The sequence below is a fragment of the Peromyscus maniculatus genome, chromosome 1, assembly GCF_049852395.1.
Source record: "Peromyscus maniculatus bairdii isolate BWxNUB_F1_BW_parent chromosome 1, HU_Pman_BW_mat_3.1, whole genome shotgun sequence".
NCBI classification, from domain to species: Eukaryota; Metazoa; Chordata; class Mammalia; order Rodentia; family Cricetidae; genus Peromyscus; species Peromyscus maniculatus.
In genome coordinates, this window is record NC_134852.1 from 91,046,441 (window position 1) to 91,190,234 (window position 143,794).

A 143,794-nucleotide genomic window follows, 5' to 3' on the forward strand; every position below is an offset into this window, starting at 1 on the left:
AACTGACCCATGAAATGGTAGAGTTTTAATAATTGGCTGCCCCAGGCACGTACAAGCTGGCCCTAGCACCTCACCATGCTTTGCTGGGTCCTCCCTTTCCAAGAAGACCCTGGTTACTCTGGTAACGCTAGGGCCTGACCTCTGCCCCCTCAACCCACACAGCAACACCCCCTGCTCACACACACACACACACACACACACACACACACACACACACACACACACTTCCCGGTCCATGCCACTCTTTTGGAATGCCAGGCAGGTGCAGAGGCTGTCTCTGGAATGCCCCCTGCCACCTGGGGACCCCTGGTCTGCCAGTCAAATCCCATTAAAAGCTGGAGTGGCTGCACATGTCTTAATCCCGGCTGGAGGCTGAGGCAGGGGGGTTGTGAGTTCTAAGACAGCCTAGTCTAGCAACCAAACAACAACAGCAAAGCCTGTTTTCATTCCGGGTAAAATAAGCACAGGGTTTGGGTTCAGGCGCACTTTGATATCTATCATGTTGGTGTCTGCCATTTAATCACCACGTGACCCTTAGCAACTAACGTGATCCCCAAGCGAGTCATTCACTGCGTCTGTATAAAGGGGATATGAATTCTAGCTGGGGGAGTGGCACATACCTGCTACCCCAGGCCTTGGAGGCATGGAGACCCGGAGGGTAAGTTACTCTCAGCCTACATGGGTCAGCCTGATGAACTACATGAGACCCAATCTCAAAGAAAACCAAACCAAGCCTAGGGCTGGGGCCCTGACTCGGCAGGTAAGAGAGAGTGCTCACTCCACCAGCAACTCCTCCCCTGAGTTCAAATCCCCAGGCCCATGTAAAGAGCCAGGAGTAGTTGTGTGCCACACCTGTAAAACCCAATACTACGGAGGGCAGAAACAGAAGCAGGATCCGGGGCTGAACAGGAGGATCCCTGGACTTGTTGGTGGCCAGCCTGGCTCCGGGTTCAAGGAAAGATCCTGTCTGGAGGAAATAAGGTAGAAAGTGACAGAGTGGGACAGGGCTGTGCTCCTCCGGCTTCCATATGGGCAGAGGTGTGTATACCCAGGCACACACGTGTGCAGACATCACACATATGCCACACACACACACACACACACACACACACACACGGAACACTTCAAAAAACAAAACAAAACAAAAATAGAGAGTTCTGAAGGACCTGGTGAAAGGTAAACAGCGCTGGTTACTGGCGGAAAAGTCATGGGCCACAGTCATGGCTACCAGAGTTACAAAGAGCTTTATTAGGAGGAAGGAGGGGATAGGAGGGGGGAGAGCCAGGCCTGGGGGGAGGGAGAGATGATGGCAGGAGCAGAGCAGAGCAGAGAGGGAACAGAGAGAGAGGGTGGGGGTCCGTGTGTGGCTTTTTAAGGCCAGCGCCTGCTGCTGATGTAAGGACGCAAGACCCCGAGCTGTGCATGTGCGGGAGTGAGAGCAGGATCCCAACACCTGGGCACAGAAGTCTTAGCCCTGGTTCCATCCTGGGCCCAAATCAGTTTTATCAACTTGTTTTTGGCATAAACTCACATTGGAAGTTTGCAAGTCCAACATTCCACATTGGTGAGTTTCTATTCACATGATGATAGGTAACATGGAGCATACCGGCACATTGACAGTCTCCTCCTCTGGCGTTCCCTCTTTCGACCAGGCAGACAGTCATCCCCTGTCACTAGGGAATAGTTAGCATTTTCTATAATGACATCTTACCATGTGTAACCTTTTGTGTCCGGCTGTCTCACCCATGAGTTAGTTCAGATTTGACTCAGACATAGAGAACTCCACGCACTGTGTGGTGCCCTCAAGTCCCTTGTATCAGCTAGGGGAGGCCGTCAGGATGCAGCTGTTCTGGGGTGTCCACTGGAGAAGATTGCTTGGACACAGGTTCAAGGCAACAGAAAGTCTTTGTTATCCGGCCAGTGACTACACTGGCGTTTGGGATCCCACTGACCCGTTCTCAGGGTGAGCTTTTAAGCACAAAAACCATGTTCTGTTAACAAGGACAGTTAGCCAAAAGTGAAACTACAGAAGCCAAAAAGCAAGATTAGTACTTCGAGACTTTCCCAGAACTGTGGACTTTGGTGGATTAGGTCTTTGTTTTCATTTTGGCAGGTGGTGTCGTCTGTGTGCTCAGTTTTACCGCCTGGATGGTACGTCCATCATGGCATCAGTTGTGCTAAGGTCTGGGGCCCTGTTACCCAGTTCTTGGAGGTTCCTTTCTTGTTCGCATTCCAGGCTGTCACAGGTTGGCTACAGTTTTGTGCCAAGTCACCTGCACTCTGGGACCCAGGTTGAAGGAACAACCCTTATCTGGGGAACGGCCCATTGCCTGGCAGAAATAAAGCAATCCTTGTTGCATTACGCTGTGACCCTGAGGCGTCTCCTGAGAACGGGCACACCTCTGAGAACTGTACACTGGTCACCAACAAAAGCTGTCATGAAAGCGGCGGCCGATCACTGTCAAAAGGCTGGCTGGGGTAGGATCTGAACAGCCATGGTGCTTACCTCAGCTGCCTGCCCATCCTCACTGTTACTACTTAACCTTTCTTGAGCAGAGAGAGATCACACTCTGTCTGTTTCACACCAGGCTGAGCTACCTCTTCCCCAGGGGACAAAGTCTTCTGAAGCGCCTGGTCGGCTGGATTACCTACATCCGTCTTGGGCCATGGCCTACCCCGTACACCCACTCCACGGCAATCTCCTCCCTCACGCTTCCCAGAATCCTAGTGTTGAGTGGCTAGAAAGATATTAGCAGACCTGGGGGGCCATTGGAGATCGACTTCCTCTCTCCTGTTTCCCTGGTAATACTATGAGGGGAAGCCTCTTCCTAGGACTTAAATCGTATGGTCAGGGATCTGTTCTTTGCTGAGGCCCATTAAGGGACAGCTTCTTCTTCTTCTCGCTTCTTCCTCTTTCTTAGTCAGAAGAATCACACCCGAGTTCTACCTAATGCCTGGGTAGGGATGGACCTGACATTCTAAGCTACCCCCAAATGACATGCTGTTGTCTCCTCTAAGAATTAATCCAAGCCGGGCGGTGGTGGCACACGCCTTTCATCCCAACACTCACAGAGGTAGGTGGATCTCTGTGAGTTCGAGACCACCCTGGGCTACAAAGTGAGATCCAGGAAAGGCTCCAAAGCTACACAGACAAACCCTGTCTCAAAAAACAAAACAAACAAACAACCGAGTTAATCCAGCTGGGCCTGTGACTCGCCTGGGCAAGACTGCATCTGGTGAAACTGGGAGAGGGAAAACTAGTAACCCCTTCCCGAGATGACACACTTACCCTTCCAGAAGCCCCTCCCTGGGACAGCAGGTACAGGACTTCCTTCCCGTGTCCTCCCACGGCACCGTGGAGTCCTAACTCAGAAAAGAGTAAGTGTCCCCCTGCACCCCGACTCCATTTTCTCTCTTTTCCAGCTCAGAAGCTGGAGGGTGCTTTCCCTGGCACTCCGGGCTCTTTCACCCTTTTCCAAAGCCCCACCCTGACGCCTTTTCCATCACATGAATGCTTGCTCACCACCATTGCAAAAGACCCGGCTTTCCCTCTTCCTCTCCTCCTCCGGGCAGCTGCCCAGATTTGCAACCTGCCCGGTCCTGTCGTTTTCTTCCAGACTCTAAAATTGTCCTCAAGCTTCCTTCCCAGACTGTATTTAAGTTCTTTTATGAACAAGACTAAGAACCCAAAAAGGAAAGGTCGGTTTCCTTGGCAACCCCTAGGCATTCCCGTTCCTTGGCCCCAGACTCTCCGGACCTGACGCCTGTCTGAGCAAGCTGCCTAGAGCAGCGGCCTCCCTTATGCCCCGTTCTTCCTGGGCACTGCCGTCCCTGTGTCCTCGCCAGTCTCCTGTAGACGTCCTTTCCAGGACTCCCAGACACCCCCTCCCCCCCCCACACAACTCTCTCAGTCTCATCTTACTCTGTTTCTGATCTCAGGGTGCCCCCTTGTCTTGCCGCACCCACACCGCCTGACTCTAAGCAGGCCCCTGGTACTCGCTGGTCACCAAGGTCTTTCCTTCCGCCTCCCTCCACACCATGACACTTCCCAAGTCCCGCCAGGTCTAGCCTTACATTGTGCTACAAGTCTGCGCCTTGCTGTCTGCTCCACTGTCCCACTCAGACCTGACTGGACCACCACAAACGCACTCCTCGTTGGGCTCTGAGACATTCCCTTCCTCTCTTTTCATCCGCTCTCCACACAAGTCAAGGGTAAGAACGAAAACAGAATTGAATGTGGCGGCGCATGCAATAATCCCAGATTTGGGAGGCAGGGGGATTCCCGAGTTTGAGGCCAGCTGGAGCTGCAGGGTGAGTTCAAATGCCCTCTGGGCGTCACCCAGGTTCAGCTCTCTTTTCCCTTCAGAGCTCCCTGACATCCTCAGGCCTGCTCTCCCTCCTTGGGGACCTTAGTCTGTGCTGATTGCCTGCAAAGACCAGAAACCTTACCCCCTGGGGAGCAGCGTTGGGGCTGCGACCTGTGAGAGAGCACTGTGCACTCAGTGGACAGTGTGGTTGTGGAGTCTTTGCTCTAAAGTCTGATCGACCTTCACCTTCCGCCATGGGGTCATGATCACGAAACACAAAGGACTTCCCAGACTCCAGAAAAGAAAAAAGAAACATTTTGTTTGTTTGTTTGTTTGTTTGCATTAAATAAGGAGTGGTTTATGTTAGCACATGGTTCAGGGGATACACTCCTTCATGGTGGAGAATTTTGGAAGAAGGTAAGGACCTGCAGCTCCCGTTGGTGGCAGCAGGGGGCTGCTTGTTCATATCCTGGTGGGCCAGAAAGCCAAGAAAGGAGACTAACGTGTTTGGTACTCCTGTTCTTTATAGATGACCCAGCCTAATAGTCCACTACAGATGCACAAAGTGACTGAGGTGACCATGAGTTCTGTCCTGCCTCCGGCTCCAGGGCCTGTGCTTTGCCCCTGGCTCAGCCCAAGGCCCTGGAGGGACTGGTTAAAGCCCTCAGGGAGCCATTGAGATGTGCTTCACCAGGAGGTCTCTCCTCTTCTCCCAGAAGAGAGCCCTCCACCCTGGGAGCACAGAGCCCTCTGTATTCAAGGTACCGAGAACACAAGTGTCTCCTCCAGCCTTGTGAGGTGGGACAATGGCACCGAGATCCAAGGGCCAACATTTCTTCACACCTCCATCAGTCAGTCAGTTACTGTCCCAAATGCCTCCTAGTTTTCCACTCATACAGCTGCGGATTTTGAGACAGGGTCTCATGTAGGCCAGGCTGGCCTCACGTTTGGAGCAATGCTCCTGCCCCAGTCTTCTGAGTGCAGGGCAATACAGATGTGCACCACCACGCCTGATTGCTGCTTCCCCGCCCCCCCCGCCCCCGAAGTACAGCATCCCTATAGCAAAAGGCAAATTCTAAGTGGAGAACTGAGTGAAGCTTCCGAGCCCAAGTGAACAAGTGACCAGGATGGAGAGGAAGAGAGATCTCTACCCTGTAGGAGCCCCACTGCGCCTGGCTGACTCACCCCAGGAGACACCCTTCCCCTGACTTCTGGTCCCAGAGATTCATCTCACCTGTCGTCAAGGTTAAAACAGATGAAACTTTCGGCCTCTCCCATGTGTCTGTGTACCTGAGCACCTGATTTCTGGGCTCCATGAAGCAAGGTGCTGTGGTTAGCCATGGCTTGCTCCTTTCGGATCAGGTAGCATGCCTTCAGAGAAGTCCAGGGACTTGCTCCATTGGGGATGGATACTATGGTGTCCTAGTTAGCTTTAACTGCAACCTTTACAGTCTGGAGTCATCTGAGATGGGAGCCTCAGCTGAGAAACTGCCTGGATATCTGTGAGCATGGTTTTTGTTTTTGATGAGAGAGAGAGAGAGAGAGAGAGAGAGAGAGAGAGAGAGAGAGAGAGAGAGAGTGTTGGGGTGTCTTAATTGTCATTGGAAAAGGAGGACCCAGGCCACTGTGGGTGATACCATCGCTAAACAAGTGGTCAGTCCTGGGCTGTATAAGAAAGATAGGTAAACCAGGCGATGGTGGCCCATGCCTTTAATTCTAGCACTCGGAGGCAAAAGCAGGCAGATCTCTGAGTTCGATGCCAGCCTGGTCTACAGATTGAGTTCCAGGGCAGCCAGGGCTACACAGAGAAACCTGTCTTGGGTGGGTGGGTGGGTGGGTAGAAAGCTAGCTAGGCATCAGTCTGAGAGTGAGCCAGCAAGCAGTGCCCCTCCATGGTTTACGCTTCTGATTCTTGCCTTGGGCTCCTGCCTGGACCTCCCTCAGCAATGGTCTGTGACCTCGAAGTATAAGTCAAATAAATCCTTTCTTCTCCTGAGTTGCTTTTGGCCGAGGTATCTGTCACCGCAACAGAAAGGGGACCAGAGCACCATGCTGTGCCCCAGGCTCCCAAGAGCAGACCTGGGGCTCTTCTTGTTTGCCCACATCTTCTGAACACCCATGAACCAGTTTGCCCTCCCTGAATCGTGGAATCGGGACACACACACACACACACACACACACACACACACACACACACACACACTCCAGTGGGCTCCGTCAGCTGAGCCTGAGCACTCTGACTCAGCGTGGTGAATCCGATCTGCAGGCACGTGGCAGCCATCCTGGTTCCTCCACACTGGGCACACTCCCTACCACATGTGCTCAGGACCAGACTCCCTCCGCTTCCGGGCCACCAGGCTTGGCCCCTCACCAATCAAAGATGCCTGCTCGGATTCTGCCCGTCTGTGGCCCTCAAGTCCAGTGTTGCCAACGCCAGCATTGAGTCTGAGTTCCAAAACAGCCAGGGCTGCAGAGACAAACCCTATCTCAAAAGCAAAATAAAACCCCCAGTTCCCCCAACAAAAATGACTGTTTTTGAACACTGCTCTTGGATTGGGTCTTCTGTTTGTGCTGAGGAAGCTGAGTCACGCATGGGAGCTGGGTTTTTTCCACTGCTCAGAGGAGGGAACAGGCACAGAGGTTAGGGATGTCGCCCAAGTCAGACATCGGGAAGCAGCAGAGCCCCTCAGACATATCTATGTTTGGTTTGGTTTGAAGATTTTGTTTGTTTTGTTTGGAGACAGGGTTTCTCTTTGTAACTGTCCTGGCTGTTGTGGAGCTCACATCGTAGACCAGGCTGGCCTCACAGAGATCCTCCTGCCTCTGCCTCCCAAGTGCTGGGATTAAAGGCGTGCGCCGCCGCCGCCGCCGCCGCCGCCGCCGCCGCCGCCGCCGCCGCCACTGCCTGGCATTTTAAAGATTTTTTAAAATGTGGTTCTTGAATGGAAAAAAAGAAATGAAAAGGAAAGGACATAACTGCTCCTAGGTACGGTGGTGGAGGAGGTTTATTGTAGATATGAGGGAGAGCACAGCCAGAGAGAGATCTGGGAGCCCAGAGTGGACATGACCAGCAGACTGAGCTGGCCTTGTGAGGACAGAAGGGGAGGGGAGAGCAGAGAGGGCAGGAGGCAGAGGCCAAGGGACCAACAGTAAAAGGACCGGTGTAGCCCAAATGGCTGCCTTATATAGGGACCAGAGACTGGGGGAGAGGAAGCCCAGTCCCTGGGCTGAAGAGGTCAGGGTAGGGGGCGGGGTATGTCAGCCAGGATGATCCTGTAACAGGTAGGGACTGAGGGATGCTGGGAGAACCTGGACGTCCGCTTTGATATGTTAAATGGCACATCAGTTAGCCATTTGTCTCCAGCTTGAGACTTAACAATTGTGTGTGTGTGTGTGTGTGTGTGTGTGTGTGTGTGTGTGTGTATGTTTGGGTGCCCACTGAGGCCAGAAGAGAGTGCTGGATCCCCTGGAGCTAGAGTTACAGATGGTTGTGAAGTGTCTGTTCTGGGTGCTGGGAACCGAACTTGGGTCCTCTGGAAGAGTGAACCTGGGTCCTCTGGAAGAGCAGCAAGTGCTCTTAACCACTGAACCATCTCTTCAGCCCCACATTTACGTTTTATTCAGGGCTTTATAAAGCGCTGTCTCTATATTATTACCATTAGGCTTTCCTTTCAATTCTGTAACATTCATCCTGTACTTTAAACAGCTACTGGGCCACGCTGTAGGTCCCAGGGCAAGGCAGGCCCCAGGGGTAGAAAAACACAGAGAGCTAGGATGAGTGAGGACACCGCGGAAAGTGTCCCCAAAGACCTGAATCCAGCGCAAGGTGGAAGCTACCTCAGGGGAGTGCTGTGGGGCGGGGCTAGCCAAACCTCAACCTGTAATGCAAGACCCAGAAGAGCTGCTGTGGAAGCTGGTGGTTCAGACACCACGCTTCGGTGTGGAGATCGTTGCTCCAACAGGAAACGGGTTGCCCCACAGGCCCAGTGTGGCCGCCCCTGGCCTGAAGCAGTCTCTGGCCAGGGAGTGTGGTGCAGACAGCTAGGACCGGGTGAAAGGGTGTCACATGCCCAGGGCCCCGCACTCGGGGCTGGAGAAGGGTGGTGCCTGCTCTCGTGGTGGGAAAATGCCCTGGCACAGCAGCTATCCCGTGACCCCAAATGCAAAGGTCTGCTGTGGAAGACACTTGTCCCTCTTAACCAATAGTGAGGTAAGAGGTGCGCTAACCAAGGAAGCCACAGGGGCAACCACAGGCTGCCAGCAAAGAACCGAGATGCAGCCCCGGACGCAGTGACCTGGGTCTCCCATCTGTCACCTGGAAGAGGCATCAAGGCCAGCCTACTACCCACAGCCCCTCACCCCCCAAATCAGACCCCCTCTGTGATCAGGTCTTAATTCATGACGGCTGGTAAGTCAGATGGTGTGGAAACTACACCCAGAAACGGTCCTTTAGTGGGAGATCTTGCCAGGTCTAGTAATGTGCCATCTGGGCAGGCTGGGCAGCGGCAGCAACCACAGCCCCATCCATTCCGCAGCTCCACGTGGATCACTAGACTGTGGTGCGACAGTGAGCCGGCCAGCACAGGGCACTCAGTTCTGTTTCCAACTGAGGGCATTTCCAAATGGTGGTGGCTTTATAGGGCCAAAATCCCGTTCTAAATAGGGGGGCATCTGGACCTTGAGCATTCTCAGTCTGAGGGACTTGGGGACTCAGGTATGACAGCTGTACCTGGAACTCCCTTACAGTATTTTATCTGTACTTTTCTCTCAGAAGCTTGCAAAAGCTGTCCTCCGTCATGCAGGAAGACAACCTCCAGCCTGCCCCCCTGGAAGATAGGGTCCTCGTTCATCCCCAAGTGCTCCCAGGATGCCAGTCTGATGGCACAGCTGACGAAATACAAACTATGTTCTCGAAAGGGCCTAGAGGTCTTATTTCTCAAAGAGAGTGGGCTCCTTACATGCCCCACTCTTATTGGGCCTGCGGGCCATCACCTGGCTCCAGTTCTGCAGAATGCTGGTTCCTTCCATTGCACCTGCTGGGGGGATCCAACTTCCTACAACTGCAGGGGAAGATGTCCAAGCTCTCTCCGCTCTGCCCCCATCTCTGGTCCCATCAGTCACTCATTCCTTTGTCTTCAAACCCTCACCTTCAGGGAAGCTTCACTTTTGTGGTCCCTACCACCTCTCTGTTTTACCCTGCAGTTTCTCTGGACGTGGTGTGGGGTTTCCGGGGGCTAGGCTGGGCTCTCTGTCTTTCTGAGGGCCCCCTGATTGCTGCTTTTCTCACTACCAAGATGAGCATCAGGTGGCTCTCTCCTTCCCAATACCAGAGTTCTTCCCAGCACTGGCAGCAGACATGATCTGTGGAACGCTTGGTGGCCCACACAGGCGGTATGTGACAATGGGGTCTCCTGACAGCCAATCTTGAAGATCCTAGCAACACACTCCTCATAGCCCAGTCAGGACCCTGTCCACCCCAAGATGGAACTGCGGAATCAGAGGGCTGGCTTTGCTGGCCCAGCTGGGAGCTTGGCTGGGCAGCTCCAAGTAGGAAGACATCTCTTCTCAGTCACCTCCACACTGACAGACACAGGAGTGTCTTCGAGAGGGGCAGAGCGTTTCCTGGCTCCTGGGGAGCTTAGCTGGGGTGCGGGGATAGAAGGCTAGGGTCCTGGAAAACCTGATAGCCACAAAAGCTACTTGAGCTTTCAGGGTCTCACCTTGCCGATTTGAAGAATGAAATGCATGGGCCACAGAGGGCGAGTTTTAGGAAGTTTTATTACCATTATCGATAGTTTCTTAAGCTGTATAGTGGGAGTGCGGCCCTAGAAATGAGATGCTGAGCTGGGCGGTGGTGGCACACGTCTTTAATCCCAGTACTCAGGAGGCAGAGCCAGGTGGATCTCCGTGAGTTTGAAGCCAGCCTGGTCTACAGAGCGAGATCTAGGACAGGCACCAAAACTACATGGAAAAACCCTGTCTTGGGGGAAAAGGAGGGAAGGGTAGGGTAGGAGAGGAGAGGAGAGGAGAGGAGAGGAGAGGAAAGAAATGAGATGCCGAGAACTGCTAGGTCAGGGCTTGTTAAAGGATTCGTGGTAAAGCCTGGGGTAAAGCATGGGAGGAGGAGGATTAGATGACCCTCCCATGAGGTGAGCAGGTACTTCGGCACTTCCTCAGGTACAGCGTCCAGGCAGGAACAGAAGGAACCTCTTCTGGCTTCCCTGGCCCCCAGGGCATTCCTGGAGCTGTGGCTCTGGAGTCCCTGTCCTGTCTGACCAGGGTGTTTCCTGTTCTCACTGCTCTCAGCAGCTCTCCCTGGATCTGACGTCATCCCAACGTCCAGACGTTCCTCCCTGCCCATATCCTTCACTCTCATCCCTTGCCCCGTCACTTTGTTCTTGATCTTATTTCTCAAAGAAAGCAGGGGGTCCTTGCATTGACCCCACTCTCATCGGGCCTACAGGCCCCAGTAAAAACAACTACATACATCTCAGGGATGGACCCACTTTCTCCTGTCCACTCATTCACAGCAGGCGTGACCCCCCCAGGCAACTCCAACTCAACATGCCTGCATCCCGTCTTCTCAATACGGCCCTTGCTATCTTCCACCTGCAGCGATGGGCCTCCCCACCCCCACCCCTCAGTCCTAGGAAGCACAGGTCCACAGACTCTAAGGATGAACTGCTAGCCTCAGCCACCGATCACCCACCATTCTTAGCTGAGCAGTATGGCCGAGGCACTGCAGAGAGCCGCTGGGGTACAGCACAGGGTAGGAGGCTGATCCCTGCCTTGAGGGTTTCCATCCTTGGAGGAAAACAGACAACTTAAAAGCATGGTGTCACAGTGCACTGAGGAATGGTAAGGCTGAGAAAGCCCAGGAGCTGCTGTTTCACGGGGTGCGTGCGCGTGCATGTGCGTGTGGGGGAGGTGCATGTGCAGGGACTCTGCACCTCTGGAGGATAGCAAGACTGCGCTGGGCTGAGGTCAGCGGCAGCTGTGTCCTCAGTGTTGAAAGGGAAGAGAAAGGACGCTTGTCTCTTATCCTTTAAACTGCAAATAAATACTCGCTGTCAGGAGGGGCAGTGCTCAGGGGGCTGGGAATAGGCTAAGTCTTCTGCTAAACTTTTTTTTTTATTCTCTTAAAATGTGAACTGCATGGGGCTGGAGAGACGGCTCAGCAGTTAAGAGCACTTGCTACTCTTCCAGAGGACCCTAAGGTTGGCTCCCAGCACCCCGATGTGAGGCAGTTTACAACCATTTAACTCCAGCTCCAAGAGATCCAACGCCTCCTGATCTCTGAGGGCACCTCCCCTTCCCATATAAAAATGCTCAACTACATGAATATATTTCCTATTTGGAAAGGAAAAAATGAAAAGAAAAAAAAAAAGAACTCTGGAAAGGATTAATCATTCACATCAAGCGCTTTCCTCAGCAGCCACTCCTGACAGAAGGTGCAGGTAAGAGGCACTCCAGAGCTTCCGAGAAGGTAAACACTTTGACCTTGAGGTTTGAGCCCAGGTGGGGCCCAGCGTGGCGGCTCCCACAGGAAGCTGGCTCACTCTGGGTGGTGAGCACACTGAGAGTGGTGAACACTCATGATGCTGCAGAGAGCCTACACCCTTCTGGGTGGGTCTCCACACTCCACCCTGGTTGGTGTCAAGGTGGGCACGACCCTCCTCTGGGGTTTTACTTTCATGTACCTATCCCTGAGTCCTCTTTGAAAAGACATGGACAAACAGTCATGCTAAGCAGAGCCTTCTACAGGCCAGGCCACAGATTGAGCCAGGGAGCTGGTTTGAACCATTTCTCCTATGGTTTCTCCTATTTCTCCAAAGCTGGTTTGAACCTTCTTCCTTTTCTGAAGCGGAGGTCACAGAGAAAATTGCTAGGTTGCCTCTCTAGTGATGAGGGAAGGCTGGCTCTGTATGTGGCAGAGCATGAACACTCAGGGCCTGAGAAACTCAAGATATCCTCAGTGTAACATGTACGGGGCCATGGTCAGGCTTGGGGGAAGGTGATCTGTCCAGCACCCTGGGCAGCAGGCATGACCCTGGTGAATCAGGGGGTGGAAAATGTCCTTTCCTTCTTCCACACAGCAGGCAGAGTCTGGCCTCCACAGCTCCAGGTTGCCAGTCAGATTCTCGTGTTCCAACCATGTGAGCACTGTCAGGGAAGCTCAGAGACGGTGGAGCACAGAGAACCTCTCTCTCAGCTTAGGACCAAGCTTGACCCTTGACCCTTCCTGGGCACTTACACAGAAGACAGGCTGTGGGAGGGCTCCAGTTTTTAACTAGGGGCAGGGAGAGAAAACCCAGGAAGCCTCAAGGTAAACTCGCCAGGTCCAGGATCCCAAAGCAAACACAAACCCAGCCCCTGTTGCCTCCCTGATGTCTCAGAGCAAAGCGGACATTCCTCTCCAAGAAGACCAAGGACTTCCTCTACCTCCTCCACAGAAAGGTGCACACTTGTGATCTCAGGATTTTGCAGGTGAGGAGGAGGACTGAGAATCTGCATTACAAAGTGAGCCCTGTCTCAAAACACAGAGGGGAGAGGGAGAGAGAGCTAGATCTCAGACTATGGCTTTGTTGGTAGCAGACAAACTAGCTGCAAGTTATTAGCAATTAATTAACTAACTAACCAGTCCCTCAGCTTGACTAGAGGAACTGAGTTTTGCGAGCCCAAGGCAACACTGTGAGGGGATGGTGGAAGCCACTGTCTGGGGCTTGCTGTCGCAGTCCAGGGCCAGGCCACAGTTTTGGAGAACAAAGCAGATTCTAGCAGGCGAACAGCTGAACTCTAAACTACCCAGGAAGCACAGTGCTTCTGGCTCAAAGGTGCCTCAGCCGCCAGCCAGCACACTTCAGACCACTGTGGCCCAACCCGACCCACTCCGGAGGGACAGAGGACCTGCCAGCTCTTAGGCTGGCCACCTTAAAAAAATCAAGCCTCTTTTATTAGTTTTTGAGAATGGCTTAATCCATCTGAGACACGGTCTCCCTGTCTGTCATCTATAAAAGGGAGGGATGGGAAACTGGGAGAAGCTAACTTCAACAGTAAGGAGAGAAAAAGGACTTGGGAGCCAGGCAGACATGTTTTCAAACCCTAGCCCCGCGTGACCTAGATGCAATTTACCTGACCCAAGTCTGCTTTATTTGGCAACAAAATGTGCTTAGAATGTCCGTGGCTGGGCAGGAAACATGGCTCCAGTTCAGAGCACTGCTGCTCTTGCAGACCTGAGTAAGATGCCAGCACCCAAATTCTGGGTGGCTGCTCAACCTCCCTCCAGGGGATTCTATACCTTCCTCTGGCCTCACTGAGCATACCCGTATACACAAATGCACAACACAAATCTTTTTTCTTTCTTGTTTTGAGACAAGGTTTCTCTGTTAACAGCTGTCCTGGAACTTGCTTTGTAAACCATGCTGGCCTCGAACTCACAGAGATCCACCTGCCTCTGCCTTCCAAGTGCTGAGATTAAAGGTGTGCACCACCACTGCCTGTCAAAATAAATCTTAAAAAAATAAAATGTCGTGGCAAGGACTGTTAAAGGAGCCTGCTCATGTCACCCCACAGCAGATTGGAAAACATTGGTTTTCCTCATTCCTACCTCATATCCAGCCACTGTAAGAGGGGCAGGAATGTACTAAGGTGGCAATAAAACAATGTAAAATAAAAATAAAATGCTTCAAGAGAATGGCATCAGGGATTTGGTCTCAGATCTCATCCTCAGCCAAGTGCCCATCACTGCAGCTCCAACAGAGGATAGAAGGGGTGGGACAAGACGCTGTGGGCAGCAATGGGCAGAGTGCAAGAAGCCCCGCTGGGAGATGAGAGATGCTGGGTCCTGACACAGGTTCCCCAGGACCATCAATTCTGGGTCCTGACACAGGGTTCCCCAGGACCATCAGTGCTGGGTCCTGACATTGGGTTCTCCAGGACCATCACTGCTGGGTCCTGACACTGGGTTCCCCAGGACCATCAGTGCTGGGTCCTGACACAGGGTTCTCCAGGACCATCAATGCTGGGTCCTGACACAGGGTTCTCCAGGACCATCAATGCTGGGTCCTGACACAGGGTTCTCCAGGACCATCAATGCTGGGTCCTGACATTGGGTTCCCCAGGACCATCAGTGCTGGGTCCTGACACAGGGTTCTCCAGGACCATCAATGCTGGGTCCTGACACAGGGTTCTCCAGGACCATCAATGCTGGGTCCTGACACAGGGTTCTCCAGGACCATCACTGCTGGGTCCTGACACAGGGTTCCCAGGACCATCAATGCTGGGTCCTGACACAGGGTTCCCCAGGACCATCAATGCTGGGTCCTGACACAGGGTTCCCAGGACCATCAATGCTGGGTCCTGACACAGGGTTCCCAGGACCATCAGCAACATCACAAGGCTGTGGGATATGGACTAGGGGCCTGGCCAGCAGGAGGGGAGGGGCCTGGGCTGGGAGAGTTCCCCATGAAGGTGTATCAGTTCCTCACCACCATGCCTGAGACCCAGCTGACAGCACGGAGAAGAGGCCTGCACCCAGCGGCAGCATCAGCTCCAAATTAGCCACAAGAAGACGACTCAGCACGTGTTAACATTTACATGTTTCCAAAGTATTGGAGAATGTTGCCCAAAGGAGCCAGTGTGCTCACTGCAGATGCAGACTGGAGAACACCCGGCACTAAGGCCAGCGTGCTGCAGGCTCCGCCCACACAGCTCTAGAATCTGAGACTGGTCAGTGGGTTTCTGAGCAAGGGGAAATGGTTCATCATTCAGAACACAGCCACTGAACCTTCTGTTTCCAGGACAGTGTATTTTAAACTCGAGATGAATCATAACTCTGGGAGGATCCAGCTTTCATATTCTACAGACAGCGGTCTCTCATCCAGAAGAGGGCTTTAGGGTGTGTGTGTGTGTGTGTGTGTGTGTGTGTGTGTGTGTGTGTGTGTGTGTGTGTGTGTGTGTGTAGGGGTGCCCTCCCTATGGCAGGGGTGGTGACATACACCCACAGTGTGGTTTCAATTGTGTCCAGCACACTGGGGATATGGAGGAGGGCGGGGGGGGGGGGGATGCTCTGCTGCAATGCCGCCCCAAAGGGTGGGTTCTACAAAGGGATTCTAGGAGGAGAGGCCCCCGCAGAGCCAGCATACCCCTGCCTTCCCCAGCCACAGCTGACATCTGAAAGGCTGGCCTCTTCCTGGTCTCTTGCCCAGTAAGGGATACAGAATCGCGGAAGCCCTAGGTGCTAGGGAGGAAGTCAGATGTGTTCAGTCCCAGTGGTGGGGCCCTGGGAAGCAAGCGGCCTATTCCACAGTCCCCAACCTGAGGGCAGCTGTGTGTGGGAGGCAAAGGAGCAGTGGCTTAGTGCGCTGGTGTCTACCACGGCCACGCAAATCCGAGAGCAGCAGGATGGCCGAGCAGCGTGCCTCCGACTCCCTTCCCACTCTGTGAAAGGCTCAGTGTCCGAGGTGCGACTCGGAAGGCTCGGCAGGGCTCCGGTTCTGGACTTGACTGCTTTGCTCATCCTAAGGACCCCGGTTCAGCCCAGTCCTCCACCTTCACACGAACTGGGACAGGTTGGGAACTTTGATGTTGAGATCGCCGATGTTGATGTTCCTCGGGATCTCAGGAAGGTTGATGTTCTTCACAGCAGACACGGCCCTAGCGGGGGCTGCTGACAGGCCGCCCTGGGAGAAAGGGGGTGAGCGTCAGCTGCTTTCCCAGTGTTATCTGCTGAAACCTTAAACCAGATGACGCAGAACCAGAGAGCTCCAAACAGCGCACACGGACATTTCCACTTCACTCTTCCTCAAGGGCAGTCAGCAAAAGCCCACTCAGAAAGCTGGAGCTTGGCGTGGAGATGCAGTTATAGCTGCAGCATTTAACAGTGCTCGTGGCCCATGGTAGAGGCTCAATTAACGCTTGCTAAGGGACTCTGACATGGTTTATCCTAAGTATTGAGGATACTCAATTTACAAAGCAAAACCAAAGGACACCTTTCCTCAAGAGTCCACCTTACAGAAAAGTGCAACGTTGGAGAGATTCTTTAAAGGGAAAAAGTGTCAGATTCAGGAAAACTGCTTGCCCACTGGTATGAGCTGGAAAAGGATGTGGCAACAGGCGGGAGAGCGCTAACAGCCCTGGGAAGCTGCAGCGGACACAGGGGGCTAACCCACCCCAGGCTCACCCTGGAGGAGAGGGAGAAGTGAGGAAGACTGCAGAAATTCCTCCTTCCCTAGCCCGAAGCTCTCAGGCCACTCCCTCCCCTCCCCTCCCCCTGCTGCCTCTGGTCTCCAGACCCCTCGCCTGACTCACTCGCTGAGCCTGGAAGCACTCATTTCCCAGCCTGCACTCCTCAGCAAGCTCACCAGCCAGAGCTGTGGCTGGAAAAGCTTCTCCAACAGGACGGCAGTCCTCACAGGAAGAACCGGTTTTCTAAGGCAGGTTCCACTACACAACAAAGAAACCCTGAGGACACTCAGACAGAGACCGCACTGTTACACTATCTCTGCAGCTGTGAGGCCTGAGGAGGGCCGGGACCACAGTGGGACAGGCCCGGCTCTACCAGGAGCTCCTCCATCAAGCCTGGTGCCACATGAGGATGGGATGGGTATGGTATTTTCATTGTCATTTTCTGGGACAGGATTTCTCTGTGTAGTCCTGGCTGTACAGACCAGGCTGGCCTTGAACTCAGAGATCCGCCTGCCTCGGCTTCCTCAGTGATGGGACTAAAGGTGTGCGCCACCACCTCCCAGCTGGGTATGGTATTTTCAAATCAGCGTTATTGTAGTTTTGTAGAAGCCTCACTGAAAACACAGAATCTTGAATTTCTCAAGGCTAAAAGATACCAGCGGACACGGCTCTGGAGAACAGATGCACACAGCACCGCAAATGTGGGCTGTAACCACCCTACTGCAGAAGCCGGCTCTCTTTCTGCCATCTGCCTCTCCTTTAAGGCTGACATCTCAAGTTACCCTATCTGTGTAATGTTTACACTGGCCTGCAAGTTAGTGCAGACAAATCAAGAAAGACAGAGTGGGAACCACCTCCTAAGGACCCAGAGAAACACAAGCCACACAGGCCATACAAGCACACACAAGCCTCATGAGCCCACACAGCCCACACAAACCCACACACACAGCACACACAGCCCCCACACACAGCACACACAAGACACACACACAGCACACACAAGACACACACACAGCACACACAAGACACACACACAGCACACACAACCCCCACACACAGCACACACAAGCCACACATGCTACACAAGCACACGCTCCTCCCTCTGCCCAACGCTCTCCACCCAGCCAGGGCATGAATATAGCCACTTCCTTACCTCCGACTTCTCCAGCCTGTTCTGAGCTTCAATTTGAGCCACAATTTCATTCATGTTTGTTTCCAACACCATCCCGCCCATCACCACCTCCTGAAGGATGTAGTGGACCTAGAAGAGAGGCAACAAGATGACTCAGCACAGCACAGCGGTTTCCTTCGGTGGCAGCAGAAGAAGGGCCCGACAGGCCACATTCTGATCCCAGCCGGTGACCATGTCAGGGAGGCAGCAGGCGGCAATTGAGCTTCAGGAGTCGGGCTCACTAGACCGGAAGGCACAGGTGGGCAGATCTCGGACAGGCAAGGCCCTGAGGGCTTCGGCTCCAGGATACCTGTTGCTGCTGCTGCTGTGCCTTTACATGTTTGCTGCTGCCCCCATTTTCTCTGGTGTCTGGCATGTGTGAATGGGGGTGTGTGTGTAGGGTGATCCCCACCGCCTTTAATGTAGTGTGATTATCTCATGGACATATCCCATTCTACTGGGCATTTTCATCTGTGGATTATTATGAAGATGATTTCCTCTTAAGCTGTATGGTTTAACTGAAGTAATGATTTTATACAATAATAGTGCTGGTTTAAATAGATGATTGAAGGTTTTTAACAAATGAGTAAGGGATTATGATGGAGGTTAGTGTAGTGGGAAAATTGATATAGGTAAAGGCAGGATATAGTGCTGCCCCCGCCCCTGATAAAGCAGGGGCTGCAGAGGACAGAAAATAAGGACAAGACAGTATCACACATCTAGGATTTTAAGTGTTTTATTCGAGGGGCTGGAGAGATGGCTCAGCTGTTAAGGGCACTGGCTACTCTTCCAGAGGTCATGAGTTCAATTCCCAGCACCCACATGGTGGTTCACAACCATCTGTAATGAGATCTGATGCCCTCTTCTGGTATAAAGTCAACAGAGCACACACATATATAAAATAAATAAATAAATAAATTTTTAAAAAAACAGAGTTTTACTTGAGGATTTGTATAGACTGTGGCTTAGGTTAATGACTAAGAAAAACAATAGAGTCCCAGGAGTTAGCTCAAGTTCTTTCTGATGATGGAAAAGGTATTCATGGGTTTCAGTGTGCACAGTAGCTAACACAAAGCTTTAAACAATTGACTTTGTGTAACTAGAAAACAAAGAATTGGATGGTTAGTTAAGTAACTGGACAGGATTCTAAAATATAAAAAGTAAAACGAATAACCCATTTTTGTGGCAACTATAAAAGCTACTGCCTATGTAAATGATTATGGCTGAAAGGCTCTTGCTCTATGAGAAGTCTAAAGATGAATGTTTAACTGAGTGTGGGTTCTTGGGAATAATTTGGTTTTTACCTGTAATACGTAAAATGTTTACTCATGTAAGGGAAATGGGAAACATGTTGCTTTTTACTCGTATTCACTGTTGTCACTCACTTAAAAAATAGAATGTAACCATATTGTAATTTTTATATTGCTGAAAGATGCTGCTAGAGTATATAAACTGTAAGGGAAAAAATAAAGACAACCAGAAGGAAAATGTCAGAGTAGAAGAACAGAACAGAAAAGAAAAGAAACAGAGTAGAACAAGCAACAGGAAGAATAATAAAATGAAGAACTAAGTCTTGGCCCTCAGAAAAGTCCTTGTGTGTCTGTCTGTCTGTCCAGTAGTTTGCCTACTCTGCATCTCTTCTTCAGTTTCTCCGACCTGCTGAAGGCTTGCCTGGGTGAGATCCTGACATGTTGGAGAGGGTGTGTGTGTGTGTGTGTGTGTGTGTGTGTGTGTGTGTGTGTGTGTGTGTTTCCCTTTTTTGCTGGCCCCAGAGAGTTGAGTTTTACTCCCTCAGATAGAAAAGTCAAGTGAGTGATTAGTCCTCTGACTCCAGGATCCCCTCAATCTCTGAGCTGATGAAGGCTGGTCCTTACAGCAGCAGATTGACAACTCAGCCACCTCACTAGTGAGCCACAAGGGGTCTCTGCCGTCTGGTCTTGGCCTCGTGGTCTTCTATTAGCAATGGCAGAGGGGTTTGGGATCCTCAAGACAATGAGGTGTGGCTGAGGCTTCCAACTCAGACAGGTGGTGTTTAAATTCCAGCCCTCTGCTGTTAGCTAAGTGGTCCTTGTCAAATGATCTCCTCAAAGCTTCAGGTTCCCTCCAGAAACTACAGGAGTAAGTGACCGAAATAACTAGATGGAAAGAAAACTGAACATAACATGCCTTGGCTGGCGCCTGGTACACGTGGGTTCTATACAAGAAAAGAGGTTTTCTACCACCCATTTGACCGTCGTCACACTGGCCGGCGTTAAGTAGGTCCAGCTATGTGAACCACACAGACCCTTCCCTTAGCGTGAAGCTCACACTGGGCTCAGGTTCCATCCGTCCAGCAGTTCTCTAAGCAAAGCTGAACCTTGGAGCACGGCTGGAATGGGGCAGACACGACTCAACCACTGCACAGGACGACAGGGAAGCTGCCATAGAGGTCCTGGCGGGTAAAGGCAGAGGAGCTCGCTGGGGTCTCGAGGGTGGCATCTCACACTCCTTTGCAGTACTGAGGCTTGAACCTAGGGCCTTGTGCAAGCATTTTTCCCAGTCCCCCTTTCAACTTCAAAATTAATTTTTGACTCATGTATCTCAGATTGACCTTGAACTTCTGATCTTGGTGCCTCTATCACCCAAGCAGTAGGATTACAGGCACATGCCACCATAACTGCTTTACAGCCATGGGAATTCAACCCAGGGCTATGTGCATGCTAGACAAGCACAACTGACCAACGTCCTAGGGCTTCTCTTCTTGAGAAATAGTCTTGTTAAATTGCTCAGGGCAGCCCTATACTCACAATCCTCCTGTCTCATTTCTCAACTGGCTAGGATTATAGGCCTGTGCCACCAGTCTAACCTGGCACTTCAAATTCCAAACCAAATCATTTCAACAATACTTGTAATTACTTTCTTACAATCCAGGATGGTAGGAAGTACTACCTTCTGTTGTCAAGAAAGCATAGAACTACTGGACCAGCCCACAGGAGGCCAGAAAAGGCCCGGAAAAAGCAATTCAGCTATAGGACGGGTGGGTTTATGAGTCCTTGGGCCTGGCTGGGACAGCAGCTTTCTATAAGAGAGAGACTAAAGACAAGGCTGAAAGGGCAGCTTGGGTTTGAAGCAAGGTGTCCGAGCCTTGAGATGGTATGTATGTGTGTGTGTGTTGCGATTGCCTGTGTGTGTGCTGTGATTGCCTGTGTGTGTGTTGCGATTGCCTGTGTGTGCACAGTCAGAGGCTAGAAGAGGGCACCAAGTGTCCTGCTCTATTGTTTATTCTCTGCCTTACTCCCTCAAGACGGGTTCTCTTATTGGACCTGGAGGTAGGCTGGCAGCCAGCAAACTGGAGCGATCCTCTCACCTCCACTCTCTAGTGCGGAGGCTGCTGGTCATGTGACCATGCCTGACCGTGCAGGCGCCGGGACCTGAACTCACGTCCTCTGCTGGCACAGTAAGTGCCGTTACCCACCGAGCCTCTCTCCAGTCCCTGAGATGATGCTTCGGTGAGCTTTCCTGGTTACCACTGCACGTTTCTGGTCTCTGAGCACTAGCTGCAGTAGTTCCCCTCCAGCTAGGATGACCCAAGGTGTCCTCAGACACTGCCTATATCTCCCATGGGACAGTCAGAGTTGAGAGCACTGGCCTCCAGTCTCAAGTCAAGCGTCAACTTACTCTTTGGTACCAAGCAGTGGGGAAAAAGATGTGTCTGCATGCTTCCATGCATTTGACACTGGAAGTTCCTGCGTCCTCCAGAAAGAAGGCGCTAACACACAGAACTGGGATTTCGTCCTCTGTCCTCGGGGAAGGAATACATAATGGAGTAACCCCTTCCGCGTACCCATTTATTAAATCTTATTAACCACTTGTCTGCTCTCGCCCCTCTTTTCTACATTCCATACAATATACATTGCCCATACTATACATTAATGTATATCTACATGAAAGTAAAATTTAATAAGAAAAGTTTCATATTTAGGCAATTTATAAAATGTGAAGCAAGACTGGTTTTCCTATTATTCCTTGGGGGAACTTCATTGCTTATACTTCCCTATCAAATGAATGTGTTAACTGTATGGAAGTTCCTCATAATGCAAAAACAGAACTACCATATGACTCAACAACTCAATTTCTGGGTATACACCCCCAAAAACCTAAAGGCAAGACTCAAAGAAACATTTATACATCTATGCTCATAACAGCAAAAGTCATAATGAGCAAAACATAGATGTGACCCAAGTGTCCACTCTCGGATGAATAGACAAACAAAATTCGGTCTCCATAAAATAAGACTATTATTCTGCCTTAAAAGGGAGGATGCGGCCGGGCGGTGGTGGCGCACGCCTTTAATCCCAGCACTCGGGAGGCAGAGCCAGGCGGATCTCTGTGAGTTCGAGGCCAGCCTGGGCTACCAAGTGAGCTCCAGGAAAGGCGCAAAGCTACACAGAGAAACCCTGTCTCGAAAAACCAAAAAAAAAAAAAAAAAGGGAGGATGCGTGCATATATCCATGCAACATGGATAAACCCTGAGGGCACTGTGCTAAGCAACTAAATCAGACACACACAAAAAAATATACTATAAGATGGGTGTGGTAGTACACGCCTTTAATCTCAGCACTCAGGAGGCAGAGGCAGACAGATCTCAGAGTCCAAGGCCAGGTTGGTCTATAGAGTGAGTTTCAGGACAGCCAGGGCTACAGAGGAACCCTTCCTCAAAAAACCAAACAAAATAAAACAAACAAACAAAAAAAGCAAACAAAACAAACAAAAACAACAAAAAGACATACTATAGGAATTTATTATACGAGGTACCAAAAGTTGTCAAAAATACACAGAAACAGAAAGCAGAATGGTGGCTGAGAGCAGGCAGGTGGGTATTGTGTTGTAGTGTGTACAGAGGTGGATAAGATGTCTGCAGATGGGGTCGTGGTAAGGGTTGCACACTACTGTAACAAACTCAATGGTACTGACCTGCAAAATCAACAGCTGTAAGGCTGGTAAACCTTAAACCCTGAAGAGAGAGACCTGTATCCGAGCGTCTTAGTGCCTCATCCTGTTTTGCTCCCCTTCCTCTTCTTCACTGGTACAAAGCGATACTTCTGTTGACTATCGTGTGCCAAGTGCTATACAGACCTCATTTTAACTTCATGATATCTGTATGAGCTTGGTGATTGTGATGGTTAGTTTTGAATGTCAACTTGCCACAAGTTAGAACCGCCAGGGAGAGAGTCTGAACTGAGTAACTGTCTTTATTGGATTGGTCTACGAGCATGTCTGTGGTGGATTGTAGATTGTTAAATTAATATAGGCTGGCCCAGCCCACTGTGGGCAGCACCTATTGTCAGCATTCAGGCATCTGTACTGGCCTGCCCTTAGGGTCCTGACAGGATGTACCTCAGCTGCTGCAGCCACTGAGAGCACCTCCTGTGTGCATTCGCTACTACGGTTCCTTATAAAAGGCAGGCCTTGCCACCTCCTGCCTCCTTTCTCTTTCCCTTCCTCATCCCCAGGGACCAGTCTCTGCCCTTTCTCTCTCCCCCTCCCCTCAATGAACCTCTACGTGGCCTGTTGTATGGTGTGACTCCTTCCCACCATTTTTAAAATACACCACCTATGGCCTAGGCAGTGGTCCTGAACTATACGGGGACAGGAGGAAGGGAGAGGAGAGCGAGCGGGCACCCTGGGTGGACTGGCCTCTCTCTGCTCCTGACTGTGGATGTGACGCACCAGGTGCCCGAGCTTCTGCCACCGTGACATCACCATGGGACGGACTGAAATCACAGGCCAAATCAACCTTTTCCTGTCTGAGGTGGCTCTCTGCCGGGACATTTTACCACAGTAACAGAAATGAAACTGCGCTAGCTCCGTCATTTCATATTGGAGGAAATGGCAATGGAGTTCTGCAGCGCCAGGAGCCACGGTTCCAGAACCAGGTGCTGAGTGCGGGTCGGGCTGACTGGCAGTCTGTATCTGTCACCACACTCACTCAGGACCCCAGTGCTCATCACCTAAGGCTTGCTGTTGGTGTGACAGCCCCAGTGAGAACTCTACCGTGACTCACCCCGGGGCCCAGAACAATGGACAATGCAGGCGGCATGCTGAATGGGTGAGAGGCCTTCTCACACCTGAGCAGCTTATCCTTGGACTCAGAAGATGGACGGAAGTGTGACTGTGGAGGCTTTCTGGACAAGGTTCAGCAAAAGGCTACTTTATAACGTCACGGGAACCAGAGAATAGAAAAAAAGTTAAGAACGTCTCATTTGAACATCAGAAAGATAGAATTCCCGAAAGCCATTCAAGTGTGTTCTAAATACAGAAAGGAGAAATGGACCAGCAAACCCCCTTCAACAAAGCCAGGATAGAGCACAAATTCTAGACCCCAAACAGTGGCAAAGATATCGAGAGCAGGGGGCACAGGGAAGGCTCCCTTTGCTTCACAGAAGGAAGGGAATGGGGGGCTAGTGACCTCACTTCCTGGAGATAGAGCACCCGCCCCCAGGTACCAAACCAATTCTTTGCTGTGAGGGCAGAAACCTCCTTGGCAGGACCTAGAGTTGGGACCACGTCACAAAATACACAAGCCCACTGTATGGGCCTCCCAGATGAGGTCCCCGCAGCAGCAGAGAAGAACATCTTTGCACTGGGGACGGACGTTCATGGATGCCTACCTTTCTTCGCTGCCTAGAAATGAGGGGAAATGAACTCACCTCGAACTCTCTAACATGGGAACAACAAAGCCCAGCTTGGAATACCTCCCCAACAAAATTCCTAACAATAGCTGGCACCTGAAAAGCAAACCCACTTAAAAACGATTATAAAGAGCCATCTACCCAGGAGCTAAATAAAGACATAAAAAGAAAATTAGGAACCAAGGAAAACAAAATACTAGAAAATTGATGCTGGGGAGCAGACAAAATTACAACAAAGCATCCTGAAAATTTTCAGAAAGGAAAAGCAAGGGCAGCTGAGATAGCTTGGGGGTACACCACTTGCTTGGCATGCACAAGGCCCTAGATTTGATCCCCAGTGTCGCAAATCAGAGGAGCAAGAGACTATGGCAGAGCAGGGAGACCAGAAGATGAGAAAGCGTATCACAGTGGGATTCAGGGACAAAGCAGAAGAGAAATTACAGGACTGATGGTAACAACAGAAGACACAGAACTAGAGATACAACTAAAGCAATAAAGAACAAAAGGGAAGAAAGAAGAGAACAGTGAATGAATAACAGGAAGCCAGGGGGTTGGGATGTAAACTGGGGGAGTGCCCGCCTGGAATGCAGGTGTTCCTGGGTCCTGGCCCAGCACTGCACAGACCAGGTGTGATGGTTCACACTTATAATCCCAGCATTTGGGAGGTAGAAGCAAGATCAGAAGTTCAAGGTCAACCTCAGCTATATAGGGAGTTTGAAGCCAGTCTCCAAACCAAAGCCAATGCTTAATGCTAGCAGAAAAGGGTAATACTCTCACGGACGCAAAGTGCAGCTCACGGATCTTATGCCCAGTTGATGGCTCCTGAGTTTTCCTTGAGGAATCTAGACCACGTGTGACCACCAAAAGGTGACTCAGAAATACTATGGCATAAGGAAGAGCAGCTGAGTGGAGACACAAACATAAAAGGTCAGCATCAGGGTCCATGTCTCAACAGTGGAAACAAGCAATGACCAGGAAGAGAAGTGGGGAAGAGAGACCCAGAGACCACCTGCCCTTCAGCAGCTGACAGTCCACAGACGGCACGTTAACACTCCTGATTTCCTAGTATGATCCTTACTGATTTCCCCCACAAAGTCCAAACCTGCTATCAACTGCTACAAACGAAGCTGAGAGCCACCAGTTGAGGCCAAGAAGACCTCTTTCAGATTAGTAGTTCCATGCCACTAGTTTACAAAACTCACCCAGAAGGCATCACCTATTATTTCCTTATTCTAAAAGAGAACTTGCCAAGTAGGTGCCCATAATCCTGGCACTCAGAGTAGGAGTCAGGAAGATCCTGAGTTCTAGCTCAGCCTAGGTACAGAGTGCGATCTTGCTTCAACGGCCAAAAATCACTCCTGTGCTGTTTTGGGGAGGGTTGTTGGAAAGAACACGGTGTTCATTAGGAGTGGGGGAATAAGGGCGGATAATGAAAGGTGGATATGATCAAAGTATTTTGCAAATATGTATGAAATTATGAAACAAAAAAGGCACTCCTTACATCCCCCAAGGGAAAATTCCAGCACCTAGGATGTGGCAGTTAGCAGACAATCCTGCTCAATTCCTTTCTTTTGCTTTTGTCTTTTGTTTTGTTTTTGAAATAGAGTCTCTTTATGTAGACCTGCTTGTCCTAGAACTCTCTATATAGAGCAGACTAGCCTCGAACTCACAGAGATCTGCCTGCCTCCCAGAGTACTGCCATTAAAAGCATATACCATGGGGCTGGAGAGACGGCTCAGCGGTTAAGAGCACTGGCTGCTCTTCCAGAGGACGTAGGTTCAATTCCCAGCACCCACATGGCAGCTCACACTGGTCTGTAATTCCAGGTCTAGAGAATCTGACTCCCTCACACAGACATACATTCAGCCGAAACAACAATGCACATACATAAAATAAAAATAATTTTTTTTCCAGAGCTGAGGACCGAACCCAGGGCCTTGAGTTTGCTAGGCAAGTGCTCTACCACTAAGCTAAATCCCCAACCCCTAAAAATAAATTATTAAAAAAAAAAAAAAAAAAAAGTGGGTCTTTCCACTTTCAGGGGGAAAAAAAAAGCAAATGCCATTACATCTTTCTATAGCATTCAGTTTTGTTTTGTTTTGTTTTTTCCCCCAAGACAGGGTTTCTCTGTGTAGCCCTGGCTGTCCTGGATCTCAGAGACCAGACTGCCCCTGCCTCCCGAATGCTGGGATTAAAGGCATGTGCTGCTGTTGTTGCTGCCGCCGCCAGGCTTAGTTTAATTTTTACATATTCTTGGCTTCCTGTGAATATCTGATTAAATTCCGTAATTATAATATCGCGAAAACATCATGAGCACCCTTTGCTGAGCATGTGGCTCCGTGAATGTAAGTAACCACAGGATGATGAACGGACAGCAGCCCATGGTAACCCTGCAAGCCAGTCAGAAATTCTGACTAAAAGGCAGCAAACTTATCCGAGTGGATAGAGTGAGATGAGACAGCTGGAGGCTGCCAAACAGGTGTGGAAAGCAGGCAGCCAAGAAACGAAACTGAACGGAGGCTCCCGGGCGCTAATGACAGGGGCAGACGACAAAAGGTTGTTAGGGACAGGAGGTGGCTGATGCCAGTCCAGGTGAGTACCGGAGAACACCGAGAGTTCAAGGACTGCCCCGGGGAAGGAGGGTGAGGGAGAGAGGCTGACCCCGAGTCAGGTTGGTGACTTCGAAATCACGGGAGTACGGGGTCTGCTGTGAGACTGTCTTAGGAACATCAGAGGTCACACCCAGAAAGCCTCCCCAACAGGACCGCCGAACACAAGCTGAACAAGAATCACACCAACGGACTGGCGGACTAGACAGGGAGAGCCAGAGGTCTCCACCCCACACAAAGAACTACAGGCAGCTGAGGAAAGCTGGGTGCAGGAAGATCCCAGCAACTGGTCAACTGTGCCAATGGTCGGCCTGAAAACACGACATTACACAGACTGAGCCGGCTGTATTCACACACGTGTGTGCAAATACATACATGCACACAGTAACAACGGGAGAAGAGCCCATGAGACTGCAGGAGTGGGGAAGAGTGTATCGAAGGGTTTAAAGAGAGGAAAGGGAAGGGAGAAATGTTGTCATTGTGTTAGAATCTCAAAATAAAAACAAAAAAGTGAAAAAGGTGTGACTAGAGACAGCGGGGCGAAGGTCAGGAGGCCGCCACCTCGCAAACCCAGGCTCCCGGTGTGATACTGTAACACGGTGTCAGCCCGGTGACCACCTAGCCTGACGACACTGGCCAGCGATGAGGAACTGCTTACTGGCGGCCAAACGAGAAGAGCTGTGGGGTTTCTAAGTTCTTGCCACTATGGTGGTACTCTGACCTAGAAATAAGCACAAGAAAGGGGAGCGCTTATCTGAAAAAAAGAAGGTGTAGGACAGCCCCAAGGTTCCAAGAGAACCAATCTGACATAAAAAGAGCGTGCAGGTGAGGGGTGTGTCTGGACTCTTTGAAGAGTGTGAGGTGGCAGCTGGGGTTCCCTGAGACCGACTTGCACAAATCTACGGCCACACTCCAATGGGTGAAAGCTGGTGTCTCTACACTACTTACATTTTTTCCTCTTGAAACTCCATCCCCCAATAGCCAAAAGTAGGGGTGATTTCAGCTAAATGCCAATTCTAGATGTTCTGACCTGTTTTATCATGTCTCTGTTCCGTTCCCCATCTAACTCCACTCAGATATCTGTATCCCTTCAGTTTTTCTTTTCTAAAAAGCTGTTGCATCCTTCTCTTGGGGTACCCACCTCTACAGCTGGATCAACTGAATATCCAGTATTTTCTTTTTCTAGTTTTGCTGGTTTTTTTTGTTTGTTTGTTTGTTTTGTTTTTTGAGGAGACAGGGTTTCTCTGTGTAACCCTGACTGTCCTGGAACTCGCTCTGTAGACAAGGCTGGCCTTGAACTCAGAGATCTGCCTGCTTCTGTCTCTCTAGAACTAGGATTAAAGGTGTGTGCTACCACCACCCAGTCCAATGTTTTCTTTTACTATTTTCTGACAATAGAAGTTACCTGTTTGAAGCTGGGTATGGTGGTGTATATTTGTAACCTAGCACATGGGAGACTGAGGCAGGAGGATCACAAGTATGAGGACAGCTTGGATTACAATAAGATAATCTCAAAAAAAATGCAAGTTATACATTTGAAGCATCCTCTAGAGGTGATATAAATGTCCCATGGACAGGAATGTAGTAGCTAGTATCCAGTAAGCAGTAGATGAAACAGGACTATTATCCAGTGTATGCTAAGGGTGCCAACAGTGCATAGGCGTAATGCTGGGCCTTCAAAGTTCTATGGCCATATAAACCTGACCAGCAGCTCTACTACAGATGTGCACAGAGGGAAAACAAGACTGGAAGGCATCAGAGATGTTAAATGACTTGAGGGCTGCACAGGATGCTCAAGGACCTGAGCCTGATCCTCAGCACAAAAGAAGGAGGACTGTCCAACCTGCTGGATCTCCCGAAAGAACAAAGCACTTTCCCAAATGAGAGCTAGGGCTTGTAATGCTGTCCACTGCTGAGATCTGCCAATCCCATGCCTCGCTGCCTTAAACTCATTCTTCATGGTCATCCTGCTAAGCAGTTCTGTAAAAATCAGACACATTCTTCCAGGTTTGGGGTTCTAACTTCCCAGAGTGGGGGCACCTAAGTCAAGGAAGTGAAGGGCCTCTGCTGGCAGAGTCAAGATCTTCTTCTCTGTGACCTGAACGGGTGTCTCCTGAGATACTTAAGTCAATTGTGCTGTTCTTTGCATATTTCTTGTCTACCGTGATCCTTTGAGGTTCCATGTTAAATCTCCCGGGGGTGCCCAGAGCTCCATGTTTATGAAGTGTTAGCTCATAATTGCTGGTGTAATGAAAGAAAGTCCACAACTGGATTTCAAGACTCAGCTTGTCAATCTGGCACGGCCTCCAAACTTGGCCCTCTGATAAGACAGATTAAAACGAGCCTGCTAGCTTCACAAGAAGATTGACATGCATCCAACAGGAAGGCCACAAATGCCATCTCAAAGATACAGAAATCAGGCTGTGGAACTGCTGAGGGTGGAGACAGGGCAGTTTCAATAACCCTTCCCAAGGACACAGGGAGCCGGGACCTCAAGAGTCCCATCCCTAGTTTCGTTTCTCCCTGGAGTCAAAGAACATTCTGCCTCTAAGCGTGTATCAGCAGTCACTGCCACTGGAAGCAAACCAGCTGGGAGTGGAAGGGAGCAAGCACTCCACAGAAACCAGGCTTCTCTAGCGAAGCAGTCTCCATACTAACCTGGCATGTTCCAAAGCTCAAGTATTCAGTGTCTCAAAGTAAAGCTCAAGAAGTCAGCTTCAGTCTCTAGTGTCACCAAAATGTGCCTCGGAACACCTCTGTAGCACGGACTCAACAGAATGCATCTCTCAGTAGAGATGGCGAGACCCCATCTTGGGCAGCGAGGGGAGGTACCGTCTCTGGAACACTATCAGACACTATTAGCCACACCACACTCTTAGCTTACGGACAGGCACAGAAACCTCTGGACTGGAGTAATTCCAATTGTGTATAGGACAAAATCTTACAAAAGACAGGGGCACACTCCCCTACCCACCCCACCTGACCATTGACAAGACAGAATCGATAAAATGCTAACCGAATATAGAAGAACATGGTCACTGCCTATGTTAGAGAACCAGGCATCAACTTCACAATACCCATGCTTTAAAAAGGAATTCCTAATCACGTACAAACTAAGCCCACAAGTTCACTACACAAAAGGCCAAGTATAGATAACATTTCTATCCTCTCTTGGCTGAGATTGCTTCAGGAACTTCTATGAAAGGTCTTCAGAGAATAAGTGGGAAGAGAGTCTTGGGGAGGGAAAGGGTGGCTCATTCTCCTGTCTGCTAGAGGGAGTGTGCTCGGAGAGAACCAGGGGAGTGGACTCAGTAGACTTTGGAAGAGAAGCATTTTGGCTTAGGGTCAGTTTCTAGTTCTCATATTTTCCATATTAGAGAGAAATGGAAAGCGGAGAAGGCGGAAACATGCACGCCCCAGAGACCTGGAGAGTGTGGCTTGTTCTGACTACTCTCATCTGAAGCCCGGTGCTTCCCCAGCATCTCAAGACATGCAGAGCCCTGCTGTTCTAGTGCCCTGGGGATCACCTTATGTCTCTGAGCCAAAAAGAAAGTGTGATAATCAGATCTGACCATCGGTGGTGGCTCGCACCCTGCCTCTTCCCGGACGGTTTGCTTCAGTGGTGGTGACTGTTGCTATGGGGTTGGAGGCAGACTTTTCTTTGACATACTGAGAAGTGAACCAGGGATGAAGCTCATGGCACCCTGTGTCCTTGGGAAGGGCTTGTCTCCACCCTCAACATGGGGATTTCTACAATGCATACCACAGAGGGCACAGGGAAGAACCAGGAATATTTGGTCCACTGAGGAACTAGGGAGATAAAACAATGTAGGAGAGCTAATTTTTTTTTTAATGTGATTGTTGTGAATGTGTTGGATCCCTTGGAACTGGAGTTACAGGCAGTTTTGAGCTGCCATGTAGGTGCTGGGAATTGAACCCAGGACCTCTGGAAGAGCAGCCAGTGCTCTTAACCTCTGAGCCAACTCTCTAGCCCCGAGAGCTAACTCTTAAATCACCATTATGTTATTTTAGTGGACCTTCTGAAGGTACATTACACACTCCCACGACTCTGAAACAGCGTGTTTTGTTTAGCCCCCCACCCTCGCCCCAATTAAGATCAACTGATGCATTGCACTAGGATGCTGAGATTCCTTTAGAAACTTAGATAAACTAAGCACAGAGGTAATGTGTTATGTTCAAAACATCCACGCAGCTTCAAACTATCTTTTCAAATATATTTAACATCACATCATGTTAAGTGCTGGAAGGAAGAGTGATAAGATGTGGACCATGTCCTCGAGCACTTGGAATCAAGGAAGATAAAACCTGTACAGAATTAACTATAATAAAAGAAGATTGCGACAAGCACCATGACCCGTACAGAATGCTATGTTAGCTCAGGGAGGGGGCCTGACCCTAAGTGTCCATGCCGAGAAGGGGCGGGGTGGCAAATCACCCAGCAACTGGCCTGTCTTCATGTTCGAGGAATGCTGTCATGGAAGAATCACCACTCACTGGTTCATGATTTATGCTCTTTGAGTACTTACACTTGACTTGGCAAACCATGTTCCCTACTCTTATTTCTTCCTTTTTAAAGGAAACCAATTCCCAGCTAGGGTTCTCTAAATCTTTGCTTTGATTTTTAGTGCAGGGCATCCGATGAAGGGCCTTGTGCATGACAGGAACGCTCCACCTCTGAGCCTCACCTCTACTTTATCTCTCTAAAAATGTCTTGTAGGGCTAGGAAGATGGCTTAGGGGTTAAGAGTGCTCACCGGAGTCCAAACCCCTGCAGTGACATGACAAACAAGGCACACATAATAGACAGACAGACAGACACACACACACACACACACACTCAATGCACACACTTCATGTGGACACACACATAGATAATAATCTTATTTTCAATGCTCTAAAGCTGAAGCTGGAGCTCAACAGTGGAGTGCTTGCCTAGGGTGTGTGAGCTCTTGAACTCAATCCCTGTGACCGAGAGAAACGGGAAGTGAGGAAGGAAAGGAAGAGCGCGAGGGAGGAAGAGAGAACCAAGCGTGCGTAAGTCAGGTGTAGTGGGGCACACCTGTAATCCCAGTACTTGGGAGGCTGGGATAAAAGGACCGCTGCAAGTTCAAAGCCAGCCTGGGAAAACAGAAAAACAGAAGTTCCAACAGGACTTTTTTTCTAGTCTAACACTTCATTTCCCCTCATCTATCTGTTTGTATTACTGATCTCAAATTTCACAGAAGACAATCCAGACCTTGTTTTCTTTATTTATAATGTATTTTTATTTTATGTGCATTGGTGATGTGCCTTCATGAATGTCTGGGTGAGGGTGTCAGGTCTCCTGGAACTGGAGTTACAGACAGCTGTGAGCTGCCATGTGGGTGCTGGGAATTGAATCTAGGTCCTCTAGAAGAGCAACCAATGCTCTTAACCTCCGAGCCATCTCTCCTGCCCCAGACCTTGTCTTCTTTATTTTTACCCTTGCCCTAAATAAACGTGGGCTAACAGAACATGGCGCCAGTCCATCTTCTCTCATGTTTATGGTACAAAAGCAAGAGTACCCTAACCCTACACTACAGGGTGTGACGTGGTGTAGAAGTGTAGTCTCAGATGCAAACACCAGGCTGCAAATATTGACTCTGCTATTTATCACTTGTGTGACCTTAGAGAGGCCATACTCCTAAGTCCATTTCTTCACCTCTAAATGGGAAGACCCAGAATCTTGGAACTTAGACCTGCCTGGTCTAAGGATCAAGAAGATGATGCAGGAAGAACACCACTTGCATGGCACACCTGGTCACTCGGTGGCTGACACAGCAAATACCTGATGGAGGCTGGTTCTTTAGAGGCTGTCCTGAAAGCCATCTTGTTTCACTCTTCCCCGACACAGAATCCAGTTTCTTCTCCTTCAGCTCAGAGAAAAGAGGCGCTCAGTGCTGTCCCCAAGCTGCCTAGCAGAAGTAACTGTCAGAAACTAACCATGATAAAAGAACAGAAGTAACCATCAAAATCTTCTCCACTGCTTGAGCTACAGCATGCCTCAACTGATTGCCATCCCCTGCCGGGTCCTTTGGAGCAATGGCAATGGTGTCCTCCACCTTGGATTCTAGCACCCTCCCGTCAGGTAATGAAGCACTCTTCAGTCGACCGTCACAGAGATCCCAAGTGCTGGACCACAACTGTCTTCCCAGTGACCTCCATTCCCACAGCTCCTGTTCCTTCTAAAGCATCGCCACAGAAAGCCCAGGGCGTCACTCTACTGTCACCCTCTTCCATGTGGACACACACACATACAAAGCAGTAACATCCCGAAGACAAGCCACAGACAGTTCAGTATCGCTGAGCACAAGGCGGACAGCAGGGAATGGCAAGAGGTGAGGCTGGACGGGAAGGTGGGAGATGAGGACAGTGACTGCATGTGACAGGGAGGGGCTTCGGAGTCACCCTTTTGGTAGCAGTCCCCAGGGAAAACTCACTTGCTTAACTACTCAGGACATTTAACATTAAAGGTTTCCAGGCAGATGGAGGGAAGGGAAAGAATGCAGTAGGCCTGCCTTCCCAAGGGTCCCAGTCACTTAGATGGCGGCAGACTGTCAACACTTCTTAGGAAGAGGAGTTTAGTCCGAGTTAGGGGCAGAGTGTAGAAGCAGGAAGGATGTAAAAATAAGGCAAATTCAGCATTAACTGAGTTGAGTAATTACTAACTCCCCAAGGTATGAGGTACTGTACTTACCAGGTCCACAACCACACTGGCTTTATGTGTTACTATAAAAGGAAAGTGTCACAGACTGAACTAGGACATGCCCTGATTATAAGACAAATTCTGATTTGAGATGGTAAATCATAACTGTTCCCCAAAGAAGTGAGCTACAAAACTGATGAGGCCTGTCAAGGCACTCGCCTAGCCCGTGAAGGGGCCTACGGACCTTCCCCAGCAAAAGAAAAACAGAAAGAAAGAGAGAAAGAAGGAAGGAAGGAAGGAAGGAAGGAAGGAAGGAAGGAAGGAAGGAAGGAAGGAAGGAAGGAAGGAAGGAAGGAAGGAAAGAAGGCAGGCAGGCAGGCGCCCCACACTGATGAAATACGGCATTCTACTTTATCACTGAGGAAAACTGAAGAAACAAATCACTCTTGAAGATGGCTGCCTGAAGCTGGGCGGTGGTGGCGGCGGTGGCGGTGGTGGTGGTGGTGGTGGTGGTGGTGGTGGTGGTGGTGGTGGTGGCGGCGGCGGCGGCGGCGGCGGCGGCGGCGGCGGCGGCACACGCCTTTAGTCCCAGCACTCAGAAGGCAGAGCCAGTTGGATCTATGTGAGTTCAAAGCCAGCCTGGTCTACAGAGAGATCTAGGACAGGCACCAAAAACTACACAGAGAAACCCTGTCTCAGGAAAAAAAAAAAAAAGCCAAAAAACAACCAAACCAAACAAAACAAACCAAACAAAAGACGGCTGCTGAGCTGCAGAGTAAGAACCTGGTGAAGCTAAAGCCCACAGAGCCTCTTCCTACTCTTCCTACAGGAAACGCAGGGTCCTCCCGAGCCCACCCAGTTATCTCTGAGGAAAAGGAGTCCCACCCTGAAGCTAGTGAGGACACACGGGCCATAACTTTGAAAGGCAAGGTCTTATTAGAATCTGGGGATTTGTTTTGTTTTTAGAGACAGGGTTTCTCTGTGTAGCTTTGGTGCCTGTCCTGGATCTCACTCTGTAGACCAGGCTGGCCTCGAATTCACAGAGATCCGCCTGCCTCTGCCTCCTGAGTGCTGGGATTAAAGGCGTGTGCCACCACCACCTGACGAACCAGGGGATTTTTCTCTGTCTCTCGGTCTCTGTCTCTCTCTCAGGATTTCTCTGTGTAGCCTTGGCTGTCCTAGAATTCAATCTGTAGACCAGGCTGGCCTTGAACTCCCAGAGATCCTTCTGCCTCTGCCTCCCGAGTGCTGGGATAAAAGGTGTGGGCCACCAGAGCCTGGCCTGAACCTGGTTTTTAAAAACTGTTCACTAGGTGGGTGTGGTGGTTCATGTCTTTTATTCTAGTGTCAGCTGTGAAGGGATGCAGACAGGTTCTGTAATGCCACCTCAACAGCTTGAGGAATTCCCTTAATCTTTTAAGGGAATCTTTTAAGAACCTGGACTCAGTTCAAAATGGGATTTGTAGCTTCAATCTTGAAAACAATTTCAGGACTAGTCAGTTTATGAAGCAGACTTGAAGGTTTTTTTTTTTTTTTTTTTTAGGTTTTTCAAGACAGGGTTTCTCTGTGTAGCTTTGCGCCTTTCCTAGAACTCACTCTGTAGCCCAGGCTGGCCTCGAACTCAAAGAGATCAGCCTGCCTCTGCCTCCCAAGTGCTGGGATTAAAGGTGTGAGCCACCACTGCCCTGCATAAATAAATCTTTTTAAAAAGAAAACATTAAGGATTCTGAGCAAGCAGATAAATGACTCAGGGAAGTACAATACCAGAGTCTAAACTTGACAAGGTTGGAAAGCTTGGTAAGGGAGACAGGCCCTTCAATGTGGAAACAGCATGGACAGAGGCAGAGAGGAGAGGCCATCTGTGTGCATCCGGAAGGTGGGGAAGGCAAATCTGGGCAGGTGACCTGGGCAGGGGGAAGAGGAGACTGAGGGAAGACGGAGGATCAGACTGGGTGAAGTGGGTAGGAACAAAGGGTGATGGACACAGGTGCTGTAGTCACCTAGATCCGAGGTGTCACATAATGGGAAGAAAAGAAAAAGGGTGAAGCTGAGCGGACGACTGGGACGTGACTGGTGAGTTTGTCACTGCATGGAAAGGGAGGTGAGGTAGGCTACGATGGCCACTGCATGGAAGGGGAGGTGAGGCAGGCCATGATGGTCACTGCATGGAAGGGGAGGTGAGGCAGGCCACGATGGCCACTGCATGGAAGAGGAGGAGAGGCAGGCCATGATGGCCACTGCATGGAAGGGGAGGTGAGGCAGGCCACGATGGCCACTGCTTGGAAGGGGAGGTGAGGCAGGCCATGATGGTCACTGCATGGAAGGGGAGGTGAGGCAGGCCACGATGGCCACTGCATGGAAGAGGAGGAGAGGCAGGCCATGATGGCCACTGCATGGAAGGGGAGGTGAGGCAGGCCACGATGGCCACTGCTTGGAAGGGGAGGTGAGGCAGGCCACGATGGCCACTGCATGGAAGGGGAGGTGAGGCAGGCCACGATGGCCACTGCATGGAAGGGGAGGTGAGGCAGGCCACGATGGCCACTGCATGGAAGGGGAGGTGAGGCAGGCCACGATGGCCACTGCATGGAAGAGGAGGTGAGGTAGGCCACGAGACCCCATGCCTTGCAGAAAGAAAGCACTAGTACAGTTATGGGGAGACACAGGTGGGTAGGTGGGTGAAGAGCCATGGGAAGGCCCAGAGCAGTTTGGGGTACAGTGAATGAGAAGGGTGGCAGGTCACAGGAGAAGTGTGCACACTCCTGGAGCACCAGCCCCTCACCTGGGTCAGATGTGACATGGGTTTGTGACACATTTGTGTGACTATGGATCAATGTCTAAAGAGAGGAGCTGGCCAGCGACAAATCTGAGAGGACGCCTATGTTCCCACCTGTCCTACAGGTAGGAAGGCCCAAGAGGTGGGGCTGGTGAGCAGGGCACCGTCCTCCTTCCCTGGCTCTGTGTAAGTAACATACAACAGAGCGTCAGCGGTGTAATTCAGGGGTGTGTGTCCTGAAAAGGGACACAGTTATGTGGGAAACTGCAGAATCCATCAACTGTGGCAGTCTGGGCTTTTCGGAATACTTCTTGTAGGAATTTATTAATTACTACAGGTAATTGAGTAAATTCTTCTTCAACAGTTAAGCCGAGGGAGGACAACGGAGCATTTCTCTGTAAGAGCTCTGTAAAGGCTGATGTCAGAGACAAGCTCCAGAACTAACTCTTCAAGTCACAGGCAGACAAGGTCACAAACGCTGAACAGTGAGCCAATGTAAATGGACTGTGCTGTTTTCAACTGGCATGGAACTACTTTCAGACTCAGCATGTACCCTGCAGTCTGCACTGGGCCGGCCATGCCCTTTACTGGGCACACAATGGCTTGGCTCTCAGAGGCTGTGAAGTCAATCACAGCTTCTAGGGTAGGGAAGGGATAATCTGCAGACAATTTATCATTTTACCTGGCCTCAAACTCAGACTTTGCCTTATAGCAGCAGAGTGTGACTTAACTGTTTACTGTGGCAGGCAATAAAGGAGAGGGAGAGGGGAAAGGAGAAAGGAGAGAGTGAAGAATGGAAGGAGGGACACGGACGGACAGACAGACAGACAGACAGACAGACAGACACACACACACACACACACACACACACACACACACACACACACACACACACCAGGCATTATGTACACACAGCAATGTCCTGAAAAGTTAGTCTCTGCATTTACCCAGCTTCAGTTTCTTCTGGAACCATGACTTAACAGTGACCTCCCCATCCTCTTCCTACATCTCCTACTCCTCATCTCTTATTCCTTCCTACTTGCTCACTGTCATCTAGCCATAAATTTATTTGTCTGCATTTTTCAGGCATCAAGGTTCTTTTACATGTTGTTCCTTGGGCCTGGAATGTTCTGCTCCGGAATCACAGATCTCTTTCTTCTTTCTGTTCAAATGCTATCTTATCAGACACTTTCTTCAACTACCCCATATAAGGTATCAGGCCACGTCCACCTAACCCTCACCTTCCTGCATTGTGTCCTCTCTCTGCAGTCATCACTGGTTAACAAACACTGAGGTTATCTCCCCTTGCGTCACAGACAGGAATGCCTTATTAATTCTTTCTCCAGCCCTAGAACAGTGGATAAATGATTTTACAGTAACTGCACAGTCAGTATGTGCCATTGTATAACTGGAAATATGTGACCAGGGCAGTCTGATCACTACCTTCACAATACTATCCAGGAGGGGAAACAAGCTGAATAAGTAAGTGGTTGCTATGTTCTAAGCACTTTATATATATATATATATATATATATATATATATATATATATATATATATATATATATATATATATATATAATTGCCACAGCCACCATCAAGGACTATGGCAAAAGCCGCAGAGTTCCTAAGTAACAGAGCTAGGATTCAAGTCCAGCCACGCAGCCTTGAGTCTGTGCGCCTAACCGTACCAGTAAGCAAAAACATGCCATGACTGCTGGCAGCTGCAAAGGCAGCCAAGGATGTTGGGGAATCCAAACAGGCAGCCCGCTTCAGTCTCTAAGTGGGAGGGCCAGCAGAGGCTTTGTGAAGACCAGCTTCCTTGAAAAGAGTCAGCACAGTGCACGTGGAGCTGCATGGAGCTGCATGGAGCTGGAGGCTGATTTGGACCTCACAGTGCAGTGAGCAGCAGTGGTAACTGAGGAGTCACCCACAGATAGTAAATTATGGGACTCAAGATTTCCTGAGGTATCAGACAGAAAAGAAAGAGGGCTCATTTAAAAGATCAAAAGCCAGCCGGGTACGGTGGCTTTTAATCCCAGCACCCAGGGAGCAGAGACAGGAGGCCAGCCTGGCCTACATATACACCTTATCTCAAAAACCAAGTAACAACAAAAAGACAAAAAGCCTAGGAAGCTAAAGCAAATGGCCAGAATGGCAGAAACACTCCAGGTCAATGTGTCACGGAAGCTGAGAGCAAAGACCACTTCAAGGCACAGAGGCCAAGGCTTCACGGTCTCATCACTGTCCATATCTCCAAGCCTCCAACAGCCTCCTGAGCACACCCTCACTCCAACAACCTCCCTGCCTGCCTCGCCTCCAGCTAGCATCCATGTCTGTCCTCAGGCTAGGAAGTACTGCCGCTCCCCACCAGGGGGCCCTTGTAAAGTGGCCCAGGGTACCACTGACTATTAGCAAAAGGGGTCAAGGACACTAGACTAGTGACTAAACAGTCTCAACTGTCTCCAGCTCTGCACTTGGTTCAGCTGGGGTGCGTGCAAAGTTCCCAGTCTCCTCCCCACTCCTTCCCACATGTCTGTCCTCCCCACGTCTGTCCTCCCCACTCCTTCCCACATGTCTGTCCTCCCCACTCCTTCCCACATGTCTGTCCTCCCCACTGCCACCAGATCCCGAGCGGGCTTCGAACTTGCAATCCTCCTGCCTGTCCTGTGAATGCTGGGATCACAGGTATGTACCACCACACTCAGCTTGTTCCCACTCTGTTGTTTTCTAGTTGGGGAAGAAACACTGAGAGGAATACACCTTTCCACACATACAATAGCCGTATTTTAAAGTTCTCCCGTTCTGTCTAGGAAGAACATATGCTGAAGTTTCAGGTACTTTTCACCTAAGCCTCGGCTTCCTCATCTGCTATTGGAGACCATCACCACACCTACGGAAGGTAATGAGGAGTGAAGTCACGGCGTTATCCCTGGCACCAGGCAGCTGCCCATCACACTAGTTTCCTCTTCTGACTCACTCTTGCCCAGGGACTTCTCTGGTGGGAGTTCATACAGCCTCAGTTGACGCTCATCTTCTACTTCACACCATGGGACTCTTCGCGCCAGCCTTTTGACTCAAGACAAGTCACTCCCGGAGGGAGTGGCCACGGCCAGGGCCACTATACTCAGGCAGGGGGCTGCCTGCTCTGCTTCCCTATGCCCTGACTTTCAGCTAAGAGCTGAAGGTAGGCCACCATCTATCCTGCCCATAGCATCTCAGAATTCAACCTCAGAAACAGGTCTACCTTCAACATCTCATTCTTTCTCTACTTCTGGCCAATACTGCTAAGAGCTTACTACTGGGTACTCTATTACTCTGCACAAACCATGTGCCTGCCTTCTGCTTGTGTGAAATCCAGTATGCTGGTCTGCACATGCATCTGATGAAATCGGTGCTGCTGTACAAAAAGCAGTGCACAGTGCGGCTCCCTCACATCAACAGCGCCAAGTCAACTGAGAGTGCCAGAAGTTTCCAAAGGGGTGGCCTATTCTGAGACCAAGCAATGACCCGTCCTTCCAGCTCAACCACAGGCTTCTAGAGAGCAGAGAATTAGGGTAAAAGACAAGTTTGTCTTTATTTTCATATCCCGTGTCTCTATATTTAGCAACTCTTTTAGTTAATGCTTAATAAACCCCTTTTGTCTGATAATCAGGAGAAAAAGGAAAAGAGAAAGAAAGAAGGGAGGGAAGGAGGGAGGGAGGGAGGGAGGGAGGGAAGTGAAAAACAAAAACCCACAAACAAATGCTTTCTGCAGGCACCAGTACTTCCTCAAGGTCAGAAGTCCCAGGAAAGAGAGGTCATTTACACAGAGCCTTCCTAAGGAAGAGGCATCTGCTTCTCAGAATCTGTCACTGAATTTTCATTTCTAAAGTAACCTTAAATTCATGTAGGAAGCATGTAAGATGTAAATATCAAATATAGTGTTAGCACGTCAGGAAAGCTACTGTATAAGATGCCTCTTCTTAAGAGTCAACCATGTTTCCTTCCTACAAAAACATTTCTCTAGTTTTGGAATATGCAATAAAAAGTGTTAGTGAATTAAATGTCATCTTTATCCCTAAAAGAACAAAGAAAAACAGTGGTGGTCTGCTGGACATGATGGAAACAAAACAAAATGAAATTCAGTCAAGACTCGGGAAGGGAGCTACGTGTTGTGACACACTGTAATCCCAGCACTTGGGAGTAGAGGCAGGAGAGTCTAGAGTTCAAAGCCACCCCTAACTACATAATGAGTTGGAGGCCAGCCTAGGGCATGTGACACCTTGCTTCAAAAAATAAAAAAAAATCAAACCAAATCAGCTACAGTCACTAGTGACGTTTAAACAGCTCAGGTTCTCCCCTCTTCTGGGACTAGGTCGGACTGCCTTTCCTGAGCCCCTTAAGCATAACAGAGAACTCACACTGGCTAATGAAAGGATTAGCGGTACGTGTGTCACTGTAACAGTCAACATACAAGCGCCCAGGTGGACTTCCATCAGCCTAGACCTCCAAATGACGACGGGACAGCAGCAGCCCAGTGACCACATTACAGTCTCAGCAAAGAAACTGTTATAAGCGACTGAGATTTTGGGGGTGATATATTACCAAGCTTCTGCTGAGTTACGTGACAGTGTAGCAAAGGGTTCTTAGCTAATGATTAAGAAAGTCCTGCTTGTTTCAGAGGTGGCTCAGTCTCTGTCGCAAATAGAAATGCACCTCAGTTCTAGCCTTTAAGGGTGATACAAATCAGCAACCACCAAGATGTGGGTGATACGTGATTTTTTTCATCTGCTACTTATGTAAGAGAGAGCATTGGCAATTAACTTTGCTCTTAGTTACGATCTGGTTGCTTTTTAGGATGGTTTTTAGGTTTCCCCTCTGTAGGTCAGGCTGGCTTTGAACTCAGAGTTCCTGCCTTAGCTGTTTTAATTCTTCCTGGGATTACAGGTGTGCCACAACACCCAGCTCCCTTCACGAACCTTAGCAAACACTGAATTTTCTTTTCTTTTGTTTTTGTTTTTTCAAGAAAGGGTTTCTCTGTGTAGCCCTGGCTGTCCTGGAGCTCGCTCTGTAGGGCTGGCCTAGAACTCAGAGATTTTCCTGCCCCTGCCCCCCGAGTGCTGAGGCTAAAGGAATGTGCCACTACCATTTGGCTTTTTTTGGTTTTGTTGTTGTTTTGCTGTTTTCTGAATTTTCTTGAAAGGGCTGTATTCTAAAAAGATTGCTCTAAAACATCAAATGTTACTGTTCTGGGCTGGGCAGTGGTGGCGCACACTTTTAATCCCAGCACTGGGGAGGCAGAGGCAGGTGATCTTAGTGAGTTTGAGACCAGCCTGGTCTACAAAGCGAGTTCCAGGATAGCCAAGACTACACAGAGAAGCCTTGTCTCAAAAAACTAAAACTAACCAACTAACCAACCAACCAACCAACCACCTTGCTGTTCTGTGTACAGCATTAGCTACCTTGTTGCCCTTAGCTTCTGACAAGGAATAACTAAACAAACCGAAGAGGCTGGGTGTGATCTGAATGGCTAGCAGCTAAGGAGTATGGGTTCTCAGCAGCGCCAGGCGCACAAACGGGAAACACTGTGGGGCTGGATTCCAGGGATAATTTGGACAGATCTTGGCTCCCCCACCCCTTCTTTTTAAATGTAGTATACAGATTTTAGAATCTTAAGAAATCCTTTTTGCTCCTCTGTCAGCTGTCCAGATGGACAGACAGTACGTGGGTCTTTGACAACAGCACCGAGATGAGATAATAAACGCATTTCCTCATTCCTTAAGCAGAAATCCCCACTCTCAACACACGGCAGAGAAGGGCTGGGGATGCGATGAGACATCAGGCCGGCCTTGACCTCCCTCTTCTCTCTCAGGCACATTCAGGAAGAAAAGATGGCCAGAGACAGTCAAGCGTGCCAACTAGCTCCCACTGTGAGAACTGAAGCTCAAACAGCATGTCTAAAGCCCCTCTTCAGTAAACTTACACAAGAGCCCAGCAAGCAAGGCGGAGCACCTGCTTCAAAGTCACTGAGACGTGGAAGGGGCTGCATGAGCCCTGCTGTAGCTGAACTGTTCCCAGAAGGGCCATCTGATGAACACAATCCATTATCACAGTTTATGAGCCTGTTATCTTCGACTTCAGAAGTTCAACCACGAAACTCAGCATTTCCCTTCCCACTTGAGCTATCCACTTGGCAGTTGTCCTGGGCTCAGCCCCACCCAGCAGCTCACCAGCCAACCCTACTGAGAGAGGACAGACCCGACCATCTAGCCCCTTGATGAAGCCACTGAACTGAGTCTGATGACTCAATCTTGAAGACCCAATTGGATTCCAACCATCTTTGCTGTTGAGATGCTGCAGATGAAAATGCTACGCCACCCACTCAGTTTTCAACAAAACAGACTCAATTACCATACTGCCAACACTTAGGACACTGAACTGTGTTTAGGGATTGCAGAACGTACTGAGGAACCAGTGACCTCTGTAAAGATATGATGACCCTCATGTGTCTAAAGAGTGGACGGCTACCTCACAGACCACAGAGCTGGACCCTATTCAGTTACGTAGAAAATGAAGCCAGTATGCGCTATGTGAGATCCTGTCACCAACAAACAGAAGGACATCAGAACAAGACCGTCAAGACAGATTTGAGAATTACCTTCAAAGCGGTGTTTGACTGCATGGTGGCGCATGCCTTTAATCCTAGCACTGGGGAGGCAGAGGCAGTGAGTTGGGGGCCAGCCTGGTCTACACAGCTGTTCCAGGCCAGCCAGGGCTACATAGTGAGACTTTGTCTCCAAAAAAAAGTGGTATTTTAAGTATGAAATAAGTAAGAAATATAGCTGAATCTATGCAAGAGGCGAGAACAGGTTACAAATGAGGAAGGTTCTGAGGTAAGCACAGAAGACTGGGACTGTGTGGCTAAAGAGCTCACAGCACTAGGTACTCCAGAGGCATAAAGAAGGTGATGGCCGGGGCTGGAGATGGGTCAGTGGCTAAGAGGACCTGGGTTCAAGCCCCCACATGGCAGCTCACAACTCTCTGTAACTCCAGTCCCAGGGGATCTGACACCCTCTCACAGACATGCATGCAGGCAAAACACCAATGCACAGAAATATAAATAAATCTTTAAAAGAAGGAGGAGGAGGAGAAGCAGGTGATGGCCAAGAAATGGTTAGAGGATCTGGAGATCAGGAAATCACCTAAGAATGGGGTGGGGGATCTCTGTGAAAACCAGGTTATGGGGTTCTAGAAAGGGCATAGATAAAATAAAAATGAAAGATGGGTATAATGCAAAATTCAGCCTCAGCTACACAATAAGTTCAAGGCCAGCCTAGGCTTTCTCAAAGCAAATAGAAACACAAAGTATTAGAAACTCAGCCCTATGTGGTCTACACAGGCCTGCTGCTCTGAGCCCATGCCAGGAGTGTAACGTGACAGGAAGCGACCAGGACCAGCTGGTGCAGACCTGCAAAGTCTATGACCAGGAGCTTCAGGCTGCAGGTGGGAAGTCTTCAGTTAAGAAGGATGGAATTCAGAGATAACCTTGCCATTTTGTGATAGGTCTTTTGTCTACATAAATTAAACAAAACAGAACTATTACCATATACCTGAGAGGGCAGATGTTCTGTGAGGGTGAATATTAGGCAGAAATGTAATGAAAGTCACTTGCTGGAAAACACCTTCAGCTCTTCTAAGGGTGACTAAGATAGGATTCTGACTCCTTCTATCATTGATTTCAACAGCTCCAATAGACAAGAGCGGTCATTTCCCAGCACCAACCAACAGCTAAAAATAAACAGTTGTATCAACAGTGGAAGAAATCTGCTGCAGCAGCAAGATGCTTTATGGAACTTATATAAAGATAAGACATAGGAGATAGGCAGTATTTTTATGGCCACTTACTTCCTTCTAAAAGCCATGCGCAATAAAACAGAGCTGGAATCACTTCACTGACTGAGCAGAAATCCTCACAGATGTTTAAAACAGCATTAGAATGAGGCGAAAGGTCACCCAGGAGATGGAGAAAACAGCTCTGATTAATCCTGCCATCCTTACATGATCAGAACCCCCAGCCACTAGGAAGAACAGGGAAGAGACGGCCTTAACCTGATGAAGAGGGTTTACAAAGACCCACAGCCAATGCTGCACCCCACAGCTACAGGATGGAGGGTGTTCCTGAGACCAACAACCAAGACCTGACACCACTCATCCCATTTCTAGCCAGCACACCAGAGATCCTGGGCAGCAGAGTGGGGGTGGAGAAAACATCCAAAGTAAAAGCCCCAGAAAGAAATGAACAAAATGTCTAACATGTAAGAGAATTCATGAGTTTAACACAACCACTGGTCTTAGTATCAAAATATAAAGTGAATAAAGTAAATTCTATGTAGCAACAATACATTGAAAATTAATATTCCAAACACCATATACATAAAAATAGATATATAGGGTAAAATTTAGCAAAATGCAAATACAGATCTAGACTTTCTTCCTCCTCCTCCTCCTCCTCCTCCTCCTCCTCCTCCTCCTCCTCTTTTTCTTTCTTCTTTTTAAGAGTTTCTCTGTGTAGCCTTGGCTGTCCTAGAACTCACTCTACAGTCCAGGCTGGCCTGGAACTCAGAAAGATCTGCCTGCCCCTGGCTCCTGAGTACTAGGATTGAGGTGAGAGCCACCACTACCTGGCTTTAATTGATACAGCTAAAGAAATGGAAATATAAGAAGAGCTGGGTGAGGTAGCTCATGTCTGTAATCCTAGACTTAAGAGGCTGAGGCAGGAGGATCACCATGGGTTTGAAGGCACCTGCATGATAGGCTATGAGAAGTTCACAGACAGCCTATCTCAAACACTCCCCACAAGAAGTGAAAAGATACATTATAGATACAGTTTTATTGTAAAAATATAAATTACCTTCAAATAGTTAATGAATTTGATGCAATTCAAGTTAAAATCCTTTTTAAAAAATACAAATTATGCCAGGCGGTGGTGGCGCACGCCTTTAATCCCAGCACTCGGGAGGCAGAGGCAGGTGGATCTCTGTGAGTTCAAGGCCAGCCTGGTCTACCAAGTGAGTCCCAGGAAAGGCGCAAAGCTACAAAAAGAAACCCTGTCTCGAAAAACCCAAAAAAAAAAAAAAAATACAAATTATACAAACCACACTTAAGGGCAGGCCTCATACCCAGCAAAAGATGGCCTAAAAAAATGAACTCAATGGTATTTGGGGAGCTTATTTTGTCTAATAATGCTTTACTTAGGCAATTTTTACCTTATTGGCCTTTTGCTTATATGTTATGATTTCTGATTTTGTGTTTTTATGTGTGTGATTTGTCTTTTCTTTTTTTGGCCTGTTTGTTTCCTAAGGATCTGAGAGAGAAAGAAGGGGTGGCGTTGGAAGGGTGGGGAGATGGGGTGATCTTGGAGTAGATGAGGGAGGGGCTGTGCACAGGGGTGCTACTCACAGAAAACAGAAGATTTACAACCAAACAGAATCAGGCATGCTGGGATTCTCAACACCGCCTTAGCAGAAGGCTTAGAGGAAGAAGCTTGAACAGGGGACCCCCCTCTCCCACGCTCTACCTTTCACTAGACCAGCTGGCTCTTCTAAGAGCCCCACTCCACAGGTTCCCCAGGGATCAGGGACTAGGCAGGTAGTCTTCCCAAGTAATGCCTGTGAACACCTGGCACTCAGATACAGACTGCCTCGTGCCCACTCTGTCACTGATACAGCTGCACTTAATAGTGCCTTATAAAAGAGAGCTCGATGTGGGAGGAAGGATGGTCATTTCAGCAGACTCCCCATAAACACACTGCTCCATGGAGACAGCAGAAGATAAGACACGGATCCCTGTGCCTTCTTTTCTGTCAACGAGGAAATCCCTTTCCCCAGAAGGACCAATCCTTTAACCTAGCTGCGGTACTGGAGATGCCATGCCTGCATTTGCAAACAAAGGTAGCGCTGAAAAGGAACCCACTGTATGTCACATGCTAACTCCAAGTAGCACCTAGTTTTAAAACAACAACAACAAAATGAGGGGGTGTCAAGACAGTTCGGGGGCAGAGGCACTTGCAGCCAAGCCTAATGACCTAGAATAGTAAAGCCTATAAAAATAACTCAACTGGGGGGGGGGGCACTCAGGAGGCAGAAGCAGGTGGATCTCTGAATTCCAGGCCAGCCTGATCTACAGAGCGAGTTCTAGGACATCCAGGGCTACACAGAGAAACCCTGTCTCAAAAAACACAGACCAAAACAAAAGAAAAAGCAACTCAATCATAGTCTCAAGTTAGCCTTTTGTCCCCAACAGTGCTCACGGGAAGCATTCTCCTTGGTGTAGATCACAAGACAGCAACCTCCTCAACATCTGGTGAACAACAAACACCAAGCACACGCAAAGAGAAGGGCCGAGACACCTGACATTTAGCAGAGCCTTTCAAAGGACAAGGGAGGCTGACCATGGCAAGAGCATCACTGAGTCTTGGACGCCTGTTGAAGCTGTCAAGTCTCAAGTTGTCTCCAGGGAAAGAGTAGGTCCCATGATCCTCCTGCACTAGGGCTATGACAGAGTCAGAGACAGACCCAGGGAAACAACACCCCTGTCCAACATCCGAACAAGGATGCACTGACTGAGAGCATCTTAGAGGAACCAGACTGCTCCCTTAAAGCAGCTACAACTTCTCTGGATCACAAAGAACCATACTGGGACAAGATAGACCAGAGCAGACCTTGACCAGGATTGCTCAGCTATGTCTACCTGGGGCATTCTCCTATTTAAACCCTGGTACAGTCAACAGAGAAGAAAAAGAAGAGAAGCCCCTGGAAAATGGCCAGGAAGTGCTCTGCATGGTGAGGCTAGCAGCAACGAGTCTAAAAACTCTTGCTGCCACGATAATGACAATAAACTAATAAAAATTATGCCATAACAATGGGCAGTTTGATCAAAATGAGGGGCTGGAGAGGTGGCTCAGTAGTTAAGAGAACTGACTGCTCTTCTAGAGGACCCAGGTTTGATTCCTAGCACCCACATGATGGGTCATAACCCTCTTGTAACTCCAGTTCCAAGAGCTCCAACACCCTTTTCTGAGCTCCATGGGCACTGCACAGGTGGCACACAAACAAACATGCAGGCAAAATACCCATACACATAAAAGAAGTAATAACAAATGAGTATTTTTTAACCACAACTCCTTCCCAAAGTCATGGATCATTGGAAGGTTGTTGGCTGATTTGCCAGTGATCATCACTGAGGACAGCATGTGCCAGCTGGACGAAATAACGTCCATGTCCCCCTGTGAGTTGTCTCCTGTTTAACTTGGCACATGAGAACACAGGCCTCATCATAGTTATGCTAACAAAACAAATCTGAGAACACCACTTGGGTCCGTTTCAATCCTCTCCGAGTGTGCTTTCCTATGAGCATCTTGGATCTGCTCTCAGATGTTGTTACACATATATTAGGTACTATGCAGAGCTTTAGTTTTGTTGTCTTTTTTAAAAGATTTTTATTTTATGTGTATGAGTGCTTGGCTGTATGTGTGTGCCAAATGCATGCCTAGCACCTGCAGAAGCCAGAAGAGGGCATGAGATCTCTTGACTGGAGTTACGGACAGCTGGTTATGAGCTACCGAGCAGTACTGGGAACCAAGCCTGGATCTTCTACAAGAGCAGTATGCACTCTTAACCTCCAAGCCCTTCAGCCTCCTAAGATACAAAGTTTATTACATCAGAGTTCCTGAGTTCTCACCATTCCAAAGCTTCACTGTCACTGACCCATGTCTAGGACACTCATTTCATAACCAACATAAAAATTTCTGTTTTGTAGGGACAGCCACTTACTCTGGTGTCATAACTGCTATACACCAAGAAGTCACCTGTGAACAAAAGAGGCAGGAAACTGGCCCAATGGTAGTCTCTATGTGCTAAAACTAACAAATCTTAGCAAACAGCAACAGAACCCAAAATACACTGGGGCTGGATGCTGTGGGAATTCCTTCCGCCAACAGCTTTGGAGTACAAGCTTTGGGGCGTGGCTTCTTGTCTGCATACATGACCTCTTAAGAAGAGAGAGTGAGAGGAGAGAGGGTCATCGTACCCTCAATAAATATAAATATAAATATAATATAATATAATATTATATATATATATATATATATATATATATATATATATATATATATATATATATATAAAATACCTCTGTGGGCTCTCACCTCAGCTGGAGAGACAGCTCAGCAGTTAAGAGCACTCAGCACCCACATGGTAGCTTACAACCCTCTGTAACTACAGTCCCATAGGATCCAATATCTCTGGGAGTACCAGGTACATACTTATTGCACAAACATACATGTAGACAAATACCCATATACATTACCAAAAAAAAAAAAAAAAAAAAAAAAAAAAGCCCTCAAAACTATTTGACATATTTTTAAAAAACATGTTTGTTAGAAGCCAAGCATGGTGGCACATGCCTTTAATCCAAGCAGAGGCAGGCAGATCTCTGAGTTCAAGATCAGCTAGGTCTACAGATTGAGTTCCAGGACAGCCAGAGATACACAGAGAAATCTTGTCTCAAAATAAAACAAAACAAAACAAAACAAAGAAGTAGATCGATAAAAACATGCTTGTTTAATCTATTGGTTTTTTTTGGGTGGGGGGAGCACACATGCCGTGGAGCATGTGTGGAGGTGGGGGACAATCTGCAGTAGTCAGCTTTCTCCTTTTACCATGTGGATTCTGAGGCTCCAATTCAGGTCATCAAAGCTTGGCAAGCAAGTACCTTTGCCCACTGAGCCATCTCACGGCCCCTCAGAACTATATAACTTACTAAATAAAACAGGTTCAGGCTTGATGTATGGCTTGTTGGTAGAATACCTGGTTAGCATGTGGGAGGCCCTGGATTCAACCTCCAGTACTGCAAAATTAATTGACTAATTAATTAAAACAGACTCTAGAACTAGGTCAGAGCCAAAGAACAAGAGACGGAACAGGGAGGTACACAGGCAGGAGATACATCCTGAACTCACAGTTTTCCAGGAGCTCTGTTCTGGGAGAGGACATACCTTATCCATATGGAAGATCAAATCCAACTCACACACATTTTCAAAACACTTATCCAGAGTCTCCACAAAAACCTGAGAAATAAGAAGAAACAGAGAAAAAGAGCAAACCATTACTCGCTGTTTTACAGATGTCACATGGGAAATTCAGAGGCAAACCTGGAATGCACCTTAGTCCCACTGTCACAGAAGCTTAGGCTGGAGCCTGCTTGACACCAGAGGTTTGAGACCAGCCTGGGCTCCACAAGTGAGACCTTAAAGTCATTTAAAAAGGCTGAAACTAGTGTGTCACCGGGCGGTGGTGGCGCACGCCTTTAATCCCAGCACTCGGAGGCAGAGGCAGGCGGATCTCTGTGAGTTCGAGGCCAGCCTGGGCTACAGAGTGAGTTCCAGGAAAGGTGCAAAGCTACACAGAGAAACCCTGTCTCGAAAAACAAAAAAAAACCAAAAAACAAAAAAGGCTGAAACTAGAGACTCAGGCCTATATTTCCAACTATTCAGGCAAGAGGACTGAAAATTCAAGGACTTCTTGGGCCACTTGGGGCAATGCCACCTTAAAATTTTATGAAAGTAACAAATAAATGAATAAAAAATAAAGTAAAAGGGGCGGGCAGCCATGACACTCTTTTTTATCTCACAACAGATCTCAAAAGGCAAGCCCTGTCTCCAACATGAACTGATACTACTTTTTAATCAACTCCATCCAGACAGGAAAGCCTGGTTTTCAGTTCAGCAACTGAACCAGCAAACACATTAAGGCTTTCTCTTCTCCTTTATGTAATATCATATAAATATCAGTACAAATAAGATACTGATTTACATAAAAGGATAAACCACCAACTACTTGCAATACTATTATGTCCTTTCCCCAACTGAAGTACACATATATTTAAAAAAAGTTCCTTACAGTATTAATAAAATCTTGTATGCATGTACTTATTTATTTGTTTGTTTGTTTGTGGTTTTTCGAGACAGGGTTTCTGTGTAGCCCTAGCTCTTCTGGAATTTGCCCTGTAGACCAGGCTGGCCTGGAATTCAGAGATCCACCTGCCTCTGCCATCAGAGTACTGGGCCGCCGCCGCCGCCGCCGCCGCCGCCGCCGCCGCCGCCGCCACCGCCGCCGCCACCCAGCAACTGTTCCCTTCTTATCTGTCCATCCCTAAGATCTCATATTAATATTAATAGCACAATATAAAACTTTCAAACTTTTTTTTTCCGAGACAGGGTTTCTCTGTGTAACTCTGGAACTCACTCTGTAGACCAGAGTGACCTTGAACTCACAGAGATCCACCTGCCTCTGCCTCCCGAGTGATGGGATCAAAGGTGTGCACCACAACTGCCCAGCAGAATTTTCAAACTTTTAAGAAAACTTATTTATGTGTATGTAAGTGTGTCTGTTGTATATGTGCCTGAGAAGACCAGAAAGGTGTCAGCTCCCTGAAGCTAGAGATCCAGGCGGTTGTGAGCTGCCTGAAGTGGGTGCTGGGAATCAAACTTGGGTCCTTTGCAAGAACAGTATGTGTTCTTAACCACTGAGCCTTTTCTCCAGCCTGTTTTAACTTTTAAAAGTCCCACAGTCTTCTTAATTTATTTATTTTTATTTTATGTGCATTGGTGTTTTGCCTGCATGTATGTCTGTGTGAGGGTGTCAGAGCTGGAGTAATAGACTGTGTGAACTGCCACGTGGGTGCTGGGAATTGAACCCAGGTCCTTTGGAAGAACAGCATGTGCTCTTAACCACTGGGTCATCTCTCCAGCCCCTAAAGTCCCACAGTCTTAAAAATTCAAACACTTTAAAAGTTCAGTCTCTTTAAAGCATTCAGTCTTAGGGGCTGGAGAGATGGCTCAGTGGTTAAGAACACTGGCTGCTCTTCCAGAGGACCTGGATTCAATTCCCAGGACCCATTGGGCAGCTCACAACTGTATGTAACTCTTGTTCCAGGGGATCCAACAACCTCACAGAAGCATACATTCGGGCAAAACACCAATGTACATAAAATACAAATAAATAAATAATTTTGCTGGGCAGTGGTGGTGCACACCTTTAATCCCATCCAATACTTGGAAGGCAGAGGCAGATGGATCTCAGTGAGTTCAAGGCCAGCCTGGTCTACAAAGTGAGTTCTAGGACAGTCAGGACTGTTACAGAGAAACCCTTCTTGGAAAAAAAAACAAACAAAAACAGTCTTCTTCAAAGTTCAAAGTTTTTCTAAAACATCCAAAGCCTCTCTGAAATTTCAAAGTCTCTCTAAAATTGTGGGTTCCTAAAAAATAAGTTACATTCTTCTTATTTCAAATAGGAAGAGCCAGGGCACAGTCACAATCAGAGTAAAGCAAAACCAAAATTCAACAGTGTGAAAAGTTCAGTGTTTGATGTCTAGGACTCACCCATGATCCTCTGGGCTCCAAAGGACCCGGGCCACTTCTCCAGCTCTGCCCTCTGCAGCATACACAGCTTGTCTCCTAGGCTCAAGCTAGCTCCCCTTCACTGCTGCTGTGGTGTATTCTTTGGTGGCCATCCCATGGTGCTGACATCTCCAAAATGCTGGAGTCTTTGCAGCTGGGCTGTACCTTCACCAATAACCTCTCCTGGGCTCTGTTCAGGGACTGTGGCCCTGTCACATGGTGCCAAGCCTCACCTTCTCTCCATGACCCCTTCAACCTTGAGACTCTAACTGCAAATGAAGCTGCACCTTCTCCGATGGCCTCTTCTACCCTCCTCCGGTGCCAAACCTCAAATGCTCCCCATAATCCCTTCATGCCTTCAAAACCAGGACCACCTAGATGACTCTTATTCATCACCAAGGCTCCTAGCATGAGCTGCAGCCTCAGCCCCCTCTGGATCACAGCTACTGTATGCTGACCCTGAGGAAACACTTTTCAAAAGATTTCACCTCAAGGATGCTGGTCTCTTCTTAACTATAGCTAATTTCTCAGCTCTAGCTGACCACCAACAATTGTCCTAGCAAAGCAAAGGTTTCACTTCAGTGGTGCTGGTCTCTTGCTAATCGTGGCTGATTCTTCATCCCCAACTGACCAGAACCACAGAGTCTTAATTCAAAATATCATATAAATGGCCCTGATAGTCTTTACTTCCCTCTGAAATTTCACAAGCCAGGTCTCTATCATTTGCATTTCTCTTAGCATTCTTATCTTCTAAGAACAAGCCACTGAGCTCTGTGCCCTCGATGGCTTTTCCAGTCCCAAGTTCAAACGCCAGCACAATCCTCCCAAAAACACATGATCGAGTCTGTCACAGCAACACCCCACAACTGGTACCAATTTCTGCCTTAGTTAGCAAAGTGTTATTCCATCCAGAGCTCGACTACTGTTTTCCTAGATGATGCTATCAAGATGCAATGGGCAGAATTGACATCCTGACCTAAGACTGATAACTGGTCCATGGTTTCTATTAGAAACCGAACACTGGAAAATGACTGGCCATTAAGTATTAACACTCTAGGACCCAGTGACTGTATTCCTTAGGTGCATATCTTATAGAACCGCATGCACGTGTAATTCCAAAACCAAACACAGTCATTTCATAGTGGCACTATTTATAACGCTATACTTTAACAGTATTTTAAGAATAACAGTTACCAGCTGGGAAGATGGCTCAGTGGTTGTTTTTTCAGATATGGCACTTGTTGCTCTTGCAGAGGACCTGGATTCAATTCCCAGCACCCTCATGGTGGCTCCCAACAATACATAACTACAATTCCAGGGATCTAATGCCCTCTTCTGACCTCAGGAGGCACCAGGCATGCAGGTGATACACAGACATATATGTAGGCAAAACACTGATACACATAAAAAATAGATAAATAAATGTAAAAAAAAATTAAATTAAAAAAAAAATAGCCGGGCGGTAGTGGGGCACGCCTTTAATCCCAGCACTTAGGAGGCAGAGCCAGGCGGATCTCTGTGAGTTTGAGGCCAGCCTGGGCTACCAAGTGAGTTCCAGGAAAGACGCAAAGCTACACAGAGAAACCCTGTCTCGAAAAAACAAAACAACAACAAAAAACAAACAAACAAAAAAATAGCAGTTAAAGCCAGAGTGATAGTGGTGCACACATTTAATCCCAGCACTTGGGAGGCAGAGGCAGGCCGACCTATGAGTTTGAGGCCAGCGTGGTCTATAAAGCTAGTTCTAGGACAGCCAGGGCTACACAGAGAAACCCTGTCTTGAAGGGAAAAAAAAAAGAATACTGGAAATTTTTACCACCTGGAAAATTCTTCACTTACATATTACAAATCAATTTTCTGGAAAATATGAAAGATTACTCTGAGAAAATGGTGACAACAGGAACTGATTTTCTTATTATGTATCAGATTTTGTCATAAACCTCAAGAATTAAAATACTTAATACTAAAGAACAAAAGCAGCCCGGCAGTGGTGGTTGGTGGCACACACCTTTAATTTTAATCCCAGCCCTTGGGAGGCAGAGGCAGGTGGATCTCTGTGAGTTCTAGGCCAGCGTGGTCTAAAGAGCAAGATCTAGGACAGACACCAAAACTACAGAGAGAAACCCTGTCTCGAAAAAACCGGAAAAAAGCCGGGCAGTGGTGGTGCACGCCTTTAATCCCAGCACTCGGGAGGCAGAGCCAGGCGGATCTCTGTGAGTTCGAGGCCAACCTGAGCTACCAAGTGAGTTCCAGGAAAAGCGCAAAGCTACACAGAGAAACCCTGTCTCGAAGAAAAAAAAAAAAAAAAAAGACCAAAACAAAAGCATTGGGCTAGCTAGCAAGATGGCTGGCTCACGGTAAAGGTGCTTGCTGACAGTCCTAACCTGTGTCAACCTGACACAAGCTAGCACACAATGGCCTATGGGCAAGCCTGTTGGGCACTTTCTTGACAGGAGAGGCCCCTCACTCACTGCGTGTGGTACCACTCCTGGGCTAGTGATCTTGGGTTATATAAAAAAGCAGGTCAAGCAAGCCATGGAAAGCAAGCCAGTAAGCAACACTCTTTGGTGGCCTCCACATCAGCTCCTGTCTCCAGGTTCCTGCCCAGCTTGAGTTTCTGCCCTGACTTCCCTCAGTGATGGAGTGTGGTGTGGAATTGTTAGCTGAAATAAACCCTTTCCTCATAAGCTGCTTTTGGTCACAGTGTTTTATCACAGCCATAGGAACCCTAATAAGACAAACCTCTAAACCTGCACCATGGCACTCACAGTCTTGTGTACACCCACCCCCCTACGTGTGCACACACACACACACACACACACACACACACACACACACACTTAATTAATTAATTAAAATATACCCATTTATAATAAAATAATTAGTCTTTTAAGCTGGCGGAGAGCTGAGCTGTTGCTGGCTTTACTCACTTAGTGGACTAAGTGTTGACACACCGCACTTAGTCCTTTACTTCCTTTCCCTGATTTTCCCCTCCTGGTTCTTGAAGGCTCCCTGGTAGAACTGACCCCTGACTCCACCTTTGAGGTTGCTGTTGTCTCTGTCTCACCTCCCAACAAGGGAAAGCTGTATTGACTCCAAATGTGACTTTATGTTTTTCTTTTGTGATTTTGCATCTTTTGTTTATTGGTGTTGTTTTGTTTTTAGACAGAGTCTCACTAAGTAGCATTGGCTGGCTGGAACTCACTATGTAGACCAGATGGAGCCTGAACTTGGCAGTGATCCTCCTGCCTCTGTTTCCCAGAGTGCTGGGATTATAAGAATGCACTACCTCAGCTGGTCCAATTCTGTACTTTTATTGGAATCAGTATCAGCTACTCCATAATGAGTTAATTTGCAAACACTAACCTTAATCACCATGTGATATTTTCTTTAACTATGCATTTTCTAGCTGATTGTGCAGAAATAGGAAATTCAATGCTTTCTTGACCTCAAACTCAGGAAGCATGATTTTCATTTGGAGGTCAGAGGGCACCTCAGGTGTTGGTCCTCACTTTCCACCTTGTTTGAGATGACATCTCTAGTTCTTCACCCTTTCTATGCCAGACTAGCTGATACACGATTTTCTTGTATCTTATCCACCTCACCCCACCTCCAATCCTGGTAGTAGATGAGATTTCTAACATGTCAATCCTGTTGTTTTTTTCTTTCCAATTCCAATAAGATTGTCCCATGTAGTTTTGTTCTTAGTCTATTTAAAAATTCTTTCATCCTTAAGACTAAGAGCCCATAAATGGCAGCCTGCAATATTCCTGTCTCCGCCCCTGAGTAGCTGGGACTCCACCATGCTCAGTTTTCAACTTCTTTCATTTCCGTTTGTAAGAGACAGTTGTATTTTCACATGTGCCCTTAGACTTCTTCCTTAAGATAACACTGGCTCTTGGTTTTGCAACTAAAATTAGCTGTGAAAGTAACTAGGGGAGAAGACACTATGTGTGTGCCATGCTTTTTTTTCTAGGCCACCATTACAAGAAAGAATGAAATGTACAGACACTTGGGATTGGGGAGATGATTCAGTCGGTAAAGCTCTTGCTGCACAAACAGAAGGACCTAAGTTTGATCTCCCAGAGCCCAAACAAAAGCCCAGAGCAGCAAACTCTAGCACTTCGGAGGACAGAGAAGATGATGGCTGGGGCCTGCTAGCAAGCCTGCCCTAGCTGAGTCTTTGGCTCCAGATAATATTCTATCTCAAAAGCAAGGGGAAAACCATTGAGGAACACGAGATGTCAACCTCTGGCCTCCACGGCATCTATACAAACACAGGTGCATGTGTCTGGACACAGAAAGTATAAATACTTAATGTAGTTTGGTTTCAGAGATGATAGAAAATTCAAACATTAAAAACCACAGCTGGGTAGAAAGCACTATCGGACGGCTAAGTCCTGGAAGGTTGCTCAGGCGCTTTCCCAGAGCACCACCTGGTGGACATCTGGCAACCCTTACCAACACTGATGAGGAGACTGAAAAAAGGATCCGCACCAAGGCTGGTTATTCAAAATCCCCGTGTAAACTCTAAAGTGGCTCCCATTATTGGATGACCACACATACCTGGATGAGGTCCAAGATCCCAAGTTCACTCTCGGAGGAATCCACACAAAATACGAAGTAGAGGGTAGCGTAGTGCCGGTAAATCAGCTTGCAGTCGGCGCCACCAATCAGACTGGAAGACAGTGGTCGAGAGCTGAGAACTCCAATCTTAGTAAACACACAGGGGGCCCCTGCACCAAGAATGGAAATGGCCTAACAAAGAGGAAGGCTGAGCACTCGGAGCAGGCACTTTCCACATGAATGGCAACTAAGTTTGGAAGAGACCAGAAAGCCACTGGACTTCACCTTGACCTAGCCCGCCAGTGACCCAAACTCGACCTGGGGCTGGAGCGATGGCTCAGCAGTTAAGAGCACCAGCTGCTCTTCCAGAGCACCCACATGGCAGCTCACAACTGTGTGTGACTCCTGCTCCAGAGGTTCTGACACCCTCACACAGATGAGCATGACAAAACACCAATGTACATACAATAAAACAAACAGCAGCTCCTGTTAAGAACAGGTTACGGGGGTCTGGTGTAGTGGTGCACACACCTTTAATCCCAGCACTCAGGAGGCAGAGGTAAGCGGACCTGTGAGTTCAGGGCCAGCCTGGGCTATACAGAGAAACCAACTCCCACCCCCCCACCCCCCCACCCCCCGCCACACACACACACACACACACACACACACACACACACACACACACACACACACACACACACTCCAGAAAAAGAACAGGTTATGCTGCATCAGGGAGCCACTGACCCGAGTGTACCAGAAGGAGCAAAAGCAGTGACAGCCATCCAAAGTGGACCTTGGAACCTAAGGGGCGACCCGAAGCTCATGTTTACCTTCCACCTTCTAAGAAGTTACAGATGTTGTCATCTCGCTTGAGGACCAGATGGAAAGTCTCTCGAACAATCTGCTGTTGGATCTCTTCAGGCTATGGAACAAGAGCAAAAAGCCGGGTCAGGGGGCAAGTGAGAAAAAGTGTGCCCACCAGTAAGGGCGACTATGTAAAGAAGGGGCTCCTCACTGGGAACAGTTGGAAAAGATCATGTGTAAGCACATGGAAGGCAGAGAATGACTATGGGAAAGACAGATTACAGTACGCTTATTTACCACGGTATCTCAGTCACAAATCATTGCTATCTCATAGACAAGCTGAGATTCAAACAAGTTTATGGAGTCAGAATCCATAAACTAACAAAGATCCTCAAGGGTTTTGTTTTGTTTGGTTTGGTTTTTGAGATACGGTTTCTCTGTGTATTCCTGGTTATCCTGTAACTAGCTTCATGGACCAGGCTGGCCTCAAACTCACAGAGATCTGCCCGTCTCTGCCTGAGTGCTGGACTGAAAGTTGTGTGCCACCACTGTCTAGCCTTTTTTTTCCCCCTGAAAAAAACATCTATAGTGTGTAATTAACAAATCTCAAAGTTCAGCACTGTGTGAAGGTCAATATGTAATCATGTACTTGTCTCAAGGATAAATTTATCCTTTTTTTACACTAATATCAGCACTACATAGAAGATGCTGTTTTGCTCACCAACAAAGGACTATTGGGAAAGATAGAAAATGCTGCATTGGGTTGGGCATTTAGCTCAGTGGTAGAGCACTTGCCTAGCAAGCGCAAGGCCCTGGGTTCGATCCTCAGCTCCAAAAAAAAAAAAAAAAAAGAAAATGCTGTATTTGCAGATCTGAATTGTGGGCAACTAAACAAATTACAAATAAACTCTTCACTTAATAGTCACTAGTCATCTTGAGAAACTTCAACTGTGAATGAATCACTTGATAAGTCACATTTGATCTCCACCTATACGTTGTATGGCTTTATAATAGGTATGGTACATTTTTTTTAAGTCATGCATGGTGGCTCACTCCTGCAGGCCCAGCATGCTGGAGGTTAAGGCAGGACCATCACTGAGTTGGAGTACAGCCTGGATTAAATGGTGAATTCCAGGCCAGCCTGAACCGTATGGACTGTAACTCCCTAACTCAACAAAACAGAACAGAGAGAAGAGTGGGGAGGGGTGGAGAAGAGAGGAGAAAGGGAGACACTGTGGTACAGCATGTCTGGAGTCCCAGCATTTGGTAAGTGAAAGCAGGAGGAACATGAGACCTTGTATAAAGGGGGGCAGTGGGGTATTGGGGTGGGGAGCCAGGAGTAGTAGTGCTTTAATATCAGCAAGAGGTGGGTCTCTGTGAGTTCAAGGTCAGCCTGGTCTACATAGTGAGTTCCAGGTCAGCCAGGGCTACACAGGGAGACTGTCTCAAAACAAACAAAAAGGATAAGGGAGAAACCAGACAGAAACAAGGTAGTTAGAAACTCTAGAAGAGAGACCAGCAGTCGTGGCACAGGCCTTTAATCCCAGCACTCTGGAGGCAGAGGCAGGCGGATCTCAGTGAGTTTGAGGCCAGCCTGGTCTACAGAGCAAGTCCCAAGATAGCCAAGGCTACACAGAGAAACCCTGTCTTGAAAAACCAAAACCAACCAATCAAACAAACAAACAAAAAAACCCACCACAACAACAAAACTCTAGATCAGGAGCTGGAGAATTGGATCTGCCATTAAGATCATTTGTTGCTCTTACAGAGGACCCAGTTCAATTCCCAGTAGCTACAAGATGGTTGAGAACCATCAGTGAATCCAGTTCAAAGGGATCTAGCACCCTCCTCTGACCTCCAAAGGCACCAGGTACACATGTGGTGACAGGCATACCTGCAGGCAAAACACTCACACGCAGAAAACAAATAAATAAAAATTAAACTCTCTAGATGTGAGAAGACTGTCTCATACTGTAATGTGGGATGAGCCAGCCATCGATGGTGTTTAAATGCCTGGGCTGGGGCCTGAGACTAGTTCTAACAAGCTCCCACAGGACACCAGTGCTCTGGGTCTGGGGGACCACACTCTGAGGGGCACAGCATAAGTAAATGCTCAGCTTGAATCTCCCTCAAGTCAGGAAAACATATTAAAAAAATTAACCCCTTCTTTCTATACCACTGCACTTAGCTTTGAGATGGACAGTGATTTAAAAGCTATTGGGGGTTGGGGTTGGGGGCAGGGGCCAACACAAAAACTGGAACTAGTCACTGAGGAAATGGCTGGCTCGGTGTGGGCTCTAAAGGCTCTCAGTTCCTACTGAATGCATGGATGCAAACCTGCTCATCGCTGGCCCACAACCTGGAACAAATCAATCACTATCTTCCTGGTTTCCATGTGAACACACCAAGCTCACATTTGCCAGGATGTTGTCAAAGATAAACTCTGTGTGCTCAGAAGCACAAACACGCCAAGCATCAGCACTTCTTTAAACGGACACAACATCTGTTCCACTGAAGCTCTTTATCCAGCCACAGGTGGAAGTGGTAAGGGGGGGGGGGGGGTAAAACAATGCGGCCAACTGATTCCTAGTTCAACAGAAAGGCACCACCACTGCTTATGTGCCCCAGTTACTTTAACAACCCTTCCTAGCTTTCAGTACACAGCGATTTTCAAGGGACTTTCACTCAAGGGGTTCTTAAACAATTCTATGATCTTCAAAGATATACAAATCGCCAATAAGCATAAGAAAAGATAGGTGCTCAGCATCCTTAGTCACTATGGAAACAGATAGCAAAACCTTTTAAAAGGAGGTTCAGTTTCATCCACTAAAATGCCTTTAATTAAACACAACATGACTAGGATTATATAGCTCAGTGGTAAAAAAAAAAAAAAAAAATTGCCTAGAATGAGGGAGGCCCTGAATTCACTCCCTAGTTCAGAAAACAAAAACAAACAAACAAAAAAAGATACACATTGGAGGAGATAAGAAACTAGATAGTAGAGTGAAAGGTACAACCACTTGGAAAACACTGTGGCAGTTTCTTAAAATGTTCACCAATGGGCTGGAGAGATGGCTCAGACATCAAGAGCATAAGTCCTGAGTTCAATTCTCAGCATCCAAATGGCAGCTCACACCTGTCTGTAACTTCAGTTCTAGGGGACCCAACACCCTCACACATACATACATGCAGGCAAAACACCAATGTACATAAAATAAAAATAAATAAACTATTTTTAAAAAATATTTAGCATTGAGTTATTATGTGACCTAATGATTGATTCTACTACTAAGGTAAAGAAAAATGAAAAGCTATGTCCACACTAAAACTCAACACACGAATGGTCACAGCAGCACTATTTATAAAAGCCAGATACAGCAAATAATGGGAAATAAAAGTATGGAATGAACAGCAGAGCACAGTGGCATGCCTGTTAACTTTGGGAGATGGAAGGCTGTGGTAGAAAGGATCTTTTCTTCGCTTTTGGTGGCTGGTTGTTTGGATTTTGTTTTTGTTGCTTATGTCTTCACTATGTACCCAAGGTTGGCCTTGAACTCACAATCCTCCTGCCTCAGTTTCCCAAGTACTGTGATTATAGAGATGTGCCACCAGGTCCAGCTGAGCAGAAGGATCTCCAGTTCAGGTCAACCTGAGCTACAAATTGAGATCCTGCTTTAAAATAAATTAAAAAACACATATATGCATGCTACATATTCATACAGATGAAACTTGTGAATGTCTTTGTAAGTAAAAGATTAAAAAGACTATACGTTATGATTCCATTTAGATAAAATGTCCAAAAATTTAAAGAGAAAGTAAGTGCTTGCTTAGGGCCAGGGGAGTTGACTGCTAACAGGGAGGAGTTTCTTTAAAAGTATCAATAAAAAGGTTTTCAAATTGTGATATAGTAAGTTAGCTATATAGTTTATATTTCAATAACTTAGGAGAAACAAATGCACACATAAGTCGAAGTCATATTAAGTACTTTTAAAAAAATAAGTGTTGAAAATCCTACTTAAAAAGCAAATTATTTTTTCATTTATGATGAAAAAAGGAATATAAATCCAAGAGACATTTCTCAACTTGCCAACCTACACAAGAGTAGGAAAGGTGAGGCTGAAGCCTAAATGTTTTCTGATTCCATTCCTTCTCGGGTTTAACCAGTCTCTCAGTTATGTATTTTGAAACCTAGCCACAAATAAAATGTTGGGGGACAGGAGACAAATAATGACGTTTGCTTTTTCCCAAAGGAAATGTTTCTAGAAAATGAACGTTGCTGGGCCATCTCGTGACAGCATGTGTTTAGTTATTGGTTTCTTGAGATATGGCCTGGTGTAGCTCAAGCTGACTTTGAACTAGCTGTCTGAGGATAACTTTGAGGTACTCATCCTCACGCCTCCATCTCCTGAGCTCTGAGCTTACAGGTGTGCACCACTACATCTGACAACTTGTAATATAACTCATTCACCCCCAATTTTAAGAGACTTTCTACAGGGTAAAGGGTAGCCCGACCCTGATAAGTCTCAGTCAACGCTAGAGCAAGTAATTCCAAGAAAGAACTTCTGCCCACCTTGAGAAAACAAAAACTTAAAAGAACCCAACGACCCGACCATCACAAAACTACGCTCATCCATGAAAAAAAAAAAAATAAAGACAGTGGGTTTTGTCGTTCAAGATTTCAACGAAGCACACTGTGTATTGTGCCTGGCCTAAGACCCAGGGGAAAGTGTCACAAAGCACAGAAAGCCAGGATCCAGGGAGGGTGGGAGAGGAACAGGGGCGGTGGGTCATGCGCGGTGCCGGAGCCCGAGGTGCTGGCGAGCTCTGCGGCGGGCCGAGGGGAGGGGAATGGGCGCGGGTACGTGGCGGGCCGGGCCGCACTCACAAAACGCTGGTAGAAGCGGACCAGCCGCGGCTTCCCATGGTTGTTGAAAACCAGAATCGCCTGAATCATCTTTGCCGGTCCCGCTTCTCTCGGCACCAGCTGCTCCAAGAAAGCTCCTCCTTCCGCCACAACATGGGCACTTCCGGTTGGTGCCCTACTAGAAAAATCGCTCCCGGAAACTTAGCCGTAGAGCCCCGGGGTCCGAGCACCTAAGGGTCCGGCCTCTCTGGCGCCCTGGAGAGGTCGGCGGGCTAGCCGGGGGAACATGGTGGGGGGTCGGGTGGAAGCCGGGAGCATGGTACCCTTGGCCAGCCTGGTTATCAACCCGAGCCTGGCTAGGACGTGAACCCGGGACTGGGCCCCTCGCTCTGGTTCCATCGCGGATCCAGGGCGGCAACTCCTGCCAGCAGCTGCGCCGGTTTGAGGGACCAGGAGGGAGCTTGCGTGGCTTCTTGGGCCAGCAAAAACTGGGCTTTTATTTTTCAGTATTACGATACTGCGGTGAATTAGGCAAAAGTCTCCTCGTGCAGATGGTCAGTCTCTCCTTTAGATGGTAAAAGTTGAAATCACAAGGGATCTTTTATGCAATCCCATTTAAAAGGTATGGTTGGTTGCCGGGTGGTGGCGCACGCCTTTAATCCCAGCACTTGGGAGGCAGAGGCAGGCGGATCTCTATGAGTTCGAGGCCAGCCTGGTCTCCAAAGTGAGTACCAGGAAAGGTGCAAAGCTACACAGAGAAACCCTGTCTCGAAAAAACCAAAAAAAAACAAACAAACAAAAAAAAAAGGTATGTTGTTTTTTGAAGCAGGGTCTCACTGTGTAGCCCTGGCTGGCCTCGAACTCAGAGATTCACGTGCCTCTGCCTCCTAAATGCTGGGATTAAAGGTTTGCACCATTACATACATCCTGCTGTGTATGGTGTGTTGTATGTTGGGGGGGGGCTGGGGGGACGTTGTCAATAAAAATTCAAATGGCAATTGCCCTGAAGAGTGGCAAAATGATTCAGATGTTGGGCAGGAATACCAAAGACAATTCTAAACAGAGTGACAAGAAGGAACTGGCTTTACCAACCAATCAAACTAACTAGGATGGTTTGAAGTACGTTAATTTCTATATTTATGGAGGAGAAGACATGAGAACCTGTCATGGTGTGTGGGTGGAAGTCCGAGGACAACTTTGGGAGTCAGTTCTCTCCTACTGTGTGAGTCCCATGGATCTAATGTAGGTCATCTGTGGGTCTTCAGGCTTGACGGTGCTTTTACCTGCTGAGTGAGCCACATCACGGGCCTAAATCATAGTTAAAGAATTAAAGGGAGACATGTTGAACTATAACACAACAATCTGTAGTAAAATAATTTAAGGATTTGATTTTAAGCATGTGTATGCATGTGTGTGTCAGTGTGAGCACATGGGTTCAGGTGCCCTCAGAGACCAGAAGAGGGCGCCTTGGAGCTGGAGTTACAGGCAGCTGTGAGCCACCTGATGTGAGTGCTGGGAGCAACTCCAGTCCTTTGGAAGAGAAGTAGTCTTAACGATCTTTCCAGCCCTTGGCATAAAATAATTTTAATATGTGATGTAGGGGGTGTCACAGTTTGGCTGTGGGGCAACTCCAGCCCAAAAATCCTCTCTACCCTCTACATATTTGCTGCAGCACATGCGCACCCATGCTCAGACAAGCACAATAATAACCAAAAAAAGTATGATGATGATAAAGCTAGGGATGTAACACAGGTGCTAGAGAGCTTACAGCAAACCCAGAGTTCCGTCTCCAGCACTATATAAACGCTGGTGTGATGGTACATGCCCGTTATACTTGGGATGATGGTACCTGCCCGAAACACTTGGGAGATAGAGACAGGAGGGAGAGGCAGAAGTTGAAAGTCATCAGCCTTCAAAGGAAGTAACAAAAGACAGCGATGCTGGGGCCCCAGTGAGATGTCTCAGCAGGTAAAGGTCTTGTGCCAATCCTGATAACCTGACTTGGATTCCCAGACCCCACATGATGGGAGAACAAACTTCAGGAAGCTGCCCTCTGACCTCCATTTGCATGCACACATAAGCATACACACACACACACACACACACACACACACACACACACACACACACACACACACACGAAGATAAAAGCAACCAAAAAATTTTTTTTTAAAGAAGTAGATTCAGACCAGGTGGTGGTTCATTCCTTTAATCCCAGCACTCAGGAGGCAGAGGCAGGTGGATCTCTGTGAGTTTAAGGCCAGCCTGGACTACAGCGTGAGATCCAGGACAGCTAGGGATACACAGAGAAACCCTGTTTCAAAAAACAAACAAACAGAAGAAGTAGGTCACAGGAAATGGAAAAACATTTAATTTCACTCTAAATAGAAGAAAAGGCAAATTAAAATATATTTAAGAATTTTCACCTTATCAAATATTTGTTCAAAATCTCTATCCCCAGTTCTGGGAAAAGTAGCATGAAATCAGTTCTCTCCCACATTGGTACTGAGGTTACAGTCTAGAATAACCCTTTTGGGAAGCAACTTGGCAATATAGCAAGAATTTTACAGAAGATGCCTAGATTCTCAGTGACCTGACTCTGGACACCTATTCCTAAATAATCCAAACTACAACGAGGAGCCAGCTGTAGAGATGAGTACCTTTAATCTCAGCACTGTGGAAGCGGAAGCAGGCAGATCTCACTGAATCTGTGATCAGTCTAAATAGTCTCAAAAACTATGACTGTGCATTGACGGTGATTACATAGTAATAATGGGAAAAGTAAAGTCCAAGTTTACATGTGGACATATTAAAGAACCAAGATAATAACAATTATTAATAGGACAGGGTGAAATTGTGGGTCTTCCCTACCTATTCAGGGTACCTGGATGAGCCCCCAGGTCCCCACCCAGCTCTGAACCAAGTACCTTTCTATCCTGGGAAGAGGGTTTTCACTCAGTTTTTCTAACCCCTAAGCCTGAAATCTATGTTGTTGTTGTTGTTGTTATGTGGAGGGGTAGGTGCCTTTGTGCTGCAGCGTGAATGGGTGTGGAAATCAGCAAACAACTGCTGGAATTGTTTCTCTCCTCCACCATGTAAGTTCTGGGACTCAAACTCAGCTCCAGGCTTGGTGACCATCACTTCTACCCACTGAGCCATCTTGCTGGCCCTTATTTGTTGTTCCTTTGCTTGTATGGTCTTTGGTTTTGACTCTTTATGAAGCAGGGTCCCAATCTGTAGCCCAGGCTAGCCTCAAACTGTTGGGAACCCTCCCAACACTGCCTCCCAAGCACTGGGATTATAGGCAAGAGCCACCAAGCCTGTCTTTGAAAGCCTGTTCTTTTTTTTTTTTTTTTTTGGTTTTTCGAGACAGGGTTTCTCTGTGTAGCTTTGCGCCTTTCCTGGAGCTCACTTGGTAGCCCAGGCTGGCCTCGAACTCACAGAGATCCGCCTGTCTCTGCCTCCCGAGTGCTGGGATTAAAGGCGTGCGCCACCACCGCCCGGCCTGAAAGCCTGTTCTTATCTACAGAACATTTGGTTTCCCTTCCCCAGGAGTCTGATTTTAGCCTAGCCTCGGGCTGGGCTTCTGCTAAACAACCTTGTGTACCCCAACACTTCCACTCACCAGAGGCTGAGCATCTTTCTTGACTCCTTCCTTTCTCCTGGGGCCTCTTGATTCTGCTCCCTAAATACCTCCGGACATGAGCCCCTTTCTCACTCTATCTGCTGCAGAGCCAACCACTCCGGCCCCTCACCTGACTGTTGCAGCAGACTCCAGCAGAAGCTCACTGCCCCCATTTTCTTCTCGGCCAACTGAGCTTCAAAATAGATGAATCAGACCTCACCCCTCCACAGGATCACTAGCTTTCAGGGCATTAGGGATAAAGTCCTCAAAGCTTTAGTGAGCATGAAATCGCCATGCCCAGTGTCTAGCCTGATCTCAAACACACCTCCCAGGCTATGCTGCCTTCTGACCTCCAGCCACAATGACCTTTCCTTCCTTAAAATCCAAGAGCTAGAGCCCTCTGCCTCAGGACATTAACAGGCTGGCCTGCTCTAGAGGTTGCCACAAAGCTTTGGGCAGTAAGATGTCCCAATGTCCCTAGATACCCTATGAGTAACCACCCCCTTAACGACCTGTCTGTAAACCACCCCAGATACAGGACACCAGTGACATGATTCTACATCCTCTTGCCCTCATTATCTAAAAACTTTCTGTGGCCAAGGAAGCAGGGATAATGGAAGAGACAAGAGCTTTGCCTCTGGAAGCTCTGGACTCAAATCCCAGATGCTCCGTTGAAGAACTGGGAGACTTGTCTGACCTCTCCAAACCCCTCTTCCTTCTCTGTAGTCTGCATGCGGAAGCAGGAGTCCAGGAGTCAAAAATGTGGAACTTGATCTCAGCATTCAGAAGGCAGAGGCAGGCAGGTCTCTGTGAGTTCAAGGCCAGCCTGGTTGTCTACAGGGTGAGTCTGAGGTCGGCTAGGATTACATAGTGAAACCTTGTCAGAAAAAAAAAAAAAAAACCAAACCAGTGTGTAGGGGAATGTGGACTTTAGGACTGGGGATGTAGCTCAGTTGGTAGAGTGCTCACCCAGTATGCACAAAGCCCTGAGTGTGAGCTCCAGCATACAGGCATGGGGATATGTGCTTATAATCCCAGCACCGGGGAGGTAAAGGCAGGATGATCAGAAGGTCAAGGGCATTCTTAGCTACATAGCAGGTTCAAGGCCAGCCTGAAATGTTTGAGATCCTTCCAGGCCCCTCCCCCCCCCCAAAAAAAAAAGAAAGAAATGTAGGCTTTGAAACTGACTGCCTGGGTTTAAATTCCTTTCTCTGGCAATATTCATCGAGTCTCAAAGCTTCAGTCTATGTACAAAAAAAAATGGGGACATTAATCATACGTACATCATAGGAGTGTTGTGACAGAATACTCCAAGTATTTAACATCAGGAAGAACTCAGTATTGTCAGTGCTGGTCATGATCATAGAAAACTTCTGGCATTTTATTTGACACATTAAGGAGACTCAGTAATTCCCATCTTCCTCCACCTCTTCTTCCCAGGATCAAGCAGGATACATACACCTGCCATGGCTATATAGAATTAAACTCAGGACATGTAGACTTCCACTCCAGATTCTGTCATAGATCTGAGCAGGGGCACACTACCCACTGAGGCAATGTGTTGTAGAATATTATTTTAAGGTGTGTTAATTTTGCTTATGTTGCATTTGTTTAACTCTGTGAAGCTGTGTTACTGTGCCTGTCTAAAACACCTGATGGTTTAATAAAGAACTAAACGGCCAATAGCAAGGCAGGGGAAATAGGTGGGGCTGGCAGGCAGAGAGGATAAATAGGAGAAATCTGGGAGAAAAAAAAAGTAGCCAGAGAAGGACTCTAGGGGCCAGCTACCGAGCTACATAGCAAACCACGGAGTAAGAGTAAGATGTACAGAAGTAAGAGAACAGGAAAAGCCCAGAGGCAAAAGGTAGATGGGATAAGTTAAGGAAAGCTGGTAACAAACTAAGCCAAGCTAAGGCCAGACTTTTATATTAAGAATAAGTCTCCAGTCAGGCAGTGGTGGCGCACGCCTTTAATCCCAGCACTCGGGAGGCAGAGGCAGGCAGATCTTTGTGAGTTCAAGGCCAGCCTGGTCTACAGAGCGAGATCCAGGAAAGGAGCAAGGCTACACAAAGAAACCCTGTCTCAAATAACCAAAAAAAAAAAAAAAAAAAAAAAAAATAGGCCTCCATGTGTGATTTATTTGGGAGCTGGGTGGTGGGTCCCCCAAAGAGCAAAAGAGAAAAAACATTTTGGCACCCAATGTGGGGCACCAATTGTCCTTTTTTTTTTTTTTTAAAATTGTTGCTGCCTTTTAAGCCACTGCTGTCCGAATCAGCAACTACAACTCCACCGCTGCTACCAGCAGGGTTAGGCCTCAAGAGCCGCAGCCTGAGGGGATTCTGCTCCCTCAGGTACCGACTCTCTCAGAGCTACGAAGGGAACTTAACTAAACCTCTGTTCCTCTAAAGAACTCAAGATTCAAAGGTTATGTTGAAATTCTGCTCTTCAGAGAGGCTGACTAGCAAGTAGCTCACCTCCTCTCCTTGCTCACATCCTCCAAGAAGCTCCCGTGCTTCTCCTGGCCCCTCCTCAAAAACCCTTCTCCACCTGGCTCCTCCCTACCACTTCCTGTCAGCTAGTTGCTGACGCAGCCTCCTGACCGCAGGTGAATTTTATTTAATCAAACACATCTTTGCATCATTAAACAAATGTTCCAGAGCATAAACAAAAGTAACACACCTTAAGATAATTTTCTACAACAGCAATGTCCATGACCAGATTGAGGCTCTCTTGTAGGAGGGTGGCTCAGCTGGAAGACCATTAACACCTGACAAGAACCCAGTAGCGTGGAGGAATTCTTTCCTGACAATTCACTCATTTATAAAAAGTTCTCCAAGTAAAAAACAACAGATACAGTGGTTCTAAAAATGTGGTCCAGGGCTATAGGCTATGGCAGAGTACTTGCCTAGCAAGCATGAAGCCCTAGGTTTTTTTTTTTTTTTTTTTTTTTTTTTTTTTTTTTTTTGGTTTTTCGAGACAGGGTTTCTCTGTGTAGCTTTGCGCCTTTCCTGGAGCTCACTTGGTAGTCCAGGCTGGCCTCGAACTCACAGAGATCCGCCTGGCTCTGCCTCCCGAGTGCTGGGATTAAAGGCGTGCGCCACCACCGCCCGGCCAAAGCCCTAGGTTTAATTACCAGCACCTTTAAAAAAAATTAAAAAATAAAATTTTAAAAATTGGCCTAGTGGAATGAGTCAAGACCTGTGGGCCAGCCCGACACAGCTGGAAAGGCTGCTGGCCTTCCCAAGAACAGCACCTTCCAGAAGAGCAGCCAGGTGGGTCTGTGCTGGCTGGTTTTATGTCAACTCGACACAAGCTGGAGTCCTCTGAAAGGAAGGAACCTTCATTGAGAAAATGTCTTTAAAAAAATCTGGCTGTAATACTTTTTCTTTTTTTTTTTTTTTTTTTTTTTTTTTTTGGTTTTTTTGAGACAGGGTTTCTCTGTGTAGCTTTGCGCCTCTCCTGGAACTCACTTGGTAGCCCAGGCTGGCCTCGAACTCACAGAGATCCACCTGGCTCTGCCTCCCAAGTGCTGGAATTAAAGGCGTGCGCCACCACCGCCCGGCCTACTTTTTCTTAATTAGTGATCAAAGGGGGGGGGGAGGCGCAGCCCATGTGGATGGTGCCATCCCTGGGCTGGTGGTCCTGGGTTCTGTAAGAAAGCAGGCTGAGCAAGCCATAAGGAGAAAGCCAGTAAGCAGCACCCTCCACGACCTCTGCTCCTGCCTCCAGGTTCCTGCCCTGCTTGAGTTCCTGCCCACACTGCTTTTGATGATGAACGATTATAAGGAACTGTGAGGGAAATAAGCCCTTTCCTCCTCAAGTTGCTTTTGGTCGTGGTGTTTCATCAGAGCAGTAAGAACCCTAAGACAGGTGTAAGGCAGGAAACCCCATGGAGACACGGAGCAGAACAGAAATAAAGAAGTAGTATCTTGGGTGTGGGGTGGGGAACAGAAATAAAGAAGTAGTATCTTGGGTGTGGGGTGGGGAAGAACAGACCGAGGAAGAGAACAGAGATGCACAACAAGAAGGCTGGGCACAGGACAGAAAGGAAAGAAAGGAGAAAACAGTAAGAATGGGAGGAGCCTGCTCACTCCCCGCCCCAGAGCCCCTCTGTCTCAGACAGGGACATTCCTTAATTGTGCATCAGGACTGTGCCTTGGAAGGCTCATCTAGTACGTGTCTACCACCTAGGGAAAGGAATGCCGGGGAAAATGTCTAGGAAAGCTAGCCTTGCGTCCAAACAGAAACACACCCATACAAAAGCCACAGCCTGGAGACCCTCTGTGAGTCTTGAGGTCTTGGATTTGATCTCAGCAGAACATGTTAAATGGTATTCGGCTTGACAAGACTGCTCTCTCCAGGGTGGAGGTCGGATTTGGCCACTTCTCAATGACACCATCTCAGATGCTGGTAGATGAAGGAGGCACCTCAGTCATCCTGGACACAAAACAGTCAAGTCAAGGGATGTGAGTAGAGCATATTTCATAAAAGTCTCCTGGCAGTCTTCAGATGAGTCTAATCCTGTGGTATCCATGGGATCCTCAGCCACTGCCTGGGCCTCACATCATTAGAGCTGACTCTAGAGGCCACCATTTGTCAGCTTTACTGACCCAGAAGGGAACCCAGACCCTCCACATACCCTTCCTTGGCCAAAGCCATCCTTGTCTTTTCTGATTTTCTGTGATTTTTTTGCTCTAAATGATCTATTAGGGGGCTTTGGGTGTCAGTTCAGGTGAAATACACTCCAGATAAACAATTGCATATAAGCTGGGAATGAAGTAGGGCATTGTTGACCCTCAGCACCCGAAACAGAACAAGATTAGTATTCAGGCTTTGGAGTCCAGACTAAGGAGGAAAAACAATGGCTGCTCAAAGACCTCCCCCTGACTAATGTATCACTTCAAGAGAAACATTTTGAAACTTAATGACACTCCCTGGCTCTTTCTATAATCTTTCCTTCCCGTCCTTGATTTTATAAATCTCTGGGGCTTTGTGTTCAGTTCCTCCAGCAAGAAATGTCTCAGGCTGTCACCCTCCGATAAGTCCACGAGGGAATTTCCCTGATGCTAACACAGTCTCTGGAATTACACAGAATTTACCTTGCCTTCAATTCATTCTACTTCAACCGTATCCTGTATTACAAAACTCCCACCAAGAGACACCACAATACCAGGTCCACAGCCGACCCCTTGACCTACCCATTCCTCATCCTCTGCCCCATCTCCTTGCTCTCGGATCTCCGCGGTGTCCCTCTCTGAAAACTTCTGGGCCATGATGTTATCTGTCCAGGATGCCCCTGTCTTTCCATCACCGGCAAAATTACACTTGGTCACTGTCCCCAGCTCCAGTTTGGCTAAGGAATCTGAAAGAAGAAAAGTTGAATGGCCTTTCTTCTTGTAGTGGACCAGCCAGGGTAAGACAATCCATTCTGGTGGGGTCCTCTAAGTCTGGGTTGGCTCTGTACTCTGGTGTGGCTACTATGGCTCTTGATGAACTCCCAAATCACTGGAAAGCAAGGGCCAGCCATAGGAAGCAAGGGGTTGGATGGTATCCTGGGATATGATGTTGTCCAGGCTAATGGCCCCAGGGCACTTGGCCACAGACTTAGGAGTAAACCTCAAGATCACAGATCAGGTCCCTGTGGAAGACCAGACTTGGCCTTCTCCCAAAGCTCTAAGCAAGAGAGATGAGGAACCTCTGAAGGGGGACCAGGGGCTTCTGTATCAGTGGTTCTCAACCTGTGGGTCTCAATCCCTTTGGGGGTCACATATCAGATATCCTCCATATCAGATATTTACATACATAACAGCAAAATGACAGTTATGAAGCAGCAATGAAATAATGTTATGGTTAGGGGGTCACCACAGCATGAGGAACCGTATTAAAGGCTCATGGTATTAGGAAGGCTGAGAACCACTACCCTATAGGCGACAGGAACAAGCAAAGGGAATCACACCGCTCACCTATAAAGGGGCCGTCACCCCGAGTTTTTAACCGCACACCAGTCCCCAGCTCAAGTTCCATGACCTCCATCTCTGACTCAGGCATCCAGAATGCCACTGTCTGGTCTGGGGTGAGGCTCTCCGTCAGCTCCAGCAGCTCTGGCTTGTTTACCAGGTCCTTCAGCACCTCCACCGTGAGCCTGTCGGTATCTCCCTTGGCTTCTGTCTCTGGAGAGCAGACAGTGCAGGAGGGTTAGTGTGCCTGGAGAGAACGTCCCCCGAGTGCCTTCAGGAGCTGCTGAGGACACCCCTCCTGCCGGGGCTCCTCAGAGAATCCCACCGCAGAGGCTTTATGACCTGGACTCCGGAGCCAGGCTACCTGGAGCAAATCTGGATTCTACTACAATTGGGGCGAGTGAGCTTTCTCTTCATCCCTGGAGAATAGGGATAAAAATGGCACCAATCTGATGACACCAACATGCAGTGCAGATGAAAAAAAAAGACTGGGCGGTGGTGGCGCACGCCTTTATTCCCAGCACTTGGGAGGCAGAAGCAGGTGGATCTCTGTGAGTTCGAGGCCAGCCTGAGCTACAGCATGAGTTCCAGGAAAGGCACAAAACTACACAGAGAAACCCTGTCTCGGAAAACGGGGAGAAAAAAAAAGGCAAGTGGAGCCTTTAGCACAGTCTGGCACAGAGTCAGCCCTCAGCAAGGGCCTTCCATTTTGTTATTCCCATCTCAGAGACAGAAAAACCAAGCCATAGAGGAGGCAGTATTCAAACACTCACAGTACAATTCCGCCTTCCAACCAAGACTCTGTGTCCAACCAGGGCTCCTTCGGGATGGAGAACCAGCAGGCAGCTTGTGGTTCCTACCCCCTCTACTGGCCTGCTCCAGGCTGACCCTGGTGGAACTCAGCAGCTCAGTGAGGAATCCAAGTCCTAAGCCTGCAGGTGGCGGGGCTCACAGTAGCTGTCAGGTGCGGAGGGCATGCGTGGTTACCACCCCCCACCCCGCCCCCGCCCCCAGCACAGGGTCCCCAGGGCTTATCCAATAGTTCCGCTGCTGCTGGCACTCCCCCCCCCCCCCCCCCGTAAGTCAAAAGGAACCCTTTCTCCTTTGAGGTGGCTTCTGCCAGGCATTTGGTCACAGCGAAGAAAGTAATTACATACTAAAAGTAACTAATACAAGTAGACTGAGAGTCATCAAGCAAACATCTGGATAGACGAGCAGAGACGGCTGGGACCTGGCCTGCTCTCCACACACAGTGATGGTTAGAGCCCATAGCCAAGTCTGTGGAAAATTCCGCCAGACTTCAGAAATGGCAGCAGCTGGGAATCCCAGCCTGGCTCCTGGGACTAAGATGGGACCCTGAGTGAGTAGGGACAGGAAGGAATCCATGGGTTGGGGGGGGATGCTCAAGCCAGAAACAGCATCAAAGCCTCCTGTGCTGAGAAGCTGCTTGGGTGGGGAGGGGACAAGGGTCTCGGGAGACAAGCAGGACACAGCCTAACAGCCTCCTGGGGGGGGGGGGGGAGGCCCAGGATACCTACTGTAAGATGACATGAGGAAGCCTGTGTTCACCTTCCTGGTGGCGCTGAAGTTGGGCTCGATTTCATTTCCCTTGGGGTCAAACTTGCGTCGGTGGATACAGCTGGGCCGGATATACAGCACATAGTAGCGCTCCTGGGTGAGGCAAAGAGGAGTGAGGGGGCTACCTCCTTCATTCCCCATCCCAGTTCCGGCACACACACACACACACACACACACACACACACACACACACACACACACATACACACACACACACACTCAGCCCAGGCTCTCCCTGTATCCTCTGCCCACCCCACCCTCTGCCTCAGAATCCCATCATCCTACACTAATGTGTAGACCGGGCAGAGGCCTGATTTAAATATTCATTCACTCCTCTACTTACTAGAGTGCCTGTCCACATAACGTGCCACACAAGCCACGGAGGGCAACAGGAGGCCTCCAGGGTTTCCACACAACCAACGACTAAAAGCTATAACCCAAGCGCCAGGGTCCCCAAATGCCACGAGGCAGGATGGATGTTGCCAACACGCCACAGAAAGGACATGAGGACCTAAGGGAGGGCAGCCACTCTGCTGCTCTCAGATACAGGCCTGGGGCAAGTCACCCCAAGCCTCCCATGCCTCAGTGTCCCCCAACACGTGGGAACAGCATGGTGTTTTCTTTCAGAGACATTACAGGACATCACACAATGGAGGAGGAGGCACCTTGCCAAGCAAGACATGCCCTGAAAAGTTATGGGCCAGGTCTTCTCACAAAAGCGGCACAGGAACAGTGCCCAGAGCGAGACAGAAGAAGCGGATAGCACTTTTGGGACCACCACAAAAGGGGAATTCTCCAAAGGCAGAGCAACCTGCAGGTGTGGGACAAGGTGTAGGAAGAGCACTAAAAACTCCCGAGACAGGCCGGAGAATGCCAATGCTTGTCTGGCATACACCAAGCCCTGGGTTTGAACTCCAGCGCTGCATAAACCTGGTATGGTGGCACATGCCTGTGATTCCATCACTGTGGAGGAAGAGGCAGGGAGATCAGAAGTTCAAGGTCAGCCTCTGCTATACAGTGAGTTCAAGACCAGCCTGGACTATTTTTTGGATAAGACCCTACCCCACCCCCACAAAAAAAAAAAAAAAAAAAAAAAAGCCTGAGCTGGTCAAGAGGCCATGTGCACATCTGAGCAACGCAGACTGGTGAGAGGCCCCTTGGCAGCCCAGGCTGGACAGCGGCTGAGGTGGGCTTCAGATGGGCCTTGAATTGCCATTGGAATCCTGAAAGGCTTGGGGGCAGCAACAATACCCCCAGAGATATCTTTCTGGTAATGAGTTAGGGGCTGCGTGGGGGCCCACCAGAAGGTAGGAGGAAATCAGGCACAAAGATCTAAGAGGAACCGCTAAGGGCCCTGTGGAGGTGGCCACAGAAAGAAGAAGAGGATGGTCTCATGGAGTGTATGTCATACAAAAGCGTAGACTGAAGCCCAGCTCGGTGGGTCCACACCGCTGAGCCCAGCGGAGGCAGGTGGATCTCTAAGTTCAAAGCTAGCCTGGTCTACAGATCAAATTCTCAGGGCTATAGAGTAGCACTGTCTCAAAAGGGGGGGCGGGCATAGGCTGAGTGTAGAACCAGGCCTCGGCCCGCTTTGAGAAAGCCTGATGCTGATGCTAAGCTGAGGCTTAGAGACCAAGGACCAAGGACACAGGGTGCTCAGCACACCCCGAGGGGCTCTCTGAAAGGAGGGCAGAACCAGAACTAGTGATCAGAAAGGAGACATGGGCTAGGACAGGATGACGCTGTGCGTGGTCATGGAGACCAGGGATGTGTGGGTCGTGAACATCACCTGAGGAGCCTGTGAAGCAAAGACCGGAAGCCATCCATACAAGAGCTGCGGGCCCACATGTCAGCGTGTTAGGAGACTGTGTTCAGGCTAGATTGGGTTTGGGGCCTGGTCGGTTCCTTCAGTTGAAGCAGGGGCTCTTCCTTCAGGAACCACGCAGTCCCACCTGTCTGCTACCTAATGGGCTCTAAAAGTCCCCTTTCCACTGGTCCTGTTGGGCTGTGGCAATCTGTTCCGTGAGCCCCTCGGGAAGTGGCCTGGATCCTGTGTCTTAGCCCAGCACAAGGAGATGTCATGTGGGTGAAGGAGGAGACCCTGTGAGTGCCACCCAGGACACAGCCTCACCTTCCTGCCATGGGCATCCAAGATGCTGTGCCGAGATACATCCACCAGCTCTCCCTCCAGCAAGACGCCATTTCCCCTGGGGGTGAGAAGGAAGGCAGGTTCTGTCAGTCCTTGGGAAAGCCACACTAGGGTTTAGTGGCCTGGGTGAGAATCTGCACTGAGACCAAAAAAAAAAAAAAAAAAAAAAAAAAAAATCTCACCCCAGACTCTATTCACCTGTCTCTGAGGGGGCCTGGTGTGAAGCAACCACTCTGTTTCCCCCAGCGGACCCTCCGTCCCTGCAAAGAACCTTCCCAGGCTGTGCTGAGGCCGAGAGATGCCTCCCCCCTCCACACATACACCAGGAATTACTGGGAGCAGACCCTCAAGATTCTTATCCACAAATGAGGAGAAAACAGCTGTCTCCCTGTGTCCTCTGATGCTGGCCTAAGAACATGAATGCAAAGGTGGTTATGAACTATATGGGTGCTGGGAAGTGAACTTGGGGCCCCTGAAGAGCAGCAAGCCCTCTTCACTGGTGAGACATTTCCCCTATTTTAAAGAACTTTCACGTTTCTGTTCCCATTCATTCCTACACGATCATCAACCCAGGGAAATGGTTACTATCACCATAAAGCTAGAAAATTAGAGACTCAGAAGTTTGGGGGATTAGCCCAAGATCACAGGGTACCACACAGAGAAGAACCAGAGCCACCCTTTACCACTTCCAGATGCCAGCTTTCACAAAAGCAGAACCTGGGGCCTGGGGGCTTTCTTTGGAACCATCACCATTGGGAAAGAGCAGGTCTAAAAAGATAACTGAAGAGGTTGGGCCAAGACTCCTTGTCTTATATATTTTCTCCTCTCAAATTCTTTCTAAAATACTTAACTGACCAAGACAGTATACACTGAAGGCATTTAACAAGATAACTTGACATATACACACATAGTGTAATGATTCACACAATCAGATTTATGTACACCCTAGATTCTCAGAACCTACTCCTGCTTTGAACTGGAACTGCTTCACTGAAAACCTTATGAGTTGGACTTAGATTCCACTCCCTAGATGACAAGTATTTGACTTTCTGGGACCGGCTTCTTTCACGTATCGGAATTCTTTGGTGTTTCTGGCTGTAAATGGAATTATCCACCCTGCTTATTACCCCAGACAGGGCCTGTACCGCCCTCTGTTGTTTCGTCCACACCACGCACTGGTCACCGGTGGTGCATCAAGGCAAATTACTAAAGTTCAGAGCCCTGGGGTGGGGGAAAGGACTGAGGTCGGTGGGAACGGAAGCACCGCCTCAAGGAGTTCCATTTGGGAGTCTGGTGTCCCTCCGGTGGATATTCCTGTAGGCGGGAATTTCAAGAATATCTGCCTCCCGGGTGGAGAGGTGGCTTTGACTGTGCCAGTTTTCTCTCTCACCTCCAACGCCCCCTCCTCCCCGGATCAACCTCTGAGCAGGACTCAAATTCTGAGTCCTAGAGCCTAGGCGCCAGGGATGCTGCCAGACCACCCCTAGCCAACAGCAGGGGCCAGGGCCCCAGGGACCCAACATACCCGGCAGTTCCCATGCCCAGTCCACCCCTGGCTAGCAGTGAGGGGAAGCACAGCCCATCCCTAGTCAGCAGCAGGAGAAAGTGCAACCCACCCTGGCCAGCAGCCGGGTGGACACAGCACTACCCACCCCTGGCCAGCAGCCGGGCGGACACAGCACTACCCACCCCTGGCCAGCAGCCGGGCGGACACAGCACAGCCTACCCCTGGTGGGCGGCGGGGTCCCAGGCCCCGCGCAGTCGCGCGCTCTGCACCGCCTTGTTGCGGAGGACGCTGTCATGGTAGATGCGGCTCATTTTCCCCACGCCGAGGCCCAGCAGCTCCAAGAAGCAGCGGGCGCGCGGGGCGGGGCACCTCGGGGACAGGAGCCGAGAGGTCGCTGCAGCACTGGCTTTCTCAGCCTGCAGATCCCGGAACCGTGGTGCCTGCCCGGGGCGTTCCCAGGCTGGACTTAAAGGGGCCGAGCCGCATTCCTGACCGCCAGACCGTGTGCAGAGGCGCCGGGTTTTCCGAATGACTACTGTCCTTCGTGTCCTTGTAGTCTAAGACAGAAAAATCGAGGGTTCGAGACCCATTTGTACTATACAGAGACCCTGTCTCAAAATCCATCCATATACAAAGCGACACTTGAGGCTCAGGAATTGTAGATCTTTCTTAGGATAGGTTCTAGGAGGATATTTTCCCAGGGAGAGGGAAGGGAGAGACGGGAACAGCCATGAGGAACCACAGAGTGGTCTGCACAGACGCTGCCCTTTCTGCCCTTCCCGTGGTCCCGCAGCGACCTATGGGAGTTCCAGGGATGCGTGAAGGAGTAGCGGTGGGTGTCAGAGCTGCTGCAAAGGAAACCTGAATCTCTGCCGTGAGAGCGCGGCAAGTTTCTCAACCTTTCTGAGCCGGCTGGAACTCGCCCTCTCCTAGTCTTTACCTCCCACGCCTCACAGATTCTGATCAATCGCTTCTCTAGTCCCACAGTGCCCTCTGCTCACGGGTGTCTCTGCCAGTCTTTGATTCGTCACTCGCACCCAGGAGTCTCCTCTGACCTGGAAATCATTGGGAAGTCGGCTTGTTTCATTGGCTCTTTTGTGCCAAACCCTGGCGCAGGTGGCCGCATTCTGGGATGCCAGGTGTGCCCCTGCCGGGGAACAATGGAGAAGTGGCCCGGCTGATACCCAAGAGTCCAGGGTGAGATGTCGGTGTTGGAAGAAGCTCTCTCTCCCGTACTATATGACCACACAATGATCTCAGCCAGTGTGTGTGTGTGTGTGTGTGTGTGTGTGTGTGTGTGTGTGTGTGTGTGTGTGTGTGATGTCAACAAACTTTATTAGTGGAAGTGATTTTTAAAAAGGAAAAATGTTTTACTTTTTCGAGATTATAATTACATTTCTCCCTTCCTTCCCTTCCCTTCAAACGCTCCTAAATACCCTTCCTTGCTCTTTCAAATTCATGACCTATTTTTAAATTAATTACTACTGTATGCATATAAGTGTATACACATATATATTCCTAAATATAACCCTCTCAGTCTGTATAATGTTGCTCTTATGTATGTTTTCAGGGCTGACCACTTGATTTTGGATAACCAGTTGGTGTGCTCTTTCCTGGGGAAGACTGGTTCTCCCACTCCCAGCATGCCTCAGTTTCTTTCCTGTAGTTCTTTGTGTAGGGTTGAGGTGTCATGGGCTTTTCCTCATCCACTTTGGCATGTCTGTTGGTGTGGTCCATGTTCAGCTCATGTTTATGCCGTCATGTCAGAGGGAATTAACGGGTGTAGCTTCTGACATTACCAGGACACGCGGTCTTACAACGAGCTCCCTGATCCAGTAGGGATCTTACAGTTTTTCTGCTCCTTCTCCCTCAACGTTCCCTGAGCCTTAGATGCAGGAGAGTTTTGTAGATTTATCCACTGGGACTGGGCTGACAACTCTCTATCTTGATTGGCTGTGGTTTTCTATAGTGGTCTCCATCTATTGCAAAGAGAAGTTTCCTTGTTGAACAGTGGAGACTTCAGTTATCAATTAAATACAGCCAGGGAGGCTCCAGCTTGAAGTGGGATGAAACCAGCCACTTGGTTTTTAAGGGCCCTTTCTCCTTTAACAAAATATAAATCTTTTTTTAGAGACATTGTTTTATATATTCTAGGCTGGCCTCAAACGTGCTATGTAGCCCAGGATGACTTCAAACTCCTTTCTCCCTACACTACCTCCCAGTTGCTAGGGTTACAGGTGTAGGCCATCACCACACCTGGATTATTTGGTGCTGGGAGATCCATCCGGGACTTCATGCACATTAGGCAGTCTTCCCAACTGAGCCACATCCCCAGCTCCAGAAATACAGTTTTGAGAATCCCTAAAAATATAATGGGCCCTAGGCATAGTGCCTTCGATGGGTCAGCCCCAGCCCACGTCTAGTCTGTCAGGCAGCTCTGAATATTTCCCAGAAGGAAAGACAAAGATCCTCTGGGCAAGACTGGCCCTCTCTCTCCCCTCAAAAGTTCTGGGCAGCTCCTAGGCACGGGATGGGCCTGCCTCCTCTTTCTTCCCCCTCCTGGGTCATTGTCCCTTCACAGTGGCCCTAAATTGGCACTGCCCTCTGTGGCAGCTACATGTAGCTATTTAAATTTTATTTTAACAGTGCTGGAAATAGACCCCAGAGTGTTTGTGCATGCCGGACAAGTGTTCAACCACTGAGCCACACACCAGCCTAAATCATAAATATTAAAGTCCAAGGGGCATCACCTTTGCGAAGTGTACTGGTTCCTGCCTGTAATCCCAATACCTGGGACACAGGGGAACTTAGGAAAATTGCTTAGGCCAGCCTTGGCCACACTGTGGGTACCAGGCTAGCAGGACTACACTGTGAGACTCTGTCTCAAAACCCCAAAATAATAATAAGAAATTTAAAAAGTAAGTCTGCACACTTCCGTGGCCACTAGTCATATGTTCGGGGGAAGGATGTTTGTTTTTGGTGGTGGTGGTTTCTGTTTTATTTTTGTTTTTGTTTTTCTGTTTTGTTTTTTGTTTTTGTTTTGAGACAGAGTCTCACTATGTAGACTCATCCTGTAACTCACAGAGATCCTCCTGACTCTGTCTCCTGAGTGCTGGGATTAAAGATGTGTGCCACAAGGGGACCCACACTGTTCCCCCAAGCAGATAATGTATGTGCCTTGGTCTCCTCTTCCCTGCAACTGTGAGCCCCTGCTGGGAGCAAATACCTGTGCATGAGTGAATGAAGGCATTACGGATGTCCCCAAGTCTAAAAAAAAAAAAAAAAAAGTGTGCCACTATGCCAGGCAGTAAGTCACATTGTAAAAAAAAAAAATTTAACCATTATTGTGGCTGGAAAGATCAGTTAAGACCATGTTCACTGCTTTTCCGGAGATCTCAAGTTTGATTCCCAGCCCCCCACATGGCAGCTCGCTACTGTCTGTAACTCCAGTTCCAGGGGTCCTGACACCCTCACACAGACATGCATGCAGGCAAAACACCAATGCACACAAAATAAAAATAAATAATAAAAGCATTTTTAAAAAGAATAAAAATGAATCAAAAAGAATATAATTATTAATCTGTGTATATAATAAGGGGGTTGGGTCTGTGTGTGCCACAGAAGAACAAGGGTGGGGTCAAAGGACCACCCTGTGGAGTCCGTTCTCGTCTTACACCTTCACACAGGCTTCGGGGGTTAACTCAGGTGGTCAGGGCTGTGCAGCAAGTGCTTCCCTAGGGACCTCACTGCAACCGCTGGCTGCGGGTAGTGCCTACCTCTTCAGAATGCACGCATACAATATCTCTTTTGTCTCCCCTCACATGGCAGGGTGTTGACCCTAGGACCTCACATGCTAGGCAAGCGCTCTAACCCCACATCTCCAGACTCTACAACTTCGAGCCATCAACATAACCTGCAGACCACCAACCATAGAGGCAGAAGAACCTTCTTTTTGGGAGGCGAGGGGAGGCTGGTTGAGTCTGGTCTGCTCTTTTGCTTCTGTTGTTGTTATTGTTTTAAGATAGGCTCTTGTGAGGCAGTGGTGGCGCACGCCTTTAATCCCAGCACTTGGGAGGCAGAGCCAGGCGGATCTCTGTGAGTTTGAGGCCAGCCTGGTCTGTAGAGCGAGATCCAGGACAGGCACCAAAACTACACAGAGAAACCCTGTCTTGAAAAAAAAAAAAAAAAAAAAGGCTCTCACATATTCTAAACTAACTTTGAACTTCCTATATAGCCAAGGATGGCCTGGAACTTTGGGTCTCCTGCTGCCGCCTCCTGAATGGTAGGGTTACAGGTGTGTGCTACATGTATGCAGTTCGTGATGCTGGAGGTGGAACTCAAGACTTTGAGCATGCTAAGCAAGCCGGCTACCAGCTGAGCTACAGACCCAGCCTCGGCCTGTGCTTTTGTAAACTTTCATAGATGGGGCAATTTTGCTTCAATCAGTGAAGACCACTTTTTTTTGTTTGTTTTAACCAGGGATTCTCCTTTGGCCCGTGTCAGGTGATGAGAGAGTGAAAGCAGATGAGACACAATGATGTGAGGGTTAGTGGGATGGACACACACGTGGTCTGTCGATTATTCGGCTTCTAGTAGAGTTGTCATCAGTCATCTTGGACAGGGACACCCTCCTGCACTGTGTGCCCACTTACCTGGTGCAGGACACAAACAAGTGACACCTAGGAGCATAGGAGAGGTCACAGGAGCAGAGAAAGATCACAGTAAGGAAATGTCCTCCATCGCTGGGACTGAGACCCTGTAGTTAACTGACAAAGAGCAATGTAAGAAACAAGAAGCCAGAAGATGAGCAGGGCGTGGTGGCACATGCCTGATTCCAGACGTAAGAGGCTGAGACAGGCGTGTTGCTACAATTTCAAAGCCAGCCTGGACTACATGAGTTTCTGGATAGCCTGGGCTACAGTATGAGAACCTATTTTAAAAAGCAACAAGCCAGGCAGTGGTGGCACACGCCTTTAATCTCAGCACTCAGGAGGCAGAGCCAGGCGGATCTCTGTGAGTTCAAGGCCAGCCTGGTCTACAAAGTGAGTTCCAGGAAAGGCGCAAAGCTACACAGAGAAACCCTGTCTCGAAAAACCAAAAAAAAAAAAAAAAAAAAAAAAAAGAATGAAAGAAAGAAACAACAACAGGAACCGAAGAGATGGTTTTGTGGTTAAGAGCTCTGGCTGTTCATCCAGAGCACCCAGGTTTGATTCCCAGCACCCATGTGGACGCTCACAACTGTCTAATTTCAATTCCAGGGGATCTGACACCCTCTTCTGGTCTCTATGGGTACCAGGCATGCACATGGTGCACAGACATACATGTAGGCAAACACTCATACACATACAAATAAATAAATCTTTTTCTGGCTGAGCGGTGGTGGCGCACACATTTAATCCCAGCAATCGGAAGGCAGAGGCAGTGGATCTCTGTGAGTTCAAGACCAATCTGGTCTACAGAGTGAGTTCCAAGACAGTCAGGGCTATTATACAAAGAAACCCTGTCTCAAAAAATGGAAGGAAGGAAGGAAGGAGGGAGGGAGGGAGGGAGGGAGGGAGGGAGGGAGGGAAGGAAGGAAGGAAGGAAGATTTTTCTTAAGTTAAAAAAAAAAAAGGACCCAGAGGCTAGTGTGTAGAAATTTCTTCCAGTCAGTAGGCGGATAAAATTGTAAATGAAAGATTTGTTTATCATTAACCCTAGTCAAAAATCGAAATTCTTTCAGGGATGTCTTTTCTAAAGCAATGCATGTAATTACAAACACACCAATCTCTCGACCATCCCCTGAAGAAAACAGACTTTGTCAAGATCCCCGTCTGGAGCAAAACAGTAAAACACCCAGGAGCGCATTCGTGCATGAAGTCACAACTTAGCACATCTGACACATCCTGTAGTGATGAGAGTCTGGTGGTTCCAGAAGAAATAGCATGCTACACTGCCACCGATGCAGGGAACTAGCCCGGAGAAAACACACACGCATGTCACGGAGCAGAAGGGAGAAGACAAAGGGAGCGCTCCGGAGAGAAAGCGTCCATGACATGAAATGGGAGGCCAGGAGGAGGGCCAGACCCATCCATCAACCGCCCATCGATAAATGCAAATGGAGGAAGCCTGCTTTGGAAAGAAAATCTATGGCACGCCTTTGCATCAGGCATCGCTTCATGTCACCTCGATGTCTCTCAGCCTCACGCTCCTCCAGGCCCACCCTACTCTCCTCAGTGACCGACTGACTTCATAAAGAAACACCACCATCCGCCTCAATGTATGGCCATTGCACCTGCTTTTCCCCTGAGACAGTTGTTCCAAGAGAGTCCCTGGAAAGAAAACTCGAAGAAGAGGACTGTAAAACTGGATTACTTCTTGTTCTGATGGTATCAGGGACACTGTTCCTCATGCTGAGTGGGTGGTCATAACCCTCAGCATGGAGTAGCATCAGAATGTAATGTCTAGGGCTTTAGCTGGCCATGCAGGTGTGCACCCCAGCTACTCGGGAGGGCTTAGGCGGTGTGATGATCTGAATGAAAATGGCCCCCATTAAATTCATAGAGAGTAGCATTATTTGAATGGATTAGGACATGTGGCCTTGTTGGAGTAGGTGTGGCCTTATCGGGGGAAGTGCGTCACTGGGAGTGAGCTTTGAGGTTTCAGAAGCTCAAGCCAGGCCCGGTGTCTCACTCTCTTCCTGCTTGCTGCCTGAAGTTCCAGATGTAGACCCCTCAGCTACCATGTCTACCTGTACGCCACCATGCTCCCTGCCATGATGATAATGGACTAAACCTCTGAACTGTAAGCCAGCCCCAATTAAAAGCTTTCTTTTGTAAGAGCGCCATGGTCATGGTGTCTCTTCACAGCCATGGAACAGTGACTAAGACAAGCCGGAGGATTTGTTGAGCCCAGGAGCTTAAGGTGGATCTGGGCAACACGCTGAGACCCTGTACGGTATGACTTTTCTGCAGAGACACCAAGGTCAGACCAACTCCACTCAAGCCTGGCTTGGTGAGTCAGTGGGTCTATTGGAATTGTGGACAGGAGTGGGTGAGGGGTTATTTGCAGGAGGATGGATGACTCAAAATAGTTACATCTCTGAAAAGCCCACCCCAGTATGGGTGACACTGCACCCCTGGGGTGCCTTGCCCAGCCTGCAGTCAGCCCCACCAGAGAGTCTCCTTTCCCTTAGCAACTGCTTTACTGCTTATAGAAGCTCGCAAAGAAGTCTTGGGAAACCTGTAACGTTCCTGGCTCCCCGGACCTTATCAATTTTATTAGCTTCTTGAATGTTAGAAGCCTTGCTCCAGGGGGAACATTTGAACTCAGAGGAAATAGCCCCACAATACTGTCTCTAAAATAATAACAACTAAAGGCCACGTGTGCTACCCCACCCCCTGTAATCCCAGCACTTAGGAGACTGAGGCAAGATAATTGCCCTGAGTTCAAGATCTGCCTTCAATAATGACAAGTGTCACCCCAGCCAGGGATACATCTTTTTTTGTTTGTTTGTTTTGTTTTGTTTTTTTGTTTTTCGAGACAGGGTTTCTCTGTGTGGCTTTGTGCCTTTCCTGGAACTCACTTGGTAGCCCAGGCTGGCCTCGAACTCACAGAGATCCGCCTGGCTCTGCCTCCCGAGTGCTGGGATTAAAGAAGTGCGCCACCACCGCCCGGCTGGGGTTACATCTTAAAACAAAAAATAAAATGAAAATGTGTCAAGGTTTTCACCTACTCACTGGTGCGAGGCTCAGGTGAAAGGTAAAATCGGGCTGGGAAACAGGTACCATGCCATTTGATTGGCATGAGACAATGATTATTGGCAGGAAACGACAGAGGAAGCCAGCTTTCTGCTCTTGTGTTTTCTGATTCGGGGTCTCTCAAGTAGCCCACGCTGGTTTCAAACTAAGTGTAGCTGAGGATGACCAGGAACTTTTGAAGCTTCCACCCACTAGTTCTGGGATTTAGGCACACTCCCGGATTACGTGATGCTGAGGATGAAGCCCAGGGCTTGGAGCGTGCTCTACAGGCAGGCAGTCTACCACCTGAGCTGTACCTACAGCTCCTGAGCCAGCACTTAATGTCAACACTGAACCTTGGGAGGGGGGAGAAGAAAATGTCATTCTCAGAACAGCTAACAGCCAATGCGGGGCGTCTGGCAGCCATGATGAGCGCGTCAGGTCAGCATCCGGTCAGAAGGGCCACAAAACTGCTGAAGGACCGGGCCTTGCTGGATCACACTTGAGAGGGTGATGAAGGGTGAGCCCTGGGCGGGGGCATTGGGTGGTCAAGCCCCAAATCCTTGCTCGTGAAGACTTCCGTGTGAACTTTCAGAGCCTCTCCGATGCCGTGCTGAGGAAGTGGCTAAGAGGCTCCAGCAGAGGAATGCTACAGTGGATGTACTCCATAAGAGCTGGGGTGTCCGCCGGGCGGTGAGTGGCAGAGGCAGGTGATTCTCTGTGAGTTCCAGGAAAGGCACAAAGCTACACAGAGCAGCCCTGTCTGGAAAAACCAAAAAAGAGCTGAGGTGTCTACCCTACTTACCTCGTTCAGGAAGGTCCAGAGGCCATAAGATAGGTCCAATACCTTTGAGATACCCTTTGAGACTGATGAGAGTATTTGCTGTCGTGGAATAAGGTATCTGGACCAGGATGCCAAGCCCTGGTAGAACCTTTATCTGCTAGGCTAGGTAGATGGAACTACTGATAGTGGCTGTAAGGATATAAGCAGTTAAGTACATTGGCAAGCTTTATGCTTGTAGCAGGGTGAAGATGGATGGATGCCATGAGAGTGATGTTGGATTTGTTGTGTGTGTGTATGTGTGTTTAAATCTACTGTGGAACATGGTGGCACCCATTTGCAATCTCAGCACTCAGGAGGTGAGGCAGGAAGATCGGGAGTTCAAGGCTAGCTCTTACTACATAAGAGGTTTAATGTTAGCCTACTAGGCTACAGAGTGAGACTCTGTTTCAAAAAAGCCAAAATGGCTAACAAGATGGCTCACTGGGTAAAAGTTCTTGCCACTAAGCCTGACCACCTGAGTTCAATCCCTGGAACCCACAAAGTGGAAGGGTGGGGTAAAAGTGTCCAAAATTGTCCCTTGACCACACACACACACACACACACACACACACACACACACACACACACACACACACACATACACATTCAGTCTCAGCCCTTGGGAGGCAGAGGCAGGAAGATCTCTATGAGTTTAAGGCCAGCTTGGTCTACATAGCCAGTTCCAGGCTAGCCGGGGATACACAGTGAGATTCTGCTTTTGTTTTTATTTTTGTTTTAAACAGAGCCATGCAAGGTAGTGAAAGCCTATGATCCCAGCACTTGGGAAGCAAAGGCAAGAGGATCAAGAGTCAAAAGTCATCCTCAGCTATATAGTGAGTTCAAAGCCTGCCTGGGATACATGAGATACTACACATCCAAAAAAAAAAAAAAAAATCAAAACAACCAAAATTTTATAGCCAAGGGAGTAAAAGACTGACGCTTATTGGGAAATGTTATCATTTTTACTATTTTCTACAAAGAAAATATTTTCCTGTTTCAAATAACCCTGGACTTTTGAATTATAACCTGGTTTTTTTGTTTTGTTTTGTTTTTGTTTTTGTTTTTCGAGACAGGGTTTCTGTGTAGCTTTGCACCTTTCCTGGAGCTCACTTGGTAGCCCAGGCTGGCCTTGAACTCACAGAGATCCGCCTGGCTCTGCCTCCCAAGTGCTGGGATTAAAGGCGTGTGCCACCACCGCCCGGCTATAACCTGTTTTTATGTTCAAGCTATCTGTGTATTATTTCTCCTGCAGTTGTACATAAAATGTTTTTACATTCAAAAAAAGGGACAAATACTATAGAATTGTATTACATGAAATATATAGAATATACAAATTCATAGAGACAGAAAGATTAGACATTATCTCAAGATGGAGAAGAAAGGAATATAGAGCAATGATTCCCTAAGTACAGAATCTCTGTTTTGTGAGATGGAAAAGCCCCACAAATGGACAGCAGTTTCAGGACATAATATCATGAATGTAATAAATCAATACAATTAATGTAATTAATGAATATCATAAATATAGTTATTGAATGACACTGTGAATGTAATCAATGAATACCACAAATGTAATTAATATCATGAGTGTAATTAATGAATATCATGAGTGTAATTTTAAAAAATAAATAAATAAGGAGGAAAAAAAAAAAAGACTGATGCTGCTAAAGCAAGAAAACATGCCTGGCGGTGGTGGCACATACCTTTAATCCCAGTACTCAGGAGACAGAGCCAGGAGGATCTCTGTGAGTTCGAGGCCAGCCTGGTCTACAGTGTGAGATCCAGGACAGGCACCAAAACTACACAGAGAAACCCTGTCTTGAAGAAGGAGGAGGAGGAGGAGGAGGAGGAGGAGGAGGAGGAGGAGGAGGAGGAGGAGGAGGAGGAGGAGAAGAAGAAGAAGAAGAAGAAGAAGAAGAAGAAGAAGAAGAAGAAGAAGAAGAAGAAGAAGAAGAAGAAGAAGAAGTAGTAGTAGTAGTAGTAGTAGTCATGGGGCTGGCAGCTTATTCTAGAGGACCAGAGTTCAGTTCTCAGCACCCATGTAGGGTGGATCACAACTGTCTGTAACTCTTGCTCCAAAGGATCTGATACCCACTTCTGGCCTCTGACGGTGCCTGCACACATATGGCCTTCACCTACACTCACTCACAGACACATACACATAAATAAAAACAATTTTTTCAAAAATATTTTCATTATGTGTGTGTGCGTGCATTGTGAGTGGGTCTGTGCACATGTGTGCAGGGCCAACAAAGGCCAGCAGAGGGTGTCAGATCCCCTGGAACTGGAATGACAGCTTGTGAGTTACCTGATGTAGGTGCTGGGAACCAACCCTGGTCCTCTATAATAGCAGCAAGTACTCATAATTACTGAGCATCTCTCCAGCCCCCAGTCTTTTTCTTAAAATAATTTATTTAATTATTTATTTTATGTGCATTGGTGTGAAGGAGTCAGATCCCCTGGGAACCGGAGTTACAGATAGTCATGTGGTTGCTGGGAATTGAACTCAGGACCTCTGGAAGAGCAGCCAGTGCTCTTCACCACTGAGCCATCTCTCCAGCCCCCAATCTTTTGTTTTTAAAGGAAAGTTAAAGCCTTTATGCATTTCCAGAGCCAACTCAGTTTTCAGATAGCATCCATTGTCTGGAGCAGAGGCTGGGGCAGGCACCTTTAAACAGGTTATACTAGTCCTGTTTCCAAGGTATCAACGGCCTGGTAACTGTGCACTAAGGTAAAGAGACAACTCAACTTTTTTAGAATTTCACTAAGGGCAGATCTCATCAAATGCTGTTACAGGAGATCTGCAATGCTAGCCATCATAACAGATGACTGATGGAAGCCAACCATAAAGCCTGGTTTATGAGAAACTGAGGTTGGACCCAGAGCTTCATATATATTCAACAGGTACTCTGTCAACTGAGCTACATTCTCCGTCATCTTGTTGTTGTTTGTTTGTTTGTTTGTTTGTAGCCCTGGCTAGCCTGGAACTCATTCTGTAGACCAGGCTGGTCTTGAACTCACAGAGACCCACCTGCCTCTGCCTCCTGAGCTCTAGGATTAATGTGTACCACCACATTCAGAGCTTCTCCCTCTTTTTTTAAAAGACAAGATCTGGCCGGGCCGGTGGTGGTGCACGCCTTTAATCCCAGCACTTGGGAGGCAGAGCCAGGCGGATCTCTGTGAGTTCGAGGCCAGCCTGGACTACCAAGTGAGTTCCAGGAAAGGCGCAAAGCTACACAGAGAAACCCTGTCTCGAAAAACCAAAAAAAAAAAAAAAAAAAAAAAAGACAAGATCTATTTATGAAATCCAAACTGCCCTTGAACTCGGGATCCTTCTGCTTCAGCCCTCTGAATACTGGGATAACAGGTGAGCACCGCACCCAGTTGGACTGAGCATCTTTTAACATGTATTGTAAGCCATTTATATTTGCTCTTCAATGTGAAGTCAGATTTTAGCTTTCACTAATTTCTCTCCCAGTTTGGTAAAAGTCAAATAACTTGCTAATACAGATTTGGTTACAGCAAAAATAAACAGTCACTCCTGGACCTTTCTAGGTGAAAATGCACATTTAAATTGATCTGAATTTTTGAAGGGCTACTCAGTAATGTTTGCCAAAATGTAAACACGTATGCCATTTGACTCAGCAACTCTTTCATTTCCAGGGACAGAAATAGCTGTGTAGGAGATGATATGTATGTGAGCATTGTTTGAAATAGCAAAATGCTAAAAAAAAAAAAAAAAAAAAAAAACCTTGGTGCCCGTCCACCAGAGACTGGCTAAACATATTACAAAATAACAATTAAAAGAAATCTTGTGGAGCCAAGCCTCGTGACACACGCCTGTAATCTCAGCACGGCACAGGCTGGGGGAAAAAGATGACTGTGAGTTCAATGCCAGCTCAGTCTACATAGTGAGTTCCAGGGAAGCCCAGGCTACATAGAGAGACCTGGGCCTGGTGGTGCATGCCTGTAACCCTAGCAATGAGGAGGCTGAGGCAAGAAGATCACACGTTCAATGTCAGCCTGGGCTACAAAGTGAGTTTCAGTCCATACTGAGTTGCACATTGTGATTCTGTGTCAAGGGGCTGGAGAGATGGTCCAGTGATTAAGAACAGTGACGATTCTCCCAGAGGAACCTAGGTTCAATTCACATCATCCATATGGCAGCTCACAACCATTTCAAAGTCCTGTTCTGGGGGATCCAGTACCCTCTTCTGCCCTCTGTGGGCACACATTCTGGGAAAACACTCATACACATAAAATAAAATAATAATAAAAATATCCTGTGTTGGCCGGGCGATTGGTGGCACATGCCTTTAATCCCGGCACCCGGGAGGCAGAGCCAGGTGGATCTCTGTGAGTTCAAGGCCAGCCTGGTCTACAGAGTGAGATCTAGGACAGGCACCAAAACTACACAGAGAAACCCTGTCTCAAAAAACAAAAACAAAAATTATCCTGTGTCAAAAAATGAAAGAAAAGAAAGGAGGAGAGAGGAAAGAGGAGGAAATACGACAGGAGGACAAAGAGAAGAGAAATACTCATGGATCCACTTAAAAGAATGACACAGGTACACATGTGATGTGTATGTTCACACTAGTCAAGTGTTTCATGTGTTAAATGAAAACAGCGAAAACTCCAAGACAGTGGACCCAGGGTTCACTCACTCCTTCAGTTATAGGTGTGGGGGGCCCATCCACTCTGTTGGGAGCTGTCCTGGGTGCTGGGGGTATAGAGGTGACCCAAATGGGTTATACCCATGCAATCATAAAACTGACAGCCAGGTACAGGAGTGTAGTGGTGGTGGGGTCGTCTCGGGTCCCGCCCGGCTCCCTGCAGTCCAGATGAATCTCTCTCACCTGTGGTCCTACAAACCCAAGTAAACATACAGAGGCTTATAGTATTTACAAACTGTATGGCCTATGGCAGGCTTCTTGCTAGCTCGCTCTTACAACTTAACTCAGCCCATTTCTATTAATCTATGCATTGCCACATGGCTTTGTGGCTTACCAGACTTTCACATCTTGCTTCTCCTGGTGGTGGCTGGCATCTCTCTAGACTCCGCCTTTCTCCTTCCTTTCTCTCTCCTTGGATTTCCCACCTGCCTCTAAGCTGTCTTGCTATAGGCCAAAGCAGCTTATTTATTAACCACTGGGAACAACATATATTCACAGCGTACAGAAAGACGTCCCCCAGCACAGGAGATGGGCAATGAGGTCTTTTCAGACAGCAGTAAGTGTTACAGAGGAAACTCAAGCAAGGACTGAGACCCCACCATGGTGGGTGGGGTAAGGTGGGATGCTTTATTTCGAGAAGAAAGGAAAGACTTCCCCGGCAAGTGACATCAGAGTTCAGGGTCCCACAAACTCCTTCTTGGAGTGGAAGAGGTACAGTGGGGAAGTGGGGGCTGGTGAGGAAGGCGGATCAGATATGGGCAGGCACGGAACGCTCTTCAAAAACTGGGGGGGGGGGGGGGGCTGGAGAGATGGTTCAGAGATTTAGAGTCTGTTGGCTCCTGCAGAGAATCTGTTTGGTTTCCATTTCCCATGTCAAGCAGCTCACAACTGCCTGTAACTCCAGCTCCAGGGGAAGTGATACTCTCTTTTAACCACCTTGTGTGTGTGTATACACACACATACACACACACACACACACACACACACACACAGAAATCTTTAAATAAAATTGGTGTGTGTGGGGGGGGGTGTTGGGTGTGCGTATCCTATATAGTTGTCAGTGTGGGTGTGTACATGTGTATAAAAGTCAGAGGTTAAACCAAGATGAATGGAGAACACCTTTAATCCCAGTACTCGGGAGACAGAGGCAAGCACATCTCTGTCAATTCAGGGCCAGCCTGGTCTACATAGTGTGTTCAAGGAAAAAACAAAACAAACAAACCCAAAGCCAGAGGTTGATGCTGGGTGTCTTTCCTCACTTTCCACTTTTCTGAGAGTCTCTTTCTGAACCTGAAATGGAGTTGGAATTTTCTTTGGGTCACCAACCAGCTCCCAAACAAAGACACTGAGACTTATTATTAATCACTAATGCTCAGCCCTTAGCTTAGGCTTGTTCCACTAGCTCTTTTAACTTTATTTAACCTGTTTCTTTTCATCTATGTTTTGCCTCAGGGCTTTTTACCTTTCTTTCATTCTGTATGTCCTACTTTCCTGCTCCCTCCATGTCTGTCTGTCTAGTCCATGGCATCTCCCTATCATCTCTTTTTCTTTCTCCCTCCAGCCTAAATTCCTCCACCTATGTACCCTCCCTGCCTAGAAGTTTCACCTATATCCTCCTCCCTTGCTATTGGCCATTTAGCTTTTTATTAGACCAATCAGGTGCCTTAGACAGTCAAGATGAAACAGCAACACATCTTTACATAATTAAACAAATGCAATACATCTTTACATAGTTAAACAAATATTCCACAACATAAACAAAAGCAGCACATCTGTGCATAGCTAGACAAATATTCCGCAGCACTGAAGTGCATCTATTTGGCAGTGGACAGTGTTCCTGAGACTGACACTTGAAGTTGTCCTCCACACACATGCACACATGTGCACCTGTTGACACACACAAACATGAATGCATTTCCTTGGTGTGTGATTGTTTGTATACACAATGGCCCTGGAAGGAGAAGCAAGATACTGTAGACGGTGGATGCCCCAGGGGGGCCTTGGGCTCCAGGGCAGGAAGAAGACTCGTGTTTCATAGAATAGATTTTTTAAATGCTGTTTGATATTTTTGCCATGTGCATGAATTGCTTTTTCAATTAAAAACTAGTTAATTTTTTAAACTATGAAAACACTTTAATATACCATCTCGGTTATAATCAGAGCAATGGAAATTAAAACATCAGAGAAATAGGATTTTTTGGAAGGATTTAAAAACTCATAAAGCTCGTGGTTGATGAAGATGGGGGGGGGATGCACTCCTCGACACCCTGCATATTTTATTCATGGTAATGAGCAGTGGTAAAGCTTGCTGAAGGATCATTTGCCGGCTTTGATATCAAAGACTTTTCTTTCATCTCCTTGCTTCAATCACTGCATGCCTATGAATTTCCCCAAAGGAGAAATCATAGACTCGGACCACCAGCCTTGGTAGTAAGTGTCTTTCCTTCCATCTTGACCATTCATTCCTAGGTCTTTATTCTGACCCATTGTCTAAAACAGCAGCACCACACTGTTCGATTTTCATTGCTCAATAATATTCCAATAACCGACAGCGTAAGTTCCCTGTATTTGTCCATCTGGTCCTGAGGTTTCTCCCTGCACTGGCTTTTCCAAGGGCATCTATTCTGGCCTAGTCAGAGCCCTTGGATTGACAACTGGGACCTTTGGGACCTAGGACATCATATGTTGGTCCCCCACTGCTGGGGGCAGAGTGGAAGGGACAGTAGCTTGTTAGCCATTTGAAGTGAGGCATCCCTAAAGGTGTCCCACGGTTGTCGGGTCCCCTTTCCGTGTTATATTTAGCAGTGCCCCCCCCCCCCCAGTGATTCCTGCCGCTCACCCCATGTAGGCGATTTCCCCAGAGACCTCACAAATAATCTCTACTTCCAGAAAAGGGTTAAACTTCTTTCTTCTTGAAACAGAAGCCGGGCATTGGTGGTGCACACCTTTAATCCCAGCACTCAGGAGGCAGAGGCTGGTGGATCTCTGTGAGTTCGAGGCCAGCCTGGTCTACAGAGCAAATTCCAGGACAGCCAGTGCTACACAGAGAAACCCTGTCTCAAAAACCAAAAATAAATAAATAAATTTTATTTTACTTTAAATTTTACATTGTTTTCATTTTTAATTTTGTTATTTATTATTTATTTGGAGTGTGTGTGTGTGTGTGTGTGTGTGTGTGTGTGTGTGTGTGTACAATGTGAAGGTCAGAGGACAGCTTGCAGAAAGTCAGTTCTCTCTCTTGACCACATGGACTCAGAATTGAACTCAGGTTACCAGGCTTGGCTCTGCAGGCGTGGCTCCGAGCGTTCTATTCACTGAGCCTTTGCCAGCTCTGTTTCAGGGTTTTTTGTTTGTTTGTTTTGTTTTTTTTCTGTTGTTGTTGTTGTTGGGGATGGGATTCCCTTGTTTTAAAATTAAAAATAGCTGTGAGTGATGGTGCATGTCTATCACCCCAGCATTTGGGAGGTAGAGACAGGTCAATCAGGAATTCATCCCTGGCTGGACAGCCAGCCTGGGCTACCTGGGACTATGTTTCAAAAACTACAATTAAAATAGAATTAATTGTAGCTCGAGAGATCAGCAGTGAAGAGCATTTGCTGTCATCCCAGGGGCATGTAGCTTCTGGGGTTCCAGGGCTAGGGAGGTGAGTTTACTAGGGATCCCAGGAAACATCACAGCCCACAACATCCGCATCTGCTCCATCTCGGCCAGCACCACAGAGCTTCAGGAGTTTCCACAGGTAAGGCCTTCCTTCATCTGCCTAAAGTCTGCCTCAGAGAGAACACCCCAGAGAGGGACAAGGAGTTCTTGGAGGCAGCCTCCTCCAGGGGATGCAAGTAGAAAGAAACCCAACCTCCTCTCCACAGTGCCATTTCCTCCTGACTCACTCTCTGGCTTCCATCTCCCCACTTCTCCCAGCTCTACCACATGGACCATCTTCTCCACCCAAGGGATGACTCCCTGAACCAGACCTCTACCCGCCACCGTTTGGTTGGACCGCTAAAGTGCGGAGATCTCTCAGGACCAGCAGACCTTTTGCAAGGCTCATGTCTTGCTTCATAATTCTGTTTTGGATGTTGACGCCAGGTTTCTCTCCTCCCACTTCACCCAAGCCGCTTCCATCATCTGTGAGCTGAGCTCCTATTTTAAGTCTTCCTAAGGACGAAAACCAAGCTGCCAATGAAGCCATGAACAATGAGTTCTTATTTAGGGTTTTGGTTAAAATTTACTGAAAGGCTCTTTTTTAGACTTACTTAAGCACATATTTTTATCATCCATCACTCTTGTGCATAGGTAAAAAGGGAAATAAATTGGCAGCTATTACTAAAACTTCCTTATAGAACAGTCTGGTGCGGGGGCTAATTATTTCTGAATTCCTTTTCAACTCAGAGTTGGTCATGACCGCTCTTCCTCCACATTGTGAGTGCCTGTGTGTTCCGAGTGTTGTTGACACAGGAAGGAACCTCTTAACCCAGTGCTCCGCTACTGCTTCCAGAATTTTCTTCCAGACCGTTGATGAGCATTCTGTAAGCTATTATACTGCATACCTCATAACCTTAGAAGATTGTATTTAGTTTATTGCTACTATCTGTGTATATTTGTGTGAGAGACAGAGGGGCCAGGGCTGTGGCTCACACACACCCCATATGTATGTGAAGGTCAGAGACCAACTTTCAGGAATCAGTTCTCACTTTCCACCGAGAGCTCTGAGCTCTGAGGATTGAACTTAGGGCATCAGACTTGCACAAGAACCATTTACAGGAGGAGCCATCTCACTGACCTCCCCAATCCATGGTTTTTTTTTTTTAATCTAATGGAAGGCATTGCTAGAATGTGTCCAGACCCAGTTTGCCTGTGTGCAGACAGTAGCTGTCCATCACAGCAGCTATCTAACCCACAGCCACAGTCAGCAGTATTGACTGTGGAACACATGCCAATTCCAGAGAAATGTCCACCTTGGAAATGATGGATGTGAGTGAGTGTTAAGATTTCTCCTTCACACACCTTCACAGCAGCCTCCAGGCAGGAGGTACTTCAAGTCACCTTGAGAGGTCATGTGCTTAGAGACTCTGATACTTTCTGATATATAAATCTTACTACGTTACTATAGCTAAGAAGATTTATTTTTATAAATTTCTTAATTTATTTTTATTCTTGTGTGTCTGTGTATTTGTATACCACGAGTGTGTAGGTACACACAGAGACCAGAAAGAAATGTTGAATCTCACCAACCTGGACTTATTGGCAGCTGTGAGCCACTGGACAGGGAGGCTGGTAACCAAACTTAGGTCCTCAGAAGAGCAGACAGTGTTCTTAGCAAAGGAACCGTCTCTCTGACCCCTGGTGTGGTGGTCTGGATGCAAATGGCCACAGATAGGCCCGTAGGGAGTGGCACCATTAGGAGGTGTGGCCTTGTTGGAGGAAGTGTGTCACTGGGGTGGGCTTTGAGATTTCAGATGCTCAAGCTAAGCCCAGTGTCACTCTCTCTTCCTGCTGCCTGTCACTCTAGATATGATTGTAAAGCTTTTGGCTTCCTCTCCAGCACCATGTCTACCCGTGGGCCACCATGCTTCCCACCATGATGCCAATGGACTAAAGCTCTCAACTGTAAGCCAGCCCAGATTAAATGCTTTCCTTTGTACGAGTTGCCATGATCATGGTGTCTATTCATAGTAATAGAAACCCTAAGCCACCTAGAAAATTTTTGGTTTTGTTTATTTGTTTGCTTTTCTTAAGTGCTGGAAGGTGGGACTTGGGGCCATGACCATGGCAGAGAAATGCTAGAAGGTTCAACTAATAATACCAATATAAAACCAACAACAAAAACCAACCAAACAAACAAAAAACCAACAACACAAAACAAAACAAAAACAACAACAAAAGCCCACCAGGGTCTCAAGCATCCCAGGCTGGTTTAGTACTCACTGAGGATGACCTCAAACTTCTGACCCTCCTTACTCCTCCGGAGCACTGGGATTATAGGTGGGCACCACAAAATCTGGTTTTCCAAGGTGCTAAGGATTAAACTCAGGGCTTCATGCAAGCTAGGTCAGCATTCTACCAACTGAGCTCCATCCTCGACCCCAGTCCTTGAGTTTGTTTTTGACAGGGTCTCACTACATCGCATAGGCCAGCTTTGTGCTCCTGCCACAGCCTCCCAAGTGCTGGGATTACACCCAGCACCACTCTATCTGGCTGAAAAGGAACCTTTGAACATAAAACTTTGGCTGCAATTCTGCCGTTTCTCTAGAGAAAATCCTAAAAGAAGGCTTAAGTACTTAAAACGGAGGCTGACTATGCTTTTCTTGGACATGAATTATAGTTATTGAAGTGGATATGAGGTAGGTGCGCGCACACACACATATGCTGAAGACTGGAAAACAAAGTCTTAAAAAAAAACAAAAACAGCCGGGCGGTGGTGGCGCACGCCTTTAATCCCAGCACTCGGGAGGCAGAGCCAGGCGGATCTCTGTGAGTTCGAGGCCAGCCTGGGCTACCAAGTGAGTTCCAGGAAAGGCGCAAAGCTACACAGAGAAACCCTGTCTCGAAAAACCAAAAAAAAAAAAAAAAAAAAAAAACAAAAACACAAAACATGACCAAATGCCCCTTCGAGTCAGGAGCAGAGGCTAGATGGAAGGCAGAAACCCCGGAGTGGACCATATGCAAGAGCAGACTGCCCTTGTAGCCAAATGCTCCTCTGGGTCTCTGAGCTTGGAGGCAGGAGAATTTGAGGAACTTGGAAGGTACAGTGGAGTCCCTGCAGAGGGAGCAGGAGGCTTACCTCTGCTTTCCTACCCTGCCTTGCCTGCTGCCAGGAGGGGTAGTGAAGACACCAGAGCTCTGAAGGTGGGGTGTTGCCATAGAAGATCACCAACGTGCAGGAGCGAAAGGGAGCCAAAGACGGAAGGTGTGGCTTCGACTTGCCGGGAGTTCCGCGTCCTTCCTCTGTCATAACAGGCATGGCGGACAGGTAGAGAAGAGATCTCACCCTTCCAGGAACCTGGGTGAACTTGGAGGGGGTTGCCTTAACTGAAATGTATCAGTGGTAGTAAGACAATGTTGCACGAGCTCACTTGTGAATAGTAAAAGTGTCTAACTCGAAGAAACACAGAGTAAGCTGGTGGGTACCGGGGACTGGAGTGGCCAGGGGTGGGCATGGACTGGGGAGATAGCGGCCACAAGATACAAAGTATCAGTGAGATGGAGGAAGGAATTCAAGCGGAGAGAGCAACATGGTGACTATGTCCATACTGGGTGCTGTGTGCTTGCAAACTGCCGAGGGTGGGTTCCAGTGTTCTCACAGAAACCCGCTAATTAGCTTGATTTAGCCATTCAGAGATACAAACATATGTCTAAAAATCAGGTTGATCACCATAAATATGTACAACTTTTACTTGTCAATTATGAAACGAAAGAAGAAAAACAAACAGTCTATATTTAATTACTGTGTGGTGATATTTCATACCCAAAACAGAAATCTGGATCATGGAAATGGCTCAGTGGTTGAAGACCTGCTACTAAGCCTGAAAACGTGAGTCTGGTCCCTGGACCCGCCCTAGGTGGAAGGAGAGGATTGGCCCCTAATGTTGTTCTCAACCTCTATACATGTGCCAGGGTGCTACCGTGTGTGTGTGTGTGTGTGTGTGTGTGTGTGTGTGTGTGTGTGTTAAACACAAAACTGAGGATGGTGGTAACTTTCAGTTGGGGAATCCCAGGGAGAGAGAGGCAAGCAGTTTTTAGAAATCTGAACACCATAAACATGCGATAGTATGCCTGTGTGTGTGCGCACAAGTAAAAAAAATAATTAAATAGAAGTCTTTTAAAAAAGGAAAAACAGGGCTGGAGAGATGGCTCAGAGGTTAAGAGCACCGACTGCTCTTCCAGAGGTCCTGAGTTCAATTCCCAGCACCCACATAGTGGCTCACAACCATCTGTAATGAGATCTGGCATCCTCTTCCATATACATAATAAATAAATAAATCTTTTTTAAAAAAAAAAGGAAAAACAGCTGGGCGGTGGTGGTGCATGCCTTTAATCCCAGCACTCGGAAGGTAGAGCCAGGTGGATCTCTGTGAGTTCGAGGCCAGCCTGGACTACCAAGTGAGTTCCAGGAAAAGGCGCAAAGCTACACAGAGAAACCCTGTCTTGAAAAACCAAAAAAATAAATAAATAAAAAAGGAAAAACAGCCAGGTGGTGGCGGCGCATGCCTTTAATCCCAGCACTTGGGAGGCAGAGGCAGGTGGATCTCTCTGAGTTGGAGGCCAGCCTGATCTACATAGTGAGTCCAGGACAACCAGAGCTACACAGAAACCCTGACTGAAAAAAAAAAAAAAAAAAAAAAAAAGGAAAGAAAGAAAGAAAAAAATGAAAAAAAGAAGGAAGGACAGAATGCCTATAAAGGGACAAGTATTAGACTGACCTCATTGAATTTAGCCTTTTGTTGATTGGTTTGGTTGTTGAAACAAGGTCTCAAGTACCCTATGTACCTCAGGATGACCCTGGACTCCTTATCTTTCTGCCTTACTTCCAGAGTGCTTGGATTACAGGCTTGTATCATCACACCCAGCTGCTGACACCAGCTTTGACCACCTCCTCTGGTACTGGGTGTCGTTCTGGGTGTCTTATGCGTGCTGGGCAGCACACCATCACTGAACTACATCTCCAGCTATTTTTTTTTCAACATGGGATACTAGATGGTAATGGTGAAATTCTGAGGTAAAAGAAAGAACTTCATAAGCCCAGATTTTTATCCCCATCTGCAATGTCAACTGGGAGGGCAAAACAAGTCAATTTCAGACCGTTGGGCGCTAAACTGTCTTACCACCTGCGATGGTTACTCTCCATTTCAACCTGATGAGAGCTATGATCTGGGAGATGGGCCTCTAGGCAGGCTTATCAGGATTACCTGAATTAGGTTAATTGAGATGGGAAGATGTGCCCACTGTGGGTGGCACCATTCCCTGGGCTGGGAATCCTGGACCAGATAAGAAGGAGGAAGAGAGATGAGCACAAACAGTCATGATTCTCTGCCTTCTGCTGTGGATGCAATGTGGCCAGCCATTTCGAACTCCTGCCATTTTGACTTCTCCACATCGATGGACTGTGCCTTCCAACTGTGAGCCAAGACAAGACTTTTCTGCCTTATGTGATTTTTGTCAGAGCAGTTTATTACAACCGAAAAAGTAACCAAGACGCCATTCAAGAGCCACATGAAAGAGTTATTGGAGTATGTAATGGGGAAGAATAGTGAAAGGTAGATACTACAGCAGACCCCAGAGAGCCCTGCCTCCTCTTGCTCACTCCCTTGGGTGCTCACCCATGAGTAGAAGTCAGACCTGTGATTTGCTGTGAGCACTAGAATTCTAGCAAAACTCCTGGCTTCCATTTTCCAAGAGGATTTTCTCCTCTGTGTGTGCAGAGGAAGCCAGGTGATAGGTTGTGAGCGGGCCATGAAGAGACTCACAAGGCAAAGACCCAAAGGAGGCCAAAGTTTTTGGCATGCACACTCGTGTGTGTGTGTGTGTGTGTGTGTGTGTGTGTGTGTGTGTGTGTGTGTGTGTGTGCATGCCACAGCATGCTTATGGTTGTCAGACATCTAGGACCTGACTGCCTCTCTCTCTTTGGGATTCCCCCAACTAAAAGTGACTATCATTCTCGGTTTTGTGTTTATCATTCCTTTACTGTGAAAAAATAAAAAATAAAAAAAGTTTTAACATGTTTATGAGTGAGTGTCTGGACAGTATGTTCTTTTCTTCTTGGTTTAGAATCTTATAAAAAGAGTACTTTGTATGAAGTGCCTTTTCTTGATGCCGTGATGAAAACCCTAACAAAAAGCAGCTTGGGAAGGAGGGTTGATCAGCTGTGAAGGCTCCCGGCAGGGGTGCTGAATGCTGCTCCTGGCTCCCTCCTCCTCTTCCTTTAGTTCCAGACCCCAGCCATGGGTGGTGCTGTAAACATCCAGGTGGCCTTTCCAACCTCAGCTGAGCTTGGAGACGTTCTCACTGACATGCCCAGAGGTTTGTAACCTGGGGGGGGGTTCTGTTTTTCTTTTTTTCTTTTTCTTTTTCTTTTTTTCTTCCTTCCTTCCTTCCTTCCTCCCTCCCTCCCTCCCTCCCTCCCTTCCTGATAGTGTCTCCCCAGGTTGTTTTCAAGCTCCTATGTCACTGAAGTGGGCCTTGAATTTCTGAATCCCCTGCTCCATCCTGCCTTCCCCTCCACAGTGCCAAGATAACACCACCATGCTCAGTTTATGGGGCAATGGGGCTCAACCCCAGGACCTGGTGCATGCCGGGCAAACACTCTGCCGACTGAGCGCATGCCCAGCAACCCTCTCTTCCTCCTTTAATCCTAATTCTGTCAAACTGACAAGATGAAGCCGTGTCCATGTCAAATGTTTTCTTTTCGTTCTCATTATCGTCCTGGCTGGATTCCTGGCTGCTGATGTTCGGTTCTGCACTGGATGCCAGCGGGCAAACATGCCAGACTTTCCCATTTATTCTAACAGCTTGGGGGAACTGAGAAGCCGTGTGTGTGTGTGTGTGTGTGTGTGTGTGTGTGTGTGTGTGTGTGTGTGTGATAGTGGAAGAGCTCAACCTTTGTCTTCTACAGTGGAAACCAACAGATGATGCATTACAGATGAAAACTTTAAGAAGTAGCATCCAGCTGGGGGTGGTGGCGCACACCTTTAATCCTAGCACTTGGGAAGCAGAGGCAAGTGGATCTCTGTGAGTTTGAGGCCAGCCTGGTCCACAAAGTGAGTTCCAGGATAGCTAGGACCATTACACAGAGAAACCTTGTCTCAAAAAGAAAGAAAGAAAAAAAAAAAAGTAGCATCCATACAGATCTAGAGGTAGATATGTAAACATGAGAAGAATCGAAGGGGTGGATGTGGTTTCCAGGAAGTGGTGGGAGTTGGGCAGAGACTGCTCTCCCTCTAAGGAGACTCCTGAGAGCAGTCCACTCCTGTACCAGGTGCACGGTGGTCATTGATGAAAGGTAAAAGTAGCAGACACGGACATGTGGCTTGTAAACCATTAGTGAAGGAAAACAGATGGGACAAAGAAAACACGGTCTAGTCAGCACATGACAGAAAAGAAAAGAAAAACACAGATTACAAGAAAAAATAATTAGAAAAAAAACAGAACCTTCATTTCTTCAACTATTTTGTTGGCACAGGTTAGCACAAGTTATCACACGCACCATCCCAGTACCTGTGCTTCTCTTCCCTTCTTTCTGTTGTTCTTTCTTTCTTTCTGTTTTGTTTCTAAACTACATCTGTTCATTTACTTGTTTATTACATGCGGCTGTGCATCCGGGCCTCTGTCGTGCCACAGTGGGAAGACAGAGGTCAGAGGACATCTCATGAGAGTCAGTTCTCTCCTTCTGTCACGCGGGTCCAGGGAGTTGAGCTCCGGTTGTCACGTTTGGTGGCAGATGTCTTTACCTGCTGAGCCGTCTTCGTCTTGCCAGCCCTTTGTCTGCATTTTTAAAATAGAATTTATTAATTTTACTTTATGTGTGAGTGTTTGGTCTGCATGCGTGTGTGTGTGTGTGTGTGTGTGTGTGTGTGTGTGTGTGCGCGCGCGCGCCTCATACATGTTTGATGTCCTCGGAGGTCAGAGAGGCCATCGGATGCCCTGGAGCTGGAGTAACAGAGGGTTGTGAATGACGATGTGGATGCTGGGGATTGAACTTGAGGCCTCTCTGCAAGACAAGTGCTCCCAACCTCTGGGGCATCTCTCTTGTCCCCTGTGTGTTTATTTTAACCCAGAGTTGTTTCAAACTCTGTTTGTAGCCAAGGATGACTTTGAACTCCTGGCTGGGATTAGAGGTGAGTACCACCCTGCCAGGTACCTACTTCCTCTTAAATGTTTAAAGGCCTCATTATTGTTTCCAGCACGAGAATTCAGAATCCTCTTCTGTAGGGTCAGCTGACCAGAACCTGAATTCCTCTTTGCCATGTAAAATATAGTGTTCACAGGACCCAGCACAGGATGTGGGTCTTCAGGGGGATATCATTATAGCTTCTGTTTTTTTAAAAAAATTACCCTTAGAAAACATAGTCAAAGAGGAAAAGTAATCCTTGGAGCTCCTGAAATTGGGGTTGGGGGTGAATGAAAAAAACAATCTGAGATAAATTCACCAAAATTGAACAGAGATGGCAGATTTCAGATGGACATGGGTCACAGAAGCCAAAGGAAATTGTCACTTAGAGAAATAACAGTGGGGATTTTTTTTTTTTAAGAGCCAGGTTTAATCGGGCATGAAGGCGCATGCCTATAATCCCAGCATTTGGGAAGTGGAGACAGGAACCGCAGCTCAAGATCATCCTCTGCTACAGTTGAGTTTGAGGGTTGAGGCCAGTCTAGGATATATAAGACCTTGTCTATAAAAAGCAAACAGACAAAAACGGAGCAAGACAGAGTCAGAGAGATACAGAGAGACTGAGATGGTTGAGACTGATTCACTGTATTGCCAAGGGTGGTTTTGAACTTCTAGCCCCAAGAGTAGCTAGGATTGTAGGCACATGCCACCTTGCCTAGTAACAACAGTGCAATTTAAGAATATCAGCAGCAGAAGCTGGAGAAATGCCTCAGTGGCTGAGGACACTTGTCACTGTTACAGAGGGCCTGGGTTTGTCTCTGAGTAGCTCACGCCTGGTAGCTCATAACTGCCTGTAACTCTAGTGCCCTCTCCTGGCCTCCTTGGGTAACTGCACACACATAGTGCACATGCAGACAAACACATACATATAAATACATTTTTTTTTTTGAGACAGGGTCTCTACACAGCCCTGGCTATTCTGGAACTCACTATGTAGACCAGGCTGGCCTCAAACTCACAGAGATCCACCTGCCTCTGCCTCCCAAGTGCTGGGATTAAAGGTGTCACACCTGGTAACACATAAATACATTTTTTAAAAAAATGTACATTAGAGCCGGGCGGTGGTGGCGCACGCCTTTAATCCCAGCACTCGGGAGGCAGAGCCAGGCGGATCTCTGTGAGTTCGAGGCCAGCCTGGTCTACCAAGTGAGCTCCAGGAAAGGCGCAAAGCTACACAGAGAGACCCTGTCTCGAAAAACCAAAAAAAAAAAAAAAAAAAAAAAAAAAAAAAAAAAATATATATATACATTAGTATTTTGCCATTGGAAGTTTCAGGTCCCCTGAAACTGGAGTTACAGACCATTGTGAGCTGCCATATGGGTGCTGGGAGTTGAATCTGGGTCCTCTGGAAGAGCAGTCATCTCTCCAGCCCCATAAATACATTTTTTTAAAGATTTATTTTTTTCTTTTTATGTGCATTGGTGTTTTGCCTGCCTGTATGTCTGTGTGAGGGTGTCAGGTCCCCTAGAACTGGAATTACAGACAGTTGTGAGCTGCCACGTGGGGCCTGGGAATTGAACCCAAGTCCTGTGGAAGAGCAGCTGGTGCTCTTAACCCTTAAGCCATCTCTCCTGCTCCCTACACTTATTTTTTTAATTGAAGCTTTAAAAAACCAAACAAAGGGGTTGGGGATTTAGCTCAGTGGTAGAGCGCTTGCCTAGCAAGCGCAAGGCCCTGGGTTCTGTCCTCAGCTCTGTAAAAAAAAAAAAAAAAAAACACAGAACATCAGCATCAGGTGGTGGTGCACACCTTTAATCCCAGCACTCGAGAGGCAGAGGCAGGGGCAGGTGGATCTCTGTGAGTTTGAGGCCAGCCTGGTCTCAGAGTGAGTTCCAGGACAGCCAGAACTACACAAGGAAACCCTGTCTCAAAAAAACAAACACCACCACCAACAACAACAAAAAGACTTGGGCTAGGGAGATGGTTCAGGGGTGAAGTATTTTCTGTGTAAACATGAAGAGCTAAGCTGAGATCCCGAACATCCATGTGAACGTTAGAAATGGCAGCGCCAGTCTATAGCCCTAGTGCTGAGGGATTGGAGACAGATGGATCCCTGGAGCTCACTGGCCAGACAGGGTAGCTGAAATGGCGATCTTTATGTTCACTGAGAGACCCTGTCTCAAAAAAACAAGGAAGCAAAAGATGACATCTTGCATCAAACCCCGGCTGCCACTTTTGCATGCTTAGGTGCATGCACATATTTACACATGTGCACAAATACATACACACACAACCAAAATAAAACAAGAGATTGTCAGTCATCAGCCCTACACATAAAGAACAGAGTGAACTGAAGGAACAGAGATTGTATTTCTGTCAACTCTTCAATTGCAGTAATGGAGATTAAAAAGACAATGGAGCCTCATTTTCAAACGATTGACAAGAGAGAATTTTAAAACCTAGAATTTTACATCCAGTTGAACTTTCATTCAACTGTGAGACCATGGCTTTAAAAAAAAAATCCCATCATGCATAGAAAGCCTGAGAAGGCCTGCCACACAAAGACTCAAGTAGACCTAGTTTTGACTAAAGTACTTAAATAGTAGGAGAGAGAAATGTGGTCGACTCCAGAAGTAAAATAAGTTAAAATGATCACTTTTGTCTTTTTAAAAGTCTAAGGTGGGGGCTGGGATTGTAGGTCAACGATAGAACAAATCCATAGCAAGAGGGGTTCTAGGTTTAACCCCCAGCACCACACACACACACACACACACACACACACACACACACACACACTAAAAGAAAGTATTAAGGACAAACATTCTCATATCAACATGATGTTGTTATTCCTTATTTTAAAGGTTTATTCTATTTATGTGTCTGTCTGTCTGTCCCAGTGCCCACATCTGTGAGTTTGCAGAGGCCTGAACAGGACAACAGACCCCTCAGCGTTGTGAATGCAGGCGTTTGGGGGTCATGGGCTCTGGGATGTGATCCACAGTCCTCATGAATGACCAGCAAGCACTCAATCCTGAGCCGGCTCCCCACATCTCTCCAGCCCTGTTACCTCTTTTTGTTTTGTTTTCTTTTCCAGACAGGGTTTCTCTGTGTAGCCCTGGCTGTCCTGGAACTCACGCTGTAGACCAGGCTGGCCTTGAACTCTGTTGTGAAATAATCAGTTTGTACACTGTGAAGATGTATCACTCTGGTTCATTTAACAAAAATCTGAACGGCCAATAGCTAGGCAGGATTTCTTGGCAGAGAGGATGCTGGGAAGAAGAGAGCAGAAATGCCAGGAGATGCAGAGCAAGCAGGCTAGGTATTACGGAGATGAGGTAATAAAGCCACGAGGCAGAAAGTAAATTAATAGAAATGGATTAATTTAGGAGCTAGAGAGATGGCTCAGCAGTTAAGAGCACTGGCTGCTCTTCCAGAGGACCTGGGTTCAATTCCTAGCACCCACTTGGCTGCTCACAACTGTCTGTAACTCCAAGGTCTGACACTCTCACAAGATACACATGCAGGCAAAATATCAATGCACATAAAATAAAAATAAATAAATCATTTAAAAAAAGAAATGGATTAATTTAAGTTATAAGAGCTAGTTAGAAACAAGCCTAACCTAAGCTATCGGCTGAGCTTTCATAATTAATAATAAGTCTCCATGTCACTATTGGGAAGCAAATGGTCCTGACATAAAATTCTGACTACAGAGATCCACCTACCTCTGCCTCCTGGTGCTGGGATTAAAGGCCTGCACCACCACCACCAGGCAAGTTACTTTCTTCTTAAAGGAAAGATACACACAGGGTTTTGTTTATGGTTTTGTTTTGAAACATAGTCTTGCAGCTTAGCCCTGGCTGGCCTCAAACTTGCCCCCTACACAGGGCTAACCTGGAACTTGCCGCAACCCTCTTGCCTCCTTCCAAGTGCAGGGACTGCAAGCTTGTACAACTGGAAATGTTTTAATGTTTTATAGTTATTGATTTAATTTATTTGCACGGGGGTGGTGTATGCATGCCATAGGGGCATGTGGAGATCAGAGGACAACTTTCAGAAACTGTTTCTCTCCTTCTACTGTGTGGAACTTGGGGATGGAGCTCAGATGATCAGACTCAGCAGAGTTACCCTTACCAGCTAAGCCATCTCAATGGCCTCAAGATCTCAATTCTTAAGAAACAAAACAAACAAACAAACAAACAAACAGAAAATAGTCAGTGGTGGCACATGCCTTTAATCCCAGCACTCGGGAGGCAGAGGCAGGTAGATCTTTGTGAGTTCCAGGACAGCCAAGGCTACACAGAGAAACCCTATCTTAAAAAACAAAAACAAAAAGGAAGAAAAGAAAAGAAGATTTAAGTAAAGAAGTAACTGCCAGGTACTAAGTGTATACCTATAGTCCCAGCTATTTAGGAGGATGAGGCAGGAGGATTATCTGAGTTCAGGAATTTGAGGCCAGCCTTGCAACAAGTAAAAGCCTGTCTCAAAAAAATAAAATATAAAATAAAAGTAAATAAATAAACCTTCCAATTACATTAATAACACCGATAAATTTAAAAGCTCCAAAGTCCTCCTTCAGAAGAAGGAGAATGGGGCTGGGGAATGGCTCAGAGGGCAAGAGTGTGAGGACCTGAGTTCAATTCCCAGCACCCACACGGAAAGCTGAGCATGGCTGCGGATGGTTGTAACCCAGGGTTTCTGGGCACAGACAGGTGGATTCTGGGAGCTCACTGGCCAGCCATCCTAGCCACAACATAAAGTTTCAGGTCCCCACGAGAGTCCCTGTCTCAAGGGAATGAGATGAAGAATAACAGAGGATGCCTAGTGTCCTCCTGTGGACTCTGCATGTATGTATACACACACATACACACACACACACACACACACACACACACACACACACACACAAAATGAAGTGCATATTGGATTTCCAAAAATCCCAACTATATGCTTTTTATATACAATCTACCTAAATTATAAGGATACTTGGATGTTGGAATAAAAAGGATGGAGCCAGGGCTGAAGAGATGGCTTGTTGATTAAGAGCACTGGCTGCTCTTCCAGAGGATCCAGGTCGGATTCCCAGCACCGAGAGAGCTGCAGCTCACTAGCATCTGCTGCTTCTATTCAAGGGGAATCTGTCACCCTCTCCTGGCCTCTATGGACACTGCATGCATTGATGCAGAGACATACATGCAGGCAAAGAGTGCCTTTAGAGATAAAACGAGCCGGGCAGGTGGCGCAACCTTTAATCCCAGCACTTGGGAGGCAGAGGCAGGCGGATCTCTGTGAGTTCGAGGCCAGCCTGGGCTACAGAGTGAGTTCCAGGAAAGGCACAAAGCTACACAGAGAAACCCTGCCTCGAAAAACCAAAAAAGGAGAGAGAGAGAGAGAGAGAGAGAGAGAGAGAGAGAGAGAGAGAGAGAGAACAAATTAAAAGGGAAAAAAAAGAAGAGTAAAGAAAAGACTGGAGCCAGGCATTACATCACATGCTTTTATTCCCAACACTTGGTTGACAGAGGCAGACAAATACGGAAAAGTCTTGTCAAGCAAGTATAAGCACAGTGGCACACACCTGTAATCCCAGCACCAGGGAGGTAGAGGCAGAAGGATAGAGGCAGAAGGATCTGGAGCTCAAGGACACCTTTGGCTCCATACCAAGTTAGAAGGCAGTCTGGACTGCATAAACTCAAAACAGCAAACGAAGAAATGTAAAGGTAGGCGATCATATTCATATTAGATACAATGGTCTTTTACCCACAGAACACTGTTACAAATGAGCAAACTCACTCTATTACGATGGATGACATCATTCTCCAGGAAGTGGTAGCAATTTTAAACTTGTGTGCACCTAATAAAGTATATGAAGCAAAAAACTGACAGAGCCACGAGGAGCAATGCCTAATGCATCTCAGAGTGGGAGAGCTCATCAAATTGCTCTTAAGTGAGAGCCGAACAGCAGAAAAACTGCGAAACAGATCTGGACAACAACAGTAGCAAGTCTGGCCTAATGAATAACGAGAGAGCTCTGGCCAACAGTGGGAGGAGCGATTCTTTTCTCTCATTCACACATGAAACACTAACAAAAATTTAGGAAACCACAGCCCATTCTCCATGCACAGGGAGTAAGCAGGTCATTCTGTCTGAACAAGGCATAGTAAAGTTAAAAGTGAATTACAAAAAGTAGAAATTTAAAATCCATCCCAAATGTGATTTCTAGAGGTTGGGAAGGGGTAGAGGAATGGGTATAAGGGAAGCTGGACTTGACTGGTTCATGCTAACATGTATGGAAATGCCACAACAAGCCCTATTAATGTGTGCAATTAATATATGGTAACCAAAACCAAAGGTTTAAATATCTACATCTGCATCTATAACAGACTGCAAAACAACTCCTAGGCTCTCTTAGTTTGCATTCTAAGGCCAGGATGAACACCAGGAGCAAAAGCAACCTGGGGAGAAAAGGGTTTATTTCACCCACAGTTTCCAGTCCATCAGGAAAGGCAGCCAAGGCAGGAACTGAAGCAGAGACCATGAAGGTGTGGGGCTTACTGACTTGCTTCTGGCTTCCTCTGTCTCCTTTCTTATACATCCAGAACCACCAGCCTAGGGATGGTACTGTCCACACGTCATCAGTCAAGAAAATGCCCCACAGCTTGTCTTCAAAACAATCTGATATGTTGGAGAATATTATTTTAAGGGGTGTTACTTTTGTTTATGTTGCATTTGTTTAACTCTGTGAAGCTGTGTTACTGTGCCTGTGTAAGACACCTGATGGTCTGATAAAGAGTTGAACGGCCAATAGCGAGGCAGGAGAAAGGATAGGTGGGGCTGGCAGGCAGAGAGAAGAAATAGAAGAAAACTGAGAGGAGAGAGGAAGGAGCCAAAGAAGGAGGAGGACTCCAGGGGCCAGCCAACCAGCCACACAGCAAGCCATGGAGTAAGAGTAAGATTTACAGAAGTAAGAGAACAGGAAAAGCCCAGAGGCAAGGTAGACTGGATAATTTAAATTAAGGAAAGTTGGCTAGAAACTAAGCCAAGCTAAGGCCAGGCATTCATAATTAAGAGTAAGCCTCCATGTGTGATTTATTTGGGAGTTGGGTGGCTGCCCCCCAAAAGAGCCAAACAACAAACAACAACAGTGACACTTTCTTAATTGAGGTTCCTTCTTCTCAGACAACTTTAGCTTGTTCAAGTTGACAAGAAACTAATCAACACATGGATTAAAGAAGTCCTTAATGGAGAGGACATAGTGGTGCATACCTTTAATCCCAGCATTTGAAAGACAGAGGCAGGAGGAACTATGCAAGTTCAAGGCTAGCCTTGTCTACATAGTGAGCTCCAGGACAATTAGTACCACATAGTGAGAACTTTTTGGAAAAAAAAAAAACCTTATGGGGCTGGGTGCCATGGCTTATTCCTGTAATTACAATGCTTGGGAGGCAGAGGCAGGTGTATCTCTGAGTTCAGGGCCAACCTGGTCTACAGAGGGAGTTCCAGGACAGCCATGGCTGTTGCCCTGAGAAACCCTGTCTCAAAAAACCATAAGTAAAAATAAAAACCATGAAACAGGCAGTCTGAGGATCTGTGTTTCTTTGAAAGAAACTGAACGTGTGTTCAGAACAAAACCTGAGGCTGTAGCTTAGTTGGTAGTATAAGCAAAGCCCTGAGTCCTGTCCCCAAAACTAACAGTGGCTCTAGCTTGTAACCTCAGGGAAAAGTGGGCAGAGGAATTGGAAGTTCAGTGTTATCCTTCAACACCAGAGACTATCTCAAAGGGAAAAAAAAAATGTTTTTGTTTTTGAGACAGAGTTTCTCTGTGGAGTTCTTCCTGTTCTGGGACTCACTCCATAGACCAGGCTATGCCCAAACTCGGGAATCTGCCTTTCTCTGTCTCATGGGTGCTGGGATTAAAGGCGTGTGCCACCACACCCAGCTTCAAAAAAATTTTTCAACCACACAATCCTAGCCTCTTGGGAGATGGAAGAAGAAGCCCTGTGGTACATATGAGGCCACTCTAGGCTACATAGTGAGTTTAAAAGCAGCCTAAACACCAGACAGAGGTGGTGCATGCCTCTGATCCCAGCACTCAGGAGGCAGAGGCAGGCGGATCTCTGTGAATTCGAGGCCATCGTGGTCTACAGAGAGAGTGCCAGGACAGCCAGGGCTACACAGAGAAACCCTGTCTCGAGAACAACAACAACAACAAAAAGACCAGGCTAGCGGGGCGGTGGTGGCGCACGCCTTTAATCCCAGCACTCGGGAGGCAGAGCCAGGCGGATCTCTGTGAGTTCAAGGCCAGCCTGGGCTACCAAGTGAGCTCCAGGAAAGGCGCAAAGCTACGCAGAGAAACCCTGTCTCGAAAAACCAAAAAAAAAAAAAAAAAGACCAACTAGGCAAAAAATAAAGTCGTCGCACACACGTATGAAGGTCTATTGCCTTAAAAATGAAGAAAGTTTGAAAATCAACTTTCTAAGTCATTAGAGTAAAAAGAGCAAATTAAACTCAAAGTAAGTAAAGGAAATAAGAGGAGAAATCGATGGGATAGAAAACAGACACGCATTAGGGAAAAAAATCAATGTACCTGAAAGCTGCTTCTCTGGCAAGATCGATGACATTGATAAACCTCTAGATAGACTGATCAAGAGAAGCGAAAGGAAGACGCACATTATCGATACGTGTTGATTGGAGTTAGCTTTCCTCATAGGCTGAACACTCACGTGATTCCCGAGTTAAAGCTACAAAAACCAGCTGTCCCAAAAAGCCTAGCGCCTACCCCAGCCCTTTCCCCTGGTCTCCTGTGGTTTTATTTGGTTGTTTGTGCTTTCTCCTTCCATTGTTAGCAGGAGAATATGCATAAATAGGACTGATGAGATGGCTAGTGGGTAAACGCTCTTGCCACACACTCTGGTGACCTGAGTTCCATCCTCAAAGCCCAAATAAAGGTGGGAGGAGAGAAATGACTACAAGGTTGTCCTCTGGCCTCCACCTGCATGACCCCCAGATCGCAGGGGCACACGTGCAAACACACACACACACACACACACACACACACACACACACACACACACACACACACAGAGGCATGCACACGCACACACACGCACACATATACACATTTGATAATAAGTATGTTTTTACACAGGAAATGAGTGAGTAGGGAGTGTATTTGCACAGCTGTTTTAAGGGCTGATATGTCTCTCACACAGGACTGTTGGGAAAGGCTTAAGATTCTTGTGATATAGCTGTGGGTCTGGTGAAGCAGGCCTGTACAGTCAGCACTTGGCAGGAGCTTGTACAGGCCCGTACAGTCAGCTTGCCAAGAGCTGTGGGCCAGCCTGAGCTACACCATTAGACCCAGCTTCAAAAACAAAAACAAAAAGCCCACACACACTGGGATTTCTGTGATATCCTCAAATATAATCAATATATTCAAATACAAGCTTCTTACTCTGGTTCAAAAATAGATGCCAGTGTGTGCTCAATAGATCAGGGAATGCAGTCATGATCGATAAATACCACAAAGAATTCCTAAAGGGCCCTGACTCTGCAAAAGGGGCCATCCAAATCAGCTTTCCAGTCTTCCTCGGTATCTTGTTTTAGATCCCAAAAATCCACTTGATGGAGACTCCCTTTATCATGCAGCCAGCATCGTTTGTGACCAAAGGGCAGATGCATCTTCACCGATGACAAACTCTTGTCGACTTTTGTGACCCCCTTGGATTTAGGAAGCATTCTGCAGCTTTTCCTGGGGTGGTACCCCCAGACAACAGAAAAGCAGACAACAGATCAGAGGAAACAAGGCTACCCAAGTCCAGCGTGGGGAACCAAGGTGTTCCCTGGGGTCACTTATGGAGATGGACAAATCAAGCAACCCTGTTACTGACCAGGCCACCCCAACACAGGTGATGACGATGACAGCCGCATCCTGCCCAACTTTTATTTGCTCCACCAGAGTCTTCCCTCCACAGCATGCACACACACACACATGCACACATACACACACACATACATGCACACACACACACACATACACACATGCACATGCAGACACACATGCACACACACACACACACACACACATACACACACACACACACACACACACACACACACACACACACACACACACTGTAGACAGAGTTTTTCATCAGGACCACCAGCCAGATCCCAAATAACCACACAGAGACTTAATATTAATTATAAATTATAACTTAGGCTTGTTACCAACTAGCTCTTTCAACTTAACCCATATTTCTTACTAAGTTCTTCCACACTGCAGTGGTATTTGCTCCACCCATGACCCTGGGCCACATGGCCCAAAGGAGGCGCTGCTTCCTGCCATTGTATGTGACCTTGGATAAGGAGCGGGAGAAGGGTCACATGCCCTTCTCCCTGTGCCTGCCTGTGAGATGGACTCACTCCTGGTCAGATCGGAGGACGACTTCTGCTGTCCACTCCGTTCTGTAATCATGAGTGTATTTCCTCAATTTATAACTTAATAAATCCTGTTGCCATTTAATAGACTCACACGGACTGATTGTAATACCACACGGCTCATGGCTTGGAACCTTGTTCTCTACTGTTACCTCATTCTCTACGTGTTCTGCTTCCTCTGTGTCTGGCTCTCCACTCCTCAGACTCCCCCCTTCTTCTTCCCTGTGTTCTCTTGTCTGCTCTCCTGCCCAATGTCTTCCTGCCCAGCTATAGACCAGTCAGCTCTATATTAACCAATGAGAGGAAGACATATTTACAGTGTACAAGGATTGTTCCACAGCAATACACTTTATAACCTTGGGGAGCCACCAGAAACCATGGAACTCTCGGAGATGTCTGTGACTTGTGAGTTTCATCAGCTCCCAGAGTCTGACGGGACTCTTCTTCCTCCAGGATGGAAGGCTCCAGTTAAGAGGAAATATCTACACTAAATCGTTTACTAGAAAAATCTTCATTAAAGCTATGGTTACAGACTGGGAGTGGAGTTCCCTGGTAGAGCATATTCTTAATATGCTCAAAGCCCCGGGTTCAATCCCCAACATCATAAATAAATATACTATAGTTATTTGTTTTATCTTAAAGTATAACAGCTGGAATGGTGTCTCAGTGACTGTTCTGTTGCTGTGAAGAGACACCATGACCATGACAGTTCTTCTTTTTTGGTTTTTCAAGACAGAGTTACTCTGTGTAGCCCTGGCTGTCCTGGAATGCACTCTGTAGACCAGGCTGGCCCAAACTTACAGAGATCCGACTGCCTCTGCCTCCCAAGTGCTGGGCATAGCAACTCATAAAAGAAAGCATTTAATTGGGGGCTTGCTTACATTCTCGTAGGGTTAGTCCTTCATCACCATGTTGGGGTGGTACTCCAGCACTATGGTGGCAGACAGGCATGGTACTGAGCCACAGCACAGAGCTGAGAACTTTATATCCTGACCCATAGGCAGCAAGCAGAGCAACTGGGCCTGATTGGACTTGTTGTTGTTGTTCGTTTGTTTTTCAAGACAGGGTTTCTCTGTGTAGCCCAGGCTGTCTCCCCATGTAGACCAGGCTGGTCTTGAACTCAGAGATCAGCCTGCCTCTGCCTCCTGAGTGCCAAGATTAAAGGTGTGTGCTACCACTGCCCTGCCTGGTGTGGACTTTTGAAATCTTAAAGCCTGCTCCCAGGGACACACCTCCTCCAACAAGGCTTGTTCTGTTCTCTGATCTTCAGGCAAAGTTTATTAGGGTACACAATATATCACCACATTTCCCACTTTTTTGTCTAAAATAATAAAAGAAAGTTATAACTAAATAAGAAAAACTATATACAATAAGTATATACAATAAGTACAGTCAAGAATTACAATAACAACGTCCAGTCCATAATCATTTGACAGATTCAGAAAAAATACTCCATTATTTATCTTATTTTGATGAGTCCAAAATGTTGTAGCTAATTTACTTTCTAGCCTAACTTTTATTACCAACTAAAAACTATCTTTTGATGTCTTTCAAACTTATATACTTTACACCTCTTTAGGGAGTTTCTTTTCTGAATTTGTTAACAAGGAAAACTATAACTATCTAATCTTCAACTCCCTCAGAGACCCGAGAAGGAAATAATATTTACTGAGTAAGCAGGAAGTGCAAATAAGTGACTTCCAAAAAATGTGAGAAATGACAAAAACACCTGGCTGCCTGGACAGTCACCCAAGGTTCCTCTGCAATGCTGGGTCATCCATCTTCAGACTAGAGGCCTAGCATATCTGACAGACCCATCTGTGAAACAGGATTTTCTAAAGGGCCTTCCTGCCTTGTCTTGGCAAGGTTCTGCAGTCCTTTCTTTTGTGTCCTGCTTGTCCCATTTGGACAGCATACTGTCAGCAGTGGAGGTAAGGGCACTTTCTTGCCAAGTGGCTAACTCTTGCCACAAAGTAACTTGATATGGAGTTTTCTTCAATACCCTTCATCTTCTCTGAAATAGATTGGTGCTGCCAGGAGCAGACATGTCTCATTGTCATTAAAAAAAAACAACTATGTTATTAAAAATCTTAAATGCCACATTCTATAGATCTCTGAAGTGTTTGAAGATGACCTGTCTATCTAAAATATATCTGTTTGACCTTGAAAATATACCTAATACAACTACAAGTTCAATTACAAAAACTAACTACTAACTTTCATTTCTTTATATCTTAATTAGTTAGTAATAATAACTTTCAGGGACTAGCAATTTGCATTACATTGTTAAATGAACTGTATAGGTACAATACCTTGAACATGATTAGAAGTGTATGTACAGTATTTTCTAACAAAATTAATCTCAACTTTATATCAATATACAAAATTTGTATACAATATACAAAAATTCAATCCAATTTAAAACTAGTAGTTACTTTTTAAAAGTAGATTAAATAATCTACCTTTTTATCTTATCATATCCATATTTTCCTTTTTTATTTTCAGAGTAGATTCAATAATCTACCCTTTTATCCTATTATTTCTGTAACTCTTTTTTTCTTTTCAGAGTAGATTCAATAATCTACCCTTTTATCCTATCATTTCTATATAATACATTTCTATATCACAGTCCTACTGCTAAGCACCGCCCATCTTAACATCTTTATTTTTCCTTCCTGATCTTGCCTTTGCTTCTAAGAGCAAACATGGACAACTGTCTGATTTCTCAGCTTAGGACCTGGTCAGATGACTTCCCACTGTAAGCAATTAGAATAGCTGCGAAGCGGTTGGGAACTGCCTCTCTCCACCCTCAACAGAGTCACACTGTCAGGCTCACTCTCTGGGGAGGTCTTTCCTTAATGCTTACAGTTCGTGCAGAGTTCCATAATTTGGTTGATTTTCTGGGAATGGCTTTTTTTCTTCTAATGGATTTTTGCTTTATTTTTAAATTCACTCAGTTTCTATGCCCTCATCACTAACACTCAACTCCCAAGCTGCCTAGATACTTCAAATATGTCAGGCAGTGAATCGTTTAGTTTTTTTATTATAATGGTTTGTTTTTATGTTTTGCTTCATTTTCCCCTTAGTTTTTAGAGATAAGATTTCACGTAGCCCAGTCTGGGCTCCATCTATCTGCCTCCACTGCTGAAATGCAGGGATAATGGGTGTATACCACCACACCCAGCTAATATTGCTTCTTCTAGATTTTTACATTTTTTTTAAAAGATTTATTTATTTATTATGTATACAGCATGTATGACTGCAGGCCAGAAGAGGGCACCAGATCTCATTACAGATGGTTGTGAGCCACCATGTGGTTGCTGGGAATTGAACTCAGAACTCAGAACCTCTGGAAGAGCAGTCAGTGCTCTTAACCTGTGAGCCATCTCTCCAGCCCTATTTTTACATTTTTATTATATGTGTATGGGTGCTTTGCCTGTATGTGTGTCTGTGCACCATGTGTGTACCTGTGCCCTCAGAGGCCAGAAGAGGGCACTAAATGGCTTTGAACTGGAATTGCACACAGCTGTGAGCAGCCATGTGCGTGCTGGGAATTGAACCAGGGTCCTCTGGAAGAGTAGCCAGTGCTCTTAACTGCTGAGCCATCTCTCCAGAGTCTCTTCAGCCATTTTTAAAATACATTTTGGCAGGGCCTGGTGATTCACAGCTCCTTCTCTCCCCTCCCCCTTCAGTGTTGTTATTGTTGCTGGCGGCGGCGGCGGTTTTGAAACAGGGTCTCACTATGTAGCCCTGGCTGGCCAAAGGTATATCCCCATGGTGCTGGGATTAAAGATGTGTCACAAATTGATGACATCAAACTGGAGTTCACTCCTGCAATCTCAGAACTTGGAAGGCTGAGGCAGGAGGCTTTGTATGCATTCCAGGGGCTTCAGAATGAGAATCCATTTCAAAACAAAATGAACACTTAACAACGAACATCATCCTGGAGTCCTGCCTTCTCTGACTCCATCTTCTTTGTTTAGGAGTCCCAGGGTCCTCTTCCACAGTCTCCGCTGTCACGGGACCTGCCAGGTCTCAGAATGAGCATGCCTAGACACACAAGAAGTTGGCAAAGGTCATCTCAGGATAAGTTCTGCCCCTCCAATCAGGTGTTACTGCTTCCATTTGTACTGGTAGAAACTCAGGCCCACATGGGCATAACAACCCACAGTGTAGAAAGTGGGATTTCAGAGTCCACATATGCGAGGAGACTTGTCATCCTTGTTTTTTTTTTTTTGAGTCTGGCTTATCTTGTGACATGATTATCCCCAGTTCCATCCATTTTCCTAGATGTGAGTGGTGCTCCACTGTGTATGTACCCAACATTTCCCCACTACTCAGAAAGCCCAGCAGAAGGATCAAGAGTTGATGGAGTTGGCTCAATGGATAAATTTACTGGCTACACAAAAGCATGAGGCCTTGAGTTCAGATCTCAGCACACACATAATAATCTGGGGATGAACCCGTACACACCTGTAACACCACCGACACTTAGGAGAGTGGTGAAAAACCCAAGTTCCAAGTTCAGGGAGAGACCCTGCCTGAAAGGAATGAGGCAAGGGGTGATAAAAGGGGACATTCCAAGAGCACACAGGGAGGCAGGCAGGCAAGTGGCAGCCACAGAGGCAGGCAGAGCGGTGGCGGTGGTGGCCGCCTAGAGGCAGTTGTAATAAAGAACAGAAACTGAGCTATATTACCTGCTGAAGAGTTAGTGAAAACAAACTCTTAATCAAGAGCTTGGAACAGGGACGCCTTTAATCCCAACACCCGGGGAAGGAGCCGTCTTTGTGGGATGAGACCAGAACGGATCTGAACACTCTGTCTAAGGCCAACCCAGGGCCCAGCTGCTGATCCTGCGAAACCCAACAACTTGGAGGTGTTGGTGAGACTACCCTGCTCAGCTGAAATCCATCCGGGAGAGGATTCAGAACCCTACAGTTTGAAATCTGAGGAAACAAGATCAGCTGAGGAGTTGACGAATGAGCAAAACGTGACCTGAGAACACAAAAGGAGGCATCGCCCAGCCACAGAACCAGATCACCAGAATCGTAAGTATACACTTCACCGACTGAGAACAGGTAAGCTCCTATCTCTAGACTGGCAGATCAGGTCTCTAGCCTCTAGGCCCAACCCATCGGAGTCCCAGCGACCAGACAGCTACCTTTCCCTGCTCACCCACCAAAAAACAACAACAAAAAACCCAGAAAACAAAAAATTAACCCCAAGAGCACACAGTATTAGCACCCACAGACACACACATGCATGTACCACACACAGAGAGACATACATATACACACATGTACACTTGCAAAATTAAACTCTAAGAAAGAAAGCAAGAATTCTTAGGTAGTTGAGGCTCTGTAGTGAGACCAGATCTGCTTCTTGTGTGACATGACAATTTGGGGGGCTGAATATAATGGAATGGACGCTACTGAACTTGCATTCAAGTGAGTGACCAGACACATAACAATACATCGTATTCGGAGAGGATGTGCACTATACAGGAAAGGAACGGGAGTCCTATGGCGGGCAGAGTTTCACGGAGTGACTGAGAAAAGAATGTCTGGGGAGGTGATTAGAGCAGGGACCGAAGTAAATCATGGAGTGAGTCACCTGACATCAGGTGGGAAAACAGAAGGAATGGTCAATAAAGACCTGGGGATGTTTGGTCCTGAATTAAAAGCAAGAAGAGCTGGAGGGACCATAGATGTTCAGCACCTTCAAAATGTTTTCTCGGTGAATTGTCACAGTGATATAAAGTCTGAGTGACAACAAACATCGATGGGACAGCAGCAATGAGCTATACATAAAGAAGGAGGGGAGCTGAGTGAGTGTCCCCGCACTCAGGAGGCAGGAAATCACCAAGGGGCCCAGGCCTATGCAGGCTACATACTGAGACCTTATCTCTAAAAGGCAGGAAAAGGGGCATGGTGGTTCACACCCCTGACTCAGGAGGATGAGACAGAAAGATTGCCAAGGCTGTAAGGCCAGCTTGGTCTACATAGTGTGTTCCGGGATAGCCTGGACTACAGAATAGTGAGACTGTGTTTCAAAAACAAAGCCAGGGGCTGGAGAAACAGCCCAGTGGTTAAGAGCACTCGTCGCTCTTTCAGAGGACTCTGAGTCACAGTCGCCTGTAACTCCGGAGATCTGCCCCATCTTCTGGCCTTCATGGGCATCAAGCTTGCACGTGCACACATACAGACATGAGGGCAAAACACTTATACGCGTGAAAAAATAAATGAAAAAAATCTAAAACAAAGCAAAAACCAAAACTAAACCCAAAAAGTAGCAACAATGAGTGAGGGTAGGGAGCCAGCAGGGCGGCTCAGGAGGGGAAGACACTTTCAAGTTTGATCCACATGGTGGAAGGAGAGAACCAAAGCCTGCAGATTGTCCTCTGACCTCCACGTGTGCCGTGGCAAGCGCATGCCTGCATGCATACATGACAAGATACAAATAAAAGAATGAATGAACAAATACAATATTCTTAAAATAAGGTAGCTTAGGAACACAATGCTGGAGAAGTAATTCTATTTTTTTCTTCAGTGCAGAAGATAGAGCCCGGTGCCCCGCCCATGCCCAGCAAGTGGCCCACCATTGCCTGCACCCCAGCCCAGCACCCTGCCCAAGTACTCAGAGGGAGCCAGGAGTGGGCAGAACCCTGGCCAGCAGGTCCTCACCACCTCTGGTACACAAGACACCTTTCTCTCCTTCACCTCAGGAGACTCAAACAGTTTCCTTGGTAGTCATGGATTCAAGAGATTGACAGAAAAGGCAATCTTGTGGTTTAGATCTTAATGTTCCCTAAAGGCTCTGTGTGGAAGGCTTGGTCCCAGCCTGTGATGTCATTGGGAGGTGCTGGTACCTTTAGGAGATGTGTCTTCATGGAAGGAAGTGAGATTTGGGGGCAGGTCCTTGAGGGGATACTGAGGCCCACCTCTGCCCTTCCTCTGTCTTCGCTTGGTGAACATGAGGTAAGCACTTCCTCTACCACACACTTCAGTGAGGAACTACCTCACTGTGGCCTTCAGACGATGGGGTCACGTGACTATGGATTGAACCCTCCGTAGCTGTGAGCTAAAACCAATATTCCTCTTTGCAGGGAGAAGGAGAGGCCCGATTTTTAAGGTAGCACCTTCTTCTGTTGCCTAAGCCGGCCTAGAATTCACACCAATCCTCCTGGAGGACAAGCATGAGCCATCAGGTCCAGCCTAAGCTAGTTTATCACCGTGACAGGAAGCCACCTAACAGGGTCACTATGCAAACGGCAGCATTCCCAGAGAAGGCTGAGCATCTCCCAGAGCAAACGTGTGAAGGTGGCCAGGTGCGGTGGAGATGCAGATATGAGGGTCACAAGTCGGAGGCCAGCCTGGGGTACACAATGAGACCTTGTCTCTGAAATCTGAGACTGAAGTCTAGCTCAGAGGAGTGCACTTGCCTAGCACAGGCGAGGCCTCCGTGTGAGCTCCAGCTCCACCCCAGACAAGGCAGAGAACACACTGCTGCACCTGACTCCAGGAGACACAGAAGCTTTGGGGACAGTTGGAGAAAACGGAGCCTCCTTCCCTTGGGGCGAGCAAGATAAGATCGAAACAAAAAACCCAACGGAGTTGACCATTCAAAGATTTCAGTTCAGCCCAGCAGTGCTGGCGCACACCTTTAATCCCCGCACTCGGGAGGCAGAGGCAGGCGGATCTCTGTGAGTTTGAGGCCAGCCTGGGCTACAGAGCGAGTTCCAGGACAGCCAGGGCTACACAGTGAGACCCTGTCTCGCAAAACCAAAACAAATTCAGTTCCACAGCTTGCCCCTTTGACAAAGTGAGTGACAGCGTGAGCCGAGGAGTGACAGCTGGGAACATGTGTGCAAAGCCAAAAATAGACACAGCTAGAACACTGGAGAACCGCTGCCTCGACCAAGGAAAGCCAGGACCCGGCCCACCCCACCCTGTTTTCTGCATCTGGTCTCGTGTAACCCACACTGTCCTCAAACTTGCTCCCTAGCAGAGGATGACCTTGAACTTCTGCTTCCCTTGCTTCTTCTCCGGCGTCAGGTTTACAGGTGTGCTCCACCACACTCGTCAGCCTGGACTAGACGAAGCCCTGACTCAACAGTAAAATAAAAATAAACAGGTAACAAAACAAAACAAAAAAAATCCAACAACCCTGCCCCCAAGGCTGCAGAGCCACGCCTTGTCTCAAGGAAACAAACAAGGCTGAGCGCTGAGGCTGGAGATACACTCACCAGTCAAGAGCACTGGTTACTCTTCCAGAGCATCCGGGCTCAGTTCACAAACCCCTGTAACTCTAGTTCTGCCGTATCCAGTTCCTTCTTCTGGCCTCCGTGGCTACCAAGCACGCACCTGAGTATATCCATGCGTGCAGGTCAAACATACACACATTAAATAAGTAAGTAAATAAATACATAAATACATCTGCAAACAAATATGGAAACAACAACAAATCTGGTAATTCAGGCCTGCCCTCCTTGCACTTGGGAGGGGAAGCAGAGGCTCGGGAGTTCAAGGCTAGCCTGGGCTACATGAGCCCCTTCCTTAATAAAAACAGTAAGTGAATAAATCAATTAATTTCACTGTGGGGTTTTGGGGGGGGGTTGTTTTGTGTTTTGTTTTGTTTTGTTTTGTTTTTTCCAAGACAGGGTTTCTCTGTGTGGTTTTGGTGCCTGTCCTGGATCTCACTCTGTAGACCAGGCTGGCCTCAAACTCACTTGGGAGGCCTGGCTCTGCCTCCCAAGTGCTGAAGTTAAAGGTGTGCGCCACCACCGCCCAGCTCAATGTGGGTTTTAAGAGTATTCAGGTATTCAGAGTTGCCCAGTGATTCTCACTACAGCATCTATTCCATAATTTTAAAAGTATACACCAGCCGGGCGGTGGTGGCGCACGCCTTTAATCCCAGCACTCGGGAGGCAGAGACAGGCGGATCTCTGTGAGTTCGAGGCCAGCCTGGGCTACCAAGTGAGTCCCAGGAAAGGCGCAAAGCTACACAGAGAAACCCTGTCTCAAAAAACCAAAAAAAAAAAACCAAAAAAAAAAAAAAAAGTATACACCAAAAATAGAAGTTCATAAATTTTTAAGAATTAATATATGTTAACAATAACACAGAGGTGGATCAGAAGCAGGGCTGTATTCCGTACACTAGAGGAGATGCCCACATAAACAAGCGTAGAAGACTAAAGCAGGCGAGACAGCTCAGGGCCCAGGGTTATTGGTCGGTGGAACACAAGGCCCTAGCTTAGATCCCAGCACCAAAACAATAAATAAATGAAATACACTTCACGCACCAACTGAGGAGGTAAGTCTCAATCTTGTGCACCCGAGGTAAAACTAACAGGCAGGCAAATGAATAGAACGAGAGTGCTGGGTACATAATAATCTCCTTCTCATCGGCTGGTGTTCCCTTGAAAAGCCAACCTAACACTTAGTAGCTTTTAAAACAGAGGTGTCAATCCCAGCTCCTGGAGGAAAACAGTACTCGGGGTGTGCTGTGCCACACACCTGTGATCCTCGTATTTTAGAGACTAAAGCAAGAGGATCAAGAGTTCGAGGTCAGTCTGAGCTACACAGCCGCAAAACCCTGCCTCACACAAACACTAAAACCTAGGACCGTCACCTCCCTGCGCAGATCAGGAATTTGAGCGGAGACCACGCTTCTGTTTCCACGTGGTGTTATCAAGGGTCACCAAGTTCAGATTCCAGTATAAGTACGGTATCCTAGTTCCCCCAGTATATTAAGAACCAGTACAATAATGGCAGATGAGTGGCCAGGGTAAGGTAGCAGTCGCCTTTAATCCCAGTACTTGAGAGGCAGAGGCAAGTGGAACTCTGAGTTCTAGGTCAGCCTGGTCTACACAGGAAGTTCCACGACAGTTAGGGATGTAGAGTGGGACCCTGTCTAAAAAAGACAAGTGATTCAGTGCCCCAGAACCCAAGCAGAAGCAAGTGAACAGCCATAAGTTCCAGCTCTATACAAGGAGTTCTAAACCAGCCAGGGTTATAGAGAAACCTGGTGTCTTAATTCCTTTTTTTTTCTTTTCTTTCTTTCTTTCTTTCTTTCTTTCTTTCTTTCTTTCTTTCTTTCTTTCTTTTTTTTTTGTTGTTTTTTTTTTTTTAAGACAGGGTTTCTTTGTGTAGCCCTAGCAGTCCAGGAACTCCATCCATAGACCAAGTTAGCCTTGAACTCACAGAGATCTGCCTGCCTCTGCCTCTCGAGTGTTGGGATTAAAGGTGTGCGCCACCACCTGGCCTTAATTAATTACTTTTCTATTGCTGTGCTAAGACACGATGACCAAAGCAAGTTATAGAAGGGAGAGTTTATTAGGCTCATAGTTTCGGAAGGTTAGAATTCATGACCATCTTGGTGGGGTGCATGGCAGCAGCAGGCAGGCCTGACTCGAACAGCAGCTAAGGGCAGGCACAGGAACAGAACAGAGAGAGAGCCCCTGGGGATAGTGTGTGCTTTTGAAACCTCAAATCTCACCCGCAGTAACACACTCCTTCCAACAACGCCTCCTAAACCTTCCTAAATGGTCCACCAACTGGGACCAAACAAATACATGAGCCTTTGGGGGCCACTCTCATTCAAACCACACAGCCAGCAAGTGTATGGAAAGATGCTCAATGCCATTAGCTAGCTCCAGGATGAAGATCAAAACCAACATGGATTCAGGTGTTTCTGGTACATGGACTGCTCTCACCCAATGTGAGGTTGAACTGTTGACCTTGTGTACATCCTACTTCACAAATGAGTCTGTCAGATACGTTAAGCCTATAGGCTGAAGATGATGCCCCAACACTGCGGAGAAACCTCAGGTGACCGTCCAGGCAGCTGGCTGTTTCTGTCAACTCACAAATTTTTTGGAAGTTGCTTGCATCCACTTCCTGTTTTTATTTTTTGTTAGCTAATATTATTTCCTTCTTGGGTCTCTGAGGGAGTTGAAGATTAGTTAGTTATAGATGAAGATTAGTTAGTTATAGTTCAAGATTAATTAGGATAGAAAGTGAATTAGATACATTTTGGACTTACCAAAATAGGATAGAAAATGGAATTATTTTCTCTGATTTGTCGAATAAAAATGGACTAAATATTGAAAAAAAAACCAACATGGACAGCTATATCAAAAGCAAACAATAAAAATATTGGCAAGGATCTTGAGCTGGAGGCTAGTCATGGTGGTACTTGCCTTTAATCCCAGCACTCTGGGACAGAGCTAGGTGGATCTCTGTGTTCCAGGCCAACCTGGTCCATAGAGTGAGTTCCAGGACAGCCAGGGTTACATAGAGAAACCGTGTCTCCAAAAAAAAAAAAACAAAACAAAAAAAAAAAAAACACGAAAAAAGAAAAGAAAAAGAGAAAAAGCCAAAAACAAAAATTTTAATTGAATTTAAATGTGCATAGACATACACCTTTGGTCTTAGCACTTAGGAAGCAGAGACAGGCAGATCTCTGTGAGTTCAAGATAAGGCTCAAGTACATAGTGAGTTCCAAGATGGCCAGAGCTACATAGTGAGACCCTGTCTTGCAAGGAGAGAGAGAGAGAGAGAGAGAGAGAGAGAGAGAGAGCTCAGCATATAAAGGCACCAAGCCTGATGATGTGATTCAGTCCTCAGAACCCACATGGTCATAAGAGAGCCCTGACTCCTGCAAATTGTCCTTACACACACACACACACACACACACACACACACACACACATACACACCATATGCACAGTGACTCACATGCACTCTTCTTGACCAAATAAATAAGTAAAGTAATAATAAAAAATTTTTAATCATCTGGAGAAAGTGGGACTCTCATACACTGCTACCCAGAATATAAGATAGTGCAGCCACACTGGGAAGCTGTCAGTTCTTCTAAAGCTTAAACATTTTAGTTACAATATTACTTAGAAATTCCATTCCTAGGTATATACCTGAGAGACATGGAAACATATCCCTACATGCAAACTTGTATGTATGTGTTTATAGCAGCATTATTGTTTACTTTATGTGTATGGGTATTTTGTCTGCATGTATGTCTGTGCATCATGTGTGTGCTGTGCCTTCGGAGGCCAGAAGAGGGCATTGAGTCCCCTGAGACTGGAGTTACAGTTGTGAGCAATTGAGTGGGTGCTGGGGATTGAACCCTGGACCTCTAGAAGAGCAGCCAATGCACTTACCTGCTGAGCCATCTCTCCAGCCCCTAGCAGCATTATTGTTTGTTTTTTGTTTTGTTTTGTTTTTTGGGTTTTTTTGTTTTGTTTTGTTTTTCGAGACAGGGTTTCTCTGTGTAGCTTTGTGCCTTTCCTTGAACTCGTTTTGTAGACCAGGCTGGCCGTGAACTCACAGAGATTCGCCTGGCTCTGCCTCCCGAGTGCTGGGATTAAAAGCATGAGCCACCACCGCCCAGCATTATTCTTTTTTTTTTTTCCTTCTTTTTTTAAGACTTGTTTATTATGTATAGTGTTCTGCCTGCATGTATGCCTGCAGGCCAGAAGAGGGCGCCAGATCTCATTACAGATGGTTGTGAGCCACCATGTGGTTGTTGGGAATTGAACTTGGGACCTCTGGAAGAGCAGCCAGTGCTCTTAACCTCTGAGCCATCTCTCCAGCCCCCAGCATTATTCTTTTTTTTTTTTTTTTTTTTGGTTTTTCCAGACAGGGTTTCTCTGTGTAGCTTTGCGCCTTTCCTGGAGCTCACTTGGTAGCCCAGGCTGGCCTCGAACTCACAGAGATCCGCCTGTCTCTGCCTCCCGAGTGCTGGGATTAAAGGCGTGCGCCACCACCGCCCAGCAGCATTATTCTTAATAGCCAAAAATTAGACCAGTTTCCTGCCCGTCTTATGACGCATGGATGGACAAACGTGGCATATGCATTAGATGCAACGGCATTGGGCAATGCACAGAAAATTTACACCAGGACACCGATTAACTTTGAGATCTTGCTGAATGAAAGAAGTCAGCCACACAGGACTATGTTATCCGATCCCCTCTCTGTGGCGGTTTGAAAGAAAATGACCCCCAAAGGGAGTGACACTATTAGGAGGTGTGGCCTTGTTAGAGGAAGTGTGTCACTGTGGGGGCGGGCTTTGAGGTCTCTTTCTCAAGCTTCCTTCAGTGTGACAGTCAGTTGACTTCCTGTTGCCTGAATCAAGAGGTAGGGCTCTCAGCTCCAGCACCGTGTCTACAGCCTGCATGTCCCTCTGCTCCCCACCATGATGATAATAGACTGAACCTCTGAAACTGTAAGTGAGCCAATTTAATAAAAAATCAAATGTTTTCTTTTTAAGAGTTGCTGTGGTCATGGTGTCTTTTCACAGCAATAAAAACCCAAACTAAGACACTCTCTGTACACAATGTCTAGAACAGGCAAATCTGTAGAGACAGGAAGTCAATCAGTGGTTGCCGAGGACCAGGAGTAATGGGTGAACTGAGGGATGACAGCTAATGGATGTGGGAGTCATTTTTTTTGAGTGATAAAAATGTTCTAAAATTGAGGTAGTGTTGAGTACAGGACTACAGATATACTAAAAGCCACTGAATTGCACACTTCTAAATGGGTGAGCTATTTGGCCTGAAGCTATATAACCCATTTTTTTCTTAAATGTACAAAGGCAAACCACACAGTAGAAGATATTTATGACACCTATAATCAAAATAGAACTCATATTCAGAAAACACAAAGAACATCAAAAGTCAATAAGAAATAAAGACAACACAATAGGAGACAAAAAGCAAAGAACTTGAAAACAGAAAAGCACCTAAATGATCCGTAAGATATGAAAAATACTGAACATCTGTTGATACGGAGCAGGCGTGTCTAAAACTACACTCAGATGCCACGGCTGTCTTAGGCTGTTTCTCTAACTGAACACTACTGACCAGGGAATCTGTGCAAACAAGGGTCCATGACACCTACCTTTAATCCCTGCAGCTGGAAGGCAGAAACAGGCAGTTCACTACAAGTTCAAGGCCAGCCTGGTACTATATAGTGAGTTCCAGGGGCTCCGGTGTCTTATTCTGGTTTCCAAAGCCACCAGACATGCAGGTGTTGGACAAATGTACATGCAGGTGAGAGATCCACACACAAATAAAAACAGTGGAAAAAAATCCATGAGTGCCTGATGTCCACAGAGGCCGGAAGAACTGGAGTTATCGACTGTTGTAAGCCACTGTGTGGATCCTCTGTAGGAGCGGTCAGTGCTCTTGATGGCTGAGCCATCTCTCCAGCCCCCATATCCAGAATGTATATAAAGTCTGACATACCTAGAATTCATACATCGCTGGTGGGACATTACAATCATTTTGGGAAGCTATTTTGGTATGTAGACAGCTGAACACATGCAAAACCTACATGTCTCTTCCTCTCCTGGGCATATGACCCATAGAAATACGCACCGATGTATACTGTTACGGTTTGAGTCTGGGTTGTTACTGTTGGGGTGTTAGTTTTTGCTTTCTGTGTGGTATATAGCCCAAGCTGGCATCAGACTTCCCATGTAGATGAAAATGGTCTTGAACTCCTGGTGTTCACGCCTCCACCTCCTTTTGTAGGCGTGGGCCCTTACACTGAAAGGTGTAATTTGTCCTTTGTGATAATTTGAGACAGAGTCTCAGGTATCTTCCCGCCTGGTTTTATGAGGTGCTCGGGAGGGAACCCAGGGTTTCACGCACCATAAGCCAACAGTCTACCATCTGGGCTCCATTTCAGCCCTACCCTGTACTTTCTGTTGACATGTGGCTTGCGTTCAGCGTGGAGCTGTCGTGCGTGATGTGGCTTGGCCTCTTTTCCTGTAAGTGTGTATGTTTACTGGTTTTGCCTCATCCGAAGAGCAACACCTTCAGAAACAGCTTAAGGGTGAATTTGTGGGGTTTTTTCTATCTCATTTTACATTCTTTTTAAAAATGGTTTCTTTTTATTTAGTGTGCATTGATGTTTTTGCCTGCCTGTGTGTCTGTGTGATGGTGTCAGATCCTCTGGAACTGGAGTTAGAGACAGTTGTGAGCTGCCATGTGGGTGCTGGGAATTGAACCCTGGGTCCTCTGGAAGAGCAGCCAATGCTGTTAACCGCTGAGTCATCTCTCCAGCCCTAGTTTTATCTTGACTCAGAGATTCAAAGAGATTTCTGTCCATCATGGTAGGACACACAAGGTTGTGCAAACAGCTCTCTCTGATGCTGTGGGAGAGTTCCCGCCATGGGGGACCAGGCAGCTTGAGAGATAGACTGCAATCTAGGTTGGCCTATGACCTTGAAGAGCCAGCCTGATGACCCACTTCCATCAGCCAGACCACACCACTTGAAGGTACCACTTAGAGGCTCTGCGGCCCCACAGACCAGCACACCAGGAGGAACAAGTCCTCCATCCGTGAACCTGTGGGAGATGTTTCCGATTCAAACTGAAATCCTCTTGGAAGGTGGGGACGAACGAGACCAGGAGTTCATAGGCATCCTCATCATCACAGTGAATTTTGAGGCCAGCTTAGGCTACATGATACACTGGTTCAAAAGAGGTAAAAATGAAAAACAATTTCCCCGTTGTGGTGTAGTCCTTAATACAGGCCCTGTTACTCACAGTGAGGAAGACCCTCATAAATAAAAGTCTGAGGGAAAGAAGCCTGCCACCAAAGAATTCATAGCTCAAATATCCCACCTGTCCAGTATTAAAAAGCTGGGCAGTATTAGTGCAGTGACTCACGCCTGTAATCTTAGAGCACTCAGAAAGGCTGAGGCAGGAGGATGGAGAGTTTGAGGCCAACCGGGGTTACTGGCAACAGTGGCTTTTATTTTGTTTTGTTTTATTGTTACAGTTTTGTTGTCATTGTTATTTGAGACAAGGTTTGTCTGTGTAGCCCTGGCTATCCTGCAACTCACTTCATAGACCAGGGGGGCCTAGATAGAACTCAAGAGATTTGCTTGCCTCTGCCTCCCTCCCCAGTGCTGGGGTTAAAGGCGTGGGCCACCACCTGTGGCATCTGGCAACAATGTTTTAAAAGACTAATTTAAAAGAAAAAAGTGGGGGAGATGGAAAGAAAATACTGTACCTACAATCACAGTACTTGCAAGGTGGAACCTCCTCAGCTCTACGAAACTTTGTCTGGAGCAAACGGTCCCAGAGAGATGGCTCAGCAGTTAAGAGCACCTGCCTCTCTGCCAGCGGCGGAAACAGCTGCCCACAACCACGTGCAACTCCAGTTCCAGGCATCTGACGCCTTCTCTGGCCTCCGTGGGCTCCGAGCACACAAGGGGTGCACAGGGATATCTACAGGGAAAACACCCACATATATAAAAATGTTTTAAAAGAATTAGAAGCAAACTAACAAACAAAAAGAGACAACACCAAACTATTGTTTAAAAATAAAAGCTTGAGGAGGGGGAGGGGATAGGAAGAAAGGAGGCAGGAAAGACTGGGATAGGGATGTAAAACAAATTAAGTAATTAAATTTTAAAAATTAAAAAAAAATAAAAATAAAAGCTTGGCCAGGAGGTGGTGGTGCACACCTTTAATCCCAGCCCTTGTGGAGGAGGCACAGGCAGGCTGATCTCTGAGTTCCAGGCCAGCCTAATCTACAGAGCAAGTTCTGGGACAGCCAGGGCTACACAGAGAAACTCTGACTCAAAGAACAAACAAATAAATAAATAAATATAAGGGGGATCTGTGATTGGTGTGTAAAATGAATAAAAAATTCTTAATAAAAATAAATAAATAATCTCTAAAATAAATAAATAATAAATAAATAAATTAAAATTTAAAAATTAATAATAAATAAATAAAAATAAAAGCTTAGGTAGTAAAACTCCGAAAGAAAAACAAGAATTTATCGCTGTGAGGGAGGAGGTGGCGAGTCAGTGTGAACCTATGCAAGGTGGGGTCAAAGGTGAATTATCCATGACACAGGAATCGCTTTTTAATAATGTGGAGGCAAGCATGCTGCCTTGTGTCTTTCTCTATATAGATAAATATAGACATAAGAATATACCTTGTATTTTGTCACTTAAAAGCCTCAAAAGGACCTACAGCCCAGGGGAAGAGCACTTGCCTAGCATACATAATGCCCCAACTCCACCTCCAGCCCTGCAAAAATAACAGTAACAATAAAGACAATATAACAACAACAACAACAAAAAAGAAAACTATTGATTGGCAAGGAGACGTGTGTTTGAAGTATCATGAAATGGGAAAAGTTTGCCAAAGTATACATGTGGTGTGGTTTTGCTTTTGCTTTATGAATACATATATAAAGTAGATATAAAGTAGAGGGTCTGGAGTGATATACACCACAATGAAATGGTAGTTATCTCTGGGATGCAATCACAAGTGGTTTGTGCTTGGTTTTGTGTGTATCTGTGTATTTTCTGATCTTTCTGTAATAAGTCTTTATTGCTTTTCTAATAAGAAATAAAGTCATTTTGTGCTATTGACCGGGGAATAAACCAACAGATCGATAAAACAGAATAGAAAACTGAGAAAGAGATTCAATAGGTATAAGAATTTGATGTGTGATAAAGGTGGGATTTTGAATCAATGGGGAAAAGATGGGCAGTTCAGTGCATATCGTTGGCTCTGCCGCTAACAAAACTAGAAGACGAAGTTGAGCCCTACCTCATCCCAGATGCTAAATAAACACGAAAAAAAAAATTTACAGCTTACTTTTTAAAGTACAAACATTTTAGGAGAAAATAGGAGTAAATAGTTCGACAATCTTGGAGCAGAGTCCTTGCGAAGCCTATTCCAAAATGGCAAGGACGAAGGGAAAGGTTGACAGCCTTGTGGATAGAACAGTGTAAACGTGCAGTGCCCCTGGACGTGAGTCCATATGTAAACAGTCAGGCTCACAATACTATGTAGGGACACGTTAAATAGGAGCTGCAGAATGCCCAAGTGCTAGAGAAAACCCCAAAACGTCACCGGAGAACAGGAAGGAGGTCTGCGGTGATGAGTTAGGCAGGGACGATGGGACATTAAATCTAAACGTTTGTTTAGATTTAAAAGAGCAACTGGGTAAGGTGGTGGAAGTCTGTAATCCCAGAAGGAGGGCTGGTGCAAGTCCCAGGCTAACCTGGTCTAATAGTGAGTCCTAGGCCAGCCAAGGTCCCATCCTGTCAAAAAAAAAAAAATGGAACACAGGTGAGTGTAGTGGTACCCCTCTGTAATCTCAGCACATGGAAGGTGGAGATGGGAGGATCAGGAGTTCAAGGCCAGTCTTGACTACACAGCAAGTTCAAGGCTATCCTGATATATATATATATATATATATATATATATATATATATATATATATATATATATAGAGAGAGAGAGAGAGAGAGAGAGAGAGAGAGAGAGAGAGACCCTGCCTCAACAAAATGAAACAAAGCCAACCCTTGTAATTTCAACACCAAGGAGGCTGGGAAAGGAGGATCATAAGTTCAAGGCCTGCCTAGGTAATGTATTGAGACCCTGCTCAAAATAAAAGTATGCTAAGGACATTGCTTATCAGTAGAGCCCTTGTCTTCCATATCTAAGGACCTGAGTCCCATCCCTAATGTTATGAAATGGTGCACGGAGGCATTGGTAGATTAGGCCAAGGTGCCCCGTGGGTGAGGGAGACATGCCATGCTGACGCTGTGGCAGGCTGCTGTGTGGAGCCGTGGAAAGTTACTCACACCATGCAAGCACATGTCCACGTGGAAGCTTTTATTATTAAAGAGAGAGAGAGGAGAGAGGGAGAGAGAGAGAAAGAGGGAGGTGAGCACTACCTCTGGCGAGGGGAGGTGGGGAGCTTTTCCTTAAAGGAGGCTTTTACATAAAATTACTTCAGGATGCTGGGCAGCCCCAAGGGGTGGTTCAAAATGCTAACACCTAATACTTCAGATTTTTTTTCTTAATAATAAACACAAAGAGACAGAAGGGTACGTAATTTAAGACTTTTTTAAAAGTTTATCTTTATGTATGTGTGTGTGCTTGCCTGGGTTTGTATATGCTATATGTTGCAGGTGCCAATGGAGGCCAGAAGGTGATGGATCCTTTGGAACTGGAGTTACAGGCTTTGTGAGCTGCCCAATGTGGGTTCTGGGAATTGAACTCAGGTTCCCAGGATAAGCAGTAAGAGCTCTTAATTGCTGAACTATCTGCCTAGACCCCAAAGCCCTAAATGTTAATGAGCAGAGCAGTGACTCTCACCGTTCCTAACGCGCCACCCCTTAATACAGTTCCTCACGACCCCCAACCATAAAATTATTTTTGTTGCTACCTCATAACTGTAATCTTGCTACTGTTATGAATTGTAATGTAAATATCTGATATGCAGGATATCTGATATGAAACCCCTAGGAAAGGGCCATTTGACACCTCCCCAAGGGTTTGTGACCCACAGGTTGAGAACCACTGGAGTAGATTAATCTTCCTGGTTTGGAAGAATCTGCTAGCAAAAACCACATTCCTGCCCGCAGGTAGGGTCTAAGCCCTTCTCTCCCAGACTCACTCCTGGAGCGGAAGCTTGTGCTCCATTGAGCTGGGAACTCGGTGGTGGACACGCACTGCTCAAGAATTATTTCATCTTCCTTGCCTCTTCCCTGCCTGTAGGCCCTGGTTCTAGAAGATTCCAGGCTGCTTTCCGACAGGGGAGTCCCATCACCTTTACTATCCCGCCTGGATCGGCTGACCAGCTGCCAGGTCCCTTCCCTTAGGGCTGGCCAGACTCCTGGCACTGCCCCCCTCTCCCAGTCTCCATCCCAGCATCCTGACTGAGACAGTGGCGGACAGAGGCAGGCCGGCAGGGTCACACCATCCTTCCCCCAGCCATGCGGCAGGCTGCGGCTCACACGGCTACAGTGCCACCGCACAGGGGATCATTTAACTCATCATTCAACACCAGAAGATATGCCAGCAATATGGAGACGTGAATAGTCCTGTGGCTGTAGATGCTCTCGGTTTTGATGGTACAGACATCGAAACCAGAAGTTGTGCTCAGCTGTGGTGATATGTGATCAGAAACTAGAAGCCAGGCCTGGTGGGTCATGCCTGTCATGTCAGCTCCCGGGGGATGAGGGGACGGAGGCAAAAGAATTGCTGTAAGTTTCGGTCAGCCTGGGCTACACCATGTGTTAGACAAGTCAGGGCTATGTTGAAAGACCTCGCCCCTAAATAAATAATACATAAAATAAAATTGATAGGAAGTTGGTACAGTCTAGCAGTCAAGAGGGTTTTATTTTTATATTTATGTATTTAGGGATGGGGGGGCGGTCTACCATGACATGCATCTGGAGGTCAGAGAACAGCTTTCTGGAGGTGGTTGGTTCTCTCTTTTCACCATGTAGGTCCTAGGGGTCAATTTCAGGTAGTCGGGCTTGGGAGGAAGCCATGCTGAGGGCAGGTGCTGGAAGATGCTTATCGTGTAGTGTTAAGTGGAAAAACAAAACACAGAAGTGGACCTGATGTAATTATCACCAAAAACCTGAGTGAAGCTAGGCTTGGTGGCATATCCCTATGATCCCAGCCCCCAGGAGGCTGCCTCAGGAGGATCGCAACTACGAAGCTAGCCGGGCTACAGGGTGGGATCCTGTGTGAGGGGTAACACTGACTGTCAGCTTGACAGGATCAGGAGTCGCCGTGGAAACAAACCCCTGGACATGTAATGAGGGAGTCTCTAAACTGGGTTAACTGAGGTGAGAATCCCCACCCTAAATGTGGGTGACACTACTCCATGGCTGGGGGTCCTGGATCAAAAGAGGAAAGAATGAATGAAAATCAGAAGGCTTAGAAGGTTTGAAAGGATAAGTGGGGGGGGGGGGTTGAAGCCATTTAGAAAGGAAAAACTGAAAAGTTGTGAATTAGAATGATGTGCTCTACTAAAATAATACAAACTAGGGTACTGAAAGTCAACAATCTGTGTTAATACAGACGGTCAGCTTGACGGAGTCACCTAGGAGACACGCCTCTGGACCTGTCTGCGCAGGATTTTCTAGACTGGGTTCTTTGAGGTTGGAAGACCACCCCAAATGTGGGTGGCGTCATTTCCACCCCATTCCCTACGCTCTGTGGTGATTTAGTAAAGACAAGAAATTGAGCTGCTTCCTGACTGTGGATGTCATGGGACCTGTTGCTTTAAGCGTCTGCCAGCGTGCCTCCCCGCCATGGTGAACCGTACCCTCACACCGGGAGCTGAGTTAGACCCGTCCTTCCTTAAGTTGCTCTTGTCTGGTACTTTGTCGTTGTGACTAAAACACTCAAAAAACCCCGGAGGAAGCAGACCCGCGGTGAGCCCTTACACAGGAGAGCGACCCTGACTGAGGACCAGGGCATCCTTCAAGAGTCCAGAGGTGGGCTGTCTCAGGCTGAAGCCCTTATCAGATCTGTAACTGGGCATTCTCAGTTCAGACCTTCAGTCCAGACCCCTGGGAGGCCGGGGTGGGTGCCCTACCACCAAGCCTTTGCTTCCGTCTCACCGAGTAGCGATACTATTGCACAAACTGATCGCACAGTTTCAAAATGCCTGGCACAAAGGAGTCAGCCGGTTGCCCAGGGAAGCGAGGCTCCTTTACCACAGGGGTGGCACAGAAACCCGGAATTCCAGCTGTGCCAGTGCTCCCAAGCCAGCTGCTCTGCCCTTCCGTGAAGACAAGCTCTCCACTGTCGCAAGCTGCCACCTGATGATCCCACGACAACCAGGAAGGCTTGTACAGGAGGGCAGGGAGTCTGTGGGAAACAGGGGGCATCCTCTGCCTGACAGTGTTGTTGGAGGGCTTCTCTCCAGGTTCCCCAAGCCCCGCAGTCCCACAATCCACGTATAAAATAATCACTCAAACGCTTATATTACTTATAAACTGTATGGCCATGGCAGGCTTCTTGCTAACTGTTCTTTTATCTTAAATTAACCCATTTCTATAAATCTATACCTTGCCACGGGGCTGGTGGCTTACCGGCGTCTTTACATGCTGCTTGTCCTGGTGGTGGCTGCAGTGTCTCCCCTCTCAGGCTTCTGCTTCCCAGAATTCTCCTCTCTCCTTGACCCACCTACTTCCTGCCTGGTCACTGGCCATCAGTGTTTTATTTAAATAGGGTGATATCCACAGCATGACAGTGTGCCCCTAGCAAGTTCCCAGACTAAGGAGCATCCAGTGAGACTGTGCTGTTTGGGGCCCAAGGTGACATTCATCCTTAAGTTACAAATAGAGGCGGCAAGACGACTTGGCCAGTGCAGGCGCTTGCTGCCAAGCCTGCCGGCCAAGGCTGGATCCCTGGGACCTACACGGAACCTACATAAGAGCTCCCAGAGGCTGTCCTCTGACCACTGCAGGTCACATGCCCACGTATAAATAAATAAATGTGGAAAGTATCTTAATTAAAAATAAGCCCTTAAGCGTATAGCCGCTTTCAGCCCAGGTCTAGGTACCAGTTAGACCATCGTGGCATTTGGGGACGAGGGTTGTGTTTCTCAAGAGGTCATGCGCGGATGACTGTTGGCAATCTTATGAAATGCCGATTCCAATCCAGTCGGTCTAGTGAGACGCAAGACTAGACTTTCTAACCAGCGTCCCCCTCCCAGCTGCTGCTGGTCCAGGAATCACACTTTGAGTGGCAGCTGCTAGACGATGCTAGACAATTTCACTGTCAGTAAAATCATCAAAAAAAAAAAAAAAAAAAAAAAAAAGCTAGGATGCATGTCCTCCTAGTTCCTGTTAAGGATAGTACATCCTCTCGAAGGACCTTTTCAAAAATCTATTTCTATTTGTGTGTGTGTGTGTGTGTGTGTGTGTGTGTGTGTGTGTGTGTGTGTGGTGTGTCCAAACTTGTGATCCTCCTGCCTCTTCTACCACCCAGGCACTAGAACTAGAAGAGTACAGGCCATGGACACCTGTGCCCATCCGTCGGTTGTGAGCCACCTGGCACAGGCGCTGGGAATCGAACTTGCTGATCTGGAACAACAGCGGTGCTCTTGGAGCACGGAACCATCTCTCCAGCTGCTCTTGCAGTGTTCCTGATGACGAATGTTGCCTGGCAGGGACGAGGTGCTCCGGAGATGGTAGCTGGCCTGAAATACGATGCTCTTAGATGGAGACGATGATGACCTCCGAAAACTGCCTGCTGAGTCAGAGGCTCCTAGAACGGTCACCCAGTGCCCCTGGCATGCCTCAAGCTGCTTCACCCACCAGGCACTGTGCCATAGTGCCAAGCCAAGCAAAATACTGGCAACCTAAAAAAATAGACAAGGGGGAGAGGTGGAGGGGGGCCTGGAGAGATGGCTCAGAGGTTAAGAGCATTGGCTGCTCTTCCGGAGGACTCAGGTTCAATTTCCAGCACTCACATGGCAGCTCACAACTGTCTCTAACTCTAGTTCCAGGGCATCTGACACCCTCATGCAGACATGCCTGCAGGCAAAACACCACTGCACATAAAATAAAATAAAATTTAAATAAAAAAAAAAACAGACAGCAGGAACCAAAATCGATTGACCCCATAGGAAGCAAGGCAGGAGGTTTGCAAGCTCAAGATCGGACTGGGCTACTGAATGAGTGCCTGGGCAACTTAGTGAGACCCTGTCTCAAAATAACTAGTAAGAAGAGGGCTGAGGATGTAGCTTATTAGTAGATCATTCACCTAGCATACTCAGGCCTGTGCAGGACCTTCCTGAGTTCAAGCCCCAACAAGAAGATTGACTCCAAGAAGGACACAGTAGTACATAATCTGTATTCCTCTAGACCCAGAACTTGGGAGGTGGAGGAGGCAGAAAGATCACAAGTTTGAAGCCAGCCTGGGCTACAGACTGAAACCATCCCCTGAGCGCCCCCCCCCAAAAAAAAAAGCCAAAAAGCAAAAGATTGACTCCAAAAATATTTTTATTAAAATGATTTAATCACGGGGCTGGAGAGATGGCTTAGAGGTTAAGAGGACTGGCTATTCTTCCAGAGGTCCTGAGTTCAATTCCCAGCACCCACATGGTGGCTCACAACCATCTATGATGAGATCTGGTGCCCTCTTCTGGCTTGCAGGTGTACACTCAGGCAGAACATTGTATACATAATAAATAAAATCTTTTTTTTAAAGATTTATTTATTTTGTATACAGAAGAAAGCACTACAAAGGGAGTTGGAGGCCAGCCTAGGCTCCATGAGACCCTGTCTAGAAAACCAATGAAAGCACTGTGCCCAGCAGCCAGTGGTACCAGGACTCCTTTGTGGGTGGGTATTAGGTGCTGCTTCAATGTGGACACAGACCCATTTTAACATTTCACGAGACCTGGAACCAAGCTCATGCCTCTGGCCCTCCAAAATATAAATATGCAGGGGCCTTGTGGGATAGAGCTGTGTCTTAGGGTTTTCTATTGCTGTGAAGAGACACCATGACCAACTCTTATAAAGAAACATTTAATTGAGGGGTGGGGAGGGTTCACTGTTTCAGAGGTTCAGTCCATTTTCATCAGGATGGGGAGCATGGGGGCCTGCAGGCAGGTGTGGTGCTGGAACTGAGAGCGCTACATCTTCACTCAGAGGTAGCAGGAAGTTGCCTGACTGTCACACTGAGTGAAGCTTAAGAGATCACAAAGCAAGCCGGGCAGTGGTGGCGCACGCCTTTAATCCCAGCACTCGGGCAGAGGCAGGTAGATCTCTGTGAGTTCGAGGCCAGCCTGGTCTACAGAGGGAGTTCCAGGACAGGTTCCAGAGAAACCCTGTCGAGAGAGAGAGAAAGAGAGAGAGAGAGAGAGAGAGAGAGAGAGAGAGAGAGAGAGAGAGAGAGAGAGAGAGAGAGAAGAGCGAGCCTGCCCACACAGTGACACACTTCCTCCAACAAGGTCAATCTCCTAGTAGTGCCACTCCCCTTGAGGGCCATTTCCTTCCAAATCACCACACTGGAGTTGGAGTAGTGGGCTGTTTTGAGTTACCTGACATAGATTCTGGGAACTGAACCCAGGTTCTCTGTAGGAGCAGTGGATGCTTTTAAACACTGAGGCATGTCTCCGGCCCTTATTTTGTTACTTTCATCCGTGAGTATGTATGTGTGTGGGTGTGTGCCACCTCCGTGCTGGTGCCTGAAGAAACTGTAAGAGGGCATTTGATACACTTGGCTGTGAGCTGCCTGATGTGGGGGCGAGGAGTTGAACTTGGGTTCTCTGCAGGAGAAGTAAGTGCTCTTAACCACTGAGCCATCTCCAGCTCCTCAACTCTGTTTTTATGATATTTGATTGTTTCTTATGGAGACAGGGTCTAGATGTTCCTCCCTAGCTGCCCCAGAACTTGTAGTAGTCCTCCTGCCTCTGCCTCCCAAGTCCTGGGATTGTATGTGTGAGTCACCACACAGCAATACTGTTTGAGACAGTATCTCTACATCACCCAGGATGGCCTAGAACTCACCCTGCAGATCTTGACCTTGTCAGCCTCCTGTGTGGCTGGGATTACATAGCACACACACAGATTCTCAAATGCTGGAGTGTCTGGATCTCAGGGAGACTTACAGAGAACAGCTTCCCAAAAGCTTCTGCAGATCCCAAATGTAAACGCTCTGGAAAATCTGGGCATAGGCTTCGCTAGGAAGTGTCTTCTGCAGGAGCATGGGGAAGGCCTTCCTGAGCTGGGATCCCAACAACACGGGAAAAACTAAACCACAGCAGCCTTCACCTGCAATCTCAGCTCTAGGGGGGCAGGCAGGAGGATTCCTAGGACTTGCTGTCTAACCAGACTAGCCAATTAGGGGTCTCCAAGTGCAGAGAGAGACCCTGTGTCCAGAAATAATGTGGAAGATAATTGAGAAGGACACCCATGTTGACATCTGGCCTTCACAGGCACAGGCCCTTACCTCACACTCACCCACATGAAGAGGTGCACATACTACACATATACACTCAAAAATGTATAACACACACACACATACACACACACACACACACACACACACACACACACAAGCATGTATGCACTCGAGAGGTGCACATACCACACATATACACTCAAATATGTACAACACACACACACACCCTTCTGAAAAAGGGCTCACAGATATGTGTTTTGAGACCAAGAATAGTGAATCATGCCTATAAATCCCAGCACACCGGGGCTTAATGCAGCCTGATCTACTTACCAAGTCTGAGGCAAGCCGGGATGGGATGTACAGCAAGGAGCGGGCAAGAGAGCCAAGGAGGAAAGGAGAAGGATGTGGAGGGAGCAGAGGAAGGGAAGGAGGGAGAGAGAAAGAAAAAGAGATTGATTTTCAGATGTGCTGGGGCATACCTGTAATCCCAGCTACTCGGGAGGCTCAGACAGAAATATCTCCAATTCAAGTCAGCCTGGGCTAAACTAGAAAAGCCTATTTCATATACACACAAAAAAAATTTTTTTTTAAATAAATGAAGGACTGTAGATGGCTCAGCTGTTAAGAGCATTGGCTGCTCTTCCAGAGGACCTGGGTTCAATTCCCAGCACCCACATGGCAGCTCACAGCTGTCTGTAACTCTAGCCCCAGGGGATCTAGCACCCTCTACTGGCCCCTGTGGTCATTGCATGCATGTAGTGCACAGACACAGAAGCAGACAAAACACCTGGGCATATAAAACTAAATGCATAAAAAATTTAAAGTACATAAAAATAAATTTATATTTTGTTTAAAGTGCTTCTTTATTAATAAGTGAAACTATTAACACTAGGTGTCTCTACAAAAGACAAATGGGGGCTGAGAGTCAGAAATGGACTTTGAAAATTCTGAACCTTGTGAATGTATTACCTTTTAATACACAGTATAAATTTTTTAGAGGAAAGAAATAGAACAACCAGACAGAAGATCAATGAGGAAATATGGGATTTTATCAACACTGTGGACCAACTGGATATATATATATATATATATATATATATATATATATATATCAGAACAGTAGAATATGCATTCTTCCCAAGGGCATCTAGAACATTCTCCAGGATAGACCCCCATATTGAAATCATAGAAAGAGTCTGTTTCAGTAGGTGTGGAATACCAGAGACCAACATCAGAAGGAGACAAAAACCCCACTAACTATGGGAAGCAAACAGCTTATGGTATGTGCACTCAGATGCTCTTCCTCTGGAGCTGGAACCCACCCCAGGCAGGAGCTAGGAACTGAACTAGGGCCCTCAGCAAGAGCAGTACATATTCTTACCAACTGAGCCATCTCTCCAGCCCCTGACCAATAGACTTGGGGGGGGTGTTTTGTTTTGTTTTGTTTCAAGACAGGGTTTCTCTGTGTAGTTTCAGAGCCTGTCCTGGAACTCACTCTGTAGCCCAGGCTGGCCTCAAACTCACAGAGATTCACCTGGCTCTGCCTCCCGAGGGCATAAAGGAGGGATAAAGGAAATGCACCACCACCGGACAGCTAGCCAATAGACTCTTAACCAAGGGGCCAAAGGAAAAACCACAGGAAAATTTAAAAACATTTTGTGACAAATAGAAACAAAATGCAACAAAACTTAGAAAATGAAAGAAGTGCGTAGCCGTAAATGCCTACATTGTTAAAGAAACCGGCCGCAAAGATGGCCTGGCAGTGAAGAGAACTCCTCTTCTGGAGGACCCTGATTTGATTCCCAGCATCCACAGGGCAGCTCCCAACCTTCTGTAACCCCAGTTCCAGGGACTCCGATGCCCATTCCTGGCCTCCACAGCTACCAAGCATTCACGTGGTACATGGACAAACATGCAGGCAGAATATTCATACACATAAATTGTGATGGAGTTTAACGTTATGAAACAAAACAAGAAATGGGTGTGGTTACCCATGTCTCTAAACCCACCAGTACTTGGGACTTGGAGGTGGAGATAGAAAGATCAGGAGTTCAAGATCATCCCCTGCTGAGTACCAAATTCAAGGCCAGCACGAAGAAACGCCGTTGCGTGCCTGGTGATCAGTGCGTGGTCGGTCACCTGCGTTCTCCCCCCCTTCAGCCCTCGGAGCAGCAGCCCTCTGCATTTTCCGGGGATGAGAACGGGGAAGGCTGTTTGCCGCAGTCAGAACGGGAGACACCCCGCTTGTAGCAAGCACTGGCAGAGTGGAGGAGGCCTTGACAGCAGGCAGAGACGGCCGTGTGAGGTCCACAGGGAGTCATGGAAGTTCCTTGAGCAGAATCGGTGACCCCGGGGGTGTTTGCCACAGTGTATAAGGAAGGACTGGCGGGACCCTTGCCCCTCAGCCCAGTCTGCAAGATGGGTAACAAATACATGAGCAGGTCAGCGGTCAAAGGTAAGTACCCCAAGTCCATGCCCCTTCTCCTCCCGGCATCCCCGCATGCCCAGGCCTTTCCTCTGAATGACTCACACCCTGAGGCAGCAGGTCTCTGCCATCTGCGCTGCTCTGCTGGGATTGGCAATGCGGGCCTTGCTTGGTGTTGGGGGAGCAGGACCTCCCCGTCCCTGTGAGCACCCTCTGCTGGAGACTTCTGGCCTGGCTGAGTCTGCAGGCTCTGGGCACTGGGCCCAATGGGTTTTCATTTTTTATAAGAGCAGTGGGATGTCTTTCAAGAGTCTTCATGATATTAATTACAGCCTGTTGTGCAGCAGCCTATGGCTTCACAAAGGCCAGGGCTCATGTTCCTAAAGGCCTCAGAGACCTGAGACGCGCCCCCCCCCCCCATCCCCAAGGATTGATTTCTCGAGGATTCTGGGCTCCCTCCTCTTCTGATGTTCAGGAGGGCCTTCTATAGAACGGAGAATTCTAGAAATCAGATCTAGAAGTTGAACACCCATGGTCAGGACAGAGCACGGCATTCCAATTCCAGAAAAGAGAGGCAGTTAATCTCCCATTGCTGATCAGGTCACAGGAGAGTCTCAGCCACCCAGGGAAGCAACATCTCCAGATGGGGGTAGTTTTTCAACCTTTTTAACAGCAAATCCCTAGAACTTAGGCACCGAGGCAGCTCTGCTGGATGGGGGATTCCTGGGGTCCCAGCTGCCAACCCTGGCGATCTCCCTTCCAACTACCCATGGAAGTCCGTGCCTGGTCATCCTAAGCCAGAGAAATACTAAGGCTGGGGACATAGCTCAGTGGTAGAGGAAGGGAGATAAGTAAAGAAAGAATTAGTACTTTTAATTTTACGTGTGTGTGTGTGTGTGTGTGTGTGTGTGTGTGTGTGACAGGCTGAGAAGGCAGAAACCTTGCTGGCCACAAGCCTGACAGCTGGAGTTCAGTCCCTGGAAGCTATGGTTCTGTTGTTGTTTTTTAAGTTGGACGTGTCGTCCTGCATCTGTCCTCACAATACTCCTAAGGTGGGATGGGGAGTCAAGTATTCACGCTGACACAAAAGGAGGGACCGTGCCTCAGAAACAAGATGGCGGAACCAACTGAAGAGAACCCACTTCCAAAAGCTGTCCTCTGACTTCCATGTGTGCTGCGACATGGTGGTGCCCATGGGTGCATGCACGCTCGCGTGCGTACACACGCACATTAATTAAGTAGCTAATTGTTAAGTTAGAATAATAAAAAAAAAAAATATGTCTGCAGGTGGTGACACAGGCCTTTAATTCCAGCACTCAGGAGACAGAGGCAGGCAGATCTCTGTGAGTTCAAGGATTTCAAGGCTAGCCTGGTCTACAGAGCAAGTTCCAGGATAGTCAAGGCTACACAGAGAAATCCTGTCTTGAAACTCCCACCCCCCAAAAAAAGAATAAAATAAATTAAGGAATTTTTTTAAGAGTAAGATTTGTTTGTTTGTTTTGTTTTGTTTATAAAGAGCTAGCCAAGCATGGTGGCACACACACCTTTAATCCCAGCACTCAAGTGGCAGAGGAGACACAGCTCTGAGTTCAAGGCCAACCTGGTCTACATAGCAAGTTCCAGGACAGCCAGGACTACACAGTGAGACCCTGTGAAGAAGGAGGAGGAGGGGGAGGAAGAGGGGGAGGGAGAGGAAGAAAAGGAGGAGGAGAAGGAGAAGACGAAGAGGAAGAGGAGGAGGAGGAAGAAGAGGAAGAGGAAGAGGAAGAAGAGCTAGCCCAGCCAGCCCCCTTGGCATGCTCTGGCTCCTTTTTATGTCCATGCAGTCCCTCCCCCTCCCTGGCATTGAGGCTTCTGCCACGCTGCTGTTTATCCATGGTGCCATCCATCATGTCACGACAGTCTTCGCTACATGCCCGGAACTCCCTTCATAAACCTGACAGCAGCTCTCCTCTCTGTGCCTGCTGGTGTGACAGGGCTGCACCACCACATTCGGCAACCCTCCCTTCTTTATAAAGTGCCCAGCCTTCAGTAGTTTGTTGTGGTAATACAAAATAACGAGGGAAATGTCTAGGCTAGAACTAAAGGGAGTTTCTGGGGCCCTAAGAGGTGCTGACTCGAACCCAGCTCTTCTCAAACCGGTGCCGGAGAATTTGATTGGGTCCCACAGCTCCCAGGGAGCAGCAGTCTGTGCTTACAGATCTCAAGGCAAGGTCACTCTATGTCCTTCTTCCTCCATAGCACTGCTGTTTTCCCATGATCCTTTCTTCCTCTTTTCTGGTTCCTCTTCCTCTTCTCTTACCATAAATAAATCCCCATCTAAGTAATACACTTTGTCCACATAAAGATAAGAGCAGCCTCCCTCCTGCTAATCTAACCGTGGACTTGTTCCTTGCCTAGCCAGCCCAGGGTCATATGAGAGCTGTTCTCAACACTTGCTGCACTTCCAGCAACATGGCAGGCAGCTGACTCTGTGAGTTCGTTGCATCACACACAGGTCTCAGAGGTGGGATCCCACCTGCCCATTTGACAGATGAGCTAGCAAAGGTTCAGAAGGCTGCTCATGGCTTCCTGCACAGAATGGTTGCTTTCTGGCTAAGTTTTCTAGCCATTTCCACTTAAAGGGAAGGTTGTTCATTTTATTTGTGTGAATGTTTGTGTGTATATATTAGTTAATTTTTGGGTTTTGTTTTGTTTTGAGACAGGGTTTCTCTATGTAGCCCTTGCTGTCCTGGAACTTTGTAGATCAGGCTGGCCTCGAACTCACAGAGATCTGCCTGCCTCTGCCTCCTGAGTGCTGGGATTAAAGGCATTCATCACACTCATCATATCAGTTAATTTTCTTTAGTTGTAATAAAGAACCATGATCGAACTGGAGAAATGGCTCAGAGGTTAAGAGCACTGGCTGCTCTTCCGGAGGACTCAGGTTCAACTCCCAGCACCCACATGGCAGCTCACAACTGTCTGTAACTCCAGTTCTAGAGAATCTGACACTCTCACACCAATGCATATAAAGTTAAATAACCATGATCAAGGCAACTTATAAAAGAAAGTGTTAAATTGGGGGCATGGAGTTCCAGAGGGCTAGAGTCCATGACAGCAGAGCAAAGGCGTGCAGCCGGAACAGCTGAGAGCTCGCACTTTAAGCCATGAGCAATACGTAGAGAGTGCTAGCTCCAAATGGCACGAGTCTTTTGAACATCAAAGCCCACACTCCCAGTGGCACACCTCCTCCAACAAGACCACACCTCCTAATCTTTCCCAAACAGTCCCACCAGCTAGAGA

The 143,794-nt window shown here is 47.4% G+C and overlaps 2 protein-coding genes and 1 long non-coding RNA gene across 5 annotated transcripts; all 3 read right to left on the reverse strand.

The window, feature by feature from the left end:
- Window positions 1-14,887: 14,887 nt before the first annotated feature.
- Ap3s2 (adaptor related protein complex 3 subunit sigma 2) lies at window positions 14,888-62,242 on the reverse strand. Its single transcript, XM_076545648.1, has 6 exons — window positions 62,095-62,242; window positions 57,236-57,327; window positions 56,406-56,517; window positions 49,437-49,508; window positions 17,647-17,754; window positions 14,888-15,988 (listed from the first exon to the last, which is right to left on the reverse strand). Exons 1-6 carry the CDS (start codon window positions 62,161-62,163, stop codon window positions 15,860-15,862), a joined length of 582 nt encoding a protein of 193 aa, XP_076401763.1. The 5' UTR covers window positions 62,164-62,242; the 3' UTR covers window positions 14,888-15,859.
- Window positions 62,243-64,266: 2,024 nt separating this feature from the next.
- LOC143267501 (uncharacterized) lies at window positions 64,267-68,419 on the reverse strand. Its single transcript, XR_013042635.1, has 2 exons — window positions 65,587-68,419; window positions 64,267-65,407 (listed from the first exon to the last, which is right to left on the reverse strand). It is a non-coding gene; the product is annotated as an uncharacterized LOC143267501 (long non-coding RNA).
- Window positions 68,420-69,078: 659 nt separating this feature from the next.
- Window positions 69,079-77,923, reverse strand: Arpin (actin related protein 2/3 complex inhibitor). 3 transcript variants are annotated; one of them, XM_006970012.4, is made up of 6 exons: window positions 77,109-77,923; window positions 75,365-75,440; window positions 73,194-73,326; window positions 71,662-71,868; window positions 70,897-71,060; window positions 69,079-70,135 (listed from the first exon to the last, which is right to left on the reverse strand). In XM_006970012.4, the coding sequence occupies exons 1-6, from the start codon at window positions 77,198-77,200 to the stop codon at window positions 70,127-70,129; spliced, it is 681 nt and encodes a 226-aa protein (XP_006970074.1). In that variant the 5' UTR covers window positions 77,201-77,923; the 3' UTR covers window positions 69,079-70,126. The 3 variants fall into 3 exon arrangements, with proteins under 3 accessions (XP_006970074.1, XP_015848781.1, XP_076401760.1); XM_015993295.3 differs by having other exon boundaries at window positions 77,072-77,317; XM_076545645.1 differs by lacking the exon at window positions 77,109-77,923 and adding an exon at window positions 76,066-76,084.
- Between the last annotated feature and the right edge of the window lie 65,871 nt (window positions 77,924-143,794).

Bases quoted from the DNA above. Each gene is read 5' to 3' on its own strand.
- Ap3s2 (XM_076545648.1), bottom strand. From the start codon at position 62,163: ATGATTCAGGCGATTCTGGTTTTCAACAACCATGGGAAGCCGCGGCTG. The intron at 57,328-62,094 runs GTGAGTGCGGCC...CTTGTTCCATAG, and splicing joins TCCGCTTCTACCAGCGTTTT to CCTGAAGAGATCCAACAGCA. The intron at 56,518-57,235 runs GTAAACATGAGC...ACTGTCTTCCAG, and splicing joins AACTTCTTAGAAGGTGGAAG to TCTGATTGGTGGCGCCGACT.
- Arpin (XM_015993295.3), bottom strand. From the start codon at position 77,184: ATGACAGCGTCCTCCGCAACAAGGCGGTGCAGAGCGCGCGACTGCGCG. The intron at 75,441-77,071 runs GTGGGTAGTGCT...TCTCACCCCCAG, and splicing joins CGCCCGGCTGCTGGCCAGGG to GGGAAATGGCGTCTTGCTGG. The intron at 71,869-73,193 runs GTAGGTATCCTG...TCTGCTCTCCAG, and splicing joins CTTCCTCATGTCATCTTACA to AGACAGAAGCCAAGGGAGAT.